Source organism: Adiantum capillus-veneris, chromosome 30, assembly GCF_014529385.1.
Source record: "Adiantum capillus-veneris isolate H3 chromosome 30, ASM1452938v2, whole genome shotgun sequence".
Taxonomy (NCBI): domain Eukaryota; kingdom Viridiplantae; phylum Streptophyta; class Polypodiopsida; order Polypodiales; family Pteridaceae; genus Adiantum; species Adiantum capillus-veneris.
Window position 1 is genome coordinate 32,753,095 of NC_140960.1, and position 144,179 is coordinate 32,897,273.

General features: G+C 41.4%; 1 protein-coding gene across 1 annotated transcript; it reads right to left on the bottom strand.

The window, feature by feature from the left end:
- Nucleotides 1–17,770: 17,770 nt before the first annotated feature.
- On the bottom strand, nt 17,771–89,727 carry LOC147417765 (centrosomal protein of 135 kDa-like protein). The gene is made up of 17 exons (XM_086506720.1): nt 89,384–89,727; nt 62,844–63,077; nt 62,168–62,257; nt 61,627–61,679; nt 60,733–60,829; nt 60,583–60,656; nt 60,408–60,480; nt 60,200–60,313; nt 60,014–60,090; nt 22,548–22,614; nt 22,375–22,440; nt 22,185–22,292; nt 21,902–22,032; nt 21,151–21,217; nt 20,918–21,055; nt 18,900–18,970; nt 17,771–18,576 (listed from the first exon to the last, which is right to left on the bottom strand). Exons 1-17 carry the CDS (start codon nt 89,528–89,530, stop codon nt 18,222–18,224), a joined length of 1,962 nt encoding a protein of 653 aa, XP_086362846.1. The 5' UTR covers nt 89,531–89,727; the 3' UTR covers nt 17,771–18,221.
- Between the last annotated feature and the right edge of the window lie 54,452 nt (nt 89,728–144,179).

Genomic DNA, 144,179 nt, shown 5'->3' on the forward strand with positions numbered 1-144,179 from the left:
TTGATGCAATATACATGGTCCATGTGAAGATTTCAATAAAAATGCAACTTGCATGGAGAATGGTAAATGCATTTATCATTATCCAAGAATTTTTTTTGAAACCACTATAATGGATGGTGATGGATATCCAATATATATGAGATGCGACAATGGAAAATCAATATATTATTATACCGTGACTTTCCAAAAAAGTGGGTTTGGAATAAAACATTGCGTAAGCTGACATAACGGAAAAAAAGGACTATCAATTGGTAGAATGTATTATATTTCCCCATCAGCAGGCAAACAATATTTCCTAAGAATGATATTAACAAAATGCAATGGGTGCAAGTCTTTTGATGAATTAAAAACCTTTGAAAACCAATTCTATGCAACCTTTAAGGGAGCATGTGTTACAAGAGGTCTTTTGGAAAGCGATGAAGAATGGACAATTTCCATGGAAGAAGCTTCTTTACATCAAATAGGATTACAACTCCCTGATCTATTTGTGACAATCCTTAAACTTTCATTGTGGGAAAAAAATTCAAAGGATCTATCCGAAGACATTGAGTTTTCTATCAAAAACAATATTTCAAGCAAAGATGTTCATCATAGCACAAATCAAAGCTCTAATAGAAATGAATAATATGCTTGGACTACATGGAAAAAGTTTGAAAGATTATCCAAGTATATTTAAGAATTACTTTTATAGCATCAATGATAAAATATTTTTATATGTTAGCAAACACGTTAAGATATAAATTAAAAATTCTAAACTATTATAAACTTTTCATGTTCAACCATATATAAACATTAATTTGTATAAACAGGCATGCCCATACCTTTAGAAGATGAAGCATCCTTATATACGGATAGCTCATTACAAGAAGAAAAAATCTTTGAAAAATCTCTTGAAGAAGCAATTCCAAATGAAATGGAGGAAAATCTAAATATTTGTCAACAAAATGCATATAAGAACATAATGGAATCCATTTCACAAGAAGAACCAAAGATATTTTTTTTAGATGGTCCTAGTGGGACTAGGAAAACATATTTGTACAATTGTATTTTGAAACGACTACAAAGGTATGGAAAATTTGCATTGGCTTGCGCTTCATCTGGAATTGCAACATTACTATTGTCAAAAGGAAGAACGACTCATTCTCGTTTCAAAATTCCATTGGATTTGACTTACACAAGTACTTGCAATATAAAAATTAATATTGTACTAGCAAACTTGATTCAAAAGACAAGTTTAATATCTGGGATGAAACTCCAATGACTCATAGATTTGCATTTGAAGCACTTGATAGGACTTTTAAAGATCTAATATTAAGTAGCAAACCTTTCGGAGGAAAGACTATTCTTTTAGGTGGAGATTTTTGACAAATATTGCCAGTTGTACCAGAAGCAAGTAGAGGAGATATTGTCAATGCATCACTATGCAAATCTCTATTATGGAATAATATAGAGATTCTAAATCTAAGAGATTCTAAAATAAACGATATGCAGAAAGGATTCTTGCTATTGGTAATGGAAAAATAGACAACATTGATCAATCGACAATCAGAATTGATGAAAAAATATTGATTGAAAAAAAAGATAAAAGAAACCTAATTTCTTCGCTATACGAAGCTAAAAATAATATTCAATTGTCTCAAAACATTATCATTAGAAAATAATACTCATAAAATCAATTACATACCAATCATTAAATAGGTGTAAATAATGTAGAAAATTTTCAAGTTCTTCAAGGAGACAACTATTCTTGCACCAAGAAATAATGAAGTTCATAAAGTCAATTTGATGTCTATGGATTTCATGGAAGGAGATATAATGGAATATCTTAGAGCATATTCACAATCGAAACAAGATGAGAATACAAACCTTATCACAAGTAAGTATTTCAATACTTAAATCTTGGAGGAGCATATCCACCTCATAAATTGCATTTTAAAAATAATCCACCTATAATATTGAGAAATAAAAATCCTCGAAGAGGTTTATGCAATGGAACACGCATGATCTGCAAAAATTTATTCAAAAGAATTATTGAAGTTGAAATCATGACAGGAACTCACATTGGAGACATAGTTTTTTTACCAAGAATAACGGTCATTCCAAATTCAATGACTTTATCATTTGAAATGAGAAGAAGGCAATTTCCTATACAACTGGTTTTTGCAATGACGCTAAATAAATCCCAAGGACAAAGTATATCAATTAAGTTGGGAATATATTTATCAACACCAGTATTTAGCCATGGATAACTATATGTTGCATTATCTTGAGCCAATTCTTCAAAATCCATAAGAATTTACTTGGGAGTTGACAAAGATTATACCAAAAAAGACACAACCAATGTTGTCTATGAAGAAATATTGGAATTAAGAAATAAACGAACTAAAAGAGGTAGACATTTTTTTAATGTCCATTTAAACTTAAAAATATTAAACATACTAAATAGCAAAATAGCAAAATAAAAATTGAACATAAAAAGCATTAAAAGAAATTTCTTGAATCGCGTGCTAATTTCAATCAATGTTTAGAGGGAATGAGCTACATATTGTCAAGCTAAGATTTCAAGGAATTGTGACTTGAACTAAGAAGCATAAAGCAATCATTTGCCTTTTAAAAAAATTCAACTATACTTGCAAGTAGAAAGCATGGTGTTATGTAGAACTTGAATATAAAATCAATTCACCTTGATACATATACTCTAAAGTTGTTCAAAATTTATTTAGTTTTGTAGTGCTATATATATGTCAAATTTTGATACTTTTGAAAGCACAACATAAAACATTATTAAACAAACATTGCATACATTATCTCCTATTAATGTTTATATTTCCATCCCGTCTGAAAGACGGGTTTTCACACTAGTAGTACAAGTAATAAATAGTGTCATCTGCCATTATAGCTTTGCAAACTGCATCTCAACAATCACCTAAGGTGGCCTTAGTATATAAGGCACCTAGGCCATTTGTAATAGAATCTTTTGAAGATAACGTTACTCAGTTTTGTGTGGACCTATGAGAGAGAGAGAGAGAGAGAGAGAGAGAGAGAGAGAGAGTATGTGAGCTTTATGCATTGACTACACCTTGCTCCCTCCACCGATCCATGACTCGACAACACCAACACGGTAGCCTCAAGGATAGCTATGCGCTCATATCCAACATGCGACACAATGTGCACGACATGAGTCCGTCCACCTACGAGCCAAAATTGGTCATAAGTACCTGTAGCAATGTTCATTTTTTATGATCAAGTATGATGTCTTCTATCGCAATCTTGGTTGATAGGATTAGAGTTAGGATTTTTGTTGTAGAATCTTATGGTAGGTGTATCCTCGTGAGGGGATGGTATCCATTGCATTTCGTGCGATTTGACATGTTTTAGGGGTATTTGGAGATTATATGAGTGATCGCAGACTAGGTGTAGTTGCAGAGCTAGATAGACTCTGATTGACTTGCACATTAGCGAGTGTGTATACATAGGACGGTCCTAGCCTAATAAGCTCACATGATTGTCATGCACTTACTGTATCATTTTTGTCCTCGGATTGACATTATGTTGATCTAGGATGTATTGTAGCACTTTTGTGGTGATGTGATATCCCTGCAACATTGGCACTGCTGCCAGGGACACGAGACCTTCTTAAGTAGGAAGGCCTATTACACTCGTGTGATAGTAAGCATACTTTAGAATTGGTTAGAGAGATCATTTCATTTCAGAGAGAATCCAGAAGAGGATATCATGTGATCAAGAGGATAGCCAGGGAGCGTGTGACTCGATTGGGCCAGAAACCAACAGACAACTAGGATTTGGACAATACTTCAACCCCAAATCATTAGAAGAGGAAAATCTCAAACAGATTGATCACCATCAAGGATTAAAGTTGCCAACCAAAACCAAATATGACAAAGTCTGACCAAATCATTCCATAACTTGGGAGGGAAAACTTGAGATACACTTGTCCAAATTTGAAATAGCTTCACTCGTGCGTTAGGATATGCTATAGGAACATGTACCCCAAGTTTCACCCCAACTGGCTCTTGAACATGGATCACAATCCATGACCCCCTGCAAGATTTCTAGACCAAACTCATACCATCAGATCCCAAATGCCAAGACTAGACTAATCCTAACGTTTCAAGTTATTTGAGCTTCAAAACCCTTGCCAAAATTCCAAAATCTTCTAAGTTTAAGAAAAATCTAAAAAGTGGCATGAATTTCCAACCAATGATCCAAATTAAAAAATAAGTGAATCATAGCATCCCCCAAGCATGCTTTATCAGATGGTATCACTAGAATTTTTATATGTGTTCCAACATGGATTGTGATCCATGACCCCTCGAGTCAAAACTGACATCTAACCACATGATCTACTGCATGTAGTTGTCCTAAATGTACTGGTGAAGTCTGGTCAAGTTTGGACTTGTTTTGATCAAGTTATGCTCATTTTTCATTTTATGGTCAAGTTTACGTTTTTTTTACTTTTTGACAACTTCTTTGGGAAATTTTTGGAGCTAATTGAAGGATTTTTTTATGATATAAACCCTTGCAGATGGCCAAGAAAGGAGTGGGAGGCTCCCCCCTACCATGCAGTGGAGATATCATCAAATGACAAAGCTCACATCTTAGAGAAGAAGCTAGCAAAGATACCAGAAAATGTCTTTATTGGAAGGTTTTAAGCAGTGGATGGCACTGAAGTAAAGACAACCATCTTCCCAAAAGTACTTTGGACTTTACACCAGCAACAAGAATTCATATAAGGTACTAGATGTCTATAAATGGATACCTTTTTCAGATTTCTACCATGGGGTACAAATTTTGAGAGAACCCACGAGCTGATGAGCTCGATTCAATACAACGGTGAGGCTATATTGATGAACAAAGATTGGGAGAATATGAAGTTTCAAATCACAACCAACCTTATCAAATTATTCAATCATATCAAAGACAACCAAAAACTTTCAACCTTCAGAACACTATATGGTTCATACTCTACGTGGGGTAATAACATAGATGCGCAATGTCCCAGATCTCACTTGTCGAATGTTGGTAAAAATTGCCAAAATGCTTATCGCTTGCATCACTGCATTTGAGGACATTGAGGTAGTAGAACACCCATGACAATTGTTCTTAGAGGGCACATGTTGGAATATGGAGATGGACACTTATCTTTATGAAAGTTTTATGAGTTTTGGAGAGTACGACTGAGAGCGACTACTCTCGCGTACTTTATAATCAATCTATCTTGAGTCTGGTAATCTAATTTAGATTCCAAATCTTGCATTGTGCTCCTTGTCTACTGGTCTTTCATTTAAGAGTAATCATTGTCAATTTTGTTGTGGTATGCAACTACGTGTTAGTAAGCTAAATTTGCTATTTTGAGTGCTTTAATGGTTTTTTTTATGTTTTGACCATAGGAGAGTGTTCCTAGACCATAGGGTGCCCTGTCTGGTATGCCTTGTTGCAGTTTTTAGGACCTTGATCATGATGGATTGTGATTTTGATACCTCATTGAACTGCGACCAAACTTGGTAGGATATGCATCTAGGTGTTTTAGACCTCCTTCTATAGTTTTGTAGCATTTGGACTCCATTTGAGTGTCAAAATGGCATGACAACTGAGTGATGTGACATAGAACATAAGCAATTTTCCAAATTTGAGAGTGATAGATTTGCTAGTGCGATAGATGGCTATGTTTCGTAGGTTCACTTTTTGAGGTTGACACCCTCAAAGAGTCTTTGTGTACCATCCGAGTCGCTTCCCTGAGTGATGCAATAGGAAAGGTCACGTTCGTCTTGGCAATGATTTTGCTTGCGACATAGTTGGTGTCGGTGATGTGCAGCTCAAATTTCAGAATGGTTCTTCATTCATGCTCAAGAATGTGAGACATGTGCCGAAGCTTACCAAAAGCTTGATTAGTACAGGACAATTGGATGACGCAGGATATTACTACACATTTGGTAATAGTTCGTGGAAGATTACCAAAGGTTCTTTAGTGGTAGCACATGGTTCAAAGTCTAAGACTTTGTACATGCTACATGTATCCAATGTTAAAAACCATGTAATTTGTGTAATCGAGTAGCCAACAATGTTTCTTTGTGGCATCGTCAGTTAGGACAAGTGTCTCAAAAGGGAAAGTGTGGGTATATCCTCTCAAGAAGAAGGATGAAGTTCTTTCAAAATTTCACAATTTTGTGGCATTAGTGGAGAATCATTCTGGCAAGAGAGTCAAGTGCTTAAGGTCAGACAATCGTTGTGAGTATGTCACTAAAGCCTTTCAGAATTTTTGTGATTCCAAAGGCATCAAAAGAGAGTTGATTGCTCCATATAACTCTCCACAAAAGGGCGTTGTTGAGAGGATGAGATGTACCGTACAAGAGAAGTTATGTAGCATGTTGTCTAATGCAGAGTTACCTGATGGATTTTAGACGGAAGCGTCCATAACTGCTATCCATCTTATTAATAGATCTCCTAACAAGGCTTTAAATGAGAAGGTACCTGAAGAGCTTTGGTCTGGGAAGCCACCTTCTTACAAATATCTTAGAGTCTTTGGCTTGCTGTGAAGCGTATTTCCATTGTTCAAAGGATTTTCGCAGCAAGTTGGCTCCTAAGTCAAAGAAATTCATATTTCTTGGCTATGGAAATCTTGGCAAGATGGGATTTCGGTTATGGGATCCTGAAGCTAAAAATATAGATCGCAGCAATGACGTATACTTCAATGAAGAAAAAATGCATAAGAAGCCTCTGCATATAGTGGAGGTCAGGAGAGTTATTTTCCAAGAAGATGGAATTATCCACAATAGGGCTGAAGTGCCTAATGTCAGACAACAAGGATAGAATCCTCTTGTAGTACAGGATGTTGTTGAGGGACAACCGGCTCAAGCAGTTATTAGAAGGTCTACAAGAGTTTCAAGGCCTCCTAATAGATTTACTCCCTCATTGGACTACATTGTGTTGACAGATTGCGGAGAGCCTTCCTGCTATAAGGAAGCCATGTCAATGGATGACAAGGCATACTGGAAGAAAGCTATGCAATTACAAATGGACTCGTTGCACAAGAATCAAACTTGAAAGTTGGTTCGATTGGCTAAAGGTAAAAAGGCATTACCATGCAAATGGGTGTACAAGCAAAAAATTACACCTCATGATAATAAACCCAAGTGCAAGACACAACTTGTTGCTAAAGAATTTAAGCAGCAGCAGGGTATTGGCTTTGATGAGATCTTTTCTTCGGTTGTCAAGATGACCACTCTACGGTGTCTACTTGCCTTGGTTGCTAAAGACAACATGAAAATTGACCATATGGATGTCAAGACGGCGTTCTTGCATGGTGATCTTCAAGAAGAAGTTTATATGCAGCAGTCATAAGGTTTTTTTGAGAAGGGCAATGAAGACTTGGTGTGTCAATTAGAAAAGACTCTTTATGGTCTAAAACAGTCATCAAGGGAGTGGTATTGTAAATTCTACTCATTCATGCTCTCTCAAGGCTACAAACGTAGCGATATGGACCATTTCCTCTACACTAAGCGAGCTAAAGATGGTAGTTTTCTGATTTTAGTCCTTTATGTGGATGATATGTTAATTGGTGGGAAATGCACGGATGAGATTTTAGCCTTGAAGTCAGAGTTACATGCAAACTTTTGGAATGAAAGCCATGGGTGAAGCAAGCCATATCCTTGGCATGCGCATTAAGCGAGATAGATGCAAGAAATTGATCTATTTGTCTTAATCTAAGTACATTGCTAAAGTGCTCAAGCATTTCAACATGGAGAAGGGGAAGGCATTGATTACTCCATTGACTCCATATGTGAAACTTTCTAAGAACAATTGCCCTAAGTATAAAGAGGAAAAGGCTGAAATGGCCCAAGTGCCTTATTCATCTGCAGTTGGGAGTTTGCTACACGTCCTGATATTGCTTTTGCAGTGGGAGTTGTTAGCAGATATAAGTCAAATCCAGGCAAGAAACATTTGGGAGGCAGTGAAAGGGGTTATGCAATATTTGAATGGTACAAAAGACATGTGCATTTGCTTTGGAAGAAAGGAAGCATGTGTAATGGGTTACATGGATGTAGATTATGCAGGAGACTTGGACAAGAGAAGTTCCACTTCAGGCTATGTTTTTGAATTCACTGGAGGTGCAGTTTCATGGTAATCTTGTTTGCAAGATTGTGTTACCTTGTCTACTACAAAGGCTGAATATGTTGCAGCTTCAGAAGCTTGCAAGGAAACTGTATGGCTTGTTTGGCTAGTGGGAGACTTGGGAATCAATGTTGAGATGCCTGTGTTACATTGTGATAGCCAAAGTGCTATACAAAAGGCAAAGAATCTAGTGTTTCATGCAAAGAAAAAGCATGTGGATGTGAAGTATCACTTCATTCGTGAGGTGCTTGAGGACAAACGATTGCAGCTTGCCAAGATTCACACCACTAAGAATCCTGCTATCTTCTGACAAAGGGCTTACCTTCAGAGCGATTTGCACATTGTCGGGCACTCATGGGCATTGGGTAGATGATCATGGTCATTTACCTATATTGTATGTATGTATAAATACATTGTCACCCCAGCTTAAAGGCACATTGTCCTTTAAGTGGGAGGTTGTTGGGGTGTTAAAGCCCAATGTGCCACGCCTGAGTGTTGGGCGGTCGGTAACCGAGAACTAACACTGACCATTCATTCTACATAGAACAATAAGGACTCATAACCCTAATACTAGTGTGTTTGGAGTCCACCCAAAAACCTTTGTCTCATCTCCTCTTCTCTCTTCTCCATTGATGCACACACACACGCTCTCGCATGCGCACTTCATGTATCTCTTAAGACTTGGCCTCGTCTGTTGTGTTTGATACTACCCTTGTATCTAGTGGAGTTTTGTTTTCTAGTTTCATTGATTTGCTCTTTCCTTGTGCACATTTTCGTCCTCCTTTTGAGATATCGACACCACTTGTTTGGGAATATTCATTGTTTTTGGGTGCATTAGGGCTTGGGCTGCCTCTATGAGCCGTTTGCACATTTTGAATCTTTTCGTCTCAACTTTTGGGTGCGGATACAGCAACAATCTTTGCTCTAAGGTTTGGTTGTTTTTTACCCTTGCCTCGTAGGCTTGAAACATGGAATCCAATGTTTCCAGTACCTTATCTACTAGGACTGAACTCCTAATTAAGTTTTTTATAGTTTTTCTTTCTCAACTTTTCCTTTGTTTTCTTGTTTGCACTTGAGTTTTTTCTTTAGTTTGTTGTAGTTTTGTCTCCAAGGATATCTTTTCCCTTAGCTTTTTAAATTTCATTTTATTTATTTTCCAAGATTTCCTTTAAGTTCTTATCGTTACTCTCTCAAATTCATTTTGTTCCGAGATTTTTGGTCCATCTTCTATAGGCATGTTTCTTGTTGCTTCGTGGACTCAAGCTCTAGTCATTACATTGACAGGAACTATCGGCTCAAACTCATATCCACTTGAACAAGGCAAACCCCCAATGACATTCACAATTGCATTTCCCTTATTTTTTGGATTCTTTGGGCAGTGATGGATCCGGTAATCTTTTCCACAACCCTCAAAACCCAAATATTTTCATTCTCTCACCCTTGTGTGGAAAAACTCCTACCCAATAATTACCTCCACATTCATAGCAAGGAACTTTCGGTTGAGCGGCTAGTGGTGCTACAATTGGTTGTCTTGTCCTGGGAGGATATCCTTTACGTTTGTAGTTTTGGTTTGCTATGAACATGAATATGTTTTCATCTATTGTATAAGTTTTTTCGTAGGTTGAACCACATATGAAGGTTTTGTAGCCTCAGATGCACTTACGCAAAAAGGACAATCCTCATTTGTATATGTCACTGCTTCAGGCTCTCTCCCGTAAGTTTCCACTAGCTCTTCGTAATAAGCGGTTGATGGCAACAATTTTTGACTAGTGAGTGGTGCTATCAGTTGCATATATCAAAGAATAGCTCTATTTTCTTGAGGTAAAGGGGATTTTTGGCCCAACACAGGTTGTGGTTCATTTCCCTCTTGTGATACATTGTTTGGTCCTATGTGGTACCTCGATGGTGGTCACAAAGGTTGCACCTTTGGAGGTCCATATGGCCTTTCCCTTACATGATTTTGATTATAAAAGCACTCACTTGTCTCATGTTTGGTGTATGTTTGTTCAATTGCATACCATTGCAAAGCTCTTGGTACATTTGCTACTTGTGGCAGTTGTTGTCATAAATTTGGATTTGTCGATAGGCTTGATTCATCTTTCGGATGTCTGATTCATCCTTCGGATCACTTCCTCAACCACTTGATCTACATTTGGTGTGATTGAAGTAGAAGCACTGCATTTTTTTGATGACTCTTGAAGAGGCACTGTTGGTAGTGGTGTTGGTGTCTTTCGATACCTATCCATAAGTCTTGCAATTGTCAACTAAATACAACACTTCTCTAGTGACCTGCTCAAATATGGTGCATGCCTTCAAGTGCAAATCTTTCTTGAGAGTTTCATTGCTCAATCCCTCTATGAAGAGAACTGACAATCTTTCATCTTACACGGCAACTCTCTCATAGGACATCTCTCAATATATTGCTTGAACCAAAGCGAAGCTTCCTTCACCTTTTCGTTCTCCTTTTGCTTAAAGACGTAGAATTGGGAAACTATATTGTTCTTGATCCCCCTTTTTGAGAATTCTTCAGCAAACTCTCATAGAAGTTGCTCGATATTTGAAAAATCTTTGTTATTCACTGGTTGGAACCAAGTCAATGATGCTCCTTCTAAGGTTAGTCCAAATCCCTCGTACTAAGTGTGTAAATTTGTGACTTATTTAGCTCTTAAGACTTGCTTAAAAAGTGAAACATGTGCATATAGATCCCTTGACCCATTGTGCTTTTTTGCCACACATTTTGCCACTTGAGATGGTCACATTCTTCATGTTTTGACTACAATTCTTATTATTCTAGGCTCTCCTAAAACAACATCTCTCGCTTCATATTCACCATTAGGAACTCTGATGGGAGTTCTCTCCATGGTTCTCTCCTCAGGTCGCATATCTCTAGCTTCAGTCCAAGTGTTTGGAATCACCATAGTATGGATAGTGTTTGGAGAGTCATTGCCCTGATACGTGGTCATTGGAACCCTAGAACTCAAGGATCCCATAGGTCTAGGTACAAAAAAGTATTTTCGATTAAAAGAATATTTCACTCTAGTTGTATCAGGACTTGCTCTTGCAGGTTTTGGCTCTACTCTAAGACAATTGGTCTATGGGTGCTAGGAGTGACATAGTACTAATGAAGGGGTCCTCCAAAGTATGTTTATCTTTCCAACTCCTTGCGAACTACTGCACAGTACCTCCATCCATACTTATCAAGCATTTTCACTTGAGTATATTTTCCCTCTTTGTATGTAAAACCATACAAGCATTTTTGCTTTGATAACTCTCCAGTGCTAGGCTTGCCACACTTGTAATAGATCACTTTCTCTCCATTGTTGTACTTGTACAAACCCACTTGTGTATTATCCGGGTTGACTCGAGTTTCTATATTAACCCTCCTAAGCTTCACATTAGGAATGTTCAGCTTTGGTAGATTGTCTTTAGGCTCGACATCAACCTTATTCTTGGTGCTTGTTAAATTCCATTTGTCCACAATATAGGGATTCTACACAACTAAGTACATAGTACATAGTACCCGCATTATCAAATTATCGGTCATCGTTGTAGTCCATAGGCACTATATCCTTGAACTCACTAGGTCTTTCTTCTAACTTCACACAGTAGCGATTGACACCGTCTTTGTAAGTTTTTGCACCCTGTTCATTTTCGAATTGATACTTCAAGTACAATAGTTTCATGGTTGGTATAGGTTGGGATGGTCATGCTCCCATAGTTGTTCCGTCTTTGAAACTCACACTCTTGAACCCTTCGGCCATGTAGGTGTAAGATCACTCTGAGGACGTATCAGAAAGACTCTTCTAGAATGGGCTCTAAGGTTGGAAAAGGTCCTTGGTTGACACTCTTTTGAGTCAAAATGTGACTAACCTGGTCTCCTTTAGTAGGGTTTCTACTCTAATGTAGTCTACCTTATCGTAAATACATCAAGAAAACACTATTGCAAACCCCTAAACTGTTACCTCATCCAATTTTTTTAATAGAAAGCAATTTGAGTTGCACACTCTAGCTCTTGAAATGTGTCAAAATCTGAAGTAGACAAAATTTTATCGCACTTTTGGCAAAAAGATCTTATTTTTCTTGCAAAATCCACAAATCGAGTCCAAATTCAACTTTGGAAAGACTGCTCTGATCCTTATCACTAGCTCTAATGGTACAAGTCTGAGCTCAATCTTTGACAAAGAAACATGGATCGTGACCCACGTACCTTTGTGTCGTCAGAACTTGCTAAAACTTGGTACACAGCTTGCCCTTGGTCTATTGATATTTTAGCATGAAACTTGGTCAGCAAATTGCCTATACCTTGTAGAGGTCAATTTCCATCCCTTTTTGAATTTGGATCTCTGTAAGTTGAAAACCCCCAAATTTTGATCAATTTTTCAAGCTTTTATAGGTTTTTACCAATTTCTTGATTTTGAGTGAATTTTTTATGTCAATTTATTCCCAAAATGGAAAGCACTCTTGACCCATTGGTATTAGTCTCTGCTCAAACTGTGAGAGAGGTACATGGATTGCGATCCATGTTCCTCCACCGAACAAGATGAAACTTTCTAGTTTTCTTCTCGTGAGTTTGTTAATCCCCTTTTGCACCAAATTTTTTAGTTTTGATTAGCTTTCAAGCTTTGACCATCAAATTTCACCATTTTCAGAGTTATGGTCTCTTTTACCAAAAAATTAGTTTTTGATAATTTTTGCCACGAACTTTCCAACCCAATTTGATGGTGATATTTGCTACTTAACCTACTCCTAGGTACTAAAATGAATCTATAAACAAAAATTGACAGAACAACAAGGTGAAGTGGATGGTGGAACAGTACTTTCAAAGCATCGAGAAAAATGCAGAATGAAATGCTGTTAGTATCTCACTCACAACTCTCTCTGTCTATACAGAGTAGATCTAGCAAGTCCCCGACTTCTACCCTCTACCAAGCACTAAACCCCGTATCTAACTACTTGACTGCTAAGGTGTAAAGGGAATGGGTAGCAATATCTATAGAAGAGAAGGCTACTACTACAACTAGGTCGCTTACCACCTAAGAATCGCTCTCCAAAAACAGCGCCAATGTTAGCAGATCGTCATGATCAAACGTCTACAGCATAGTTGTCTGGCACTAACATAATGTCAATACTAAGGGAAGCGACTCAGATGGGGCACGGAGACTCTTTGAGGGTGTCAATCTCAAGAACTGAACCTACAAAACTACACTATCATCAGCAATCACAAATCTATCACTCTCTACTTAAGCTAATCGGCATACGTTCTTACTCACCGCTCTAAATCGTCACGTTGTTTCATCGACCAAACGAACTCGAAATGCAACAAAACTTTAGGAGGAGGTGGAACACTATCCTACAAAGTCTGGTCGTAATCCAAAAGGTACCAAAATCACAATCCATCATGATCAAGGTCCTAAAACTTACAACATAACTATCTAAAAAGGTCGCCCTATAGTCTAGGAGCACTTTCCTATGGTCAAAACATCAAAAAACAATCATTTTTATGCTCAAAATTGTAGATTGAACTCACAGACAGCAGGCAATCGCTAACCAAAGCAAAATTGACAGTGGTTACACTTAACTTAAAGAGCAAGAGACAAGGAACACAATGCACTTTCTGGAAACAAATTTTGATTACCACAGCTTGAGAAAAATGGATTACAATGTGCTTCAGAGTAGCCGCTTTCAGTTGTATGCTCAGAGCTCTTCCAACTTTAGATAATGATACAAAGGTTGTGTTCAAATTTAAAACTTTGAACCTTATACCTAGGGCTTCTCATTTGGCCAATGGCCGACTTACAAGGCTTTTAACTCAAGACAAAAAGATTACAACCCAAAGTATACAACAGTGTGGCTCAATAATTACAAATCCTCTCTTATACAAAGTTTTTCAAAAAAATAGTGTGATAACAAAAAATCGTGGCTCTTGATGATGTAGCCAACCAGGAGGGCGTCCGTTGGATAAGTGTGCTAACAGATATACACCCATCATTCTACGACTAACTTATCTTTCTATTATGCACTAAGTAATACAATGTCTGTTGTGTACCTTGAGCTTCTTCACCTTCTCCAAACTATGTGTTTCCCTGCAACCCTAATTTCCACAACATGCAGTTTTTTTATCGTAATGACCTCCCCGAACCCACACCCCGCTTTATTGCATACATAAAAATATACATTTTGCACTGTTAATTATCATCATCTGTTAACTCACGTGATATGATATGCATGTTGAAAAGTGACCACCCCCAAAGGTAAAAAGGATCTCTTTGTTAGCTAAACTAGGGCTAACTTAACTATTGTCTTGAGTTTACTCTATTTTTGTCCTTGTTAAGGCCCTTGAACACCAAAAATGATGATGCCATGTCTATAGGGTGGCAAGTTAAGAGGGCCTATGTAGTCAAAATGAAGGAAGACGATAAAATCTAGGTTATGAATGTTTGTTTTGTATTAGGAGGAAAGCTCTTTGCCTTGAAAATTTTACAACCAAGCCTTGGATCCTTGTATTTCATGTAGAGTATGTAACAAACAACCACACATAGCTCTTAAAAGTGCAAGGCATTGAGCATGGTCCTTGTTGAAGACTCCATAACCAGTGCAATGGTGTTCTATAGAGGCCACATTGTATACCTTTACCAATGAGTATCCTAGATTGTTGGCCCATTGTGTCCTGAATATACACAGAGTATAGATGAACCCAACCGCACAAAGCAAAGCTTGGGTGAGGGCCCCCTCTTTCGAGACTATCCTTCAAGCTTCTTCAAAAGCTCTAGTACCAATATTTGGAAAGATTGCATATTTTGATGCCTTCTTTGGTAAAAAGACTTCCACTTCAATTTATTTTAGGTTCGAGAAAAAGTTTAGTTCCACAAATGAAAATCCTAGAGCATAGGAGCAATCTAAACATCCAAAGATACATAATGCTATAGTCTACCTTTTTTAGGATTATAAGAGTTGGAATTCATCTAACCAATGAGAATGAAGCTCTTTTTCTAAAAAAAAATTAGTGTGGTTACTTCACAATTAGAGTGCTACTAATATCACAAATACACGATGAGATCCGGCTCTAACATCATTAAAATGATTAGCCCCCAACAATCTAGACCGCATTCCATCATGTTTACCAATATCTTTTTTTATTCAAATGCGAAGCATCGACTACTTTTACTGGATTGCACCCACACCCCCACACCCACATGTCGTAGGGGTTGAACCATAGCCAACGCACTTAAAGCTCCTCATATTTACCACTAGGCCAACTCCCCATGACTATTTACCATTAGCTTTAAAAAAAATTATTAAAATGTTGAGAGATGTGACAACAGTCCAGCTTATTTACAATTGTACTTATAATAAACACCCCAAAAATCTAAAAATGGAGCTTACAAGGTCACAATCAAATCAGCTACTATCTTGATTGGTCTTTCAAAGATGCATGGCTGGCCTTGTATTGTATTAAAGGCTCACTAAAACTAGCCCATAGTAAATGCATGCACATTAAAGAATTACAATTCTCTGAGAAAACTTGTTGATAAGGCTATGCAAAAACATTTTGACACTTTAGTAGCCTGAAGAGGAAACAAGAAAGAAAAATTACATCAGTGTCCTTCAAAGGCCAACTTGACTTATACAAGATTTTATTTTGGGGCTCTCTCGGCGGGGGGGGGTGGGGGTGGGGGGGGGGGGGGGGGGGGGGGGGGGGGGGGGGGGGGGGGGATGAGATCAAAGCTTGATCAAATTGCAATTATTGCACTACATCTTACTTTTTGGACGCTAACAGAGAGAGAAGCCCCTTTTAACTACTGGGGTCGGAAGCAAGATTTCTCCTCAAGGAAGTAAAGAGACTCTTCATGCCATGTCATTTATTCTATGCTTCCTTGTTAATCACGCCATCCGGGAATCTCATGTACTACACAGCACATGCACATAGAGGAAGGAAGGAATGTGAATAGTCAAATCCGAAAGTCTGCCATAGTCATGAGACATAGCCCAATCAAAATTCAGAGGGCCATTGCACCATGATAGTAAAGAACTGGTACATGAGGACATTGCATACAAGGATGTCAGGACGGCTTTGTGGGTGCTAAAGCAAGATGCCCTACGATTGCATATTATCCTGGCTCAACAAAGCAAGTCATGCAAAGCTAAGGAGATCCATAATGGTCCCAAAATAGATCGAAGAGGGTTAGCATACAACAGAAGTCGCAAGAGTTTAAAGATTTTATGCTTGTAGTCAGGTATAGCACCTCGGGTTTTTTAAAAAATGATGTTTTCAAAACAAAAAGAGAAAGCAAGAAGCTTTTGAAATTTGAACACCCAACATAATTCAACGTGTGGTACCCACCCTGGTTGGACTAGGAGATTTGCCTAATAGTAGCAAAACGCCAACTCTGCGACCATGCAGTGCTTTTGATAATTCCAGCGGAATTTTCCTTTCCCTTCCATTCGTAATTCATACAGAAGGTAGTTTGTTTCATGAGTGGGGAGTTAGAGAAGCAAACATTGATAAGCATACGGGTTATCTCGATATGGATGCACTTGTTGATATGTCTCATGAATCGGCATTCTTGGCAGATCGATTTTCACGAACTAAAGGCAGCCCAGGTATGCATGTCAAGTAATCCAATGATGTGGTCATACTTTTTAAGCTAAAAACATACGCTTTTGTTTCATATCCATGGCCATGGACTTCAAAAGACAAGCAATTCCTAAAATCAAGCGCTCTCTAACTCTGAAGGAAACAAATTTCTCAGCACAGTCAGCATTGCACATTGTAGACAAATTCTGAGGAAACGTCACGATTACGCAACCTACAAAGCTGTGTCACTTGTGTTCATACATGTCAACAAAATCAGTTCTTACAACGCCTCCATCCCCACTTTGTAATTATATGGATTGAAATTCACAAATTTTCTCACACATTGCGCAAGACTATGGTTTTAAAAACAATCTGCTGCTATGGCTGTCAAAAAGACCACTCACATGTTCATCAACTTGTGAACTAAGACAACATCAATTTGTGGACTAAGACAACGTGGAAAAAATCAGCTCAATATACTGAAACAAGAATATGTCATGTTATTCAATTTCATTGCATTGTTCACATTTTTGTAACACAGATATGATTCATTATCAGGGCAACTTCAAATGAGAAATACCAAGGGGAGCTCTCTGTCGCATCCAATGGCCATGGTGCTACTGGCATCACACCGATACAATTCATTATCAGGGCGGCTTCAATGAGAGCACCAAGGAGAGCTCTTTGTCGTATCCAATGGCCATGACGCTTGTCGTGGCACCAACAATTGAACAAAGTCATGTCAAGGGACAATGATTTTGCTACAGATTAGCAGTCCAATGCTTTAAGGATTTGCTGAACGTCCATGAAAAAAACAGCATCATGGCTCTGGCTTCGACACTTTCCACAGCAAACATATACTAAAGCCATGGACTTCTGAGAGGTGTATAATCACTCTAATACACCTTGAAAAGAGTTCTAAACAAAAGTGAACAAGACATGCTCTTGTTTCCAGATGCTTCCAACGGTGCTTCCATCATTTCCAAAAAGCCAACCAAGATAATTGCCGACCACAACAAAGAAAGAAACACACATGTACCTCCCCACAGGAAAGAAAAGTGATAAGCCTCAAACTAAACAGCTGAATGATTGCTTATCATGTGTGAAGCGTTTTTTTGAGGTCAGCTCAGCAACAGCTGATGCATATTTACACGAGCAATCAAAGCTTTAAGCCAAAGTTAAGGACTTCCACACATGAATGACCATTGCGTCCCCTAGATACAGAGACGCCCCAAGGCCAAGTTACGGATGCAAACCAAATCAACTCGTTGAGCCTTCAAAGCCAGCTTGCTACCAGCACGTATGTAATCAATAGCTTTGTTGTCGCTGCTGCCGCTTCTTATAATAAGATTTGATATGCTAAATCCCACCACTATACACACAACACTGTCTTATGGAGTATTGACACTCTGTTTCAATGCTCGACTGCACTCCAGGATTACTCGAAAGTTGAAAAGCAGTCCTTGCACCTGTCCATTACGCAAAACAAGACTTCTTGGCTTTTCGATGTCAGCTAACCCTTGAGCTCTTCCTCGATCTCATCGAATTCCCAGCCTTCCGTTTCATCATGGGAACCTACATCAACATTATTCCCCTTGCTTTTATCTGGATTGGCACCTCTTTCTAGCATCTCCCGACGAGACTCTTCTTCAAAGAAGTCCTCTGGTTGCATTGCTTCTCTCTCTGATTGAGCAACAGGGTCGGCCCACCGCAAAGAAGGCTTACTTTTTGGTGAAGATTTTGGTGTCTTTGATTCAGACTCCCCTTGATATAAAACTTCTGGCCTTTCAACTGCCTCCACCTCTTTTCGAAGTTGCTCGATAAGAACGAAAGCCTCTGCTACTTTATCCCCAACATCATACTTAACCCTGTCATGCCTCACACACAGATCAACATTTGAATATACTAACATCAGCCTTTTGAAACAAAAGCAATAAAACAGGCAGCCCTACGCATTTTTCGTAGAAACAGGACAGCAAACCACAAAGACTAGCAATAATCCTCTACACAGCACTAACGTGTGTTTCAACACTGTATAGAGACACATGAGGCGTACAACAATTCCAACAGGAAGGAAACTCCTTGCAGAAGGACTAAGATCCAAATATCTTAGTTCAATCAACAACGTGACGATAGCTTGCCAATGAAACACATGCTTAGATACATCAATATCAAAAAGAAAAAGGATTACCCAGTTTCTAGAGCTGCAAATGAATCTGCTTCCTCTTTTAGGACTTCAACCGTTCGTAAAATGCTTACAATCTGAAATCACAACATAACATAAACTTAAAAGACGAGCCTCTGCATTATAGCAAATCCAACCAAACAGCAGTAATCAATATTAGCCTTGTATCTCTTATATTTCATAGTATCAAAAAATCATCTAAATTATCAAAACAAGCATAGTCATAGCATTATGCAAGAATCTGCATCTATCATAGAAATACAAATTTCATAGCTAAAACATGATATTATGATTAATACACTTCTGGCCAAAAACTGACTAATAACATCATGGCAGCCCATGACTGGAATCGAACCAATCAATTTCACCACCTGAAATAAGCGTATGTGCCACCGTGGAGATTCAACTCGCAGAACCGTGTGGAATATATCACTATTACTACTAGCGTTCAACACAAAGAGTCTCAATGCACTCAATGCAAAGCTGGAAAAATCCAAGCCTTGCTCATTAGGGTAAAAATGTGACTATCTTTTAGTAGGTACCCATATATCTTTCAAATTTATATTAGACCACCGAAGTTGGTGAGAAATGTACCTATCTTGCAGCTGAAATCACAATTACCTTGTATGTTTCTGCATACTCATTCACAATAGTTGGTAAAAAAATGTGGCTATATTTTCGGAGATACCACACACACACATGTATCTTGTGAATTTCAGCATAAGTTGAGATTGAAGTTTCTATGCATGCAATCAGGTGATCATGAGTTTGCTTCATTTACTTAAGTGTCTGCAGTTCTCACCAGAACATGTACGGCGTCAAATATCAGCACTTAAACAGTGTTTTTGTCTATTAGTCTGATAGTTTTTACAATGCCATTAAACATTATTGAAGTCATGAACGTATGAAAATACTAAGCAATTTTTAAGCGTGTTGTAGTTTAGTTCAAATATCTCAAAAAAATGTTCTCTGGTTCCAGGTGCACCCCTTTTGATGCAGTGAAGATCTTTATATACTTAAACATGCACTACATAAGATAATAGGTAAATATTTGATTTCCACAGAACTAAGTTTAATACAAATAAAAATAACAATATAGATATATAGTATATCATTTGATCCAAACTTACAAGCAACCCTATGCTCATTATACCCACTTCAAACACATGACAAGATAAAGGGAAGTGCCAGGTTCTAGATCCATGGTAGTCATCCACAACACACTATAACCATGAGCTGCATCACGTATCAACTTTGGTTTTGTTGTTTAGTGGTTTCAACATTTCAATTATGTTTTTGATTCTATCTGTTGTTCTTTCAACTATGTTGTTTTTAACAATCTATATTTATTAATTATCAAAATTAACTAACACAATATTCAATGAAAACAAACTTTTTTTCAAAGAAGACATTCAATTTAAATACAATGCATTGCATGTATGCTTTAAATGTGTGCCTTGCGCATTGCGTGTGGATCACATAACATTTGTGTGTATTATTGTCGACACGTGTGTGTGTGTGTGTGTGTGTGTGTGCGCGCGCGCGCTCGCCACTGCTTACTTTTTCGGCTGGGTTAGATTCTGGGTGCTATGAACAGTGTGGAGAGCACGTAATTTCCTCATGTTTCAGCAGATTCAAGTGGCGTATATTCCCTTCTTCAAGACATCTCTCCGACAGTCTCTTCAAGTTGCCTATGACTTGGACGAGCTTCCCGCTAGTCATTACGAGCTCTACTTTTGACTGTTTCTGATTTCCTGTTTGTAATATTCTCTATGGGTTTTCCTCAGCTTGAGGTTTCCCATTGGTAATTCAATACTAGTAAAAAAGAAAGTGTGTGTGGCGGCAGCAAAAAATTATATCTAAAAAAACAGCTTTTGACACAAATGTCTTGAATTGCAAACAAGAATTTGACTAAAGAGTTGGTATGATATAGGTTAACATCAACTTCACAAGGTAAACTTTTCCCAGACCAATTGTTTAAAGTTTGGAAAGGTGTAGCATATGAAGTTTTAAGCTATTTATACCTGTCCCTCCACTTCAAAATATCTTTGTTCAAGCATTCTTCTCTCTTTCACGACCTCAGTCCCACTTTCTGTTTCTGCTGCACTTACAAGGCTTTTACTGCATGATTTCATTTCTCCAAGAAACAAAGAAAGCTCATCCTGTATAATTAAATTTCGGACAATAGCACTATTGAGACTTCAACAAATTGCGATATAGTTTCCAAAGAACAATTGTTATGCAAATCTATGCTCACTTGAAGATATTTCAAGTTTACAAGTAGTGTCTGCAGAAATTGCTCCTTGAGACCACCCATAGCATCCCTGCAATTAAATATATCAGTTCAACAGAAACACAAGTGAGGACACAACCATTTACTCTGAATAGTGAATGTTAAATTTGAAAATAAGACATTCCTACACCTTGAAACTGAAGCTACATGTAAAGATTTGATACATTTTTCTCAAATAAGCCACAACTCAGGACTCGCTTAACAATACCAAAAAAACAAGGCACATTGAAGAGCTACAAAACTAGAAAGCAGGGCTAGTAAATAAACTTTCATGCATCCAGTGGGAAAAAAATTGAATAAGTTAAAAATGCTTGCTTTCATATAGATTGTGAACTAAAGGATAGCTCTTATCCATCCTTGGACTGTATTAGTTTGTATGTGGCAGAAGAATAATGCCAACATCAAAACAAGTTACCCCAAATTTCAACCTAAATTTTGAGTCTCCTTTTATAAATATATATTTTTCCCATGCAAACTCCAAGCACATAAATTATGCTTCCAAAATCAAGATCTCTTCATGCAAAATTTTCCTTGTGTATAATTGTAGATATACAGCAATTATGCCAACAGGTTGCACATGAAAAATACAACAATTTTCCTTGTGTAATTGTAGATATGCAGCAATTATGCCAACAGGTTGCACGTGAAAGAGACGAGAGACGACAACAAGAACAACAATATCACCTTTAATGGTGATTATGTCTGCAAAACTTACAAGGTATCCTTATCTTCCTGCTGTGTGCATGATGACTGAAGCTCCCAGGTGTCTTTCAAGAAGCTGACCCATGTGCCCAAAACATTCGCCTCTGTATTCTGCCCCGTGATTGACCTTGTTAACAACTCCTCCTGGGCTACCAAAAGAATCAAGTTTTGGTCAAAAAAGAGGGACAGTATCAACACGTTCACGTATTGCAGACACGGACTTCCACTGAAATGTACAATAGCGCACGTGAAATTTTTCACATTCCATCCATAAAGAAACTTTTGGCTGCACATACCTCGGCTGCCAGATGAGCCATGATTCCTGAGCTTGCTTCATCAAACTTCTCTTTTTCTTCTTGTAAATTAAGGTGCCGTTTAAGAGCCACAGCAAGAGATATGTTGACCTACGTTTCTCCAAATAGCCAAAATGTTGAATAGGATCATTTCTGGCAAATAAAATTTTGCAACTAGAATGCCAAAAAACACCTCTTTTAATTGGGCCTCCAGCTCATCTCGCTTCTGCTGGAGTGTCTTCACCTCTATTGCCACTCCCTGCATACCAGCAAGATTTCAAGTTTTAACTTAAACTAGCAGCCTGAAAAAGAGTTACGGTTGAACAGCATTCTTTCTTGGAAGCAACATCGAGACAAGAAACTTACCTTTTCTAAGTCACTAACTTCCTGTGCTTTGATTGCTCTGTATTTCAAAGCTTCCTCCTTCTGGCTCCTGCCAAATCAGAACTTGAGGACTTTAATATCAGAAAGCCAGATGACTGCTAGCTGAGAGCTGCTGCAAAAAATGCCGCACTCTAACGAGAGCCAAAATCAACAATCAAATGTACATCCCACACCTCAGAATGAGGATCCAAGTCTGCACCTAGTAAAATGTATTTGAGAGAGAAATGAAATGATATATTAACGTCTTCAAAGACCAAAATGACCCATGAGACCAATCCGTTACAAACTGGTGAATCTGATACCATGTCTAGGTACAAAAAAAGAGATATACCTAGATGAATCCAGCATAAGCCCAGATTCACCCTTAAAGGAAAGCGCAAGGTATAGACCCATGGTAGTCACCCACAAGACAATATAACCATCAGCTCCATCATGCATAGCATTGACTAAATACCACGACATCCCCACTAACGTCATCAGTGCCCAATAGTGCGTGTAGAACTAAACACAACACACACATGAGCATACATCAACACAAAGTTCAGCGTACTGAGTTTCTGTATGACTCTGGAGATCAAGGGCAGACTCAGCCATAATGAAGCCTAGCACTAAAAGAAGCATTAAATCGAAAAAATTAGCACAAAAATGAGGTACAAAAAAAGAGATACTAAAATGAATCTAGAAGTGCTACTAGCTAGAGTTGTGTAGGGTGTGTGTGACCACTGAGACAATGGGTGCCAGGGTGACATAAATGGTGATGAATCCATCCTCATTTGTACTCTGGATGTCGAGATAGCATGGCTTGAATCCTCTATTGTAGTCTCCATCAATGTTGTGAATCTCCTCTCCTCGGTCAAGGGCATCTAGATCTCCATAGCTCCAATGCTCGGTCAATAAGAGTACCGCGGGTGTAAGTATGAGCTGAGCTTTGCAGTGGTGGCTGCTCCTCTATCTGTCCACTGTCTGGTATGAAGAAATCAATAATCTGTAACTGGGAATGTCTCTCTCAAGATCTTAGTAAACTATCTCTATGTTTGTGTAACTCAAGTAGATACAATCCAAGACACCTCTGGAGAAGGGTCCAAAGCCCTCTCCGAATGGACAATGGAATCAACCCCGTATCTCGTAATACACTGTCACTGAGATACATAATGCATCTCTGTCTCTGGCTTTGTATGGCATAGGCGGCATATCCTGCTAGCTACTGGTATCCTTCTGAATCCACCAGTCTCAATCTCAAGCTGGTGTGAAGATGACCGTATCTTATCAATGGCACAACGTAACCCATGAGATAGATGGGTACCTATATAGCTCGGTCGAATCACAAACCCATCCCTTATGAGTTCGAGAAGATGCTCTTTATAGAAAGCCATTTTCGTGCCCAGCTCATGTGTCGGCTCTATCCATGTCATAAAATCTAATATCTAACCATCCCAAATGATTTTCTCATATTAAACTGATCATTTAATGTGGAAGAATAAACGGGAACAAGGGTTAGGATATAGACATGTGCTTACAGATCTATCTCAACACGGGGCCAATGGTAAAGGGGCCCAAATGAGAGATGGTCTGTCAAAGAGCAAGGCTAACCAATGGAGCTTAAAGACCTTAGGGTTAGCTTCATTGAAGACCTCCAATAGTTAGTGTTAAAAGTCCTTTGACCTTAGGTGAGCTAGGGCTGTGCTTGAGGTGGGAACCTAGCCCAAGCTTGAGGTGCTTGAAGTGTCAGAAAAGTCAAATCTTATCCCTACAAAGAGGGGGCGAGCCATGCAAGTAGGGGGGGTGGTTGCTTGACCACTCTCTCTCCCAAAGGAGACCCCTTGGTCAAGAGGCAAGTGAAACACATGTCAAGCCCCTAGCTGGGTTACCCTCAAGGAGTGTCCAAAGCCTATTGGTTGGCTTCACAAGGGGTCCAGTGATAATTAAGTAGATTTAACTAATTGTTTTAGCATTTATCAAGTCCTCTCTCTCAAAGGGGAAAGGGGGACACTTGTCCCAAGACTAGCATGCTTACTTGATATGCCTCTTGCTTGTGATTGGCTAGGCCTGGAGGGGTCCAATGAGTGTCACAAGACGGGCACCACGTGCCAATAGAAAAGAATTGATTGAACACACTTTTAGCACTTCAATAACAACTGAACTGAGAGAGAGAGAGAGAGAGAGAGAGAGACGACACGCGACACGGAGTGGCGGAATTCCACCCCAAAGAGTATTGGCCCCAAACCTTGGCGTCCCTTTCGGTATTTCTTTATATTGCATCAACACAGTACAAGCAGGTACTCGAGACTTTGCAACTTCTCTGGGAAGCATGCCTGAGAATGAGCCCATGCTCTAATATTTAAAGGCCCTAGGTCCCAAAAGCAGTTTACATGAAAAGCCTTCAAATTCAAAAGCTTCTGGTGCAAAAGCATGCCCGAGAATGAGCCCATGGCCTCATATTAAAAGCAGTTTACATGAAAAGCCTTCAAACTCAAAAGCTTCTGGTCCAAAAGCAATGCCAAAAAGCTGCCAGCGTATATCACGGAATTTCGTACAACTGCCACATCAGCAGTCAGCACAAAACGCGGAGCGTCCATACAGCTGCCACATCATTAGTTTTTGCGCAAGTCTTGCTTTATTTTAATTCCTTTATGTCATTGGGGCCCCATCGGACGGGGTCCCCATAAGTTGGTAGGACTTCTTCTTCTATTACTTGTTCTTCTTAGGGTTAAAGCCCCTCGGGTGGGATCTGCAAGTTGGCTCCATTCTTCAGGGCTTTGACACGTCAGCAGTTTGTGACATCTCCCCTTCTTGAAAGAGAGTGATCGTCTACGAATACAGCATACCTACAAAACAACTCAAGTTAGCTTTAAAAAATTTCCGAGGGTCATTCCGAGGGACAATCAGTTTGCTAATTTTTTGGTTAAGGAGTTGGCTTCTCCTTTTGGCTCTTTTGATCAAGGAGTTGGCTTCTCCTTTCGTCCAGTTCGGAACTCTTGATATGCTAGCGTAGTAAAATTAGGCATCACACCCAGACCGCACTGATCTTCCACGGGTGTCTTGATGTACTAAAATTACATATCCAGGCAATCTCATTCAGTTAGGAATATTTAGTAGTTGGCACATCACAATGCAACACAAATGCTCACATATACATGTTACAAGGTATAGAAACATAAAGTCGCCGATGAACACTTCTCCCACATAACCTAACAAGGTCCGGGCCGGGAGATATTCAACGACTCCCTCATCACTTCTCCAGCATAACCTAAAAAGGTCCGGGCCGAGAGATATAGAGGCCTTTTACAACCAAACGCCCCCCAAACCACAGTCTGCGTCGTTTGGAGGTGTTGAGAGTAACCACTGCTCAGACTTCTTAATACTCCTTCCGCATACCCATCCAGATCTGGGACGGGAGTCACAACGACAATATTTTTCAAGCATACAACCAAACGCTCCCCAGACATCCCGTCTGCGTCATTCCGAGGTTAAACAACACCAAAACAGCATTTCTCACTACTTCACCCGGGAGTAAAAATCACCAATCAATGAAATCAGTATTAAAATCAGAGTCAAACATTTCAAATCGGTACCAAGACACGTTCAAAACAGATACCATCCATTTCAAACAAATTCCAAACAGGATCACCAAACAAGTTCTCAAACAGAACTCGAACTTAAAAAGCAATCTCGAAATAAGCCAAGCAAGAAAAGTTGATTGACTTTCCATCCTAAAACTTGCAGCAAAAATTAGGGTTAAGATTCCTGCCTAAGGTCGTAGCCGACCACAAGCTCTTGGACAGACGGCGTTCCTCTGGCGGCGATGGTAGTCCAAAGACATAGCAATCACACTGGACCTCAAAGGTTTTTAGCTCGAAAAGAGACACCTACTGAGAGATGTCGAGAAATTTCAAGATATAATCTGCAAGGGTTTCCATGGCCAACATTTCAGGATACCCCACTCTACCAGAAGTTGCACTCCGAAGCAAGATATCAGAAGCCATATAACTTCAGGCAAAAATTTTCTTGTGAGCTTTCCAAGTCCTTGGAGTGTGCGGCTATAGAGATCAACATCTGCATGGCACTCCCTCTCAGAAAAAGCAGCATCTCAAAACAAATGTTGGATCCTTCTCTTGCAAGTGATCTTTATTGCGTATGCCCTGTAAGACATGAGCAATGAATACGGGAGCGCGCCCAATGCGCGATGTATGAAGGGTGAGAGTGGCTAATAAGTCCAAGGTCGGGACCCGAAGATACTTCAAGTGAAATTCCAGTAGCTCTGTCTGCTCTTTGGTAGGACCGGTATGCTTTCAAAAAAGCACACGCCTGATGCTCTGATACCACTGTCACAAGACAAGCACCACGTGCCAATAGAAAAGAACAGACTGAACAGACTTTTAGCACTTCAATAACAACTGAATTGAGAGAGAGAGAGAGAGAGAGAGAGAGAGAGAGAGAGAGAGAGAGAGAGAGAGAGAGAGAGAGAGAGAGAAATGAAATGAAATGATATATTAACGTCTACAAAAGGCCAAAATGACCTATGAGACCAACTGATTACAATGATGAGTCTAGTACCAAGTCTGGGTACAAACAAAGAAACTGATAGGAGTGCTACCGACTCCTATGGGTGGCTGGTAGGCTGATCAATGGTATCATGCCATAAAGGTACAAAGTGGGGATAAGTGTCACCATGATACAACGCAACACAGAGTGGCGGAATTCCACCCCAAAGAGTATTGGCCTCAAACCTTGGCGCCCCTTTCGGGATTTCTTTATATTGCATGAACACAATACAAGCCGGTACTCCAGACTTTGCACCATCTCCAGGAAGCATACCCAAGAATGAGCCCATGGCCACATATTTAAAGGCACTAGGTCCCAAAAGCATGAAAAGCCTTCAAACTCAAAAGCTTTTGGTCCAAAAGTAATGCCAAAAAGCTACCGGCGTAAATCACAGAATTCCGTACAACTGCCACGCCAGCAGTCAGCGCAAAACGTGGAGCGTCCGTATAGCTGCCACGTCATTAGTTTTTGCGCAAGTCTTGCTTTATTTTAATTCCTTTCTGTCATTGGGGCCCCGCGGGACGGGGTTCCCATAAGTTGGTAGGACTTCTTCTTCTGTTACTTCTTCGTCTTAGGGTTTAGGCCCCTCGGCTGAGATCTGCAAGTTGGCTCCATTCTTCAGGACTTTGACACGTCAACAATTTGTGACAATGAGCTTCAAGCATGAGCTACAAGGGGGGATCGACCAAAGCAAGCTAAGGGGTTGCTTGAGGTGTATACTCTCCCACACACACTCTCATTGTGTGTAGTGCAAAGTGCAAGAACTCCCTCTCCTTCTCCAAGCAAGTAGAGAGGTTGAGAGCCTACACCAACACTCTTGGCTATGGAATGCAAATCCAACCAAGAGGCATGCTTCAATGCTTAAGCTTTCCATCTTCATTACTATGCTATTATGTATGCTAGCAAGAAGAGTGATGATAAGTGAGGAACTAATTTTTTCTCCTATGGAATGTTTCTTCTTCCTCTTGGGATAGTTAATGCTTTCTACAAAGTTTATGTCATGCTCGTGATGCATGAAGCTTTCCATCTTCATTGCATCACCTAGGTCAAAAGGAACACAAAGATTGTATTGTACCAAGTCTCTCTTGATGGGAGAAACTATAATACAAATGCCTATTGGAGGGAGGACCGGCTCCACATAAATCCGGTCCTCAATTGTTGTCATGTTCTCTAAAACTCTCTATCTTGCAAATGTATTGTTCATGCCAAGTTAACTAAATGCTATGTTTATGTTGCTACCATCAATTAAGCTCGCCCTCTATGCTCACAAAGTAATTTCACAAAAGTACCTTCTCTAATTTCCGCTACTCTTAAAGTTAATAGGCCATTTCCATTACATTGGTATCAGAGCATTTGGTTTCTCTTTTCTTGCTTAAGAAGAGAGGTCCTTAAGTAGCCTATAAATGGTTGATTTTGTTAATTATATTAGGGTAAGTGGGACTGGGATCTATTATCGATTTTGTTGAACCCACTATGTGGGATATGGTGCACACCTCGGGAGCTTTGAACTTAATAATGGGGTCTTTTTAAACTTGCCTACGGCTTTACCATTATTGACATAAGAAGTCCGAAAGGAGCTATCCCTTAGCATTTTGCAATATTAGACCTACTCCACTACTCTCTATAATTAACCACTTCGAGCCGTGGGTGTAGAATCTAGATACTTAAGTGCCGATTTTCAAACGCTAAGAGGAGTGGCAACTAAGGTTTTGAATTGCCAAAGCATACACTAAGTACACAAATTTTGTTAACATGGCTGACAATAACCAAGAGAGAAGAATGAACATTGATAACTTTGATTTGCACATGAAGTGCTAATGATGATGCTCCCATATTTGTCAATTATCTTGTTACTAGGTTGCAGCAAGCTATATGCAACTCTGCTTTGCAAGCCGAAGTTAACAACTTCGCAATTATGGGATTACCCTTCCTCTCCAAGAGGAGAGAGAGCTTAGGAGGCCTCTTGAAGAGACCCCCAAAAGAAGACTCTCTCCAATGCAAGAGGAGGAATCCAAAGAGCAAGAAAGTAATGAAACTTTAAGTTCTTCTGAAGATGTGGCTCCACGAAGACGGCGGTCTAGACGATCGCCAACTCCTCCCAAGAGGAAAAGATCTACACACAGTCCGTCTCCTCGTCACTCCGAAAGGGAAGAGAGGAAACAAAGGAAGAAAAGGGCAAGAAAGAGGTCACCCTCTTCACCTTTCTCCTCTTCCGACGAAAGCTATGGCTATTCTCCTAGAGAATACAAGAGGGGAGGACATCGCAAAACATACCCTGTATGGCGAAGGTCACAAAAGCTCAAGAAGTTCAAAGAGGGAGGAAAGAGTATCTCTTCTCTCACCTATGATGGCACCTTTGGTGCCACCGACAAAGTATTGGCCTTCATCCAGCAATTTGATGCGGCCTTTGGAGACGAGGGCTTCACGAAGTCCTCCAAGCTACGCCATGTAGCTATGCACTTCCAAAAATCGGCTCGTCATTGGTGGGCTAGCCTTTGTGGCAATGGCGAAGCCCCAAAGACATGGAAAACTCTACGAGTTTCCATCATGAAGCAATTCCTTGCAAGCGATGCAAAGGACAAAGTGCTTACCGAATGGCGCAGTTTGAAGCTTCTCTCTTCCATGAGTCTATCCACAAATACGTAGACAAGTTTTGGGACTTTGTCACAAGACGGGCACCACGTGCCAATAGAAAAGAACAGACTTTTAGCATTTCAATAACAACTGAACTGAGAGAGAGAGAGAGAGAGAGAGAGAGAGAGAGAGAGAGAGAGAGACGACACGCGACACAGAGTGGCGGAATTCCACCCCAGAGAATATTGGCCCCAAACCTTGGCACCCCTTTCGGTATTTCTTTATATTGCATCAACACAGTACAAGCCAGTACTCTAGACTCTGCATCTTCTCCAGGAAGCATGCCAGAGAATGAGCCCATGGCCTTATATTTAAAGGCCCTAGGCCACAAAAGCAATTTACAGTGAAAAGCCTTCAAACTCAAAAGCATCTGGTCCAAAGCAAAGCCAAAAAGCTGCCAACGCAATTTACGGAAATCCGTACAATCCTGCCACGTCAGCACCGCCAACGTGAAAAGCGAAAATCCGTACAATTCTGCCACGTCATCAACCAGTGTGATTTTCGAAAATATGTCACGTCATCAGCCAGCGTGATTTTCGGAATTATGCTACGTTATCAATCTGCTTCACAAGTTCTTGTGTGTGTGTCTGAGCCCTGCTTTATTTCCTGTTGCTCTGCCTCTTCACTTAAGGGTTTAGGCCCCTCGGCCAGCATCTGCAAGTTGGCTCCATTCTTTAGGGCTTTGACATGTCAGCAATTTGTTACATCTCCCTTTCTTGAAAGAGAGTAATCATCCACGATTACAGCATATCTGCAAAACAACTCAAGTTAGCTCAAAAAAAAATTCCGAGGGTCATTCAGAGGGACAATCAGTTTGCTCTTTTTATTAAGGAGTTAGCTTCTCCTTTCGGCTCTTTTGATCAAGGAGTTAGCTTCTCCTTTCGTCCTGATCGGAACTCTCGATGTTCCCGCATAGTAAAATTATCCATCACACCCAAACCGTACTGATCTTCCACGGGTGTCTTGATGCACTAAATTACATACCCAGGCAATCTCATCCAATTAGGAATATTCAGTAGTTGGCACATCACAATGCAACACAAATGCTTACATATGCATGTTACAAGACACAACAAATAGCGCCGTTGAGCACTCCCCCGAGACAAACGGTCTGCGGTTTGAAGCTACTCAACGACTACCTCGTCACTCCCTCCGCAAATAACCTAAAAAGGTCCAGGCCATGAGCTCAAAGGACTGTACAACCAAACGCTCCCCAGACCGCAGTCTGCATCACTTGGAGGTTCAAGCATACAACCAAACGCTCCCCAAGCATCGGCCTACGTCGTTCAAAGGTTTTCTAGCATACAACGGAACGCTCCTCAGGCATCGGCCTGGGTCGTTCCGAGGTTCAAACAATACCAAAACAGTATTTCTCACTTCTCCACCCGGGAGTACAATCACCAATCAATGAAACCAGTATTAAACCAAGGTCAAACATTTCAAATCGGCACCAAGACAGGTTCAAAACAAATACCATCCATTTCAAACAAATTCCAAACAGGATCACCAAACAAGTTCTCAAACAGATTTCAAACTTAAAAAGCAATCTCAACATCAGTCGAGCTCGAAAAGTTGACTGACTTTCCATCTTGAAACCTGCACCAAAAATTAGGGTTAGGTTCGTTCCATAAGGTCATAGCCGAGCCAGCATGATCCATCAACTCTTGGACAGACACTGTTTCTTTGGTGGCGATGGTAGTCCCAAGATAGCAATCGCACTAGACCTCCAAGGTCATCTGCTCGTGAAGAGACCTCTACTGGGAGATGTCGAGAAATTTCAAGTTATAATCTGCTAGGGTTTCCATGGCAAGCATTTCAGGATACCCCACTCTGCCAGAAGTTGCACTCCGAAAGAAGATGTCAGAAACCATATAACTTCGGGCAAAAAATAAATAAAATCTTGAAAGCTTCCCAAGTCATTGGAAGTGAACGGCTTGGTAGCTATAGACATCTGCATAATACTATCTCTGAGAAAAACTGCAGCTCGAAACAAATCTTGGATCCTTCTCTTGCAAGTGATCTTAATGGCTTATGCCCTGTAAGACATGAGCGGTGAAGACGGGAGCGCGCCCAATGCGCGACGAAGTAAGGGTGGAAGTGGCTAATAAGTCCGTGTTGGAGGACGAAGATGCCTTGAATAAATTCCAGAAGTCTCTGGTTTGCTCTGTCTGCTCTTTTGTGGGACCGGTATGCTTTCAGAAAAACACACGCCTGATGCTCTAATACCATTGCCACAAGACGGGCACCACGTGCCAATAGAAAAGAACAGACTTTTAGCACTTCAATAACAATTAAACTGAGAGAGAGAGAGAGAGAGAGAGAGAGACGACACGCGACACGGAGTAGCGGAATTCCACCCCAGAGAGTATTGGCCCAAACCTTGGCGCCCCTTTCGGTATTTCTTTATATTGCATCACCACAAGACGATACTCCAAACTCTGCACCTTCTCCAAGAAGCATGCCAGAGAATGAGCCCATGGCCTTATATTTAAAGGCCCTAGGCCCCAAAAGCAGTTTACAGTGAAAAGCCTTCACACTCAAAAGCATCTGGTCCAAAGCAAAACCAAAAAGCTGCCTGTGCAATTTACGAAAATCCGTACAGTCTTGCCACGTCAGCATCGCCAGCGTGAAAAGCAAAAATCCGTACAGTTCTGCCACGTCATCAGCCAGTGTGATTTTCAAAAATCTGCCACTGTAAGGTGCAGCAAAACGAATGTTTGAACTTTGCTCAAGACGAGTGCTCCGAACTGTGCTCAAGGTTCCTTTTGTTCTTATAGAAGGGAGAGTCCGTTCTTAATGAGAGAGTGCAATGATCACAAACAAAGTGAATGGACACTGTGTGTGCAAGTGTATGAGACTGAGAGATAGAGAGAAGAGAATACGACACCAGAGACGTTGTAAAACCCTCCTCCAAAGGCCCCACTCTCTATGGCGAGAGCGGTCTACTTATGATTGCACAAATCTCTACAATGCTTGGACTTGCCGACGATGTCGACGACAATGAGGACGACGACGAGACGGGCTGAAATCTGAAAACTCTAACGGCTGAAATCTGCAAATCTTTATCTGCTGGCTTCGGACTCTATGTCCGAGACGATGTCGATGGCGACGATGCGACGACGACGCGCTGAAAACGCAGATGCTGAAATCTGCGTTTACCGGGCTGAAACTGCAAACCTTGCGGAAACTGACCGTGCGGCAAGGAACTGTTGCGTGAAGGTGAGATCTGCGAGGTTCGGAACTTGATCTGCGGTGTCTAAAGGCTGAAAACTGAAAACGCTGGGGGTTCTTGGGGTTCCGTCGTGGAGAATCTGCAAAACGCTAGGGAGTGATGCAGATGCTAAATCGCTAGGGCTGAAAATCTGCAAATCTGTCGCCGGTTGTCTTGCTAGGCAAAACGCTAGGCTGATCTGTTGTTCTATTGCAAAAACGCTAAGGCTCTTGCTGTCTTGTGGTAGCCGACGCTGATCTGCTGAGCAAAAACCCCACGCTAGTCTTAATGAAAAACGCTAGGGCTATGGGAGTCTGCTTGGAGGAGAAAACGCCACCAAGGGAGCTTCTTGCTCAGAAGTTGTCTGTTGAGCATTGGTGCTCCTACTGCCTCTTCGGCCAATTAGTGCTAGTCTAGGTTTGCTTATATACAAACTTACTCAATTTGCCCTACCTACTTTCCAACAAAAGTCGCTTAAAAATAATAAGTGAAAAATGTCAAAAATAGGGAAAATAGGTTAATTGTGATGAGCGCGCGGCGGTGTGTGCAAGTGAAAGAGCATGCGAGGAAGTGCAGTGTGTGTGCAGAGAGGGGAGGCGAAGGCCAGCAGGAGAGGAAGCGCTAGCAGAAGAGAGAGGGCACGTAAGTTTCTCAAGGGGATAAGTGAGTGAGTTGTTTGAAACTCACTTACCCTTTATTATTTGTACAAGGACTGAGCGCGCGGAGATGTGTGCAAATGAAAGAGCACGCGAGGAAGTGCAGTGTGTGTGCAAAGAGGGCAGGCGAAGGCCATCAGAGAGGAAGCGCTAGCAAAAGAGAGAGGGCACGTAAGTTTCTTAAGGGGATAAGTGAGTGAGTTGTTGGAAACTCACTTACCCTTTATTATTTGTATAAGAACCAATTTAATAAGCTAGTGGCCAAGTTCAATGTGAACTTGGCCAAAGGTTAATAACCTTTAAAATGTACATTAAAGGGGGCCATTCCGGCCTTTAACCCAACAACCTCCCACTTAAAGGCATAAATGGCGCCTTTAAGCTACGTGACTCCCACCATCTCGATGCATAGATGATGATGTGCTTTGGGTAAGCACTTAGAGAGAGCATCTGCTGGATTTTGTGATGTATGGACCTTAACCAATGTAATAAGGCCATCCTCAAGCACTTCTCGTATGAAGTGATACCGCACATCAATATGCTTTGTGCGTGCATGAAACATGGCGTTCTTTGCAAGACATATGGCACTCTGGCTATCACAACCAAGCATAGGTGCCTTGGCAGGCAAACCAAACTCACTCCATAGGCGTGCTAACCAAATAGCTTCTTTGAAAGCCTCAGTGGCTGAAATTCAGCCTCTGTCGTAGACAATGCAACAATCTTTTGCAATCTAGAACACCATGAAACAGCACCTCCCGCAAGAGTAAATACATAGCCACTTGTGGATTTCCGTGTATCCACATCACCAGCCATGTCAGAGTCACAAAATCCCTTCAACTCCATTGGTCCTTTACCATAGCAGAGGCATTTGTTTTTAGTCCCTTTCAAGTACCTCATAATGGACTTCACTGCATCCCAATGCAACCTGCCTCGATTAGCCATAAATCGGCTCACAACTCCCACTGCATGGGCTATGTCAGGCCTAGTAGCAACCATAGCATACATAAGTGAACCGCAAGCTGAAGCATAAGGCACACTTTGCATGTCATTGACTTCTTCCTTTGACTTGGGACAATCATCCTTGGAGATCTTGACATATGGCTGTAATGGCACACCAAGAGGCTTTGCTTCAGCCATGTTAAATCTGTCCAGCACCTTTTCAATGTACTTTTCTTGCGACAAATACAATAGGCGCTTGTCTCTTTGCCGTGTAACACGCACTCCAAGTATATGTTCAGCTGCCCCAAGGTCTTTCATTGAAAACGCAGATTTCAGCTGCCCTTTAAGAGCATCTACAGTGCTTCTTTTCTTTGTAGCTATCAACATATCGTCTACATAGAATGATCGGGCTGCCATCCTCATCACGTTTGGTATACAAACAATGGTCTGCATGGCTTCTTTTGTAACCATGTTTAAGCATGAAGCGATCAAACTTCTTGTACCACTGTCTACATGATTGTTTCAGCCCATACAAGTTTCTATTCCGCATACATACCAAATGTTCCTTGCTAGGGATGACAAAACCCTCGGGTTGCTTCATGTAAAGCTCTTCTTCCACGTCACCATGCAAGAAAGCGGTATGTACATCCATTTGGTCCATTTCCAAATCAAGAGCAGCCACTATGGCAAACAATACACGCAACGTGGTCATCTTCACAGCAGGAGAGAACACTTCCTGAAAGTCTATGCCCTCGGATTGAACATATCCCTTTGCCACGAGCCTTGCCTTATACTTGGGTTTTGCATCAAGAGTTTTGATTTTACACACCCATTTGTTAGGAATAGCTTTCCTTCCTTTGGGCAATTCAACCAAATCCCAAGTATGATTAGCATGCAAAGCTTTAATCTCTTCCTGCATAGCAAGCTCCCACTTGTCGTTGTGCTCATATGTCTTTACCTCTTTATACGTAAGAGGCTCTCCCTCATCTGTCAACAAAATGTAATGCAAAGAGGAGTCATATCGACTCACAGGCCGTCTTTGACGAGTAGACCCCCTCACCCAATGATCAACATTATCCAGCAATGGGTTTACATCAGGTGGCACTACAAAATCATCAACAATGGGCTGTTGTACATCATTTTCAGCATTGTTTCTTGGCTGCAAATGCCCTTCAGGAGCCTCAATTTGCTGTCCAACATCATCTGGCTCAAACACCACTGGATCATCTACATTTTCAGCCATTTGTGGTGTATCCTGAGGGTCAAAAATAGGCCTAACAAGTGGCTGGTCATGCTGAAATTTCACCCTTTTATGGTCATGCTTTGAGGCACAATTGTTTTGAAGCAGCCTTGCCTCATTAAAAACAACATCCCGGCTGCGTACAACCCTTTTGAGCTGAGGTAACCAAATCCTATAACCCATTTCGCCTTCTTCACCATATCCCATGAAGAGGCCTTTAATGGACTTCGCGTCTAGTTTAGTCCTCAACTCAGGTCTAACATGCACAAAAGCTTCGCAACCAAAAATGCGTAAGTGATCGTATGAAGCAGGCTTGCCAGACCAAACCTCTTCAGGGATGTCACCTTTCAAAGACATGTGAGGGGATCGATTGCATATATGCACTGCAGTTTTCAAAGCTTCTCCCCAAAATCCATGAGAGAGATTAGCTGTGGACAGCATGCATCTCGATTGCATATATGCACTGCAGTTTTCAAAGCTTCTCCCCAAAATCCATGAGAGAGATTAGCTGTGGACAGCATGCATCTCACCCTCTCACAAAGTGTCCTATTGAATCTTTCAGCCACACCATTAGAAGAGTGGCTATATGGTACAGTAAGCTCCCTCTTAATGCCCAAATTTTCACAAAACTTGTTAAATTCAGCACTTGTGTACTCCCCCCCATTGTCTGTACGCAAGCATTTTAGCTTTCTACCTGTTTGGGTGGTCACAAATGCATGAAATCTCTTAAACGCAACAAAGGCTTCATCCTTGGACTTAAGCAAATAAACCCAAATTTTCCTAGAATGATCATCAACAAAGGAGACAAAATAACATGTACCACCCATAGACATAGTAGGCATGCTACATACATCGGAATGTACAAGATCAGGCAGACAAGATTTACGAGAGACACCAGAGTAATAAGAAGGCTTTACTTGCTTGCCATATTGACATTCATTACAAAAGTCAAGCTTTGTGCCTTTAGCATCAAGCTTGTTCAAAGTACAAAGCTTAGAAAGGCCCTTTTAGCTCATATGGCCAAGCCTCTTGTGCCACAACTCCACGTGAGAGTTAATTTCAACCAATGCAATAAACTTGCCCAACACGGCCTTTCCATGCATGCAGTAAAGTGTCCCTTTCTTTGTGCCCTTTATAATCAACCTTGAGCCTTTAGTCATTTTCCATGACCCTCTCTCAAACAAGATGCTGTAACCATGCATATCCATCTGACCAACAAAAAGCAGACTCTTCTTGATTCCCAGCACATATCTAACATCATGCAAGACAAGCTCATTTGTGCCATCTATGGAGAGATGCACAGTGCCAATACCCTCAATGGAACATGCATGATTGTTTCCAAGGTATACATGGCCACGCTTGCCCGCATCAAAAGTAGAGAAACACTCCTTGATAGGAGTCACATGAAATGAAGCACCGGAATCAACAATCCAAGTATGGGACAATGCATCATTGACAGTCAACAAAGCATCAATAAGATCACTCTTGGTGATCTGTATGTCCTGTGAATGAACATTTAGAGAGGCATCAAAGTCATAAGCATCATCATCTCACAAAGTGGCACACAAGATGTCCTCTACATCTGACAGCTCCTCAATCACGACACTAGAAGCCACATTGGCCTTCTCGTTGTCCTTTGAGCTATCCTGTGCATCTGCCTTGACTTCTTTCTTCTCTTTCTTTTTGTCTCCGCCATTCTTTTTCCTTTCTAACTCGGCTTTATAGTACCTGCAATCGGGTTTCTTGTAACCTTTCCTGCCACATTGATAGCAAGTCACATCACCCTTGCCTTTGCTTGCATTTCCCCTTTCTTTACTCTTACTCTTACTCCTTTGTGCATAAGCATTCTTCTTTTCTGTCCTGTCTCTAACCATGTTGGCAGAGCTGCCGCCCTCTCCACTTGCTTTCCTCCTGATTTCTTCATTCAAGATAGAACCCCTAACACCATCAAAGGTCAAATTGGGGCTATTGGACAATGAAACCACCAAAGTTTCCCATGACTCAGGTAAGGTCATAGGCAAGAAGATAGCTTTCGGTTTATCATCAAAAGGGGGCAAGCCTGAATCCTGTAAATAACTGCGACAAAGTACCTGTAAACAAGGACAAGTGCTCTGCAACGCTCTTGGACTCACCTAGTTGCATGCCAACAAGTTTTCGCATCAAGTGCACCTGGTTGACAGGCGTTGTATTCTCATACATCGCCTTTAACTTCTCCCACACGTCAAAAGCATTTGTGAGACCTTTCAAATCAATGACTATCTCATCGGTCATGGCCATTTTGATGTATGTAACTACCTTCCTGTTCAGGCTAACCCATGCTTCGTCCGACATATTCGTGGCTTTACTTGTTCAAGTGCCCCTTCGCAATCCTTAAGAAATAGGATTCCCTGAATCCTGTCTTTCCAAAGATCAAAACCTGTTCCATCGAACCTCCTAATCTCAAAGAGGTTCTTCACATCTGAAGAAGATGAGGCCATAGTTGCACGAAATAAGAGGGATAATACGCTGATTTTTTGGGCACAATGCGCAAAAATCGGAGTATAGCCTCACAAAGATGTGCACTACATCCCCAAATGGTCACAGGAGCAATTAGGGGCAAAATAGGTCGATTTGGGCACAAAATTCAATTTCTGAAATTTATGCGCAGGAAATTTCAGCGAGCGAATTTGTTCTCGAAAACAACAAATTTAGTTGTTTTTAGCCTCAGAAGACATACATAAGGCTAATACACAGTCTTTAGAAGCATGTCGGCGCAAAAGTCCCAATTTGTAGCATCAAAATTGCGTGAAATTGAGCCACAAATGGTCATACATCGACAAAATTTGTCAAATGTGCGTAGATTGCATCAATTTGCACTTTCCCCAATGTAATCGCACCATAAAAACACTTGCAAAAACCTGCGCAAATCTGAAATTTGCTTAAAACACCTGTTTTAGGGCTTGTTTTTCGGCAATTTCAGTGTTTTCGGGTAGCGGGGACTTAGCAGAAGCATAATTACCAGGAACGGAAACGCGGAACGGTAACGCGGAACAAAATGCCATTCCCTGTTACGACTACTCATGTTTGAAACACGGAACAGTGATTCGGAACGGGAACTTGGAATGGGAACGGGGAACGGAGGCCTGAAAATGGCCATTCCCTGTTACTATGAGCAAAAGTATTCCCACACCTTAATACATCATTTGCAAAACCTGTATTTTGCTGTCATAACCTGTAATTTCCTGTTTTTGACCTAATTTCAGCCTGTTTTGGGTCAATTTGGGTTGCTGGCTGCTCTCTAGTGTCCGGGGACGAGTCCTTTGGCGACGAAATTGCAAAATCTCGCGTGAAAGTTGACCTTCTTGGCTGAAATTCAGCGTTTGCAGGTTTGGGGCAAACCCTAATCAAGGCTCTGATACCAGTTGATGAGCGCGCGGCGGTGTGTGCAAGTGAAAGAGCACGCGAGGAAGTGCAGTGTGTGTGCATAGAGGGGAGGCGAAGGCCAGCAAGAGAGGAAGAACTAGCAGAAGAGAGGGTACGTAAGTTTCTCAAGGGGATAAGTGAGTGAGTTGTTTGAAACTCACTTACCCTTTATTATTCGTATAAGGACCAATTTAATAAGTTAGTGGCCAAGTTCAATGTGAACTTGGCCAAAGGTTAATAACCGTACATTAAAGGGGGCCATTTGGGCCTTTAACCCAACAAAATGCACAGGAAAATTCCCTTGAAGGATTTTGATGGATTCTGATGAGAATGCTTATGATCATGCTGTGTGCAACCAGAGGATATGCATCTACTCTAAGTGCCTGGGCATGCACGGTCTACGAATAGACTCACAAAAGTGTCAGATCACTTCTAAATCTAGACTGATTGTACTGACTGAACCCTTGTCATGTTGTAGCTTGTCCACGGACACATAGGGTTGGATGTGTCACGTGACATCCCCTCCTTTTCAAAGTGAGGTATAGGTACCGAACTGTATGGCGTCGAGGGAGATCGCCAATAGCATCCGGAATCTTGGAAGGGACTCTTCGCCAGCCCACTCTGATGTGTGGGTCGTGCAGTACTTGAGCTTCATAAAGGTCTGCAACGCTTGCTTCTTTGGGCCGCGCCGAAAGCGACACAAAGTCTTTTGTGGCTCCTTCAATGCTTCAACTTCGTCAAGAGTCATGCTTCTTTCTTCTTCAAGAATCTCCATGGCTGAAAATTCATGAAACCATTTCCAACACAAAACCATGAACGTACCCATTCCATGTAAAGTGACTGGAAAAAATCTCAGATTGTGCATGCAATGTAGATGAACAAAGAGACGGAGTGCCAAACCGTTCACCACACACACGCAAACAATGAGATCGAATCTTTCTCTTATGATCTAAAGCAATCAATTGTGGCAATTCACAACGGAAATGCCCATGCTTGGTGCTCATACTTTCATGTGCTCTTTCTAAAACGGTGTCGTGCCAAGGAAGAGACATGGAATGTGACTTCCTTGAATGCATACTTTTCAGCTTTTCATGAACAATCCGCATACATTCGTGCTCATTCATGAGTGAAACGTGCTCAACGTACAATATGTCATGCCTAGGAAAAGGGATCACATAAAGACGCTGACTAAAATACACGAAACGATCATGAATGAAACACTCGTACAATGCGTGCCGACTAATCATGCGAACACAGAGTACTTCCTATGAGGGTTCTTTGGACCTAGGCTCGAGAGCCAAGATCAATCCTTCGTGATTGATCGAATCTGCAACGAGATTAGCTTCCCTAGAAAAAGCATGAACTAACTCATCATCCTTGTGAACAATCACATCGTCTACATGCAAATCATCATGCTCGTGAGAAATCACATCATGATCATCATGCAAATCATCATGCTTGTGAGAAATCACATCTTGATCATGCAAATCATCATGCTTGTCATTGTCATCCAAATCATCATGCTCATCATTATCATTCAAATCATCGTGCTTATCATTATCATGCAAATCATGTGTCTCATGCTTTGGAGAAGAAGAGACTGAGAGAGTCTCCGTCTCCTGAATCTCTTGCATTTGTGCCTGCACTTGAGAAAAGAGTCGCAAGAACTCTTTCATGTGTCGATCCCTCTGTTCTTGTCTTGCTTTGGCTGCCTTTCTTTCTGCTTTTCTTTCTGTGTGTCTGCGACCATTTCTGTCATTCTTTCTGCATTTCTTGCTTCGCGTTCTAACTTCCTTTCCATAAACAATTGCTCCAACTCCTCCATAGGAGTTAGTGCAATCCTTGGCATAGATGGGGAAGGGGGAGGGTCGGAAAAACCTCCTGGTGGGGAAAATTCTTCTTCGTCTCTCTCATGCTCATCGCCTCCAAGCGAAGTATCCATTCCGCTTCAAGTCATGACCATCCACAAAAGTCTTGGGTTCTTGTGGGTTCTTGTGGTCTTGGGTTCTTAAGTTCATGAGAAACTTGGGTTCTTGGGATCTTGAGGTTCTTGAGGTTCACGAGGAACTTGGGTTCTTGGGGGTCTTGGTTCTTGGGGTTCTTGAGGGTCTTGAGGTTGTTGAGTTCTTGAGGTTCTTCTTTCGCTTGCAATCTGTGTTAGAGACTTTACCCGAGTTCTGCTCTTTTCCGCGGGCGCACCCCTTGGCGGCCTTGCGCTCACACCAAGGTTGCTTTTTCCCACCTCACGTCGATTGGCCGGCCGCTAAGTGCACGGTCCGCTCTCAATGAGTGAAAAGAGGCACAAGGGGAGGCTGGACAAGCCCTTCTTTCTTGGGATTCTTGTCACTCTTCAAAAACACGATTAGGAATCAACACGCCCAAGCGAACTTGGGTTTGTGCGACCTCAACAAGCAAAATATATATATATATGGTTCTTGTGATTCTTTCCTTGAGTGATACAAAACACTACCAAAGCTCTTATACCAATGTTAGGTGCAGCGGAATGAATGTTTGAACTTTGCTCAGGACGAGTGCTCCGAACTATGCTCAAGGTTCCTTTTGTTCTTATAGAAGGGAGAGCCTTCCGTTCTTAATGAGAGAATGCAATGATCACAAACAAAGTGAATAGACATTGTGTGTGCAAGTGTATGAGACTGAGAGATAGAGAGAAGAGAATACGACACCAGAGACGTTGTAAAACCCTCCTCCGAAGGCCCCACTCTCTATGGCGAGAGCGGTCTACTTATGATTGCACAAATCTCTACAATGCTTGGACTTGCCGACGATGTCAACGACGACGATGAGGACGACGACGAGACGGGCTGAAATCTAAAAACTCTAACGGTTGAAATCTGCAAATCTTTATCAGTTGACTTCTGACTCTATGTCGGAGACGATGTCGATGGCGACGTGCGACGACGACGCGCTGAAAACGCAGATGCTGAAATCCTCCGCAGATTCCGGGTACAGCCAGCCAGCCAGGCAAATGCGGGTGTACCAGGGGTAGCCACGTGTCCAGATAGTGACATACCCCCCTCTTGAAAGCATCATAATCGCCCTCGATTACGCCTGCAAAACAGACAGAGGCCATAAACTCTCTCAGCACACACTGACTGTTAGTACCGACGCACTAGGAACACACATCTAGCACATGTACCATTCAACAGTCACATCACACGATATCACTAGACATCACATGACATTTCACACTCAACATTCATTCGGATCTTAGACCATGATGTATCGGCAATGCAGTTAGCAATCGCATCTAGATCCAGTCGAGACCTCATAGATGCCCGGTTGACTAACCCCTATTGCAACCATGTCTATTCGAGATCATTTAGATCAAAATGCTACAGTCATTTCGTCTATCAATTTCTGCACTTAAAAACAAGTCAAGAACAAATCAATTTCATATTCAGGAATTCCATTTTATAAAGTCATACAGTAGAATGCTGTCAGTTCTCAGTATCCCTGAAGCTCAAAGAGACATCAGTGACTCTAGTATTCTAAAAATCAAGGCATCTGTTGACAAAGGAGCGGAGTAACTCCCCTCTTGTGCATCCCAATGCACCAGATCTGCGGCCAAGCTGAATTCTGGGTTCCATTTGGAATAGACTATGCTAAACCAAAAGCTTCAAGGTAAAGTTTCATAATCTGAGGAGTATCTGCTAGGTCCTCCTCCTCCATCCACTTCGCATCCAATGCAAGATAGTTCTTGAATTTAACCAAGAACCGCCTTCGTACTTTACCCTTATTCTTTCTGTCCTTATGTGCCAAAATCTGTTCAGGAACAAGGATCTCATTTTCTCCCACTTCGGGTTGCTCATCGGGCTCCCCATCTTCAGGCACATAACCTTTGAAAGGTTTCAAGAGACTTACATGAAATACATTGTGAATCCTCCAAGTGTCAGGCAGTTTCAGTCGGAAGAAGACATCATTGATCTTTTCGGAGATCTGGAAAGGTCCGTAGTATCTCATACTAAGCTTTGGAAAAAGCCTCTCCTTTCCCTTCTTCTTTCTCAGGCGTGCCTTCTCAAAACGTAAGAGCACCCAATCATCCTCCTTCAATTTCAAATCGCGACGATGGCGATCTGCTTCCTTTTCTTGTGTTCTTGAGATTTCTGCAAAGCCTCGCGGACCTTGGCAAAAGCCGTGTCTAAGTCGCGCGTATACTCATCAGCTTCAAAAATCTTATCTTTCGTGCTTAGGAAGGGTGGAACCTTCACAGCACCTTCAAGAATCTCAAATGGCGCCTTCCCCGTCTAAGAGTGTATCATGTTATTGTAGGCAAATTCCACCAAAGGTAGATACTCTTCCCATTGAGTCTTCTTATCCGAGATGTAAGACATCAATAAATCTAAAACCATTGAATTGGCAATCTCAGATTGTCCGTCAGTCTGCGGGTGGAAAGATGACGAGAATTGCAACCGCGTGCCAATGTTCTCCCAAATTGCCTTCCAAAACAAACTCGTAAATTTGGGTCCCTGTCGGAGACAATCATCTGAGGCATGCCATGTAATCTGAAAATCTGGGCCACAAACAGTCTCGCTAAGTGATCCGGCTTGACTATTTTCTTCACTGGAATGAAATGAGCCTACTTGCTAAATCTGTTAATAACAGTCCAGATACCATAGTGGCCACTCTGTGTTCTCGGGAGATCAAAAATGAAATCCATTGCAAAACTTTCCCAGGGGCGGGTGGGTATGGGCAAAGGCTTTAACAATCCCTGTGCTTTATGCCTGTCAAACTTGACCTTCTGGCATACCAAGCACCTGCGCACAAACTCGTCCACATCCTTCTTGAGTCTCGGCCAACAGAATATCTCTCTATCCCTTTCATGGTGGTAGCAATGCCACGCTGAACGGTAAAAGGCGGACAGTGGCATTTAGTCATAACCTTTTCCCTCAACGGCTGTGTAACGCACAACATGGTTTTTCTCATCAAGTAGCCATCCCGAATGGAATATCCCGCTACTGTCTCCTCATCCCGTATCCGTGTGAAAACGTCTGCAAAATCCGTATATGTGGCATACTTGTCGACCATATCCTTGAAGCTCCTATGATGTATCGCGGAAATAGCCAGAACCAATGGCTTCCGAGACAAAGCATCTGCCACCAAATTCTTCTGTCCCTGAATATGGACAATCTGGAAGTGAAACTGTGACAAGATGTTCGCCCACCGCATCTACTTTTCCAAAAGCTGCTTCTGTGACAAGAAGTAGACTAAACTCTGATGGTCTGTAAAGACAGTAAAATCAGCTCCGAGTAGATAGTGCCGCCACTGAGTAAGAGTTGGATAACCGCCAAAAGCTCTTTCTCATAAATCTGTGCTGTCAATTCCGGCCTTGAGAACAATCGGCTCTCGTAAGCAATGATATGGCCTTCTTGCATTAAGACCGCACCCAGACTACGACCGCAAGCATCACAACACACTTCAAATAACTTCTGCAAATCCGACAAAGTCAAAACTGGTCCCGTAGTCAATTTCTCTTTCAATGGCAGTCACCTTTGTGGGTCCCCACAAGAAAGGGACTCCTTTCTGTGTCAAGATATGCAAGGGGGAAGCAACTTCTGCAAACTTTCTAATGAACCCCTGTAGTACGAACATAGTCCCAAGAAGCTTCTAACTTCATGGACAATCTTCAAATCGGGCCAATCACGGATAGTCTCTATCTTGGCCATATCCATTCGCACTCCTGCCTGCTGACACAATGTGTCCCAAAAAGTGTATCTCTGGTAGGAAAAATTCACTTTTCTTCGCATTAATCACTAACTTGTGATCTCGTAATGCCTGAAAGACTTGAAGCAGATGATCTCTATGTTCTGCCTCATTCTTGGAGAAAACAATGATATCGTCAAAGAAAGTGCCAACAAATAGCCTGTACTCTCGAAAAATCATGTCCATCATCCGGTTAAATGTCACAGGAGCATTGGTTAAGCCGAAAGGCATCACCAAAAACTCAAATAACCCAAAAGTCATCTGAAAGGCTATCTTGTAGACGTCTCCCGACACGATACGAATATGATGATATCCACTCTTCAAATCAATCCTGCTAAAACACGAGGATCCCTGTAATCCGTCGAGTATATCATCGATCCTAGGAATCGGAAATCTGTTCTTGATGGTGATTTTGTTGAGAGCTCTATAATCGATGCACGTTCTCCAAGATCCGTCTTTCTTCAAAACCAACAAGACTGGAGAGCAATACAGTAAAGTACTAGGCTGGACAAGACCTTTTTCCAAGAGGTCTTTCACTTGGTTCATAATCTCTTCATTCTGTGCTCGGCTCACACGGTAAGGTGGCCGGTTCGGTGGTGTGCTTCCAGGTATCAGATCAATGGTATGATTTTCAGGACGAGCAGGTGGTAGCTCGCCTGGCAGGCCCTCTGAGAAGCAACCGGCATGAGAGTGGAGAAAATCTTGGCGTTCTTTATCAAGTTCAGACATATTTTTCCTATCCTCATCACTCAACTCTTTCAAAAAGATCGAGTAAACAAACAGATTGGATTTCATTAACTTTGAAATGGCCGAAGCCGCTACAATAGGGACAGACTCGCCCTTAAGTTTAATGTCAAGTAAAATGGTTCTGCCCTTCTCTGTGGTCAATGTCGCTTTCCTCGCCCGATAGTCGACCACGGCGTTGTTCTTGTGGTACCAGGGAACTCCCAAGAGGACATCACAACCTTCCAAAGGCATTATGTAAAAGTCCTCATGCCCCAAATACCCCTGACAATGCAACCAAACTTTGCCAATGACAAGTGTAATGGCTACGTCCCTGCCGAGTGCCGCTAGAACTGCCTTCGCAAGTGGTCCCATCCGATCGGGAGTGATCTCGAGCCGCGCCGCCAATTTCGGTGAAATGAAGTTGGCCTTGGCTCCTCCATCAAAGAAGATTAGGGCTTCTTGGTCTTTCACTTTGCCCCAAGCTCGGCAAAGTTCTGTACTCTCATCCAACGTGCTGCGATCGGTACCCATGCAATCTGGAACCAGTCCAGTTTTCATCTTGCCTTTTCTTCCACGTTCCTCAGCTGCTCTCGAACTCTCAAGCCTTTTGTCGTCCTTGTCGTTCTGTTCTTTCTGTGCCTTTTTAGGGCACTTCGCGAAGATATGTCCAGTATTCCCGCATCCAAAGCACTTCCCTCTGATGTAGCGAGTTCTCTCCTGAGGAGTGAGCTTGGGTCATGCATCTTTCTTTTCTGGGTTGCTCTTTCTCTTTCTACTTTCATTTGTCGAAGTCTGTTCGGCTCTTTGCGTCATGATCTCATCGGTGGGGTAGGTCAAACTGCTAGAGTGAATGGCAAAACCCCATTTCGCATGACTCATCAACTCCTAAATAGAAGCTGACTTTTGTTCCAAGCAGTGATCTCGGATCTCTGTAGGAAGACCCAAGGTAAACCGCTCAATCTGTTCCTTGAACAAGATCTTCTTAAATGAAGAGGCGGGTAGAAAAGAGCTCCAGATAAGCGTCCATTGTATCCTTCTTGGTCATTCGAAGATGGTTCCAAGCAGTTCGTATATCACGTTCATACTCTCGAGTAAGCCAAGAAGAAATAAAAAACCTCTTGAATTTCAGCCATTTAATTGGCGTAGTCTTGCTCAATAAAAGTGTGGACAACCATGTTCGAGCATTCCCCTTAAAGTAAGAGGCACCTCTCCGAATCTTAGAGTGCTCTGAGTAACGCCCTCTCGCAAAAGCGATGTCAAACTGCTGTACAAAAGACAAAGCCTTCGAAGCGTCTCTATAACCAGAAAATGTGTCAAATTTAATTGACTGTCCACCTTCCTTAAACTCTCTGACTTTCTTGCTTTTGTCTTCCAGAAAGTCATACAAGTTGGCTTTATAAAAATTCCTCTTCTTTGCATAAAAGTTGTTGTCATTAGAGTCTGAACTCTCTGTAGACGAGTCCTCTGTAGAACTGTCACTCGCGGGGCGAGATTTAGACTTCTTTGCCTTTTTCTTGCCCTTTCCGAAGCGTTGCTTTTTGCTTCGCTTTTTGCCTTTTGTCTTCTTCGCTCGAGTCAGATGAGCTAGAAGAACTGTCAGAAGAAGAAGAAGAAGAACTGGGTACTCCTTCAAATCGAACACGCTTCTTCTATTTCTGTGCCTTTTCAAATGTCGACTGACGACCCAAATAACTCGGGAAGTCAGTGCCTTTCTTCTGCTTTTTGTCGTGCTTTTCAGCTTTGTTTGCGCATCAAAAAGCTGAGCAATTCATGCATCAACCACTTGTTCTAATTCCTTCTCTGTATACTTCTTGGGAGTAGGAGGTTTCTTGAGAGCGGGTTTTGGGGGTGGTTTTGTGGTTTTCTGCCACTGCGTATGCACCTCTTCAAAAGAAGTCTTGCTCATATATTTAGCCAATTTCGGGTCCTTGGCAAAATTAAGTATCATCTTTGTTGCATCGCCGATCAATTGTCGACGCTCCATCTCTTGACGTTGCGCCTGAGTAGGCCGAGGCGGGCCATACTCCTTGCCAGAATCTTCATTGTGATCCCTTCCCGCATCTCCGGATGCAGAGGGAGTCGAATGATCCTTGCCTGAAGCCATAGGTGCCATGGAAAAAATTAGGGATCACATTTCCCGTAGAAGAGAAATCAATTGTGCTCTGATACCACTGTAACAGACTTGATCACTCCAAGTCAAGAATCTACCGCGACAACACAAATAACCACTTCAAAACAGTTCACAGTTCACAATTGATTCGACACTGCCCCGGCGGAGTTCCGTGCCTAGAGTTATTGGCCCCAAGGCTAATTCGCCATAAATTCGTAGGTTACATTTACTTGCTTAACACTCTATTTTGATTTTGCCAGTCCAAATGCTACATCAGCTCTTACGACACCTTCTCCATCTAATCTACCAAGACGACCGGAAATGTTTCAAAGGTCGGCATACGGCGGGCGGGTGTACAAACAGTTTATGTCTTTCCTTATCCTTGAAAACAGCATAGCTTAATTGACTGGGGCCAATAACTCTAGGCACGGAACTCCGTTGGGCCGGCGTCGAATCAATTGTGAACTGTGAACTGTTTTGAAGTGGTTATTTGTGCTGTCGCGGTAGATTCTCGACTTGGAGTGTCCAAGTCTATTACAGGATAGCATCCTCATGTTGGAGAGGAGAGATGAAAAAGTCTTCTTTGTCGACATAGCTTTGGACATGGAGCCTCAACTTCCCAATCCAGGGAGTAACGGAGGCTCATTGTTCCTTGAAAGCAGTGTCGTTACAGCATCTCCCATCTCAAAAGCTTGCATGCCCAACTTGGTGGCCAACTCCGTTGATATGAAGTTGTGAGTAGAGCCAGGGTCAAACAAGATGAAGGTATCATGCTCTTTTACCTTTCCCCAAGCATAGCAGGGAGGTGCACCTTTGCAATGAGCATCCTCTTTTGGAGCTTCGATGGTGGACGCTCTAGGAGTCTCATTGCGAGCATTTTTCTTGGGGCAAGAACGATAGCCATGTCCTTGCTCCCCACACTTGAAACACTGATGGTCCTTGCGAAAAGCTTCAAGCTCTTTAAGAGAGTTTGTTTTTACCTTTGTAAATCCTTGGACCGATTGTTGTTGTTGTTGTTGTTGTTGTTGGAATTGCCTTGGGAAGAATTTTGGGCATTGGTTTTCCTCTTTGCATCATTTTTGTCTTTATTTTCCATGGGCTTGACATTCCGTCTAGCCCCTTGTTGGAAAGATGCACGACCCAAGCTCACTACTCAGGAGAGAGCTCGCTACATCAGGGAAGGGAAGTGCTTTGGATGCGGGGATACTGGACATATCTTCGCGAAGTGCCCTAAAAAGGCACAGAAAGAACAGAACGACAAGGACGACAAAAGGCTTGAGAGTTCGAGAGCAGCTGAGGAACGTGGAAGAAAAGACAAGATGAAAACTGGACTAGGTCCAGATTGCATGGGTACCGATCCCAGCACGTTGTACACCCAACCAGCCAGACAAATGCGTGTGTACCAAGGGCAGTCACGTGTCCAGATTGTGACATATCCTAGGGGCACCATAGTTCAACCGTATGGCTGCCAATATGAAGTTCCCTGAAAAGAGAAACTACTTCACCTACAAGGGAAAGAACATGTATATAGATGCTAGTGAGTCTGGTAGTACTATACCACTTGTAAATCCTCTTGCTTTTGATAAATCAATGAAGAGCTCAGTTTCTGCGTACATGATTTTTGTTAAAGAGTCTCTAAAAGGTCCTAATGCTTCATCAAATATAAATGGTAGGAATCAAGAAGAGTTAAGACTTGTTTAACTTTCTAAAAGGATTCCAAGATGTGTTCATCGATGATATCCCTATGGACTTACCTCCAAAATGAGGAGATGATGACCATCGAATTGAGCTCCTACCACGAAGCTCACCGGCTAACAAGCCTCCTTATCGATTTTCTCAAGCTCAACAAGAGGAGATCGTGAAGCAAGTACAAGAATTGGTAGACAAAGGGATGGTGAGGCCTAGTTCCCCTCCCTTTTGTTATCCAGTCCTTTTAATGCAAAAGAAAGATGGCACATACCGTATGTGTATGGACTATCGAGCACTAAATCATATCACTATCAAAAACAGATTTCCCGTGCCTCGGGTAGAAGATCTGTTTGATAAGCTACAAAGCTCTACCTACTTCAGTAGGATTGACCTTAAAAGTGGCTATCATCAATTAAGGATAGTGGATGAAGATATCCTAAAGACCGCGTTTCGTACAACGTTTGGCCTTTATGAATATCTAGTCATGCCTTTTGGCTTCACTAATGCACCAACCACATTCAATCGTCTAATGGAGAAAATCTTTAGACCCTACCGCAAATTCACTGGAGTGCTCTTTGATGATATCATCATCTACTCCAAGTCTTTGGAGGAACATAAGCAACATCTCCAAGTGATTTTTCAAGCATTGAGGGAGAACAAGGCTTTTCTCAATTAAAAGAGAAGCGAATTTTCAATTTTTCCTTCAAGAGATTCAATACTTAGGTTATATTATAACCGGCCCGTACAACGTAGAGGGCGGTACTATTTCAATTACCTGTTAACTTTACACAGAGCACTGAGAAGGGAAGAGAACACAGTTGCGTCCAGCAACTAGAATGTCACTGCGCACACGAGACCGACACCCTGTAGGCCCCAAAGACTGGCGCCCCTTTCGGTATTTCTTTATTCAAATTAAGGTAGACGATCCGACCACTTAGCACAAGCTTTCACAAAGCTGTCCAAACCTGGCGAGGGCTGAAAACGCAGGTTTTCGACCGGATTTCGACAGCATAACGGCGCAAAAACCCCTGTAGGTCAAAAACACCTGTCTAGGACGGATTCCCTCGATATCTGGAAGCTTTCTGGTAAGCTGTCACAGAAATTCAGCGGGCTGTAATTCTCTGTTTTTCACTGCCGGGAGCCCAAAAGCCTGTACACGCATCCCAAGGCTCTCACGAGGCTCCCCCGATGTTCCCTTGCAGTTTAGGTGCGAAACCCTAAACCTGCAGAAAAACACAGCAGGCTGTAATTCCCTGTTTCGGATCGTTTTTAGCGGAGCGAACACGCCTACGCGTGTCCCAAGGGCTCCCGCACGCAATGGGACAGTTCCCCTGTGAATTGGACGAGTTTTCACGCGAGAAAACTCTCCAAACTCGCAATCTTTCGTGATGGAACTGTGCGTACCTGTGGGGGATTAGCAATTAGCTAATCCGGTTCCTGTTCAGAAGGCTCTTGCCTTGGCAAACGCGCATAAACCCCCAAAACTGTACATAGGTCAAATGAGAAGCCCACTAGTGGGGCATAACATACTGTACGTAGGGGAGAAAGAGAGTAGTATGTAGCGTGCGGGGCATCACTCCCGTCACCATACTGTGCATAGAGGGCAAGGTAAGCATTCCATACTGTGCATAGAGGGCAAGGTAAGCATTCCATAGCTTCTGTACCTGCTACAATCCACCTCAGGCTGAAAATGGCACCCCCTTTGTTGATATGCAGCTCGTTTTTGCCTCCCAGAGAGGCAGAATCGCTCACAGGCTGACAGGTTGCCCAGTTTCCGAGTTTGGGCTTTCCCTGCTAAAAATATATCAACTGGTGCGTCACTTGACTTGGCAGCAGAGCAATAAAATGTTCCCCTTGTCATTCCAGAGCTAATGACGCGAACACATTTTCCGGTCAAAAATAGCAGTTCCCTAAATTTTAGGAGATGCTTCCATGGCGTCCCTATCGGTCTCTTGACCATCATTGAAGACTACCATTTGACCAACATCTACAATGTGGGTTAATTTACTGGCCCCTTTCAACTTATAAAGTTGCAGTGACTTGACGAGTGGCCCAAATTCCAGTTTGGCGCACACGAGCTTCCATACTCATCAGAATTCAGTGCTAACTGGCCCGGGCAGTCCCTGTCTGACCGACCTAGATCCCCGATGTGAGAAACCCATTTGGCTGCAACCGTTTCACACTGGCCATGCAATGTCCACTTGCACCTTTTCATGGGTTTTGGGACAAACAAGTAAAAATAAAATAAATATATCTAATACTTATTTACGGAAGGCAACAGGAAAAATACTCCTCCTGGTGACATATATTATCTCCCAAGATGGTTCCGTATGGATCCATCGAAGTTAGAGGTAATAAAAGCATGGCCTAATCCAAGGAATCTACATGAGCTAAGAAGCTTTATTGATATATTTGCATACTATAGACGCTTCATAGCAAAATTCTCTCAAATAGCAGGACCATTACATGACTTAACAAAGAAGAACATTAAGTATTTATCAACTGCTAAGGAGCAAAATGCTTTGGACAAGCTCAAAGAGAAGCTTACCTCCCAACCAATCCTCATGCTTTCGGATCTCTCAAAGCCATTTGAGGTCCAATGTGATGCTTGTGGTGATTGCCTTGGAGCAGTCGTGCTTCAAGAAGGGCATGCCATAGCATATGAGTGTCGAAGGCTCAATACAGATAAACGTGTCTTCGGCATTTATGAAAAAGAGCTATTAGTTGTTCTACATGTCCTAGACACATGGAAGCACTATTTATTGGGGACTCCATTTATTCTACGAACTGATCACCAAAGTCTCAAGTACTTCATGACGCAAACCAAGCTTTCCGACAAACAAATGAGGTGGGCAAATTTTCTTTCGCAATTTAATTTTCATATTGCTCACATTGCTGGTAAGCACAATCAAATGGCCGATGCACTTTCACGAAGACCAAAAGTTAATGCGGTGTCTATAGCTACTCACAATGATCTATCTTCTATGATAGATGAGTATGCTACTGACCCTGACTATAGAGACATAATGTCAGCCCTTGCTTTGGGAAAGAAAAGAGGAACCATTCACCTTGCAGAATGGTTACCTTCTCCACGGCAATAGGCTATGTGTTACCCACTCCCTTCGTGAGAAAGTCATGTATGAATTCCATGCTCCTCCTTATGCGGGGCATAGAGGCATTCAACCTACTCTCCGAGGAGTAGAGACGTATTTCTATTGGCCTATCATGAAAGTGGACATACAAGAGTGGTATGCCAAAAGACCAAGTATGATAGAGGGAAGCTTACTCCAGTCATTGCCTATCCCAAATTCACCATGGGAGAGTATATCCATGGATTTCATCTTTGGATTACCCAAGTCTATCCATGGGAATACGAGAATATGGACAATAGTCGACAGGTTTAGCAAGCAAGCACACTTTATTCCTGTCAAAAGACTATTAAGCCTGTCAAAAGACTATTAAGGCACACCAAATGGTAACTCTCTTTATATCACAAATTTTCTAACATCATGGATTGCGAATATCCATCGTGTCAGATAGAGATCCTAGAATGACCAGTAATTTCTAGAAAGGTCTCTTTGAAAATCTAGGAACAAAATTGAATTTCTCTTCGGTCTATCACCCACAAACGGATGGCCAAAGTGAGATAGCTAATCTTATGATACTCGATCTACTAAAGACTTATGTTACAGAAGTAGATCAACCTCACAATAAGAAAAGTACTTACCTCTTGTAGAGTATGCCTACAATAATATTGTACATACTTCTACGAGAAAAGCACCTTTTGAAATAATTGAGAGAAGACCTAACAGTCCCTTGCTACTTAAAGTACATGGGAAGATCTTCGCTGTTGATGAGTATAGCCGTGACCTACAAGAATCTTTTCAAAAGATTAAGGAGGCTATAACCATCTCTCAACAAAGGTAAAAAGTTATTGCTGACAAGCACAGAAGGGCCTTAACGTTCAAAGAAAATGATTGGGTCTTTCTTAAGTTTTCTAAGGCTCGATTGAGGCAAACAACAGGCAAAAATCCAACGGGCCATCAAAAGTATTATGCTAAGTTAGCAAAAAGATACTATGGTCCTTTCCAAATCTTGATGCCCATCAATGAGATAGCTTATCAACTCAAGTTGCCCAACCATTGGCTCATACACAATGCCTTTCATGTGAGCCTACTTAAGCCCTACAAAGGAGAGCCACCAAGTGAACCAATTATTGAAGACCCTCCCGAAATCGAGAGGTGCTACAACCCGAAGCTATCCTTCGGCATGAAGACAAGGTACTACGACATGGTAAGATTATCCGACAGTATCTTATTATGTTCAAAAATTATCCTTTTGAAGATGCTAGATGGATGCAAGGAATATAGCTTAAGGATAGTATGAACCTTGTCAATGCTTACAATGCCACATTAGAGTAAGCAAATATACAAATTTCTTTTAAATGACCAATGTTTTTGTCTTATAAAACTACTTGTCTTTTTATTGTGCACAAATTTAATAGTATGCATGCTTAGAATCATGTTTGTGATGACGACGTCTCTCAAACACCAAGTAGAATTTGTCACTCTACTTGGGAGAATGAAATGGACTAACGAGCAGACATGCTTGTGGCAGCTATCTCTCCCAAGCACCAAATGGATTAGTCATCCATCTTGGAAAGATGTCGTAAGGTAACAAGAAATCCTCTACCCGCTAAAAAAAATTGACTAATGACTTAGGCTTTTTCTCTTCTACCTCATAGTCGAGGACGACTATGATTTCAAGAGAGAGGTAATGTCATAAAATCTAATATCTAACCAACCCAAATGATTTTCTCATATTAAACTGATCATTTGATGTGGGAGAATAAACGAGAACAAGGGTTAGTGGTTGTATATGTTAGTGTGTATTCTGTGAGTTAAGGGGTTGCTCAAATTTCCAAAGGCTCAATTGCAACACATAATACATTAGAATTGGCAAGGGATGATGGGCTCAATTCCAACTACGATCTCTCGCATGAAAATAGTAATAAGCAAAAGCGCAATGAGACAACACCATAAAAGTTGAAAAATGCTACATGAAGGGAAAGGACCACCTCAAAAGTAGATAAAAGAAGATCAAATTGGAAGCACTGAACAAGTTTTTTCATTGTCTCTCAAAAACTGCGCAATTGATCACATGTTTTCGTACCATGGCCTTTGCTATGCTTCGTAAATCACATGCGCATGATTGTCACAATATTGCTAAGCATAATTACAGCACGTTGCTCCCTATTGTTGCAACTCTCTCTCACATGTGCTTACAGATCTATCTCAACACGGGGCCAATGGTAAAGGGGTCCAAATGAGAGATGGTTTGTCAAAGAGCAAGGCTAACCAATGGAGCTTGAAAACCTTAGGGTTAGCTTCATTGAAGACCTCCAAGAGTTAGTGTTAAAAGTCCTTTGACCTTAGGTAAGCTAGGGTTGTGCTTGAGGTGGGAACCCGGCCCAAGCTTGAGGTGCTTGTCATGCTTGAGATGCTAGGGTTGTACTTGAGGTGGGAACCCAGCCCAGGGTAGACAGTCCCCTTCTTGCGCTTTTTCAATTGCTTTTTGGATGGATTTTTCGCGTCCAAAAGCTGACTGATCTGAGTCTGAACCACCTCTTGAAGTTCTTGTTCTGTAAACATCTTCGGAGAAGGAGGTTTCTTGATTGCCGGTTTGATTGGTGGTTCTGTGGCTTTCTGCACTAAGTGTGCACGTCAGCGATGGATTGCTGATACAAAAATTTTGCAAACTAAGGGTCTTTCGCAAATTTAATCATCTGCTTTGTGCACTCGTCAACCTGCTGCAGACGCTGCATCTCTTGAAGTTCATACTGAGTAGGCCGAGGTGGCTCGTACTCTACTGTTGTTAAATCGTTTAAATCTTTTCCGTGATCTCCTCTCGCATCAGCAGATGCAGAAGAAGTCGAGTGATTCTTGTCGGCAACCATAAGTGTCGCGAGAAAAGGGATCGGATTTCCCAGTAGAAGAGAAATCGGTCGTACGCTGATACCACTGTAACAAACTTGGACACCCCAAGTCAAGATTCTACCGCAACACAACAGAGATTCACTTCAAAATAACTCACAGAGCAAAAGAGAGAGTCGACATGCCCCAGTGTAGTTCCGTGCCAAGAGATATTGGCCCCAAAGAATGGCGCCCCTTTCGATAATTATTTATATATTAATCTGCGAGCAAAATACAATTGAACCCGCAGGTGCTCGCTCTCAGACTCTGCGTCTAGATGCTATGAGAAGTGAGCCCCTAAGGCCACTTACAAACAATTACAAGGGATGCTAAAAGAAGAGCCCCAAAAGCTTCAACTCAAAAGCTATAATCTCCAAAACCTGCCAGCGTAATTTGCGGAGGTCCGTACGCTGCTAACAACGCAAAAAGCGGACGTCCGTACAGTCAACACGATTTGCGGAGATCTATACAGCCAGCGCGATTCGCAGAAAGCCTACGCCCTGCCACGTCAGCAACCTCTTCGCTTTATTTTAATATCCCCGAGGCTCCCTCGTCCCTTGGCCATATGTTGGGACAACTTTATTAGGGTGTGTGTCCGGGTGGCTCTACCACGTCAGCATTTTGTGACACTTCACGTGCGCTACGTGGACATGCTTCTGCTACAGTCTAGCATCAGTCTTAGCTTAGGACCTAGCTTGGCACTCCGTGAGCCTCTAGCAGGACGTGCATGCCCAGGCCCATCATAGTTGCATACCCTCTCTTGCACAGTACCGTCAATTCAGCATATAAGCTTTAAAAGCGTGTGAACAGTCTCTTAGAGACTCACTTAATAATAAGTGAACTTAGGCAATTTTAATGAGATCGTGGAATTGGCCTGATCGTAGAAAACTGCCGACCCAGCCTTACGCTCGCATTAAGGCAGCCCTTGGGCGTGCGAAGAAAAGGGGAGAAGGGATCTGCACTACCCAGCCATCAGCACCAGTAGTACCCAGCATTTTCAATTTTCCAGCGTTTCAGTTTCAGCGATCGTTTTAGCTCAGATTCAGCGAGCATTTCAGTTTTCAGCTTTTAGCCTCGTCACCTCAAGCCTCATCGCATCAGCGTTTCAGTTTCAGCCATCGCTACCACGGCGATAGTAGAATAGCCCGCTTTGTCGCCGTCTTCGTCGTCGTCATTGTCTACTACCTTCAATAGCCGTAGTACCAAGTACCCATAGGTACCCGCAGTGCCCCTCGATACTCTCAGTCCCCGCAATACCCACAGTACCCCAATACCCCGCAGCATCCATCAGTTTCTCAGCAGTACCAAGCATCAGTAGCATCAAGTACCCCTCAGCATCAGTAGCCTCAAGTACCCATTAGCATCTCAAGATTTAGATTTAGTCATTGTATCAGCATTGTGCAAGAAATAAAGCAAGTACTTGCTCTGGCAACAGAGCAAGGGGGCCCTTGAGGGTTTGGGACCCAACATTCGATGTCGTCTCTTTTCTCTCTCTCTTGTGTCTCTCTCTTTCATTCAATTCATTTCAGTTCTTTCAAGTAACCTTGTGTTTGTGCGAAGTACAATATCGGAGCTAAATCCTTAAACACTTCGTTGCACCTGACATACCAAGGGCCTCTCCATATCTCTTTCCCCATCCTGACTCACACAGGGTCCCCAAACATGAACCCCATAGAGCATAGCTAAAGCTACCAAGGTATCAAAGAGCAGAGCTTTGTTTGGGGTTCCTGGAACTGAACCTGCAAACACATCCCCTCCAATTCTTCCAAGGCCGCATACGCTCTAGTCAGTCTAGTCTCTGCTGCTCTCTTCAAAGAAAACCTTAGCCCAATGAAGACCACCCCAAGATAAGTATATGCATCTATGTACTCCATAGTCTACTGCCCATAAGTGAATGTAGGTGTTGATTTCCTGATCCACTGTGGTGTGGTGTGGTGTGGTGTTAAACACCATAACCTTGGTTTTACCAAGGTTCATAGACAATCCACTATCCTCCGCAAAGCTATGTAATGCATCCAGGTGTCGTTGCATACCCTCTGATGAGTCAAAGATCAACACAATATCATCAACATATAACAACAATGGAATCCATGTCCCTGCTAGTTGGGCACCTTTGTCACCCTCTCTCCATATGTAATCAGAAACCTCATCTATATACATATCAAATAGAGTGTTTCACTCCAATAGTGGAGTGAAACAAATATCCTCTCTCTCAATGTAATCAGAAACCTCATCTATATACATATCAAATAGAGTGAGAGACAATGGACACCCTTGTTTCACTCCAATAGTGGAGTGAACTAAATAAAATATCCTCTCTCGGGTGTCCCACCACTGATCTGTATAGAGCAATGATCCCCCAAACTCAATGGGCACTCCCATCTCCTTTAGTTTGAACATCAATCTAGCTCTGGGCACCATGTCAAATGCTTTGCGGAAATCCATGAAGCTACAATAAATCCGTCTCCCACGTGCCCTACCCTCCTCAATGATGGCTCCGAATGTCATAATATGATCAAGAGTGGAAACGCCTCTCTTGAGACCGGTTTGTCCCGCTATTCGTATGCCCTCACTCTCTATCCATTTGCTCAACTGCTACTCAAGGATAGATGCATACAATGTGCCAATGAGTGTCCAATCATAATAGTAAGCTATTTTCCAAGCTCCGTAGGATTACTTGCCTTGAAGATAGGCACAATAGCAAACAGTAACAGTCTCCAAGTCTCAGGTAGATTCTCACACATGACACATTTAAAGAGAACTGCAAGAATTGTTACAGGCTTGGACGCTCCAAGCGAGAAATTAGTAGCAACACACGAACAAAGACTGCAAAATCACTGAACTTTACGAGAGAGAGAGAGAGAGAGAGAGAGAGAGAGAGTCGACACGGCAGGGCGGAGTTCCGCCTCAAAGCAGAGTCCCAAAAGCACTAATTTCCCAAAAGCATCTGCTTTGAAAAGCTAGCGCTAAAATCAGCCGGAGCCAACGTAATTTGGGGAAATCCGTACAACCTTCCACGTGGCAGCACCATCGCAATCCGTAGAAAATCCATACAATTGTGCTACGTCATCGTCCGTAAGGACTGCCACGTCAGCATTTCGACGCGTTTTACAGAAATCAGCCTCAGACTTCAAGCTTTGGATTTTAAGGGTTTGGCCCCTCGACCGGTCCTTGACCAAATTATCCGGTGGACCTAGCTAACCTTTCTGTTCTTGTGCCTTGTGACCTGTTGGTAGCCCCGCTGGCCTCCCTGGTACACTGGCACCTCAATCTGAATCGTCGAAATTCTCTGATAAACCATCATCTCATTCCCTTGCTTCTTTGGAACCCTCCGATGAACTATCAGCTGATTCCCTTACTTCTTTGGAATTCTTTGATGAGCTATCATCTGGTTCCCTTTGTTCTTTCTGTTACTTGAAAGAATGTCCCATACATCTCTAAATGGAGTCAGACTTCTATTCCATATAATACTATCGAATCTCTTTTGGCAATCCATAGCAAACCACTCAATCTGGTCCTTCATAGTGATCTTCCGAAACGAGGACACTGGCAAATAGATGTCCCAAAACCTCTGGCAATAGTCATCCAAAGTGTCTTTCTTAGTCATTCTCAAATGATGCCAAGCCGTGATGACATCTTCTTCATATTATTTTGTTATCCAGGCAGAAGTGAAAACTCTCTTGAATTTTACCCACTTCTTAGGTGCTTCTCTGCGCAACAATAGAGTAGACCATGTCTGTGCGTTTTCTTTCAAGTAAGATGACACCCTTTGCACCTTGGAGCATTTCGAGAAACAACCTCCCAAGAAGGCGATGTCAAACTGCTCTATGAATTCAAGGGCTCGACGGGTGTCCTGGTAGCGTAAAAACATGTCAAACTTGACTGCTTGACCCATCCTTGAACTCCTTGATCTTCTTGTTCTTTTGCTCACTGTCCAAACTGTCAACAGAGGATGAAATCTCCTCCTCTAAACTGCTAGATGGCTCTCTACGCCTTCTAGACTTTTTCAAAAACCCTCTTTGATTTCAAGCTTTTTATATTTTTGGGTTTAGGCCCCACGGCCGGTGCTCATAAGTTCTTCAAGTTCCAGTGGTTAGGATTTTTAAAATCCCTAACCCTTGTTGTACTCACAGTAAGCCACGTCAAAAATTTGTGGCATCAGTTCTTCTTGTCCTCTCGGCCTCGTCCCTTCCCTTCCAGTTGGGCATACCATGTCACCAACTTATGACAACAAACCAGTTGATGAAAAGCGTAAAGCATTCTCTAAAGAAAAGAAAATAACCGGGCTAATCAGTAGATTACTCCAGTTATTTGGGCCGGAAATCGACTTTCGAGGTGGCTAGTAGATCCAAGAAGAGTGTGAGGAATACGCTTGGAAAGTCTTAGCAACCAAGAAACACTCAAGGCAATAAAGGTAGCAATTAGAAAAAAATGTAAGAGAGCCTGGAGTGTCTAGTATTTTGAAACCAGAGGCTTTTCATTTTCAGTTTTTCAGCACACCTTTTACCAAGACAGTGCTTTTTCATAGGACATTTGGCCTGTTACGTACACTAATGACACAATCAATTTGCTTTCTGTCTCTCTCTCACACAGACACGCATGCACCTACCTGTTCTCATCAATCTGCTTCTCCGCTTCCAATGCAGATTGCCTGAGCGATGTCGAAAGAGAATTCAAAAGTTCAACCTTGGAAATGAAAATAAAGAAATATTTATAAAAAGAATATACTATCCACAAAAATCTGTCCTAATAACCATAGTAGCCCAAGTGTAGACTCATTGAATAATATCAACACCTTCTCACTCCTCGATTCTTTAGTGTCTCCTGTCAGCATGAGACGTTTCTTTCTTTGCAAGAGGTCTCGCAAGTGGATATCCAGCTGAAGGATCTCTCGAGTCCTGATCAAACCCTGGAGAGACAACAGGCGAGCATGAAATCAACATCTTACACCGCTCGTGACAGGCATGCAACAAGGCGTAAGATCAAAAATGCTGATACCGTACATCTTCCTTAGTCAAATCAACTGATCGCTTTTCCATGATTGAATGCATAAGAGGAGCTATTTCTGTTTCTAACCTGCAAAACTAAGAATTGCATAAGCGTAAATAGCAGTAAGGTTACCAAATGAAAAATTTTCATATCATCGAGGAAAGTAAAATAATATGTGAGCTGCCGAACCTTTCCAAGTCAGCATTTAGTTTCAGCCCAATAACAGCATCTCTAGCATATTGTAGTAGGTACTCGCGCTTGCTCTAAAAATAAAACAAAAATTATGTAGTTCAGTGCCCAAAGGGATGGTACTAGCAAAGAAGTGGATTAAATTGGCACCATAAATTCTTCATCATAAGTTGAGAAGGCCTTTGCTAGGTCTTGAATACTGCTCATGATAGCGACATGCAGCTCCTGGCCTCCTGTCAGACATAATCTGTGGTTCATTGACACATTACAGAAATGATTAGACAAATGTAGAAATGCACTAACTCAAACAATATTGGTTCCACGCTCCAAGCCATTAGCCATAAGAGCTGAAGTTAATTTAGATTGGATTTGCAAGTCACTGGAGAAATAAGCACTATTCAAATGAAAATTGAGAGGCTGTCAATGAGGCTTTAGGTCTTCTCAGTGTCTCCTACATTTTGTTCAGGAAAGCATGCAAAAAATTTACTAAAACCAAAACAGAGTTAACTACACATATTGTTACCAAGAAGCAAAAAATCTTAAAAACCATCCCTCTATCTTGTCTGTTCTAGTAGTGTGCTTTCTGCAAAGTCATTATTTCTGTTATCAGACAAAATTTTGTCTTCTTTCCACCTTTTGCAAACGCAGTATTTCTCTGCTCTTTCTCTTTAAGTCGATTGTTTTCAGGTACAACATTGTGAAGTGGTTGCACTTTGTCTTTTTCTGGCCCTTCTCTTAATCTGTAAATCCAGATCCTGCTGATCGGGCTGTGCATGTAGATGTGTGTGCATAAAATAATAGTTTATTTACTATCTATTATCATGCCCCCCCCCCCCCCCCCCCCCCACAAAACACACACAAGAAAACCTAATCAATGTCTCATTGGCCATTTTGGCCTTTTTGAAACGTTTACTTTGATCTGTCAATACAGAAAACAGAAAGCAGGACAGTAGACTAGTCACTATCACAACTGGTGTCTAAAGTCAAAGTTTAACCGCTCAATTAGTCAAACCCAAGAGAAACAAACAAGAAACGAAAACATACCCAAATATTTCCAAAAGCAGATTTACTTCTTCCTCGACTGGAGCTTCCAAAATCTACAGAAAACAATACAAGCAAGGGCAATATTTCTCGCCTCCTCTGTCATCTCTATATGTGGTATGCAACAAGCAAGCATGAGCACATGCACGCACACACAGCCCCCATGATTATAGTGCCTTCCAGTAAAGTTACGCTCCAAGGTGTCAGGCTCCCGATTCTGAAGCATTACAAGTTTCCAATCTTCAGAAAACGAGAGACTTTTTCCCATGTTGTCCCTCTTTAAAAAGATACATATGCCCCACTTCAAGGATTTTGCAACTCCCCACAACACCCAAAACACCTTCAATAAAACATGTTTCATTTTTTTAAAGAAATGTTTCAGACCACAAAAGTACAGAAAAGTATCAGTCCAGCAATCATACACACACTCAAACATGCACACATGCACATCCAAGTACAAAAGCACATGAAATATCTCAAGATCGAACTGTCCTGAAAAGCTCAGGATTGTATACCGTCAAAAGCTCAATTTTGTAAAGTGTACCATAGAGATGACAATGTTCTCGAGCGCATGACTGCGTAAAAACACTTCTCGGAAATTCATAGGTTCGCCATCACCATCATAAAACAGGACCTGCAAACAAAAAGCAAATTGTGTATTTTCTCTTTACATTACATACTATATTCACTCAACCACATTATAGAAGTCTACGGTACTATTTTCTGAGATCTTCAACTTCTAAGCATCCAGACAAACAGAACTTGAAACAGATTCACTGAAAACATGGCAGAAATGGTGCATCACAAGCTTTCACGAACTATGATCCACAGTTTAAACCTGAGGCAGTTCTTTTGGCTGCACTCGGCACAGTAATTGGCTTGTAAACAGAGAAGATTTCAAGTAACTTAGGACCTAGAAAGACCATACTAAGGCAAAACCTTCTAGTGGTAAATTTGCCAGACCACCTTTCACATGACCGACAACGCCTCAGTAGTTTTGATTTTCTTCCACAAAACCCTGGATAAGGCAACCATACAAAAATAGCATCCCAAGCAGCTGAAACTACCAATTGGACTGAGAACAACTCAAAATTTGGAAAATGAGAAATCTCTCGACAAACCATAAAAGCATTTAATCTTTCTGATATCAAACCTAAAAGTTTATGACTTCCATATCATAAATTCAGATACAGATGGGTAGTACCAGGGAAAATGCACACCTTTGATGCTGATCTCGGTGAGGGAAGTTCCTCTTGAGAATTAGAAACTGGTGACTCTGTGCCATCTATAGACCTGATTTCTTCCATCGTTATAGGCTTATGATCTTTCCCCAGTTCCTTAAGAGCACCAAGCCATCGCGCCAGAGCTTGGATTCTTTCATCACCACGCACACTTTTGGCAACTTCATCAAGCCTCTTGATTGCAATTTTTGAGCTATTCAGATTTCGTCCCACCTGTAAGTACCACAATTTCAAGAAAGATGCTAAAATTGTGTGACCAAACATGCCGCAACAATTGAAACCCAACATAGAACATATTTTCACAAAGAAAACACATATACATAAACCCAGATGAATTTTAAAAAGTCCAGATTCATGCTGCCAAATCAATGATAAAGAAATACCGAAGGGCCACCAGTCTTTGAGGCCAACACGTTTGGGCTCGAAACTCCACTAGGTCGTGTCTTCTCTCTCAGGTTTTGAAGTGTTGAAGTATTGTAGAGTGTGAAATTTGCAGTTATCCTTGTGTTCCGTCCGGTCACTCGCCGGAGGTGATTACAGTGGTATCAAAGCATAGCTTGCTTCCTTGCCCTCTGAAAATCGAAGCACCATCCTAACAACATGGATGGAGATTCTATAGAAACTTCTTTTCTTTTCCTTTTTCAGGAGAGAAACCGATCCTACACAAACCTACGAATGGAAGTAGTGGAATGAAGAAGAAACGAGAAGAGAACGAGGAGAAGAAGAGACAAGAGTTCGTTTTTGCCCTAAAAAGCACAAAAAAACATGCATTTAACGCTTTTTTGTGTTGCGGAGACCTTTAAAAATCTCTTCGACGGTTGAGAATTTGGATATGCACAAAAGGCAAAGTTGATCCTCTCGACAAGCTCTACCCATTGATTTGAACAAATAATGATTCCAACAACTTTGAAAAATTAGGGTTTTCAGTAAATAATTAGAGTTCCTGCAAAAAAATTCAACATGTGTGAAAATAATGTTTTTGGAAGATCTTGTTATTTGTGTACAAATAACAGGTAATAGGAGCGAGGAACACGCATCTGCAAGCATTTGGAAGCATGGAGCTAGCTGCTAGACATCCACTCTTTTGCAACAAGATGAACCTTTTCCTTGAAATTTGGCATGTTTTGCACATAAAATCGAGGATAACATGGTGAGGAATTTGCATACGAAAGCAATTGGGAGCGAAGGCAACTCAGAAATGAATCCGATAAGCTTTCGATTCACGATAAGAATCATGAATTTTGTTTTGAAATTTGAATGAATGATGATGATGCATGAGGAATGTTGAACAATGAAATGAGATTCTAGTGCATTAAGATTCCCATATGAATGAGATGACTGGATATTGTGGTTACTGGTAAGGACATCAAAAGTTCGGAGGGACAAGACTTTTATCTGGATGAGATGACTAGACTGAATGATTGAAACATTCTTCAGTGTGAACTAAGTGTGTGATTTGTGAATTGAACATGTGTGATTTGTGAATTGAACATGTGTGATTTGTGAATTGCATGTTCAATGACTGTACGTTGTTGTGGACTCTAGTACATGGGTATTTAGAGTCGGTGTCTATTGAAGAAAGTTTCTGTCCTACAGCTGTTTTACAACTGTAATCAAGGACGATTACTCTCCTTTAACAGAGGGGTACGTGACAAGTCAATGACACGGCCCAGAGTGGTACCGAGAATGCGTTTCACGCTGCTACTGACATGTAGCACTTCTGAACGGATATTTTCGAGAATTGCACTAGCATAACACATGGCACTGTTGTGCGGATATTTCCGCGAATTGCGATGACATAACACGTGGCAGCTATACACATTTCCACGAATCGCGCTGGTTCTTTATGGACAATTTTAGCGCTAGCTTTTTAAAGAAGACCCTTTTAGGATTAAAATGCTTTTAAATCAAGTGCTTTTGGGGGGCTCTACTTTTAGCATCCCTTGTACTCTTTATAAGTGCCCACTGCCCACAAGCCACTCTTTGGCATCTAGATGTAGGGTCTCAATGTCACAAACCGGTGACGTGGCAATAGAACCCCGGACACATTGCAGGTTACACGTGGCAGCAGACCTGGACAGTGACACGTGGCAGGCCTGCACGGACGCTCCACAAAACCCGGTGACTGCCTGTACGAAATCGTGTTTTTTTGCGGAGATGCTGATGTGGCACTGCAGTACGAAAAATCTGCTTTTACGCTGGCTGATTTTACGCTAGCAGATTTAGCAAGGCTTTTGGGAACTATTGCTTTATTTTAAAAAGCTTTTAAGCTTTTGATTTTGGGGCTCTGCTTTTGAGCATCCCTTGTAACTAATAAATAAGTGGTTAGGCCCTCGCTTCTCAGAGCATTTTGGACGCAGAGTCTGAGAGTGAGCACCTACCCACTCTCTTGTACTTTGAACACAGATTAATACAAAAAGAAATACCGAAAAGGGCACCAATCTTTGGGGCCAATATCTCTAGCCACAGAACTACACCGGGCCGTGTTGACTCAAGTGTGAATTGTGAACCGTTTTGAAGTGAATCTTTGCTGTGTCGCGGTAGAATCTTGACTTGGAGTGTCCAAGTTTGTTACAGTGGTATCACAGCACGGCCAATTTCTCTTCTACCGGGAAATCCGATCCTTTTCTCACGACACTTATGGATTCCAACAGAGAACAATCGACTTCTTCTGCATCTGGGGATACGGGAAGAGATCGTGAAGAAGATTCGCATGAAGAGTACGGCCCACCTCGGCCTACTCAAGCAGAGATTGAAGAGATGGTACGTCGACAAGTGGTTGACGACGCGACAAAGATGATGATTAACATTGTGAAGGATCCGAAATTTGCAAAATTTTTGGCTCAGCAATCCTTCGAAGAAGTGCACACCCAGTGGCATAAGGCCACAGAGCCACCTCTCAAACCCGCACTCGAGAAACCTCCTGCTCCAAGGATGTTTACAGAGCAAGAATTGGAAGAGGTGGTTGATGCACGGATCAGTCAGCCTTTGGACGCAAACAACACAGCCAAAAAGCACGACAAAAAGCAGAAGAAAGGAACCGACTTCCCAAGTTATTTGGGTCGTCAATCTACCTTTGCATCGGCAAGAAAGCAGAAGAAGCATATGCGATTTGTCTTCTTCTTCTTCTAACAGTTCTTCTAGCTCTTCTGACTCGAGCAAAGAAGACAGGAAAGGGAAAAAGCGAAGCAAAAAGCAAAGCTTCAGAATGGGCAAGAAAAAGGCAAAGAAGCCTAAGTTTCGCCCAGATTCTGACAATGCTACAGAGGACTCATCCTCAGATAGTTCGGACTCCGACAATCACAGATATTACGCAAAGAAGAAGCATTTCTATAAAGCTAACCAGTATGACTTCCTCGAAGATAAAAGCAAAAAAGTTAGAGAATTTAAAGAAGGTGGACAGCCAATTAAGTTTGACACTTTTTCTGGATTTCGAGATGCTTTGAGGACTTTGGCCTTCTTACAGCAGTTTGACAGCTTTCTCTGGAGGGCATTATACAGAGCACTCCAAGATTGAGAGGGCTACCTCTTTCTTCAAGGGAAATGCTCGAACATGGTGGTCCACCCTTCTACTAAACAAGGAAGCTCCGGTTAAATGGTTGAAATTCAAAAGGCTTTTTATTTCTTCTTGGCTGACTCGGGAGTACGAACGAGGTATACGAATTGCTTGGAATCATCTTCGGACCAAGAGATTCTATGGACGCGTATTGCGAGAGATTTTGAAGCTCTTTTCTATCAGCTTCTTCATTTAAGAAGATCTCGTTTAAAGAACAGATTAAGCGGTTTTGCTGCGGACTTCCTACAGAGATCCAAGATCACTGCTTAGAACAAAAGTCAAATTCTATTCAAGAATTGATGGATCATGCGAAACGGGGTTTTGCCATACATTCAGGCAATCTGACTTACCCCACAGATGAGATCTTGACTCAAAGAACCGAACAGACTTCTAATAATGAAAGTAGAAAGAAAAAGAGTCCCCCAAGAAAAGAAAGATAAGGATTCACGACCCCGGCTCACTCTTCGGGAGAGGGCCAACTACATCAAACACGGGAAGTATTTTGGATGCGGGGAACATGAGCACGTCTCTGCAAAGTGCCCTAAAAAGGCACAGCAAGAACAGAATGAAGACAGGCCAGAGAGTTCAAAGGGAACTGAGGAACGTGGACGAAAAGGCAAGATGAAAGCAGGACTGGTTCCAGATTGCATGGGTACTCACCCAAGCACGATTGATGAAAGTACAGAACTTTGTCGAGCTTAGGGCAAAGTGAAAGATCAAGAAGCCCTGATTTTCTTTGATGGAGGAGCCAAGGCCAACTTCATTTCACCTTCATTTCACCTGAATTGGCGGCGCGGCTCGAGATTACACCCGATCGGATGGGACCACAAGCAGAGGCAGTTCTAGCGGCACCCGGCAAGGACATGGCCATTACACCTCTCATTGGCAAACTTCGGTTGCATTGTCGAGGGTATTTGGGGCACGAGGACTTCTACATAATGCCCTTGGAAGGTTGTGATGTCCTCCTGGGAGTCCCTTGGTACCAGAAGAAAGCAACATTGGGTACTGAAAAGGGCCCCAACATTGTACTTGATGTGAAACTGAAGGGCGAGTCTGTCCTTATTGTATCGGCTTCGGCCGTTTCGAAATTAATAAAATCCAGTCTGTTTGTTTACTCGATCTTTTTGAAAGAGTTGAATGATGAACATAGGACAAATATGTCTGAACTTGATAAAGAACGCCAAGATTTTCTCCACACTCATGCCAATTGCTTTTCTGAGGGCCTGCCAGGCGAGTTGCCATCAGCTCGTCACGAGGATCATACCATTGATCTGATACCTCGAAGCACACCACCGAACCGGCCACGTTACCGTGTGAGCCGAGCCCAGAATGAAGAGATTATGAACCAAGTGAAAGACCTCTTGGAAAAGGGTCTTATCCAGCCGAGTACTTCACCTTACTGCTCTCCGGTGTTGTTGGTTTTGAAGAAAGATGGATCTTCAAGAATGTGCATTGGTTATAGAGCTCTCAATAAGAACAGATTCCCGATTCCGAGGATCAATGATATTCTTGACCGACTACATAGATCAATTTGAAGAGCGGATATCATCAGATCCGAATCGCGCCAGGAGATGTCTACAAGACATCTTTACGGACAACCTTCGGTTTCTTTGAATTTTTGGTGATGCCTTTTGGCCTCACCAATGCTCCAGCGACCTTTAACCGAATGATGGACAGGATTTTCAGAGAGTACAAATCTTTTGTTGGCACTTTCTTTGATGACATTATTGTTTTCTCCAAGGATGAGGCAGAACATAGAGAACATCTGCTATAGGTCTTTCATGCATTGAGAGATCACAAGTTGGTGATCAACGCAAAGAAAAGTGAATTTTTCTTATCAGAGATACACTTTTTGGGACACATCGTCTCAGCAGCAGGAGTGCAAATGGACCCGGCCAAGATTGAGACTATACATGATTGGCCCGATTTATACAATGTTCATGAAGCTAGAAGCTTCTTGGGCTTATTTTCAGAGAGTACAAATCTTTTGTTGGCACTTTCTTTGATGACATTATTGTCTTCTCCAAGGATGAAACAGAACATAGAGAACATCTGCTTTAGGTCTTTCAGGCATTGAGAGATCACAAGTTGGTGATCAATGCAAAGAAAAGTGAATTTTTCTTATCACAGATACACTTTTTGGGACACATCGTCTCAGCAAGCAAGAGTGCAGATGGACCCGGCCAAGATTGAGACTATACGTGATTGGCCCGATTTATAGAATGTCCATGAAGTTAAAAGCTTCTTGGGCTTATGTTCTTAATACCGGCAGTTCATTAGAAAGTTTGCAGAGGTTGCTTCCCCTTTGCATATCTTGACACAGAAAGGAGTCCCTTTCTCGTGGGGACCCACAGAGGTTACTGCCTTTCAGACATAGAAAGAGAAATTGACCACAGGACCCGTTTTGACTTTGCCGGATTTAATAAAGTCATTCGAAGTATATTGTGATGCTTGTGGTCGTAGTCTCGATGCGGTCTTAATGCAAGAAGGCCATGTCATTGCCTATGAGAGCCAATTGTTTTCAACGCCGGAATTGATAGCACAGATATGTTGGGTTAAAGGCCTAAATAACCCCTTTTTGTACATTTTTATAATATAAATCTAGACACATTTTTTAAAGGTCACTTATAATAAAAGTGGGAAAACCCAAACCCTTATTGAGTTTTCCCCAAAAACGTGAGCCCTCTCTGTTCTGCTAGCGCTTCCTCTCCTGCTGGCCTTCGCCTCCCCTCTCTGCACACACACTGCACTTCCTCGCGTGCTCTTTCACTTGCACACACCGCTGCGCGCGCATCAACTAGTATCAGAGCCCGATTAGGGTTTGCCCCCAAACCTGCAAAAGCTGAATTTCAGCCAAGAAGGTCAACTTTCACGAGAGAATTTGCAATTTCATCGCCAAAGGACTCGTCCCCGGACACTAGAGAGCTCCCGGCAACCAAAATTGACCTAAAACAGGCTGAAATTACGTCAAAAACAGGAAATTACAGGTTATGACAGCAAAATACAGGTTTTGCAAATGATGTATTAAGGTGTGGGAATACTTTTGCTAAGTCCCCGCTACCCGAAAACACTAAAATTGCCGAAAAACGAGCCCTAAAACAGGTGTTTTAAGCAAAATTCAGATATGCGCAGGTTTTTGCAAGTGTTTTTATGATGCGATTACATTGGGGAAAGTGCAAATTGATGCAATCTACGCACATTTGACAAATTTTGTCGATGTATGACCATTTGTGGCTCAATTTCATGCAATTTTGATGCTACAAATTGGGGCTTTTGCGTTTACATGCTTTTAAAGGCTGTGTATTAGCCTTATGTATATCTTCTGAGGCTCAAAACAATTAAATTTGTTCTTTTCGAGCACAAATTCGCTCGCTGAAATTTCCTGCGCATAAATTTCAGAAATTGAACTTTGTGCCCAAATCGACCTATTTTGCCCCAAATTGCTCATGTGACCATTTGGAGCTGTAGTGCACATCTCTGTGATGCTATACTCCTATTTTTGTGCATTTTGCCCAAAAATTCAGCGTATTATCCCTCTTATTTCGTGCAACTATGGCCTCATCTTCTTCGGATGTGAAGAACCTCTTCGAGATTAGGAGGTTCGATGGAACAAGTTTTGATCTTTGGAAAGACAGGATTCAGGGAATCTTATTTCTTAAGGATTGCGAAGGGACACTTGAACAGGCGAAGCCACAGAATATGACAAATGAAGCATGGGTTAGCATGAACAGGAAGGCCGTTACATACATTAAAATGGCCATGACAGATGAGACCGTCATTGATGTGAAAGGTCTCACGACTGCTTTTGATGTGTGGGAGAAGTTAAAGGGAATGTATGAAAATACAACGCCTGTCAACCAGGTGCACTTGATGCGAAAACTTGTTGGATGCAACTAGATGAGTCCAAGAGCGCAGCAGAGCACTTGTCATTGTTAACAGGTACTTTGTCACAGTTATTTACAGGATTCAGGCTTGCCCCCTTTTGATGATAAACCAAAAGCTATCTTCTTGCTTATGACCTTACCTAGTCATGGGAAACTTTGGTGGTTTCGTTGTCCAATAACCCCAATTTGACCTTTGATGGTGTTAGGGGTTCTATCTTGAATGAAGAAATCAGGAGGGAAGCAAGTGGAAAGGGAGCCAGCTCTGCCAACATAGTTAGAGGCAGGACGAAAAGAAGAATGCTTATGCACAAAGGATTCAAAGTAAGAGTAAAGAAAGGGGAAATGCAAGCAAAGGCAAGGGTGATGTGACTTGCTATCAATGTGGCAGGAAAGGTCACAAGAAACCCGATTGCAGGTACTATAAAGCTGAGTTAGAAAGGAAAAAGAATGGCGGAGACAAAAAGAAAGAGAAGAAGGAAGTCAAGGCAGATGCACAGGATAGCTCAAAGGACAAAGAGAAGGCCAATGCGGCTTCTAGTGTCGTGATTAAAGAGCTCTCAGATGTAGAGGACATCTTGTGTGCCACTTTGTCAGATGATGATGCTTATGACTTTGATGCCTCTCTAAATGTTCATTCACAGGACATGCAGATCACCAAGAGTGATCTTATTGATGCTTTGTTGACTATCAATGATACATTGTCCCAAACTTGGATTGTTGATTCCGGTGCTTCATTTCATGTGACTCCTATCAAGGAGTGTTTCTCTACTTTTGATGTAGGCAAGCGTGGCCATATATACCTTGGAAACAATCATGCATGTTCCATTGAGGGTATTGGCACTGTGCATCTCTCCATAGATGGCACAAATGAGCTTGTCCTGCATGATGTTAGATATGTGCCGGGAATCAAGAAGAGTCTGCTTTCTGTTGGTCAGATGATATGCATGGTTACAGCATCTTGTTTGAGAGAGGATCATGGAAAATGACCAAAGGCTCAAAGCTGATTGTAAAGGGCACAAAGAAAGGGACACTTTACTGCATGCATGGAAATGCCGTGTTGGGCAAGTTTATTGCATTGGCTGAAATTAACTCTCACATGGAGTTGTGGCACAAGAGGCTTGGCTATATGAGCCAAAAGGGCCTTTCTAAGCTTTGTACTTTGAACAAGCTTGATGCTAAAGGCACAAAGCTTGATTTTTGTAATGAATGTCAATATGGCAAGCAAGTAAAGCGTTCTTATTACTCTGGTGTCTCTCGTAAGTCTTGTGTGCTTGATCTTGTACATTCTGATGTATGTAGCATGCCTACTAAGTCTAGGGGTGGTGCATGTTATTTTGTCTCCTTTGTTGATGATCATTCTAGGAAAATTTGGGTTTATTTGCTTAATTCTAAGGATGAAGCCTTTGCTGCGTTTAAGAGATTTCATGCATTTGTGACCACCCAAACAGGTAGAAAGCTAAAATGCTGGCGTACAGACAATGGGGGGGAGTACACAAGTGCTGAATTTAACAAGTTTTGTGAAAATTTGGGCATTAAGAGGGAGCTTACTGTACCATACAGCCCCTCTTCTAATGGTGTGGCTGAAAGATTCAATAGGACACTTTGTGAGAGGGTGAGATGCATGTTGTCCACAGCTAATCTCTCTCATGGATTTTGGGGAGAAGCTTTGAAAACTGCAGTGCATATATGCAATCGATCCCCTCACATGTCTTTGAAAGGTGACATCCCTGAAGAGGTTTGGTCTGGCAAGCCTACTTCATATGATCACTTACGCATTTTTGGTTGCGAAGCTTTTGTGCATGTTAGACCTGAGTTGAGGAGTAAACTAGACGCGAAGTCCATTAAAGGCCTCTTCATGGAATATGGTGAAGAAGGTAAAATGGGTTACAGGATTTGGTTACCTCAGCTCAAAAGGGTTGTACGCAGCCGGGATGTTGTTTTTAATGAGGCAAGGCTGCTTCAAAACAATTGTGCCTCAAAGCATGACCATAAAAGGGTGAAATTGTGACAAATTGCTGACGTGTCGACCTACTAAAGAACGGAGCTACCGGGCGAGGGGCCTAAACCCTAAGAAGAACAAGCAGTAGAAGAAGTATCACAGAGTGAGGACGTGGTTGCCCGAGTGCAGAAAACCCTAACCCTAATTTCTGCCAAAAACCCTAATTCTGAAAACCCTAATTACAGAAACCCTAAAATTGCAGAAACCCTAACCCTAACCCTAAGGACAGATTTCTGCGTTTTGCGATGGCTGATGACGTGGCAGGCTGTACGGATTTCAATGTTTTACGCTGGCAGCTTTTGGCATCGCTTTTTGGACGAGAAGCTTTTGAGTTTGAAAGCTTTTCATGTAAACTGCTTTTTGGACCAGAAGCTTTTGAGTTTGAAAGCTTTTCATGTAAACTGCTTTTTAGGCCAAGGGCCTTTAAATATGAGGCTAGGCTCATTCTCTAGCATGCTTCAGTACGAAGGTGCAGAGTCTGGAGTACCGGCTTGTACTGTGTTGATGCAATATAAAGAAATACCGAAAGGGGCGCCAAGGTTTGGGGCCAATACTCTCTGGGGTGGAATTCCGCCACTCCGTGTCGCGTGTCGTCTCTCTCTCTCTCTCCATTTCAGTTCAGTTGTTATTTGAAGTGCTTAAAGTTGTTCAGTCTGTTCTTTTCTATTGGCACGTGGTGCCCGCCTTGTGACAGTGGTATCAAAGCATCAACCGTGTGCTTTTCTGAAAGCATACCGGTCCTACAAAAGAGCAGACAGAGCTATTGGAATTGAATTATATTTGAGATATCAGCCACTTCCACCCTTACTTCATCACGCATCGGGTGCGCTCTCGTCTTCACCACAGTGTCTTACAGAGCATAAGCCAATTAAGATCACTTGCAAGAGAAGGATCCAGATTTGTTTCAAGTCACTGTTTTTTTCAGAAGCAGTGCCATGCAGATGTTGACGTCTACAACTACCAAGCAGCATACTCCAAGTACTTGGCAAGCTTTCAAGAAATTTTTTTGCCCGAAGTTATATGGTTTCTGACATCTTCCTTCGGAGTGCAACGGCAGAGTGGGGTATCCTGAAATGCTTGCCATGGAAACCCTAGCAGATTATAACTTGGAATTTCTCGATATCTCCCAGTAGATGTCTCTTCACAAGCAGGAGATCCAGTGTGATTGCTATCTTGGGACTACCATCTCCGCCAAAGAAACATTGTCTGTCCAAGAGCTGATGGACCATGCCGTGCTCAGCTACGACCTCATGGAGGGAACCTAACCCTAATTTTTGGTGCAGGTTTCAAGATGGAAAGTCAGTCGACTTTTCGAGCTCGACTGATTTCGAGATTGCCTTTTAAGTTTGAGTTCTGTTTGATCTTGTTTGGTGATCTTGTTTGGAATTTGTTTGAAATGGATGGTATCTGTTTTGGTGCCGATTTGAATTGTTTGACTCTGGTTTGATACTGGTTTCAATGATTGGTGATTTTACTCCCGGGTGGAGAAGTGAGAAATACTGTTTTGGTATTGTTTGAACCTCGGAACGACGCAGGCCGATGCCTGGGGAGCGTTTCGTTGTATGTTTGAAAACCTCCGAACAACGCAGGCCGATGCCTGGGGAGCGTTTGGTTGTATGCTTGTAAAATAATTGTTGGTGTGACTCCCGGCCCGGACCTGGATGGTTATGCGGGAGGAGTATTAAGAAGTCTGAGCAGTGGTTACTCTCAGCACCTCCAAACGACGCAGGCTGCGGTCTGGGGGGCGTTTGGTTGTAAAAGGCCTCTATATCTCCCGGCCCGGACCTTTTTAGGTTATGCGGGAGGAGTGATGAGGGAGTCGTTGAATATCTCCCAGCCCGGACCTTGTTAGGTTATGCGGGAGAAGTGTTCATCGGCGGCTTTATGTTTCTATGTCTTGTAACATGCATATGTGAGCATTTGTGTTGCATTGTGATGTGCCAACCACTGAATATTCCTAATTGGATGAGATTGCCTGGGTATGTAATTTTAGTGCATCAAGACACCCGAGGAAGATCAGTACGATCTGGGTGTGATGGCTAATTTTACTACGCCGGAATATCAAGATTTCCGATCTGGACGAAAGGAGAAGCTAACTCCTTGATCAAAACAGTCGATAGGAGCAGCTAACTCCTTGATCAAAAGAGCAGAAAGGAGAAGCTAACTCCTTAATAAAAAGAGCAAATTGATTGTCCCTCGGAATGACCCTAGGAAATTTTTGAACTAACTTGAGTTGTTTTGCAGATATGCTGTAATCGCGGACGATTACTCTCTTTCAAGAAGGGGAGATGTGACAAATTGCTGACGTGTCGACCTACTAAAGAACGGAGCTACCGGCCGAGAGGCCTAAACCCTAAGAAGAACAAGCAGTAGAAGAAGTGTCACAGAGTGAGGACGTGGTTGCCCGAGTGCAGAAAACCCTAACCCTAATTTCTGCCAGAAACCCTAATTCTGAAAACCCAAATTGCAGAAACCCTAAAATTGCAGAAACCCTAACCCTAACCCTAAGGACAGATTTCTGCGTTTTGCGATGGCTGATGTTGTGGCAGGCTGTACGGATTTCAATGTTTTACGCTGGCAGCTTTTGGCATCGCTTTTTGGACGAGAAGCTTTTGAGTTTGAAAGCTTTTCATGTAAACTGCTTTTTGGACCAGAAGCTTTTGAGTTTGAAAGCTTTTCATGTAAACTGCTTTTTAGGCCAAGGGCCTTTAAATATGAGGCTAGGGCTCATTCTCTGGCATGCTTCAGTACGAAGGTGCAGAGTCTGGAGTACCGGCTTGTACTGTGTTGATGCAATATAAAGAAATACCGAAAGGGGAGCCAAGGTTTGGGGCCAATACTCTCTGGGGTGGAATTCCGCCACTCCGTGTCGCGTGTCGTCTCTCTCTCTCTCTCCATTTCAATTAAGTTGTTATTTGAAGTGCTTAAAGTTGTTCAGTCTGTTCTTTTCTATTGGCACGTAGTGCCCGCCTTGTGACAAAAATTTCAGCATGACCACCCACTTGTTAGGCCTATTTTTGACCCTCAGGATGCACCACAAATGGCTGAAAATGTAGATGATCCAGTGGTGTTTGAGCCAGATGATGTTGGACAGCAAATTGAGGCTCCTGAAGGGCATTTGCAGCCAAGAAACAATGCTGAAAATGGTGCTGAAAATGATGTACAACAGCCCATTGTTGATGATTTTGTAGTGCCACCTGATGTAAACCCATTGCTGGATAATGTTGATCATTGGGTGAGGCGGTCTACTCCTCAAAGACGGCCTGTGAGTCGATATGACCCCTCTTTGCATTACATTTTGTTGACAGATGAGGAAGAGCCTCTTACGTATAAAGAGGTAAAGACATATGAGCACAGCGACAAGTGGGAGCTTGCTATGCAGGAAGAGATTAAAGCTTTGCATGCTAATCATACTTGGGATTTGGTTGAATTGCCCAAAGGAAGGAAAGCTATTCCTAACAAATGGGTGTGTAAAATCAAAACTCTTGATGCAAAACCCAAGTATAAGGCAAGGCTCGTGGCAAAGGGATATGTTCAATCCGAGGGCATTTGCAGCCAAGAAACAATGCTGAAAATGGTGCTGAAAATGATGTACAACAGCCCATTGTTGATGATTTTGTAGTGCCACCTGATGTAAACCCATTGCTGGATAATGTTGATCATTGGGTGAGGCGGTCTACTCCTCAAAGACGGCCTGTGAGTCGATATGACCCCTCTTTGCATTACATTTTGTTGACAGATGAGGGAGAGCCTCTTACGTATAAAGAGGTAAAGACATATGAGCACAGCGACAAGTGGGAGCTTGCTATGCAGGAAGAGATTAAAGCTTTGCATGCTAATCATACTTGGGATTTGGTTGAATTGCCCAAAGGAAGGAAAGCTATTCCTAACAAATGGGTGTGTAAAATCAAAACTCTTGATGCAAAACCCAAGTATAAGGCAAGGCTCGTGGCAAAGGCATATGTTCAATCCGAGGGCATAGACTTTCAGGAAGTGTTCTCTCCTGTTGTGAAGATGACCACGTTGCGTGTATTGTTTGCCATAGTGGCTGCTCTTGATTTGGAAATGGACCAAATGGATGTACATACCGCTTTCTTGCATGGTGACGTGGAAGAAGAGCTTTACATGAAGCAACCCGAGGGTTTTGTCATCCCTAGCAAGGAACATTTGGTATGTATGCGGAATAGAAACTTGTATGGGCTGAAACAATCATGTAGACAGTGGTACAAGAAGTTTGATCGCTTCATGCTTAAACATGGTTACAAAAGAAGCCATGCAGACCATTGTTTGTATACCAAACGTGATGAGGATGGCAGCCCGATCATTCTATGTAGACGATATGTTGATAGCTACAAAGAAAAGAAGCACTGTAGATACTCTTAAAGGGCAGCTGAAATCTGCGTTTTCAATGAAAGACCTTGGGGCAGCTGAACATATACTTGGAGTGCGTGTTACACGGCAAAGAGACAAGCGCCTATTGTATTTGTCGCAAGAAAAGTACATTGAAAAGGTGCTGGACAGATTTAACATGGCTGAAGCAAAGCCTCTTGGTGTGCCATTACAGCCATATGTTAAAATCTCCAAGGATGATTGTCCCAAGTCAAAGGAAGAAGCCAATGACATGCAAGGTGTGCCTTATGCTTCAGCTTGGGGTTCACTTATGTATGCTATGGTTGCTACTAGGCCTGACATAGCCCATGCAGTGGGAGTTGTGAGCCGGTTTATGGCTATTCCAGGCAAGTTGCATTGGGATGCAGTGAAGTCCATTATGAGGTACTTGAAAGGGACTAAAAACAAATGCCTCTGCTATGGTAAAGGACCAATGGAGTTGAAGGGATTTTGTGACTCTGACATGGCTGGTGATGTAGATACACGGAAATCCACAAGTGGCTATGTATTACTCTTGCGGGAGGTGCTGTTTCATGGTGTTCTAGATTGCAAAAGATTGTTGCATTGTCTACTACAGAGGCTGAATATATTTCAGCCACTGAGGCTTCCAAAGATGCTATTTGGTTAGCACGCCTATGCAGCAAGTTTGGCTTGCCTGCCAAGGCACCTATGCTTGGTTGTGATAGCCAGAGTGCTATATGTCTGGCAAAAAACGCCATGTTTCATGCACGCACAAAGCATATTGATGTGCGGTATCACTTCATACGAGAAGTGCTTGAGGATGGCCTTATTACATTGGTTAAGGTCCATACATCACAAAATCCAGCCGATGCTCTCACTAAGTGCTTACCCAAAGCACAACATCATCTATGCATAGAGATGGTGGGAGTCACGTAGCTTAAAGGAGCCATTTATTCCTTTAAGTGGGAGGTTGTTGGGTTAAAGGCCTAAATAACCCCTTTTTGTACATTTTTATACTTTGTCCAGGTTCAATATGAACCTGGACACATTTTTTAAAGGTCACTTATAATAAAAGTGGGAAAACCCAAAACCTTATTGAGTTTTTCCCAAAAACGTGAGCCCTCTCTCTTCTGCTAGCGCTTCCTCTCCTGCTGGCCTTCGCCTCACCTCTCTGCACACTGCACTTCCTCGTGTGCTCTATCACTTGCACACACCGCCACGCGCTCATCAAGATATATGAGAGATAGCTTTTGGTGGTTACCCATGCTCTTACACAGTGGCGACATTACCTACTCGGAGCCGATTTTACGGTCTTCACAGATCATCACAGTTTACGCTACTTCTTGTCACAGAAGTAGCTATCGGAAAAGCAGATGCGGTGGGCGAACATCTTGTCATAGTTTCACTTCCAGATTGTGCACGTGCAGGGACAGAAGAACTTGGTGGTAGATGCTTTGTCCCAAAAGCCATTGGTCTTGGCTATTTCCGTGATACATCATAGAAGCTTCGAGGACATGGTCGATTAGTACGCCACAAATCCAGATTTTACAGATGTATTCAATCAAATACAGAATGGGGAGCTAGTAGAGGGATATTCCATTCGGGATGGCTACTTGATGAAGAAAACGATGTTGTGCGTTACACAGCTGTTGAGGGAAAAGGTTCTAACCGAATGCCCTTGTCCACCATTTACGAGTCACCACTGCATTGATACCATCTTGAAAGGTGTGGAGTGATACTTCTTTTGGCCGAGACTCAAGAAGGACGTGGACGATTTTCAGTTGCTTGGTATGCCAGAAGATCAAGTTTGGCAGGCATAATGTCACGTGACACATCCCAACCCTATGTGTCCGTGGACAAGCTACACCACAGCAGGGTTCAGTCAGTTCAGTCAAGTCTAGATTAGCAGTGATCTGGCACTTTTGTGAGTCTATTCGTAGACCGTGCATGCCTAGTCACATAGCATAGATGCATATCCTCCGGTTGCACACAGCATGATCATCAGTATTCCCTTCAGAATCCATCAGATTCAGTCAGGGAATTTTAGCCTATTTTCCTATTTTTTGGTTATTTTCACTTATTATTTTTTAGTGACTTTCCAACAAAAGTAGGTAGGGCAATTTTGGTAAGTTAATATATAAGCAAACCCAAGTTAGCACTTTCTGGCAGAAGAGGCAGCAGGAGCTTCCCGCTCAACAGGCAACTTCTCAGCAGTACCCCCCCTCTCTCAGTAACCCTAGCATTTTCAACCCTAGGCCATCCTCTCCCATCCCTTGGCGCTTCCTTCCACAGCAAGCCATCGCCAACAACCATCAACACCCTAGCGACTGCAGGTTCCCATTGTCGCCAGCAGATTCAAGCCTTGCCAGCGATTTCCCCACTTCAGCCCATTGGCGTTTTTGGACTTCCAACAAGCTAGCGTTTTTGGCAAAGGACAGATTCAGCCAGCGTTTTTGATTCTCAGCCTTTACCGCATCAGACCACAGCGTTTTCAGCGCTATGGACACCAATAGATCAGCCCCAAGATGGTTGCAGATGTTCCCCCATTTTCAGCCATAAGAACGCAGCCAAAACAGTCAATTTCAGCCACCGAAACAGTCCCAAAATTCAGCAGTTAGAAGATCTCAGATTTCAACCACCAAGTCGTCGTCATCATCACCGTCATCGTCATCGGCATAGTCCCATTGCATCAGTCCATTGCATATGCATTGTACACCTTTGTGCAATCAAAGTAGACCACTCTCGCCGACGAGAGTGGGGCCTTCGGAGGAGGGTTTTACAACCTCTCAGTGTCGTATCTCTTCTCTCTCCTTCTCTCAGTCTCATTCGCTTGCACGCACAATATCCACTCACTTTGTTCGTGATCATAGCACTCTCCATAAGACGGAAGGCTCTCTCCTTCCCTAAGAACTAAAAAACCCTTGAGCAATAAAGATCACTAATCTTGAAAAATACAACATTCATTCCGCTGCACCTTACATTGGTATCAGAGCTTTGGAAGTGTTCTGCATTACTCAAGGAAAGAACCACAAGAACCACAAGAATTTTTTTTGCTTGTTGCGATCGTACGAACCCAAGTTCGCTTGGGCGTGTCGATTCCTAATCGTGTTTTGTTGAAGAGTGACAAGAATCCCAAGAAAGAAGGGCTTGTCCATCCTCCCCTTGTGTCTCTTTTCACTCATTGAGAGCGGACTGTGCACTTAGCGGCCGGCCAATCGACGTGAGGTGGGAAAAAGCAACCTTGGTGTGAGCGCAAGGCCGCCAAGGGGTGCGCCCGCAGAAAAGGGTAGAGCTCGGGTGAAGAGAAGATCCTTCTCCAACGCGATTTGCAAGCGAAAGGAAACCTCAAGAACCTCAAGAACCTCAAGAACCCAAGACCCTCAAGAATCAAGAACCTCACGAACCTCAAGACCCTCAAGAACCCAAGTTCCTAGCAAGCTTAAGATCCCAAGATCATAGTGCATGGTCGTCACCCGAAGCGGAATGGATACTTCGTATACAGGTGATGAGCATGAGAGAGGCAACGAAGACTCGTCCCCACCCGGAGATGATTTCTTCAACCCTCCCCCTTCGCCATCTACGCCACCAAGTGCACCAAACCCTATGGAGGAAACGGTCAAGCAGATGATGGCCATGATGGATAGACAAGAAGCAAATCGCCTTGCTCAAGACCGTGAGCACCTTGCTCAGGAACGTGAGCGCCTTGCTCTTGCCGCAAAACAAGAAGAAAATCGACTTGCTTTCGAACGCGAGCGCGATGAACGAGAAGCTCAAAGGGAGATTCGCAATCAAGAGTTTATTTCCCACATGCTAGCCTCGAAGACCGAACCACCCAAAGATCGTGGGAGTTCCTATAGTGGTGCAAGCCACAATGCAGATTCCAACAACCCAGTCACCGAAAAGTTGACTTTCAGTAAGTATGATGGTAAGATGGATGCTACGGTGATTCATTCTTGGTTGCATCAATTTAATGCTTATTTTGCGACAACTAAGAAAACAGGATATAGCAAAGTTTTGACGGCAGCTATGTACCTTGCCGGTGATGCCATCAATTGGTACCATGCATGGCAAGAGGCACAGCTAGCCGCGCACCTAGAGGCAGCCGACGATTTCACACCCCTCTCTTTTAGTTGGGCTGATTTCCAAGACAAGCTCAAGGCGCGGTTTATGCCACCTCAGTACCTCGCACGATTGAAGGACGATTGGCGCGCTCTCAAGCAAAATGGTATGCCGGTTATGTCTTTTTCTAATCGTGTTTTGCAGCTAGGTACCCAATTACGCATGTCGGATGATGAGCGCAAAGAGGCTTTTCTCTTTAGATTGGACGAGTATATCAAGTACGATGTCGAGGTATTCGATCCAATCGATCTCAACAAGGCGATAGCGATTGCTCTCGCACAGGAGATGAAGCACAACAAGGGAAAGCCTAAGGAGAAAAAGACTTCCACAAGTACCTTGCAGACTTCTCAGAACCCTCAGAACGGTAAGAATGATAACTCTTCTAACCAATCTTCCAACAGTATCTCAACAAAGAATTCTTCCAATGAATCTAAGGGTAAGGCTAACACAACTGCTAAACCTAAGCTTACTCCAGATGAAAAGGTAGCACAAGGAATTGTAGGAGGATACATCACTTCGGAAGAACAAAGCACTTATTCTAAGGAAGGTCGTTGTTTTCATTGTCACATTAAGGGTCACATAAAAAGAACGTGTCCTAAGCTTGAATCGAATGAATCTAAAGAACCCACAGTACCCACTACGTCTGTCAATGCAATGAATGATAACACGATTATGCCCAAAGTTTCTCAGGACCCTCCCATTGATGATTCTCTCATTAAATGTTATGGTCGTACGTCGGGGTACCGTTTTGTCATATTGTTGGACCCAGGTAGAATTTACCCCGACACCACAAATAATCACTTCAAGACGCTTCACAATTCACAATTGATTCAACACTGGTCCAACGGAGTTCCATGCCTAGAGATATTGTCCCCAAAGACTGGCGCCCTTTCAGTATTTCTTTTCGTATTAATCTGTGTTCAAAGTACAAGAGTGTAGGCAGGCACCCACTCTCAGACCCTGCGTCCAGATGCTCTCAGTTGTGAGGCCCTGCCCACATATTTAAGTGTTTACAAGGGATGCTAAAAGCAGAGCCCAAAAGCTGAAAATCAAAACTCTTAAAAGCAAAAGAGCTCTCTCTCTCTCTCTCAAGCTAAGTGGAAATAAAGCAATTTCCAAAAAAGGCCCCAGCGTAAAATGAAGCAGCAAAAGCTGCGCCAAATTCTGCCCCAAAAGCTACGTAGAGCAGCCCGCCAAAAGCGTCGCAAAATCCAGGCCAGCTTGTACAGTTCTGCCACGTATCAGCCAATCCGTAGTTTTAGGGTTTTTGTACTGCAGTGCCACGTCAGCAATATTTAGCAACGTCCCCATTTCAGCCACGTCATCATTCCAAAGGGGAGGTGTGTACAATGTACACCATGCCACGTCACTACGTTGTGACAAGTACACGAGGGACTTGGACACTGCTTTTGCCAAGGTCCGGAAGGCTTTAGAGAAATCTCAAGAAAGACACAAAAAGGCAGCAAATCGACACCGTCACGATTTGAAATTAAAGGAAGACGATTGGGTTACGATTTGAGAAGGCACACCTGAGAAAGAAAAAGGGAAAGGAGCGGTTTTTCCAAAGCTTAGCATGAGATACTATGGATTTTTCCAGATAAAAGAAAATATAAATGATGTCTCCTTTGGACTGAAGCTGCCAGATACTTGGAGAATTCACAATGCTTTTCATGTGAGTCTCTTGAAGCCTTTTAAAGGCGATGTGCCCGATGATGGGGAGCCAAATCAGCAACCCGAAGTGGAGGAAAGCGAGGAGATACTCGTTCCAAAACAGATACTGACACATAAAGATAGAAAGATAAAAGGTAAAGTGATGAGGCGGTTCTTGGTTAAATTCAAGAACTATCCTGCATTGGATGCGAAGTGGATGGAGGAGGAGGACCTTGAAGCATTCGGTTTAACATAGTCTACTCCGATAGAACCCCGATTCAGCATGGGCGAATCTAGTGCAACAGGTATGCACATGAGGGGAGTCAATCCACTCCTTTGTCGACAGATTGCCATGATATTTTGATTTGATATAGAGTCACTGATGCCCCTTTGGGTTTCAAGGATACTGCTGAGCTGACAGTATTCTGTTGTATGACTTTATGAACTGGAATTCCCGATAATGAAAATGATACTGATCGATTTATACTTGACTTGTTTTAAGTGCAGGAACTGATAGACGAAATGACTGCAGCATTTCGGTCTCATAAATCTCTATAGACATGATTGCTTGGATTAGTTAATCGGGCATCTGTGAGGTCCCGACTAGAGCTAGATGCGATTGCTAAATACGTTGCCGATTAATCATGGTGCGGGGTATGTCACAAACCGTGGCAGCAGAACCCCAGACACATTGCATGGAGTACGTGCGATGTACTTAGTTCAAGCAATATAAAGAAATACCGAAAGGGGCGCCAAGGTTTGGGGCCAGTGCTCTCTGTAGCAAACTTGGACACCCCAAATCTAGATTCTATCGCGACACAGCAGAGATTCACATTAAAACAGTTCACAAAAGCGACACGACCCGGCGTAGTTCTGTGCCAAGAGGTATTGGCCCCAAAGACTGGCACCCCTTTCGATATTTCTTTTTATATTAATCTGTGTGCAAAGTACAAGAGTCCGCGGGAACTCACACTCAGACTCTGCGTCCAAATGCTCTGAGTAATGAGGCCCAAAAGACCTATTTATTGTTACAAGGTGTCACAAACGCGAGCACACACGAATAATAAACAAGATAAAAATAAATAATCTCTCAACTATACAGAGTTGAGGGAGAAGTTCGACACAATATTTGGGACCACAAGATGGGCTGGTCCCCCCCCTTAAAGAGAATCCTTTATTAGAGAGAATCTTTTCACAAGCACAAGAACTGGAGAAAACCCCTCTGTTCAATTCTCAGACTCGATGGTCGTTCCTTCCCGTCAGGGAAATCCAAGAGACGAGCTTTTCCGTTTGTACTCAAAGTCGAGACTTCGCAGACAATTTCCAAATTCCGTTCCCAAAATTCCCAAGCGTAGGCAAAGGCCTTCCCGCTTCTCCTTCGCGATGAAGTACCTGCAAACACACACACAAGCACGGGACAACAATTCGTATGGCGAATCCACAATAGAAACCTGTCGCTCTTGCGCGGAAAAAGCGACTTCTGTGCTTCGTAGTCTCGCGATCTCTTGCGTCTTCTGGCGGGAGAGTCTTCTCTTGCTGGCGCTGGCAACTCCTTTCTCTGAGTGAGGACATGGGATGCTTTTATAGCTCTCTGGCCACGGCAGGAATAACTGAGCAGAGGCTGCCCGCGTAACGATCGTGGCGGATTTTTTCTTATTTTTATTTATTTTTATTTTTATTATTTTTTATTTTTTTGTTATACCCGAAATAGGGAGAGAGAATTCGTTGGCTAGTTTTGTTGCTTTATTTTCTAGGTGGCTGCCCAATTATTAAGCGGGCGGCCGGCATATTTAAAATTGGTCTGGACCTGCCCAAAAATTCCATAAAACCTTATACGTTAAAAACAATGCTTTTCACGGCACTTCCTAGGCGTCCCTGGATGCAACCACACGCACAAATGCAATGCAGACATAGATTCCTCGCAGGAAAGCGTCTGCTCTTCTCGGAAAACTTGTTAAAATATTCCACTTTTTAAGAAAAGCTTCTTGAACCCATCTTTATTCTTGTGCTTGCGTATTTCTCTTTCCAGTTCGGGTTTCCTGCCAGACCAATGAGATATTTCCTTTCCAATGCTCCCGTCACCCCATCACGTGACGCATCAGAAATATTCGTTTCCCGGTCTCTCCTACTGAACTAACGATAAAACCCCTTCGCGATCCTTAATGTCACCCATCATATAACACATCAGAGTTGTCCGTTCTTGATGGCTTTTAATAATTCCATTATATCTACAGTTCCTAACCTTACGGTTCAAGTGCACATCTTTAAATATCCTAATTTCAATAAAAAAGAAATTACTTGAGAAAATAAGAATATAGTCCATTTAGCAACATCCCTCTGGCTTCTAAACAGTTGTTCTCAACTGTAGTGCTTGTACATATCCTTCCAGAGTCTCGAGATAGGATGCTAATTCCTTCTGTCATTCACTGAGCATCTAGAGTAGAATAATTCTTAAACTTTACCAAATACTTCCGTGTAATCTTCCCGGACTTAAGTGGCCGCTCTTGATGATAAATGATCTACTCCGGTTGGAGTATTTCTTCCGTTTCCTCAACCTCAAGAGGTTCCTTAGCAATAGGTTGACTTAGAGGCGGTCCCACATACGGCCGGAGTAAACTAACATGAAAAGCATTGTGGATCTTCCAATTACATGGTAAGTCTAATCAGAACGTCACATCGTTCACTTGGTCAATTATCTTAAACGGCCCATAATAGCGATTGTAAAGTTTTACCACTTTCCCTTTATGAGTCGCTTGTTTCTTTAGTCTTGCCTTCTCAAACTTGAATAAGACTAATTGACCGACTGTTAACTCCACATTCCTTCTGTGCTTGTCTGCAGCTTTCTTATGTTTTTTCCTGAGAGCGCAAAATTGCTCTCTTCACTTGCCCGTAGGCCGCGTCCAAATCCCAAACAAACTCATCTGCTGCGAAAATCTTATCCTTAGTGACAAGGATCGGTGGAAGCAAAGGCTTACCATAGAGAACCTCAAAAGGTGCTTTCCTCGTAGACGAATGCACGGTATTGTTATATGCGTACTCAACAAGGGGCAAATACTTCTCCCAATCAGATTGTCTTTCTGACACTAAGATTTCAGCATATCCAATACTGTGGAATTAGCATCTCACTCTGTCCATCCGTTTGAGGATGATATGCAGAAGAAAAATTCAACTTTGTGCCACGGTTATCAAACAAGGCACGCCAAAAGTTGACTTTCATGCGAGGATCTCGATCACTCACAATAGACTTGGGCAGCCCATGATGCTTAAAGATCTGTGCTAGAAAAATTATAGCCATATGATCCGCTTTGATTGTTTTCTTGACTGGAATAAAGTGAACTTGCTGCTAAATCTGTCCACGATGGTCCAACTCGCATCATTTCCAGTTTGAGTCTTTGGGAGATCCATAATAAAATCCATGGCAATACTCTCCCAAGGTTGATCAGGCCCAAGTAAAGGTTGGAGTAACCCAGGCGTCTTATGCCGAACATACTTTATTTTTTGGCAAACCAAGCATTCCCTGACATATTGATCAATGTATGCTCTAAGGCTTAGCCAAAAGAAATAACTTTCCAATGCTAAGGTCGTAGGGAGAATTCCCCGATGACCCGCATAAGGTGAAGCATGTGCTTCTTCTATAATTTTCTTTCTCAATGGTTCTGCCACACAAATTGCTTGGTGGTGATAGAGGTAACCATCTCGAATGGATAGGGATATTCATCCTCTCCGTTCTGTAACTTACTCCAAATGGAGGAGAAGTCTAAGTCATTCCGATACAACTCTGGAAGTGATTCCAGTTCTTGGTGATACATAGAGGTAACTACGTTCACCCTAGGCCGTCTAGACAATGCGTCTGCAGCCACATTCTTGCTCCCAACCGTATAGAGGATCTGGAAGTGAAACATGGACAAAAAGTTGGCCCATCTCATTTGCTTCTCAAATAATTTCCGTTGCGTAAGAAAATACCGCAAACTCTGATGATAGGTTTTGATCACAAAATCCGCTCCTAGAAGATAGTGCTTTCAAGTAGACAAGGCGTGGATCACAGCCATAAGTTCCTTCTCGTAGATCGAGGCATGCAATTCTGCATCCTTAAGTTGTCTACTTTCATAAGCCACTGCATGGGCTTCTTGGTTAAGAACTGCACCGATGTAATCACCTGAAGCATCACAATGAACCTCGAACGGTTTCCTTAAGTCTGGCACTATCAAAATAGGTCCATGGCTTAATAGGTACTTTATCCTACCAAAGGCACCTTGTTGTCTCGATCCCCACGGGAAAGGATCTTTTTCCTTGTTAGGTCATAAGTGGTCTTGCTACTTGAGCAAAGCTTCGGAGAACACAATCCCAAAAAACTTTGTACATCATGTACCGTAGTGGGAGTTGGCCAATCTTGCACGACTTGGATCTTTGCGGGATCCATTTTCACTTGGTTGTGTGAGACTATATGGCCAAGATAGTGTATCTCAGTGAGGAAGAACTCACTCTTCTTTGCATTCACATGCAACTCATGCTTTCGCAATTCCTGAAACACTATGTCCAAGTGCTTCCGATGTTCCTCCTCAGTCTTTGAAAAGACGAGTATGTCATCAAAGAATACTCCTGTGAAAGCTCGGTGTGGGCTGAAAATTCAATCCATCGTTCGATTGAATGTGGCGGGAACATTGGTCAAGCCAAACAGCATTACCAAACATTCATAAAGTCCAAAAGTTGTGCGAAAGGCAGTCTTATGGACGTCCTCAAGGGCTATGCGTATCTGATGATACCCACTTTTTAAGTCAATGCGACCAAAGAAGCTTGCTCCCTACAACTTATCGAGAATATCATCAATCCAAGGTATCGGAAAGCGATTCTTGATAGTGATCTTGTTTAGAGCTCGAGAATCTATGTACATTCGAAACGTGCCGTCTTTCTTCTACACCAGTAGAACTGGAGAGCAGTAAGACGAAGTACTTGGTCGTACTAGACTTTTTCCAGAAGCTCGTTGACTTGCTTCAAAATTTCCTCTTGCTAAGCAAGACTAACCCGATAAGGGGGCAGGTTTGGGGGAGAGCTACCTGGTACGAGATCAATGCGATGATTGTCACAAACTGCTGACGTGTCAAAGCCCTGAAGAATGGAGCTAACTTACAGATGCCTGCAGAGGGGCCTAAACCCTAAGAAGAACAAGTAACAAAAGAAGAAGTCCTACCAACTTATGGGGACCCTGTCCGATGGGGCCCCAGTGACATAAAGGAATTAATATAAAGCAGAACCCACCCACACACACACGCAGCTGATGACGTGGTAGCAGTACGGACGCCCCGGAAATCACGCTGACAGTGCTGACGTGGCAAGCCGTATGGATTTCTGTGCTTTGCACTGACATGCTGATGTGGCAGGTTGCTCGGATTTTCGTAAATTACGCTGGTAGCTTTTGGGCATTGCTTTTGGACCAGATGCTTTTAAGTTTGAAGGTTTTTCATGTAAAACTGCTTTTGGGGCCTAGGGCCTTTAAATATGAGGCTAAAGGCTCATTCTCTCGCATGCTTCCTAGAGAAGGTGCAGAGTCTGGAGTACCCGCTTGTACCTTGATGATGTAATATAAAGAAATACTGAAAGGGGCGCCAAGGTTTGGGGCCAAAACTCTCTGGGGTGGAATTCCGCCACTCGGCGTCTCGTGTGTTGTGCATCTCTTTTAGTTCAGTTGTTATTTGAAGTGCTTAAAGTTGTTCAGTCTGTTCTTTTCCGTTGGCACGTGATGCCGTCCCCGTGACACATATTATCTACTTTGATGGTTTTCTTGACTAAGCTTGCTTACTAAACCTATCCACAATGGTCCAGATTGCATCATAGATTGCATCATTTCTAGTCTAAGTCTTAGAGAGATCCATAATAAAATCCATGGCAATACTGTACCAAGGCTGATTAGGCACGGACAAAGGTTGGCATAACTCACGCGTCTTATGCCGATGTACTTTACTTTTGGTAACTGAGCATTCCCCCGACATACTGGTCGATGTCTACTTTTGGGCTTGGCAAAAAGAAATACCGTTCCAATGCTAAGGTCGTAGGGAGAATACCCCCCAAGGAGGCTCTTGAACCTGAGATCACATGCCATTCTAAAGTATCTGATTATTAAGCAATGATGCAATCGCCATTTATGTATATTGTGTAGAGGCACACCCCGTGGTGATTGCAGCCTCCAATTTGGCTTTCTCCCTCTACAACTTCAGCAAACGTGAGAGTTTTGATTTTGTTGAACGCAAAGATGCTTCTTTCATTTGATGTCTCAATCTCTCATTCTACTAAGAGAGTTGTCGGTCATAGCCCATGGGTAGTTTTTCATCTAAACGGTAGGATTTCTTGACTCATCTTTTTAAAAAAATCACCCAATCCTCATGAATACATAATTCAATGCCAAAGATCGCATGTAAAGAAAGGTCATCGCTTGCACTTGAGAATGAAATTGTGTTTTCAATATATAATCCCTTCACCAAGCTGACGTTTGAGTGTGGATACACTTGTCACAAAGGATGCAAAAACTTTTCCTTAAATTATCATTTGTTTATAAAAGAAGAGTGCCAACAAAATTTTTGACATACTGACCAACCTAGAAGAACAAGCTCAGATTGTAACTGATGATCTAGCAATGGATTTGAAGAATTCTGACATGCGTTATAAATGTTAGACAATCATCCTTCAGGAAACAAGTTTCCCAGCTTGGAACTCAGAACTCAACAAATAAGCAACTTGAGACAAAAAATTCCATAAACAACTGAAGATTAAAACTAGTCTCGAGAGAAAAAAATGATCCTCCAGAAAGTTTAAGTTACCATACCAAGGTATCATAACCCATCGCCTTCATGCTCTTCAAGAGCGAAAGACGAAGGCATACTGTGGCAGAATGTGGTAAAAAGTGAACTTAATTTCTTCAGGAAAGCAAATTTAGGGAGTCATACACATGGTGAATCTAAAAACATACCAGGCGATCTTGGACGATCTTGGCACCGCCAGCAACTGCTTGGCCAGCATGCTGAGCCACACTCCGGACAGTGCGAGACAGATTTGGCCCGATATTTTTGCCCCCCACCTCTGCTGCTTTGCTGATTGCAGACCTTAGCCATGACATCTCAGCCAAAACAGATCCTGAAAACGCCAAGAAGGCTGTAGTCGCAACCAATCAACAATGCTCTGTACGCGTTTTTTTGCGTGTTTGTGTGTGTGTGTGTGTGTGTGTGTGTGTGTGTGTGTCCGTGACCGAGTAAGGTTTGCGGCTCGCAGTCAATTGTATCTTCTGTGTAAATGGCCCAAGACAGAGAGGAAAAAAATATTCAACTTCGTATCCCAAGAGAGTGGTGCACACCATAAGTCTTGAGCTCAAGACCGTATACACATGGCTTAGGCTCTGGTCACGCGAGGCTTAGTTATCAATTAAAGATAACTAAGCCAACTATGCCCATAATGCCCATACATAGCATTAAATGAATAACTAAGCCTCTTGCATGGTCACTCGAGGCTTAGTTATTCATTCATCCTCCCAACTAAGCCTTGAACTTCACAACTTTGCCAAAATCGGCATAGTTACGAAGGGTGGGCATAGTTATTCATTAATGCTCCTTTTTGCGTGTGACGAAGAATGAGGCTTAGTTATTTGTTCGAATAACTGATAACTAAGCCTCGCGTGACCATAGCCTTAGTTGTTTATAGCTCCAATCCCCTTGGAATGGGCGGCCATGCCTTCACACACCGCTCCAATTTTGTCTCCAACATTGCAGAAGATTCGTATGAGGAGAATCTACCGAAATCCTCTCTCTAGCTCTTAAGTCTATGAGTTCTTTGCACCACTTGGGGAATCATGTGCATGACAGTCCCACCTATGGCTGTTAGGCACCCTAGCTGTCATACTAGCAAACGTTGTTTGCTCGCCCAGGCGTATTGTCGCGTCTCTACATCTCAAGCTTCTCTTCTTAAACTACGTCCACACCTAATAAATTCACAATCATCTACATGCTCTTTCGTTGCCTCATCTTTTCCTGCGACACTTGCCCACCTATTTTGACACCCATTGCCTCATGGCCTTCTACTTTGTATCTAGTTGCATCGTGTATGTGATTCCCCATGTCGCACATAACTCTCCAAGACTATCAATAGGTCGCACTCGTTGTGTGAGTGTCCTACCCATGTTGCACATGGGTGGTGCACATGGGCAAATGACAAAGGAGATGGGAGGGAAGGCGGTGACAGAGGAGGGTCTTGACAAGGTAGTTTTTTTTTTTTTTTTTTTTTGGGGGGGGGGGGGGGATCTTCGAGCTATTATAGTTTTTAAAAGATGAGCTGATATGTGTATAAATTAAAGTCAAGTTTACATTTATTGAAGTTGACAATCTTATCAAAAAGCATATGCATATGATTGGTTGAACGCGTTTCTTTTTCGCATGGGGAGTGCTAGTCAACCTCCATCAATTTTTGAGCAAGGGGCAATATTGGCAAGGCTTCAATGTTAGCATATAAGGTAGTTTTTTTTTTTTTTTTTTTGGGGGGGGGGGGGGGATCTTCGAGCTATTATAGTTTTTAAAAGATGAGCTGATATGTGTATAAATTAAAGTCAAGTTTACATTTATTGAAGTTGACAATCTTATCAAAAAGCATATGCATATGATTGGTTGAACGCGTTTCTTTTTCGCATGGGGAGTGCTAGTCAACCTCCATCAATTTTTGAGCAAGGGGCAATATTGGCAAGGCTTCAATGTTAGCATATTGCATAGACGCTTCCAAAGTTTGGAATATGCTATTATCATACGAACTTGGGGGGGAGAGGGGGACTTTGCAACATGTCTGAATGCTTTTTTACTAGAGGTCAGCATGAACCAATCCAAGGGGGACATGCATGGTTCTGCATGGTTCATACGACAGCTCTCTACTTCTCAGTATACATGGCTATAAGCCAAATTCAAGCCCAAATGACAAAATCAGACTGCACCCCATTCTCTAGTGAGAGTTTACTTCCAAATTTTAGGACACCTGGCCACAGAGGGGCGACAAGGTTAGACAATTTCAATTTCTTCTAGATTTTCTATGTTTTAACCTTTCATTTGGAAAAGATTTCCCTGTTGTGCAAAGCAAAGTGCTTTGACAGACACGAGAAGCAAGGCTTCTACTCAATGCCAAAGTACTACCCATTGACTTAGGATCAAGGGTAATGGCACACGAATTTGGCAAATTTGCAATATACGGATATAAGCTCACATTTTACATTTGGCAACGTTAAATTGTGACATATCCATGCCAGTACCAATTTTGCAAGGACCGGATGGAATTGACTCCCACTATGGAGCACCTTCCAAGTCCTCTACACCCATTTGTAAATTTTGACAGCATGACCCTGCAAGGAAGGGCGGTCTTTAAATAGATGCAAGGGATCCTCCAAAGCTGCTTTGCATCCAGAGAAAGTTTCTAGGCCAAGACGTCTAGCAAGAATCTTGTTTCAAGTTGGGATAGTCCCCCCACAATACCTTCCAAGTGAATATCTTCATTAAGCTTGACCATTTCACCTCCCAAATGTTGTTTAGACACTTTTGACATTTCTCTTTAGACAAATTCACCTTTCATAATTTGATTAGCAGCATGAACCAATCCACTTTATACACATCAACTTTCCATAAAACTCCAAAGTTGTGGCATTGCAAAATTTCTATCTGTGGGCCCAATCCAAGCTTTCTAATCAAGCTATGTCCCAGTGGTAGGAAGTTGGCAATTACTTAGAACTTTTGAGACTCTCTTGTGTCAAAATCCTTTCATTTAGATTCAACCCATGTTGAAACACCAACCGGTGGACATCCTTTCATCAAAAATTGCCGTTGTCCCAGAGATGAGCTAGCTTGGAGATCCCTATGTTATTAACTTGTCCAAAAACTTCCCTCCAAGAGGTATTTAGGGTTCCTCCTCCTAACTTAGAGAGCCAAGAGGCCATTGTAAGATGGAGTACCTGCGAAGTTTTGTAGTCATGGGATTTGAGAGGCATCTTCCCTTCTTAAGGCATTTTTCCCTTCACAGGAAAGGAGGAAAAAAGGTGAATACATTTTTGGACTGGTATACAATTTTTTTTCCCTTCAAGTAAGAAGGGTGAGTGTTTGATGATTTTGTCTTTGGAAGAGCAATGTTGAAAATAACATGTCAACGATCTTACTCCTGAAGCAAAGCGAACCTTCCCCTTGTTTATTCTTTTTTCCTCCCCCATTTTTTTTGGGGCCATACTCAAAATTGTGAGCGAAGAAGTTATATTATCTTAGAAATGAAAGTACATTAAGCCTTAATCATAGACCTCGCCCTGAAGAGTCAAAAGAGACAAATGGTTTCTTTTGAATACTCAAAGGTTTCTTGATTTCCAAGTTTGCTTGAGAGAGCAAAAGAGAACATCTGAGTGCAAACCAGCATATCTTGGATTTTTATCACCTTCCCTCCTAGAATCAGATCATTCTTGAAAATGAAAATCTTCCAGGTCTTTTGCACCCACTTGCAAACTTTACCCACCTAATCTTTAGTGGTCAAGAGTCTTTGAATAAATGAAGGGGTCTTCAACGATTACTTTGCACCCTAAGGAGAGGTCTTTGTCTATTCCTCTAGCTTTCACCTTGACCCTAGTTGGAATAACTTCATATGCAAGGCCATGGAGGATTTTGGATGCTACCTAAAACTATTGCCCATTTTGCCTCAAGCCACAACAACTTCCACTGTTTGTTAAGTGAAGAGAACCAATCTGCTTTGATGTATGTAGGGAACATACACCAATCTACATCAATTTGGTGTATGTTACCTTAGTTTGTGGAAAAGAAAAGTTCTGGTTCTTGGGCCAACACTAGACTTTCTAATAAAATTTTGCTTCATAAATTGGTGCTAGAACATTGCTTAGACCTTCCACCACTCTATTGACCAGTAGAATTTCAGTTCCATTGATATTGAAATGGGTAGTCATTTGGTTCACTTCTTTCTAGCTCAGGTTACTTTGGCCCCATAACTGAGTTAGATGTATCAATACTTTATTGATGATTCTTTATTGCCCACTTCTCTTCAATAGGGCTTTAGTGAACCACCTCCAAACTTAGAGAACCAATGGGACTAGTGTGTAATAGAGTTCTTAATGTATCTAATTGTCTCCCCCTATTCAAGTGCTTCTAATGCTTTGGCACATTTTTGCACTAGCTCTCTCATGGTGGTGTCTAAATCCATTGAAAACTTTCTTAAGGGTGAATACACAATTTATACTTATTCTTTTCCTTAGGGTGAACTATATCCCTTATGGTGGAGCAACAAACTTGGCCATGGTCGAAGGTGTAGGGAAATGTCCTGAGTGGGGGTGCCCAACTACTTCTCCTTCGTTCTACTTCACTTGACTTTGCTTTTTTTGGTAAAGGGAGAGGACCACCCTCCCTCCTCTCTTCGAAGAGGGCTCGGTGGTCCAATTCTAGATGGAGCTACTCTTGTAAGGAGTTCATGGTGTTGTAGGGGCAGCCTTGGTGACCTCTTTGTGCTTTGCTTCCCTATGGTGATCGATCTTCTGATGTCCTCTGATTGGGCTTATATTCTCGTTGGTGTTAATTCACTGGTCTACTCGTCTAGTTTTTGTTGGGGCTTCTTTGCAAGTTCCTTTTCCTAATGCTTTTTTTTTTGTTTTCTTTGCATGGGCACATTTTACTCTATGATAGGGGTTAGATTGTGGTGTTCCCCTTGCTTTTAATCATAGCACATTAGGCTTACTTTTAATCATCTTTGAACTATCATTATCCCTCGTGGTCATTGTATTGCATGGAGTGCTTAATTTTTGGGAGCTTCTAATCTAGAGCTTTTTAAAAAAAGGTCTTTTTAAGTTGCTGGTAGAATTTGGAAAAATCTTGTACTTGTACAACCTCCTTTGACTTTCCAGTTTCATGAGATTTTTCATTTTGTATATTATCAACCTTCACTTTCCTAATCCATGTTCAACCTTCCAATTCCATAGCCTTCTAGTTTCCAATTTCCCATTGCACCTCTTATTTTAGCCTAAAGTAATTTTCTTTTCTTCATTAAATTCTGGCAACTTGATGAACTCTTAAAACAAACAATATACTCCCCATATTTCATATAGTAGATTTTCAAGTTAAGGGAAACCCAATAATAAGTGCATTGTTTGCAAAATCTACATAAGGTCTCAGCTCAAGTGTTGATCTTGTGGATCATATGCATTGAAGTTGGTAGCACATAATTGAGTACAAAAGTCCAAAGAAGCCATGAATTGATAGTCACCTTGATTACAAAGAGAAAAATTGTTCGTCTACTAACACAACCATGCTTCATGTTTTAAGAGGAAAGGAAATCTACTAATTTTGGAGTCATCATCATTAATAGATATAGTTTTTCATCCATTATATGTAGCATAGGGTGGTTTCGAAGCAACTTTTTTCACCTCTGAAGACAACAACCTTAAGGACTAAATTCTCGTGTAGGTGAGCAAAGAGAAAAAATTAAGATCTAGCATCTTAAGGCGGCAAACCAAGGGTTAGAAGTGTCTAGAGAAATGCACAAAAATCTATTTGAGGATATAGCTATGGAGTGAGATTGGCATGCCATTTTCAAGATTTACCACCTAAAATCACTATGGGATTCACCTGAACACGAGTCTTTCTCCACTAAAAGGCAAGGGCATGAGAGAAAACCTCATCTAGCTAGTTGAAGGCAGATTGATTTCTCTTTTGGAGGGAACCTTCGTCTTGATTGCAAATGACTTATGGTGGTAGATCTTTAAGGGATACTCTATGAAAATGAACAAGTAGATTGTTCCTTCCTTGAGGTGAAAAGGAACAAAAAAAACAAATAATTTTTGTGAATGCTACTAACCCAAAGCCTAAGATTTCGGAACTAAAGTCCTAAGTCCATGTCTTTCATGTATACATCTCTTTTCATATTTATGAAATGATGGTAGTCATAGATTTTTTCACTTGTAATTTGAGTGCTATTTCATCATGTATGTATTCAATGTTTAAAAAAAATAAAATAACTAGATCAGGCAATCAAAACCATTAGCAACTAGAGTGGCACGCAATGTCTTTTTCATTGTAGTGAACAACTATATTTTGAATCCATACTACCAATTGTGAGTGGAGATGTTGTATTAACTCAAGAAATAATGTACAACGAGCCTCAAGTACTACATGTTCCTTGAGGGGTAAACATTTCCAAAAATGCGTTGTACAATTCATAAGTGAAGGACCCTATTTATCCTTATGCAGTAGCTTCAACCAAAGTTCAAATGTCTTCTTTGCCCCTAGAGGGCACCACCCAAGCAACCAATGTAATGAATGTGTCCATTCTTTGACTTGCACAACTATCCCTACTCTTGACCCTATTACATATATCGTTGAACTGAGCTACCACAAAGTTTCTCCCACAGATGCAAAGGTCCAAAGATTTCCAAATCTGGTTTAGATAGAAATATCTGGCTATTTGTGTGCACACTAGCAATGCTTGAATATTCTCCCTCCCAAAACCAAGCCATTCCTAAAGAAGAGTACCTTTCACGTCCTCTGTACCCATTTGTTGATTTTGGTGACAAGACCCTGTGATGAAGGGCAGTCTTTGAATAGATGCAAGGGATCCTTCAACGCTACTTTGGACCCAGATCAAAGTGTATGTGCCAATCCCTTTGACAAGAATAATATTCCTAGTAGGGATAGCCCCCACAACATCTTCAAAGTGATTATCTTCATTGAGCTTGGCCATGTTACTTCCCAAACTTTGTTTATACTTTTTAGCCTCTTCTCTTCTGAGTAATTCACCCTCTACAATTTGGTGAGCAAAGTGAGCTAGACAACTTTATGAATTGCACATAATTTTTGAGACTCTAATGATCAATATCCATCATCTTTCATTTTAAGTTTGAACTATGTTGCACCACTAATTAGTCCACATTCTTCTAGCATCAACAATTCCATCATTCTAGAAATGTGTCGGCTTAGAGATTCCTTTGTTATTCACCAACTTAACTCCAAAAGGTATTCAAGGATCCTCCTCGTAGCTTGAAGAGCCAAGGGACGAGTGTAAGATGGAGCACTTGAAGTCTTTGAAGTCTCATACCACTTTGTTTCTTTTTTTGAGTATCTCTCCCATGTAAACCCTCTAGCTTCAAAAAATCCTATTTAGAGCTAGAATTTCCTCATGCACTTTAGCCTCCTTGGGAGAAGATCTCTACTTTGTCAATCGTATCCCAAGACATCACCACCCAATCCTACCTTTGATTTGATAAGGATACTACTAGCTTTGCGCACATAGCTTCTACGTGTAGGTTTGGGTTCAAGATTCCAATGCCACCTAGGTCCTTAAGTCTCACCACCCATTCCCATTTTGTTATTTTTCCATATCGTTTGATGAGTTTTATAAATTCTTTCCAATTGCATTAACTTTGGTCATTTTCAAAATAGGCGAGACAAAGATGTAAAGATACAAGCGGATGTGAACCAATTGCAAAGGGTAGCAGTGACAAGCGGGCAACCTTGCTTGATCGATCTCTTTGCATTTTTGCTACATTGCAGCCAACAACTTAAACATGGAGGCAGGTAGCAAGAGCATATTGAGTTAAAAACAAGCATTATCAACTCGGGAGAAATTAATGTTATCAAACAAGCTAGCTCAAGTTCTTGTACATGTGAAACCATCTGATCCTCTCATAGTAGGAAGAAGGGGCTATAAACCTACCTTTCTATTTAGCTCAAAGCCATTTTCCTTATCATCTTACATAATAATTTCCTCCTGATCGTGCTTATCATGTTTAAGTAATATGGTTTGGTTCACTTGCTCGGTCTCTCTCTCTCTCTCTCTCTCTCTCTCTCTCTCTCTCTCTCTCTCTCTCTCTCTCTCTCTCTCTCTCTCTCTCTCTCTCTCTCTCTCTCTCTCTCTCTCTCTCTCTCTCTCTCTCTCTCTCTCTCTCTCTCTCTCTCTCTCTCTCTCTCTCTCTCTCTCTCTCTCTCTCTCTCTCTCTCATCAGACCCTAGCAAAACCGATGTGTGTGTCACAAAATGTGGTTGGTGGAGGAAGAAGGGCTAATAATTTTTGGGGAGATGACCTTTGCGTTATTTTTTGCAGAATACTTGGTTTTATCAACTCATAAACGTAGCAATCACTTAGTGCGTGATCTCTAGCTTCAAGTCCTTTCTCATGCATCCAATATTTTCTGTCACTTCTAATGGCCTGCCAACATATGCAATTGCACAAAGAACAACATTTTTTGCAATCAATAGAAGAATAGACTAGGGCAATGAGCCCACAGTTCATTTGTGCGTGCTTTTATTTGCAAAAAATGGAGTGCTTTTATTTCATGAAAAAATAGCCACCTTGATGGTTGAGCACCAGTCCATTCATGTGTGCTATGGCTATTTTTTCATGTACTCCATCTTTTGCAAATAAAACTGTATTTTATCATATTCATACTATTTTCTTGCAAAATTCATGTGGAAATTTCTTCTTTCCTCCCTTCTCATTTGAATTTCTTGAATTTCCAACTAACTCAAGGCTAAGCTGGGAGACATTATTCCTGGTCCATGTGCATCTACGCCCACTTTTTGACAAGATATATTACAAGTATTTTTCATAGCTTGAGCATGCTATTTGTCTGTGCCTGCGCGGATGACCAGTGAGCTCAAGCTATGAAAAATACTTTGTAATACTTTGCAGATGGTATGAGTATCGATGATGTTAATGCTAGCGTCCATGGTTACCTTACCCTCATCAAAAGCCCTAGTGAGGACAACATGCAAGGCCACCAGGCCCTTTTACGTGACGGTGGTGATAATCTTACATTTGGAACTCAAAGGTCCCTATTTGCTGGCTTACTCCAATAAGCAGCTTTGTGCCTTCGCATGCAGATTAGAGCCATACAAGCAACAAGCCCTAAATTGGAATCTCACCATCTTTATGTATGTATGTTGAGCCATATTTTTGCCTGATTTCATCTATCCTTCTAGTGCCTAACGTAGTATTGTTGCTTTACAGTTGTTGCATGTATTTGTTTGTTTGCCATTGTGCTGCTCATCGTCAACGTCAATAACCTTTCCTCACAACCTCTCTTAGTTTCCACTGCTTCCTACTTGTCCTCAATCCACTACGTTGTTGATATAGCTTTATGTGTCCATATTACTAGTAACGTTTTGCTATGCACATGTGTTGGGATGGTCCTATTATACAATCTCACTCACGCAGTATGTAGATTATGATAAGATATGTAAAGTAGAACTTTTGGCTATTGGAGTTAAATGTGGAGTAGCCATTGGGGTTCTCTTGAGATACTCTGAAATCTTTTTCCATTGTTGTGATCAGAGTCTGTGCAAGGTAGCTTTACTGATGCACTATACAAATGGTATTGGAAGTTCAGTTTTTATAGTGCTTTATGCTTTCACCACTTTCATGTATGGAGTACACGACTGAGGATGATAAGTTTCAACTTCAATATTGTATCATCTATAAGTGCCCTGATGATGAGGTTCTTATGGAGAAAAGTTCAACACCATTTTAGTACGTTGCACTTGCAAATCAACTTTTAACCAGTAAGGGTCTAAATTAGAGCAACAAGAGTTGTTGCAACATGGTTGCAGAGGTGCTTGTTGTTTTGGTTTAGTGGGAAAAGACCATAGAGGAAAAGTATTTATTTTTTAAAGTTGAGCTTTGTCTTTAGGTTCCTTTGCAATAGTGGGTTTTCAATAAAGCACCCTCACACTGAACGTTTAACCCTTTTTTGGAAATTGATGCATGTTGCAAAAAAAATTGTATCCACATTGCTTTGACGTAGCCCTTAGTTCTTCTTTGTTTTTCCATTACATTGGGATAGCGACATAGCAGCCATGGCTAGCAATAGTGGACACGACCACCAAAATCAATTTGTAGCTACTCAACTAGCTACCCACTAGCCAGCATGCCAATAATATTGGCTTTCTCTTCACCTAGCTCATAGCATGCCATCTTTCTGTCTTGGTACTTGCTGGAACCCAACTACTCCTCCTACACGCTACTATCCCTCCACCTTGATGCATAGGATCTTTTCACCCCTATCATCATCCACCTTTTGTGTGTTATCAGCTTTATGAAGCCTACCTCCACTTGTGACTTAGCCTATTAATATCACACACACACACACACAGAAGTTTTGTCCAAATGAAGAGTTTATAGATTTTTGTCCTATGTGGGTAGCGTTTAAGAGCCTTCCTCTTTGACTGCATTATCATGTTCATTACATTGCCTCTATGATGGGCCATGTGATGTTCATGCAAATGATACAACTGATTAGATCTTGATTGGATGTTAAGGTATGCATCTTGTGGAACATGAACATGCCCATTCCCAAATATGTGGATCTAAATGTGAGATGTTTTAAAGCAAGATTTAGCATTTGCCTCATTCCCGAATGCATGTTACAAATGTCACAAGATTGGTCAATATACTAAGAATTGTCCCGTGGTGGTGGTCGTTAGTAATTAGGTGGTCAAATCCACTTAGAGGTGTGTTTCTAGAGATGCCAAGCCACCTATGACTGCAAATGAATATATGCCAAAGGAGAAGGTATGAGATCGAGATGTGGCTAAGGATGCAGTGATTGAAAATGCATGTCAACCTACAATGGAAAAGCATGAAAAGAGTATGCTAGAAGGGTCCTTGCATGAGGTCTTGACAGTCAATGAAACCCAAAAGCAAGACATGACCATTGGAAATGCTCTTGGGAAAATGATAGATCCCCTTAGCCATCTTGTGGGTGTCTCTAAATCATCTAAAAGTACTAGTCTTAAAAAAGAAGAAGACCCCGATCTCTTATGTGTATGGCTATATGGGTTGCTAGCTCTTTGCAAATGCTCTTGGGCAAATGATAGATCCCCTTAGCCATCTTGTGGGTGTCTCTAAATCATTTAAAAGTACTAGTCTTAAAGAAGAAGAAGACCCCGGTTGATCTCTTATGTGTATGGCTATATGGGTTGCTAGCTCTTTGCAAAAGCCAAGCATATGTTATCCTTAAGTCCCCATGACAAGGCAGCTTTGCATGGGTGGTGTTGTATCTTTCTTTCTACTTAATTTTTTTGGCCATACTCACAAGTGTGATTGGTTGTATTATATTCACCGAAAAGAATGTACAAAGTAACCTCAAGTTTAAATCGAGCCTTGAGGGGTCACATAGAACATAAATGAATTACGCTGCCCTAGACAGGGAGCGCCTTCTCAAAAAATGACTTACACACTATTACTTAGTTGGGCACATGACTATAAGGATTGCTTTGTTCCATTCATCGAGTGCTTCATTTTTCCGAAAGATACGACTATATCCTTGCATCCCTGGACAATTTCAGTGTAGTTAAAAGTTGAAAGGTCAAAGACTCATTGGTTCCTAGCCTCTATATGTGCTTAAAAAAGTACAAGTAGACCACTTGTGTGCAAATTAGAAGAGCTTGGCTTTTCAACTCCTTCCCTCCCAAAACTAGATCATTCTTGAAGAAACCAATTTTCCAGGTATATTGTATCCACTTGCATATCTTTCCCGCGAGTCCTCTAATATTTGGGTGGTCCATAAATAAGTGTGGAGGATACTCTCTTGCTGCTTTGCACCCCGAGTACCTAACTAAGCCAATACCCCTAGCTAGAATCTTAACACATCTCGATAGAGCCCCCCAAAGCACCTTCCATATAAATATCTTGATCGTCGCGAAGGGCCACTAAGGGTCCCATATGTTGCTTGCTATCAACACCCATCTAGATTCAGACCATTTCTTACCTCACAGCTTGTTGAGAGGAGAGAACCAACCAGTCTGTACCGTATGATAGACATCCTTGGTATGTGATTTAGTGAAATGTCTACTCTTGTGCCACCACCATGCTCGCCATTTGAACTCAAAGTTGTAGATAGGTATCAAGATACTGTCCAACTCTTCAATGAATTTGTTTACCAATAGTCTTTCAGTTTCATTGAGGTGAAACTAGGAAGCCACTTGGTCAACTTATTTCTATCTTTTGCTGCTACTGTCCCAAAATTGTGCTAGACGACGACAAATTCCTTTGTTGTGTACCTTTCTCAAAATTTCTCTCCAAAATGGGTTCATTAATTTGCTTCCTGATTTAGAGAGCCACCGGGACTAGTGTGTAATAGAGCTTTGAAAATATCTCATTGCCTCCCCCCATTTGAGTGCCTCTGTTTCTCTATTATTGTTGCCAAAAAATTTGGGTAAGTTGTCCCTGTCGCTCTCTTCTTGCCAATTGCAAAAGCGCTCTCTCTCTCTCTCTCTCTCTCTCTCTCTCTAACTTGCCCATGGTGCCACCCATTCTCAAAATGGACCATCTAGGGGCCAATAATTTGTTGTGAATCCCTAGATCTCTCCATTGCCCACCTTGCAAGAAGAGTTTTGCTTTGTCAATCATGACCCCTTTCATAATGGCCCATGCTTGGTCTTGATTTGGGTTTCTCTTTGTCAATCATGAACCCTATCATAATGGCCCATGTTTGGTCTTTCTTTGCGATTGCAACCATAAGTTTGGTACACCGGGCCTCTGCATGGATAGCAGGGGTGAGAATCCCAATACCACCTTGCTCCACTAGTATGACTAAAGACTCCCACTTGGCCCATTGCTAGAGCAATGAGACTTTGGTGTTTTTTTCCACAAAATCTTTTCACTGGTTTCAAGAATCCTTTCCAGTTGCATTTGGCTACTTTTAGGAGAAAACCAATATAAGAGATATAAGGGAGCCACCTTTACCCTACTTTGGAAGGGAAGAGGTACATATTCCCACCTTTTCATCTTGCTCTTTACCATGTCCAGGCGCCACTGGACTCTTTGCTTGTGAGTGATGGCTACCCCAAGAGGGGCTTCGAGGTGGCTATCAGGCTAAGGACAGGACATGCTGGTGCAGCCAATGTTGGTCATAGCTGGGAAGTGTCCTATGCACGGCTATGGGTGTATACAGGTGTAGGAAAAAGGGCATAAGCGAATGTGGAAGACCTGGATAGGTAGGTGATAGTAGTTATGTATGCTTAATGGGGCTTTTAAGGCCAAAGGGGCTCCAAAATGGGCCAATTGGGATGGAAGATCAAGATGCCCAAAGTTCTAAGTTAATGCTCTAGAATGTAGTGTTTAAAGTGCTCTAGAAGTCGGACCAGATGGCTCCTCAATCGAAGCTCAAATGGGCAAGTTGTGGCCATTTGAAAGTTTGTCAGGGGCTAGGAATGTGCCGAGCTGATTGCATTGGAGGGCATGCCACCATGCGTTTTTTTGGGCCTCACCAGAGTTTGATAAGGTAGTACACATTAGAGTTGACAGGAGGAGACGGCTCTTCAAAGGGAGTCCCGGTGGGGAAGATACGCCAGTCAAAAGTTGAGTATAGTTGGCAGTGGGGAGGTTACATGTGATTTTTTTCATTTTTTGCGGCCACGGTTCTAGGGCCCGGTACGGTCGAGATGCGACAATAATTGTGGGATTCAGAGTTTAGGTTGGTGTCTTCTAGTGGCACTTCACGACTCGGTAGTTGGAGCCTTGGGAAGCAATTGGAAAGGCCTATGAAAATTTGGAAAAAAGGGGTTTTTGGAATGTTTTTTGGGGAGGTTTCTGAGCCTCTCGAGGGTTGAGAACTGGGACACCATGTGGGCAGCCAATGAACTGACATGCGAGCGTGTTGAGCACAGAGGCATGGCATATGGCCAGGATGGGTGTGGGGCTACGGCGCTCGATGCTGCAAGGCATTGCTTTGATTAACATCGGTGGTGTTTTGGTGCACTGGGGTGGGGACGACCGTCTACGGCGTTGCACGATGGCGTCCGGTGGTTGTTTGTGTGATGATGTGGTAGCATTGCCCACCATGGGGCAGTTTCATACAATCGGCCAAGAGGCCCCATTTTTTGAAGGCTAAGGGCGAGGACACTAGCGACCTCGCTAGTGCCTCCCCCGGGTTGAAAAGAGGGTAGTCATGTGCAAAAGGGTGCTCCCAAGGGTACTCCAAGTGTGGTAACTCAAGCCTGCTAAGGTGGTCAAGAGCAGGGTCGAAGGAGCTGGTCAAAAGTTGGACAAGGAAGACAACTAGAGGGTGGTTAAAAAAGGAGAGTTCCAACGATAAAAAGAGAAAAAAATAAAAAAATACCATGGGGTACTAGCGATGTTGCTAGTGCACCCCCCTCAAGGAGAAGAGAGCAATTGAGAGAGAGCTTGCAAAGGCGGCTTCCCCCCTTCAAGTTGCAAAATTAAGAGGCTCCCTTCCCAAATTGAGTTGAGACTCCCTATAAAAGTCAATTTGAACCATTTTTTAATTCCTTTTGTTTGTGAGGTCCCCAACCCGCCAATACCAAGATCGGGATGGGATCCTTGACAGGTCTCTAGGTCTAATAAAAATGAGAGTCTCTAAACAAGAAAAATCCGGGGAATAGACCTTTACCATTGACAATGGCTTGGGTCTATAGCCCTAGATAAAAACCTAGTCCTGTCTCGCAGCGAAAATAGGACAACCTTTTAAAGGTACAAAACTATTTCGGCCCTATAACTTCCACAATTTGGGCTAAGGTATCCTCAACCAACGCTTTTTGCCCCCTAACATATGTGAGGGCACAGCCATTGGTGGACTCCTCTTCCAAGTGGAGAAGTTTTCTAAATGTTTTTAGTGTGCGAGAATGGATAGTTACCTGACTAATCAAGTCCACCTGCACATGATTGACAACCTTAGTCAATCCCCACTTACCACCCCGCACTCACACATGGTAATTTGTTATTTAATTAAGACCACGTTCTTATCACAATTCATTAAAACAATCCTTGAAAGTAGTATTGAAAACATTCTTTTACAAACAAACATCTTTAAACTTAAGACAAGGTACTGTCAATCTAAAGTATCTCTGACCAGTACTGGCTTGTCTCAAGAACACCTATACAGGGGTGATAAAACGGCACCCATTCCTTATTCATAAAAACCGGGGTGGAAAAAGACATCACCCAAAGTCTGGGCGCCCATACGCCAACTAGTTGCCCATACAACCGAGCGGTTCTCTTAAGATAAAAACGATATCCTAAGTAGTATCCAAAAACATACCCATGTACAGGGTAAAGATCCACGTACACGAAGGTAACCGACTCATCCATGGCTTACTCGCCATCATTACTCATCACCTGGAGTAAAATATTACAAGGAATTAGAGGTGTCTTGAGACAAGCTGTCTTAAGGATGACCGATCATTCTTTCCTAAGTCAACCAGTCTTAACCCAAACAATTCTTTCCTAATTACAAACAATGCTCGTTGGTTTCTTGGAAGTTACCTTCCATTTTCAGCCGATTATTTCTTTTCTAATTCTTACTCCCTCCTTACGTATGAAATGTTAATTCATTAAAGAACTTAAACTATTTAAAGACTTAAGTGGATAAGTGGAAACCTACCTGGGACTGATCAGCCACCTACTGCTACACCAATGCCTGAAGACTCTCCTCAGTAGGCCTAATACTAGCCAACCTCATGGTCATGGGACGTCCTAGCCCTCTTGTGAGTTGTATTGTCCTCATCGGACTAAGGATTTTTTAGGGTGCCATAGTGGTAGCCTTATAAAAGAATACTTAGTCGATTAGAGAATTAATGGAATAAAATCTCTCTTATTTCTTTTACCCAAAAATAGGGATTTTTGGACTAAGTAAATATCTTCGATAAATGTCTAGGTGAGATATTTGTTTTCTTAAAATTTTGGTAGCATTATTGTGCTCCCATGATTATTGGAGCTATTTTACTAATTTCCCTATTTAATTTCTCTTCAAAAATACCCTAATTTGACTTTAGTAATTTATGAATCACTTATCTATTTGTGAGATATTTATCCTAGGTGAATTTTGATGTATTATAACCATGGTAATTATTTTACTGACTTATAAATTGATTTACTAATTTTCCTTCTCGATTTTTTTGGTCAAAATCAGATAATATTAGCTAAGGTAATTAGCTAAACTAATTATTTGTGCTTAAGGTAATTATCCCAACTTTCTAATGCTATTTTCCATACTCTTGTAATTATTATGTAATCATATAAAATAGTTTGCTAATTTCCTTTTTCAATTCATGGTCAAAATCAGACAACATTAGCTAAGGTAATTAGCTAAACTGATTATTATTTGTGCTTAAGATAATTATCCTAACTTTTTAATACTATTTTTCATCTATGGTAATTACTGTGTAATTATATAAATTAATTTGCTAATTTCCTTTTTCAATTTATAATCAAAATCAAACAATATTAGCTAAGGAAATTAGCTAAACTACTTTTTTGTGTATGACCTAATTATTATGGCTTCCTAATAGTGTTTTCTATCTCTAATAATTACTGTATAATTATCTAAGTAATTTAGCTAATTTCCCCCTTCAATTTATGCTGAAAAATAGAATTTTTTTAGCAATTAAATACTTGAATTTATTATTTGTTAACAAGTAATTTATCTAGTGTTCTTAATAATGTTTCCTAACTATGAAAATTAACTTAAGAATTTTTGAGCTAATTAAGTAGATTTCTCATCAGTGTTTTGATTAAAAACAACTAATTTCTGCCTAATTAATTACAAAAACTAAGTTAAAAATTTAAAAAAAATCTCTAGCCTTTTGACAGTTTAATCTAGCTTTGATATTTTTCTTATACTAATCTAAGCTTTATTAATATAATTACTCTTAATTTAAGACAAAAAAGATTAATTTCAGTCCTAATATGGCTTAATAATTCATTAGAGTAATATCCCTAATCTTAATCTAAATAATCAACAAAATATTAAGAATTAAGAGAGTAATTTAGAGTGTAACTAAGTTTAAATTTCTTAATTAATTAGATAAATTAAGAAAATATAATAAATTAGTATAATTTTGCTAATTAAAAAGGGATTAGGCTAATAACCGTCGATGATCAGCTAGAGGTTTACTCTCTAGTGATTTTTGGGTAGAGTTTCTCTCTATGTGAGACAGAAATGGCCAGGACTCCGAGTCTAAGTTCAATTGTGAAGAGGGGGGACCTTTTTTATAGCTTTTTAGGGCTCATAGGCTGTTTTTGGCAGTTCCTTACACTTCAAGGCAGCCCCCAGCTTCCCCCTAGTGCCACCTGCTGCTAAATTAGGCCTAGGCAGGTTCATTACTGCTCCACACAGCCCCCGGATACACCAAATCCATCTTGCTATCTTTCTGATCCTTTTCATGATTAATTTTGAAAATATCTATAAATATCTAGGGATTTTATGATAAAAGTCTTTTACACCAATGATCACCAAAACATTACTTTAATTAATTTAATCAACAGTATAAACTTTCAGGGACCATAACTATGTCAGTATTTATCGGAATTCAGTTCTGAAAATTTCTAACCATAGTAAAGTCATGATTACGGTTCCAAAAATACCAATATTTGCCACGGACGGACAATTCTACATCGGCTTTTCAATAATCATATCAGTTCGATTTAAGCTTTATACAATCTTTAAGGTTTCAAAAACTGGAAACCTTACATTGTCGAGGTCTTTTTGTCAGGGCCTTGAGCCGTTGGTGCGTACAATGAGTGTAATTTTTGAGGGGCTTCTTTTGTGGAGAGGTGTGTGCCTGCAAAGCCCAAAGTGTGTGTTTTTCTTGCTTGGCAACCATGTGGGTGTGCCGTTGGTTGCAATCAAGTTGTATATGGTGCTTTTTAAGCATGAAGAAGCTTCCATAGTGTTTCTCAAGTGTCGTTTCCCCTGTCCCGCCTTGTCTACTTCTTTTGCTTTGGTGTGTAGTGTTGGTGTGGATGTGTGTGCCCCCCGGGCTCTTTTTCATGTGCATAATGGAAGTGAGAGTGAGGTGTTAGGTGCGGTAGTGGTGTGTGGCTTGAAACAAGCTGTGAAACGTGTGGGTAGCCAATCTTGGCAAGCATGTTTGTGCGTTGAAGTGTGTGCAGGCAGTGGCCTGTTTGGTGAATTGTGATTTTTGAAGGTGTTTTCCTAGAGGATAGGGGTGTTTTGAATGCCGTAAGCTATAGAGAGGCTTTTGTTTGTGTGCTAGGTGTGCTCCCCAATTCCCCCTCTCCAACGCATGCGATAAAGGGGTCTATATATAGCCAGAGCCAAGGGCCTATATATAGGATGGTTGGGTGGAGACGAGCATGCAGTAGTCCCTCTCCGATCTCACATTGGTATCAGAGTTGTTATGAATCCTGTGAAGGAGGAGAGGTCATGGATGCTTTGCATGAGTTTTGTATAGCCATGCATGGCTTCTCTCTCTCTCTCTCTCTCTTTCTCTCTCTCTCTCTCTCTCTCTCTCTCTCTCTCTCTCTCTCTCTCTCTCTCTCTCTCACACACACACACACACACACACACACACACAAGGGTATGGCAGAGTTGACAGAGGTGATGAGCCAAGCATGCACATACAATCCTCGGGGACGCCCTGCCCCAAATGGGGTGCAACTAATCTTGATGGGAGTGCGCGGACCTGATAGTGAGTTCACATTTCAGTAGCGGCCTCTGACAAGCCACGAATGTGACACCATGTCTCTGTTTTTATTCATGTGCACTGCTATTGCTCACTTGCCATGGAATTCCTAATGCATTCATATTGAAGGCCACTAAAGTGGCCAAAGTGGGTTTTCCCACTTTCTCCACTATTGACAAACCCATGTGAGGGGTGTGGAGCTATGAAGTCTCAAGACGTCGACTAAGCATTCAAATGTTTGCCAATTACAAATCCTCCTCTCTGAGTAGGGGAGTCAAGAGATCTTTTGGAGGAAGCTTTGAGAAACCTTTTCATTGAAAATGGATCGGTTGGCAAATATATTGAAAAATCTCTCTCTATGAACTTTGTGTTGGATTCCTTAATGTTATGCAAAAATCTCTCTCTACCAAATGTTGGTTGATGTCGGCTACTACTGCCAAACAAAATTGTCCTATCACATTAAAAAACAATGCTATAGAGTGATGGTTGGGTGGTTGGAGGTCTTATGTGCACTTCCAACAATGTGCTTACACACAAGCTGCAATAAGTCTCAAAATACAAAAAAATACAACAAATCAAAATTCAAGGATCAAAGAAAATGGTGCTACAAAGAACTTTTTTGATGCAACATTGGGTGAATTTTTCATACTGCCAAAGACAATGCATGTTTGCATGTTTCATTTAGTACAGGATGCAATTCATGTGGTGAGGAACGGGGGAAGGGGGTTCGAGTTATAATTGATAATTCAAGAGAGAAAATCACACATCATTTGGCATGTTGCAGTAGGAATTTCATGCTACATCCACAATTGTTTTTTAAGCAATTTCTCTAGTAGCAATGTCCAAGAGCAAAGTCATCCAAACGTACATAACCATAAGTTTATAGAGAAGGGTACCGAGAATACGAAATGTCTACCTAGTTGAAAAAACACATAAGTACATATATCTCTCTCACAGTTTACAGAAAGGTTCACACAAGAATAAAGAAATCCACTTATTAACAAGACCGGGGTACTTGCAAATAAGCACATCTATTTGTTCATAAGATGGTTGAAAAACAATTGTTTACAAAGGTCCACAAAAAAGATTATCGCTAACACAATGTGAGTTCATGTTTACAAAATCTACTCTAAGTCATGGGCCGGTTGATCCAACTCCACAATGTTTAGATGCGGCTCCAACAAAGATACTGCCTTTAGAGCACACTCCACCTTATATGCATGTCTCTTGTCTCGCTCCTGTATCTCTTTCAATCTACTGGCTTGCATTTCCAAAACATTGCATACTTCGGTGTGGCTTGACACTGCTCAACAAAGCATTCTTCAAGTCATTTTCTGTCTTGCCCAGCCAAAATGCACAATCTGTCTGCAATCACCATCGCTATCTGCAAAAGAACCTCAAATAAGTCAAGCAAGATCTAGAAACACACCATATTGCAATTCATTAGGGCACAAACATTTACCAATGGACGAGTATGTAACCAATGGAAGATCTGAGACATGCAATTTTTTGTTTCTAGACTCGTGGAGAAGTCAATGACCTCCTTTGTAGACATCACACTTATTTTTTTTGAATAGTACAAACATAATCTTAAGCTGAAGTAATGGATCTTATATGCTAAGCCAACAAGAGATGCAAAGAAAGCTGACTCACCTTGGTAAGAAAATCGAGATAAGATGCAACATCATGGGGAATGTATTTGTACAAGGGACTCTTGGCACCCAACATATATGATATATTGAGTGTATAACTAAATAAAATAATTTTTGAATCTTGAGGTTGCAAAATGCATTCAACAGTAGACAAATTCTGTCCTCTTGACGTTGAAAATGGTTTGGCACTCAGACACTATATTAACAGTAGCATGCCCTACGCTATGGAATGTTAAGTCGTTGTTGGTGATAATTGCACTCGGCTTTCATGCTACATCCACAATTGTTTTTTTCAGAAATTTCTCTAGTAGTAATTCTCAACAATGTCTAAGAGCAAAGTCATCCAACCCTACATAACTATAAGTTTATAGAGAAGGGTACCGAGAATACGAAATGTCTACCCAGTTTGAAAAAACAGATAAGTATATATATCTCTCTCACAGTTTACAGAAATGTTCACACAAGAATAAAGAAATCCACTTATTAACAAGACCATGGTACTTGCAAATAAGCACATCTATTTGTTCATAAGACGGGTAAAAGCAATTATCTACAAAGGTCCATAAAAAAGATTATAGCTAACACAATGTGAGTTCATGTTTACAAAATCTACTCTAAGTCATGGGCCGGTTGATCCAACTCCACAATGTTTAGATGCAGCTCCAACAAAGATGCTACCTCTAGAGCACACTCCACCTTATATGCATGTCTCTTGTCTCACTTCTGTATCTCTTTCAATCTACTGGCTTGCATTTCCAAAACATTGCATACTTTGGTGTGGCTTGACACTACTCAACAAAGCATTCTTCAAGTCATTTTTTGTCTTGCCCAACCAAAATGCACAATCTGTATGCAATCACCATCGCTATCTGCAAAAGAACCTCAAAGAAGTCAAGCAAGATCTAGAAACACACCTCATTGCAATTCATTAGGGCACGAACATTTACCAATGGACGAGTATGTAACCAATGGAAGGTTTGAGACATGCAAATTTTGTTTCTAGACTCGTGGCGAAGTCAATGACCTCCTTTGTAGACATCACGCTTATTTTTCCTGAATAGTACAAACATAATATTAAGTTGAAGTAATGGATCTTTTATGCTAAGCCAGCAAGAGATGCAAAGAAAACTGACTCATCTCGGTAAGAAAACCGAGATAAGATGCAGCATCATGGGGAATATATGTGCACAAGGGAGCTCTTGGCACCCAAAATTTATGATATATTGAGTGTATAACTAAATAAAATAATTTTTGAATCTTGAGGTTGCAAAATGCATTCAACAGTAGACAAATTCTGTCCTCTTGACGTTGAAATTGGTTTGGCACTCATACACTATATTAACAGTAGCATTCCTACACTATGGAATGTTAAGTCGCTGTTGGCGATAATTGCACTCGGCCTGTTCAGCATACTATAGCTGCCATATGGAGTTTCTACCTCGATCGCATGCTGCACAAAAGACCTTTGAGAAGATGTGAATAGAATTTCACTGCCCAGCCTGGAGTAGCTTTCCTCCAAGGGAAAATGAGGTTACAATACCAAATTGATGTCTGCCATTTGCAGCCGAACTTGATCCGATAGTAGCTGGTGCATACATGACCTATGCTCATAAGATTCGCCACCAAATCGTGGTTATTAGCAAGAAGGGAACTCTGAAGCAGTAACTGTTGTGCATTCAAATCCACACCACCAGCATTGCCTGCTTTGTATGCAGCTACTGAAGAGCAATGCTATAGTATATTGTTGTTGTTAATCTCAACTGCACCCGCATTTGCTGCAACCTGCATGCGGTTTAGCAAGAGAGGCCATTCAACAACTGGGTGGGATAGCAAAAACTTCAAAGACAATATGGCCAATATTGTGGCTTGTAAAGAGCGGCTTCTCCAGCATCAAATCTCTTTGTGTGGAAAGAAGAATTAGCTTTTGCTTATGCTCTTTGACTATTCTTTTGATCCTCGTCGGCAGTGTAGGCACATACATGATTGATTATTGACTTTTGTTGCATCACCTTGGAGCTACACATTAACCAACTCCCACGGACACCATATTCTGCATTGAATTGTTCATTAGAGATGTTCATGTTTGCAGATTGTTCCAACCCTTGCCTCACCAAATTTTCAGATAGGCTATCAATAGAGCTAGACGAGGATTGCGACTGAAGCCAATGGCTCATCAAACCATGACTTGCACTAGTGGAAATATTCCCCAAAGCCTTTCCCTCAACATTGAGCTGTCTGCCACTAATCCCCTCACACTCTCTGCTAAACACGCAAGCAACTAGCACTAAAGCCGCTGGCTTAATTACTTGAGGATAACCATCATAAGATTTGGTGTGATCGATCCTGCTAAGATTTTTTGGCCTCTTGTCCACTTCAACTTTTACTCTTGCCATTTCTTCGGCCTCTGTCGTCTGCATCGCCATAGCCTCATAGAATCATTAGAAAAATGTGTAATTGAATGGGCCTGCGAAGACAATGAGTTTTGGTGTTTCGACTCTAGATTAGACCAATTGATCATCGATTGAAATCTAATATCTTCTGTTTCAATAGCACTAGAACATACCTCTACCATGGGTTGATCGCACGAAATATCTAATCTTTGAGAGTGCTCATCACACCAGCAAGCTTCCGAAGTACCCTCTAGCTTGATGATCTATGAAATATAACCATGGTTTGAAAGGTCTCTGATGCTCCTTTCTGGTTTTTCCCGGCTTGCTGCTACATTGGCACATTGCGTGGAAAAGAATTGGTGTGAATCTTGAGAATTAGGCATGGGGACCTGCTGCACATCATTTCCATGAACATTGAAGGATGGCCGAGGGCACATGGTTGTTAAATCTGCATGAGCTATACTTGAAGCGGCATAATGCTGGCCATAACTAGTTGCATCTGGAAAAACGAGCTGAGTAAGGTAGTTGAAGCTGGATACTGGTGAAAGAGCCTTTGGCTCACCAAGTAACCAGTAATCGTCACAAAACCTGTCAAAAAAGTATAAAAAAAAACATCAACCATGCCTTTATATAGGCGTGGATAGAGTGTATGCGTTGCAATACGAGGGCTAGTGGTTGCAATTGAGGGAGGATAGTGGCGCCTGACAATGAGCCTGCAATTGAGTGCTAGCGCTCACTGTTCACTGTAATGCCAAGGAGGATCCAAATGAGCAAAGGATTACTAACTCTAAGACCAAGGCCAGTACCCTTCGTTGAAAACCAATCATACACCAAGGCAATCACAGATCCACAATGCGCAACTACTGCCACAATAAAAATGAAGTAAAGTGAAAACTAAAATCATCATCATACAATCAAGTTTTGCCGTGTGCAGTTCGTGCCCGTGATAACTCTGATAGAGCTGGTTGGGGATGAGGCAACACGGATTTTGAAGCTGATTGTGAAAGTGCCGAAGCTGCTGGGAAGTTGGGAAAGCTGGAAGGTCTGCAATGGCTCGCACTGGAGCTCTGAGCCTTGTAGCATCCGATGACTTCCCGCCGATAAAAGAGGAAGAAAGCGTAGATAGGGATGTGGACATCGCAAAGCTGCATGGCTCGCAGCTAGCCCCGCTGAGAACAAGAACTTCACCCGATTCTCTCTCTCTCTCTCTTTCTAGTCTAGCAACCTTAATCTTGCTTTCTTTTGCCCAAACCCTTCATTGCATCAGATGATGTAGCCCTGCTTTATTATAATCTACTGTGCATGCCCAGTTAAACATGAGCACTAGCGCTCACTAGCGCCATCACGCACAGGACAACAAAGGAGAGGTGCTTCGCATGGAAAGGCAAACCTACCTCACCCATTTGCGTGCGCTTTTTCTCTTAGGATACCTTCCATGTATGTACAACAATATTTCTCTCTGCCCCCAAAGACTGCCATAGGCTCTATCGTGGCTCTCTTACACAAGGTCTACCACACAAATTAAACTAATAAAAAGAATATCCAAGTTTACTAAGCTATCCATAAATAATCAAGCCAAAAACACCAAGTTTAAATCGGTAGAAACTAATTAATGGATTGAGTGCTGAGACAAGAGATAAACGGATCCATACTTATAGTTACGAATAGCCTTTGTGTTTCTTCAAGAAGTGTGGGGAGAGAGATTTTTTTATTAGAGTGATTGTCTATCAATAGAAGATGCTAAAACTAGAGATGAATTGCTTCATTATTTTTAGACATTATTGCCTTTTTTTGTCAGGTAATATGTGACAAATTACATGCTAAGCACTCAAAAATGGATCTCATTGTCAAAAAGGAATACACATTAGAAAATCTTAAAACTATATGACGAAAATAGATACAATGGGATTCTGGGATTTTTTGGAATTTTTGAAATTTCCACAAAATAGTTGGGTTTTTTGGTATTCCCCCCCCCCCCCCCCCCCCCCCCCCCCCCCCCCCCCCCCCCAACACACACATAGAGAGAGAGAGAGAGAGAGAGAGAGAGAGAGAGAGAGAGAGAGAGAGAGAGAGAGAGAGAGAGAGAGAGAGAGAGAGAGAGAGAGGATAGGATAGAGGTTAACAAAGAGGGAGATATTGAGAAAATGGAGAGAGAGATCAGAGGCATTGATATTGAAAACATGGAGAGAGAGAACAAAGGGAAAAGAAGGAGAGAGGTATAGAGTGGAGGGAGACGGAGAGAGAGAAAGGGGGAAATATTAAGAGATATAGAGAGAGAAAGATAAATGGAGAGTGATGGAGATAGAGACAAAGGAAGAGAGAGATGAGAGGAATATATATATATATATATAGAGAGAGAGAGAGAGAGAGAGAGAGAGAGAGAGGAATGGATGTGGAGGGATAAAGAAAAAGAATTTTGAGGATTTCCACAAATTAGTGGGGTATTTTGGTATTTCCCATAAATCAAGGGAGAGAGATGCAGAGAAACTAGGGAGATAAATAGAGAAAGAGATAGAGAGAGAGAGAGAGAGAGAGAGAGAGAGAGAGAGAGAGAGAGAGAGAGAGAGAGAGAGAGAGAGATGACTGGATGGAGACATAGACAGAGAAGGAGAGATAGAAAAGGAGAGAGGGGGGAACAAATTGAGATTGAGAGAGAAAGAGAGGAATGGATGGAGAGGGAAAGAGAAATAGAGAAGGGTGAGGCGGGATTGGAGAGAGGTTAACAGAGAGGGAGAGATTGAGATATCAAAGAGAGGGAGTGAGAGAGAGAAAGATAAATAGAGGGAGAGGGTGATAGAGGTAGAAAGGGAAATTATGGAGAGATGTAAAGAGAGAAAGATTTAGAATGAATGTGCCACATGGAATTGAAACTAGATTACTTGCAACTAGAGTAACATTGATAGAGCTTCAATGTATGTTTTTGAGTGTGTTGATTGCCTATAAATATAGGCTTGAGTGACAGCTTAACTATATTTAGAGAGCCAATAAGCTTTGAAGCATTCAATGAATGATGGCTTCCTCGAGCAATGTGCATTATCGGCCAGGAGTATCAATTCAAGCATTCAAGAGAATGGAATTGGCAGTAACTATGGAAGCCCGGATTGTGTAACACACTGTTGTGAAAACAGGCATGCATGAAAAATTCATGGTGGAGACATCTTCTTCACAAGTCCGGGGGGAGAGGTATGCAGTTCATATTGCAAGTAGCATGATGTGTACATGTGTGAAGACTTTGTAGAACGAGTGGCACAAAGCAAACTATATATAGCTTGCAATCATATTTACTTCATCTTCCTTTGCTACTTTGGCCTGGATTTAAACCACAATATGTTTATCCATCAAAGAAAGGTGACAAATGAAGATTTGCTTCGTGTGTTCAGCTGTCATTGTACGACATTTTAAAAAAATGTACTCAAAGTGTCTCGATCACATCTCCTAGTGCAAGAAATGTAATTGTAACCGCATATTTAATGGAGAAATTCTTTTTGCGGGAATTCATGATTGGCAAAGGTGGCTTGTGCAAAGCATATTTTCTAGTTATTGCATGTGAGCTACTGAATTGATATTTTGATTCTATTTGGAGAATTTGTGATTTAATACGTGCCTTCTTCTCCTTCCTTTGTGTTCAAATAATTATTTTTTCTGATGTACATGTTAGCTTCAAGGTTCAATTGGAATGGGAAATAATAAAAAAAGCTCCCTCCAAAAAGCTCTCTCCACACAGGGCGTGGAAAGCTTTATCCATGCAAACACTTGTAAAGTAAAAAACTTAGAAAAAGCTCCCATGAAAGCTCCCTCCAAAAGCTCTCTCGTTTCCCATCTCCCTCCTCTGTCCACAACAAATTTCAAAAGAGCCTCACAAGAAGCTCGGAATAAGGCAAGGCAACTTTCCAATAAGGAGAGCTCTTGACAAGAAAATTTCAACAGGGAGATCTCTACAAAGCTTCAAGACCCTTAGTTAGTATCAAAGATGCAACACATGCTAAAAATTTATAGAGATTATTTAGACAAGGCTAGGTATTGCCTCGTCTTCAAGCATGGCTAGGGCCTTGTCTCGCCTCGACAAAATTAAAATCGGCAAGGCTAGGCTGTGGTTTTGGCAAGGTGGTTTTGGCAAGGCTACATGCCAACATGGTAGGACAATGGGTTAGGCTATGACAAAGTTTTAGCAAGGATCTGAACACGGGAAGCTTGGCATGTATGGTCATGTAGATGCTTGAACATGCCATGGAAGCTAGACCAAAGTTAACCTTCAAGTAGCTGCAATGGAAAAGGATGGCAACCCAAGAAGGATGTCTCAAGGGAGATCTCCTTCTTGGTTTAGGAAGGCCCATAAGAAACCTTCCACAAGAAATACAAAGCTTGTGAAGCTCGAACACGTAGGCCATGTAGTCGGTAAGTCAAGTCGACATAAGTAATTAATGAGGTATGCAATAGATTTTGTCTAACAAATTTTTCAAGAATATGTTGGGTGGCTACAACATGCAATGGACATGTGTGATGCCATGAAAGTTTTTCCATACTTGTTCAATTTAATCTATCATGACACAAGAAACGCTTTTGAAAGTACTGTAAGCAACAAGTTTATGACAAATACACTGGCAGCAAAGAGCAAAGACTGGTTTAAAGATCGTAATCAAGCACGGCTTGTGCAAGGAATGACCTGGATAAGAGGGCTCTAGGCAAGGCAATTTGAAACGAGGATTTCAAGCACAACTAAGTAGAAACATGTAGTACAACACGTCGCATGGACACCGACAACCGTACCGATAGAAATAAACTAGTTAGAAAAATCTTGTGCATTGGTATGATCGTTGATATAAGCATTAGTACGGATGTGTCGGTATGTCCGTCAATATAGCAGGCATTGGTATACACTTTGGAATGTAATATGTGCATACCGACGGGCATACTAATGTCTATTTGGACGCTCATACCAATGCCAAAACCTGCAAAAAAAAATTGACCAGAGAAGGCTGGCATTTGGTGCTACATGTACTGCAACACCAAAAGCAACCCTTTTCGCTCAAAGGAAAGAGTGCAAAATCATATGCACTCCATCTTTGTTTCACCTAAAACTTCCACAAATGTGTGAGTACATATTGACCATGACGAGATCCACAAAACATAACCATACAATACTTGCAAACCATAATAATTGTGTAAATCATAAAACATAACCATAACCAAATTCTAAAACCGTAACCATAACCATAACCATAACCATAACCATAACCATAACCGAATTTTGAAACCATAACCATAACCATAACCTCAAACCATAACCATAACTGAATTTTGAAACCATAACCATAAGTGAATTTTGCAACCATAACCATAACCGAATTTTGAAACCATAACCATAACCATCGTGTAAATCGCAAAATATAACCAAAGCTGAATTTTGAAATTATAACTATAACCATAACCTTAAGCGGATTTCAAAACCATAACCATAACCAAATTCTCAAACGAGGACCATAACCTTAAGTGGATTTCAAAACCATAAATATAAGCACATTTGCACACCATAACCATAACCTTAACTGTAAGCTGTTTTCAAAACCATGACCTTAACCATAACCTTAAGTAGATTACAAAACCATAACCATAACCATAATCTTAAGCACATTACAAAACCATAACCATAACCAAATTCTCTAACCATAACCTTAAGCAGATTACCAATCTATAACCATAACCAAAATTGAACATACATGAATATATCTAGAACCATGGCTACCATTTAAAAGTATATATGAACCAAAACGTGACTAGCTATACATCAACATGTACAAATGAAAAAATATATATACATCAACCATACTAATCAAGGTAAGGCCTCCTAGTTGACGACCTCTCCCTCATCCTAAAGTTGCAGAAGAGAGTTGTTAGTCCATGCTTGAATTGATATTTCTTTTCTCTACTCGTCGGAGGACGCTTCATGGCAAGCTTGTGTAAGATAAACACTTAATTATAAGATAAAAATTTGAAAAATTTATGTACATATGCTATCTACATAGTGTATAGCACTTACAAACTCATGTCAAAGAGTCTCGTAGCCTCCACTCCCAAGATGAGAGGATCCTACAGACTCCAGGCGTGCTCTAACTACATTTGTTGTTAACCTATATGGATGCTCCTGTATCTCTGGTGCAATCCCTGCCCACTCCTTTGCATCCAACTGTCGATTTGTGTTCATTATTTTTGTATTTGTCTTGTGCTTTAGATTAACAATGTGACATCATCACAATAGCCAAGCCCAAGATCTAGTCATTGGAGACTGGATCGTATCCCTCTGCTGGCCTCTACTCTTTGTGAATGGCATCAATGATGTAATTCTTTCTGTCCACATCCTGAGCATCTCAATGCTCCATCAGAGAGTGCCCAAATTGCATTGTACAAAGCTAGCAGACCTTCTGATGCATGGCCTTTACGGTGCCTTATCTGCGATCTTGTACACCTTGCTAGGATCAAACTCATGTGATCCCCAAGGTGTATGTGATGTGCTCTGTGGTATACTATCTAACTATCTATTGAAGAGAGAGGTGGACACTCTCTCAAAGGTGTGGACACATCACTAGAACCACTACCACAACAACCACTGCCACCACATGAACAACAAGTGTGCGTCGTCTTGAAGAGGAAGAAAGCAGAGTCTTTGGTGTAGCTCGACCAATTGGTGTAATTGGGATGCTGGTCTGAGGTGTGACACCATGGTTTGATGTGATTGGAACATTGGTCTAAGGGGCCAGAGCAGCTGTAGCCGTTTGGAAGGTCTTGATGTCCAAAATTTTTGTACGTATGCACACCATTGTCAGAAAAACTATGAGAAGAAAGCATGCATCTGCTCCGGTGACATGTCAGCTGGAGTAATTGAAAAATTGAAACTCGGAGAGTATGGCTACTTGTCATCTGCCATCACTGCAAAAACTAATTTGATTTCATATATACAACACATTAGTTCACTTAACCCCCCACAAATAAACATCTTAAGCAACACAATTCACTATTTATTCACTGTTGCACAATAATTTAAATCCATTACTTGAAAGTAGACATTAAAAGATAGTCTTAACAAACATCAATAGTTAATCTCTCATCTTCTATGAGAGTTAATGCACCAAAGACATCTATCTCTAAGTGAAATTCTGCATCTTCATCATCAAACCCCATGGCTCCACCCATGTGTGCATCTATCTTAGTATCTGATTCCTCATCTTCAAGTTCAGGCATCAGCTCAAGAAGAGCACCAACTTCAAGCTCACGCCAATCATGAAACTAAACACCACTTGATTTGTCATCTTTAGTAAAAGCTGTTTTCAAGCATCGTATGCTTCTAGTTGGAGCTTTGAATGTAGATACAACATTCTTTACTTGTTGCTCCTCTGTCTTTCTCAAAACCCATGGAGCTTTTGGAATAGCATAATTTCCATTGGGGTTAAGATGAGGCGATATCTCTAGCATTCATCCCATGGCTTGCAGGTTGGCTCTTTGTGCCTTGCTATTCCTTTTTCCAGTAATGGTCTTCCACAGGATCTCCCCCCCATTTTTAAAAATATGCATTGGGTCGAGAAAATTATTGATAAGTAGGTCACTACAATATGGAAGGTCATGAAAAATAGATAGTCTTTTCATCCCAAGTGGCATAAAATCTACCAATTCTTGCCACATTTTCTTCCAATCACTCACCTTCAATGGGCGCATGTCGTGTTTGCATATATTCGATCCACGTAACTCATGACCTTTAGGAAAAAATCAGCCATGCTTCTCATACACTGTCTTGCCCAAATGATCAGAGCGACAGAAGCCAAGTCTAGGACCACATAGTGGACATGCATGGTTGCCCGAGTAGCTCAAACCTTTAAACTGGGAAGAAAGATAAAAAAAGGATCAAGCATTGAATTAGTACTACCTATAGAATGCAGATAGATGTGGGTTTCAAAGTACTTACCTAAACAGTCACCAAAGCCTGATCAATTGTGCATGGTCCACATGAGAATGCCTTGCACATGGGAATGTCATCGACCGATCGGTTGGGACATGTCAATCACATCAATCCCTGTCTATGAGATTTGAAGCTCTTCTATAAATGATGCCAGATAAACATCCATGTTATTTACCTTGTACCTCCGTGGAACAATCAGTGACGATAGCAGATGGACCTTCTTGATAGCCAACCATGGTGGAAGATTATAGTCCACCAAGCAAATAGACCATGTGCTTTATGAGAAACTCCGAATTCCAAATGAGTTTACTCTATCCATTGCCAAACCAAAACGGCAGAACGAGGTTCTTCTTTAAAGCAGGCTATTGTTCCTCTATGTGCTTCCATGCAAGAGAATCAATAGGCACCCACATCACATCATCTATGGATCTAGTGTTTTGATGCCATGTCATCAAAGTTGCTATAGACTTGCACGTGAACATACTTTTTATCCTTGGAACGATTGGAAAGTGTTGTAAAATCTATGAAAACACAAGTTTCTTGTTTGTCCTCTCTATAATACAGGTATTTGATCCGTATTTGAGACATTTTTCCAAATACTCGTACTCATGTTGAAAGAGTTCACAATCATTAGGACATGCATGGATTTTATTATAATCCATCCCCATGTTTGTAAAGAGCTATTTGGAGGTAGGTCGGGTAGGGGGCATGTGATTGCCTTCTGGCAAAATCTGCTCATTGAGAAATCTATCAAAACCATTTAAACAATTTAAACAAGAACTTTGGCTTTTTAGGTAAATCCGTATGATATATATATGTTTACCTAAAAACCTCTATAACACTTGTGTCGGGCTATCCATAAATAGATTGTAGATTAAGCATTGCTAAAGCTGTACGAAGAACATAATTTTTAGCACCATTGTAAAGCGGCATGTGGACAAGCATTTTCATCATCTCTCCTTCCTCTTCGTCATTTGCATGCCGTTGTTGTGGACAAGATGATTGAGGTTGAGAGGTAGTGTTGTTTTGATTGATAGCACTTTCTCCACCTTGGCTTTCAATGATGGGGTCCAGGTCGAAGAATACATCCAACATTTGTTCCATCTCAAATTTTTGAAAAGTAGCATCGCTGGTTGAGGGGTATTCATCGGTAGTGTTTCATTTGATATTTGCCTCCTCTGTAAATTTATGTGCATCTTTATTTATGTATGTGATTATGTGCATGTGTGTGTGCACATATGCAAGAAAAGAAAGGGATAGTGCACTTACAATTGATGTAAGTGAGCTCAAAATGCTTGAGAGGATGCTGCCAAATCTTCAAAAACACACACACACACACACACACACACACACACACACACACACACACACACACACACACACACACACACACACACAAAAGCCAAAAAATCTACCATAAATCTACGAAACAATCTCACCTTCTTGTTGTCGACCTGTGTATGACTAGAGATCTGAAGCTGGATAAGTCCCACAACAATAGATTTGAAGCAAGGGAGAAGAGGAGAGCAAGAGAGGTCTTCAAAAAATGGGACGAAGTAGCAGAAGAGAACCTGTGATTCTGTTTTTGTAGGTGGCATTTGTGTAGGTGTCAGTATGCCCGTCGATATATGCGTCGATATAGGCGTTAATACTTACATCGATATGCGCGTCACTATCAGCCTCAATATAAGCATTGGAAGTTCCTTTTTTTTAAAATAAAAAAAAAGGATCTCCCTCTAGGTTTAGCAATGCACATCTCGACGCCCGCCAACGATGTCGGTAAATTGGCATCGGTAATGAAGTCATCTCTTGTAGTGATGGGTTTAATAGGCAATATGAAAAGCCATTGTGAGGAGGACTTTGAGCTCATTTAGTCGATTAAGACATCATTGTACATTCTAAAGCAAAGCTTCTTCACATGTGAGGCATCCTGCTTAGGCAAACCACATCACATGGTGATACAGATTCCAATACCAAGGGTGGTGCCTCAAGCAAGAATACACATTCTGAGCCAAGGGACATGATTCAAGAAAATTGGTAAGCAAGTTACAATTACATTTTCTAATTTTGAACTTATTAAATCTTGCAAAATTTTCTACAAAGCCAGATTGGCAAGAAAATGTTGCTTTGGTCAAGAAAGTTTTTGAAGTCAGATGAAGTTTGATAGATAAGTTTCTTGAGCTATCTCCTTTCAACGTTGGGCAATCTAAGGTACTTTTATGATTCTCACCACGATATACAATTCAACAAGATCAATTATCTATAAATGATCAACAAATTTGATTTTATTTTGCCATGATATCTATGTATTGGCAAGAGCAGCCATTGGGTATGAGCACAAGGCTACATCATGTTTTATACTTTCGATGTACTTACGTGAAGCAAGGCTTCAATTTTAGGCATATTGTATAGAGGTTTCCAAAGTTTGGAATATGCTATCAACATACAAGCTTGGGGAAACTTTACAATGTGCTTGAATGATATTATCACTGGGTGTTAGTATGAACCAAGCTAAGAGGACATACATGGTAATTATGATAGCTCTCAATCTATCAACATACATGGCTATGACCCATATGCAAGCAAGGACAAAAACTTCAGATTGAAATTCACTCTTAAGTGAGCCTTTACTTCTTAAGTTCAAGACAATTGGCCACAGAGGGGTGACAAAGTTAGAAAATCGCAAGTTCTTCTTGTTTTTATCTGTTTTAATCTTTAATTTGGATAAGTTATTTTTCTTTGTAAAGCAAAGTGCTTTGAGGGCCAGACCGAGCAACAAGGTTTCTACCCCATGCCAAGGTACTACTCATTGACTTAGGATCAAGGGCAATGGTAGACAGGTTTGGGGCATTGGCAATGTGCGGATAAAAGCTCACATCTACATATGGAAACGTCAAATTGATATGTATCCATGCCAATATAGATTGTGCAAGGATTGCACACTATCGGCTCAAACTATGGAGGATGTTATGATAGCCAAGGGCTTATCAATTTAATTCTTGCACTTGAATGCATGGTATGGCAATAAGGTGGAATTAAGTCCAATCAATCCTTGTTTATGCTTTCGCTATAGCATCAACTACTCTATCAAGTATATCATTATCCGCCTAATGTTCATGGTGGATCCAACTCAACACGGTCTCCACATGCATTGGAGTCACACAATTTGAAAAGCAGTGAGCACTCTATATCATGGGATATGTGCACAAGGTGCATGCATAATACAAATGATGATATTAGTATGTAGCAAGCAGGCATGTCCTCCACTATCAAGCATATCACTCATGGGATAACATGAATCTGCTAAGAGAGCCTCAAGGCAAGTAATCTCTTGTTTTTGAAACCAAAGCATATCTAGCATGACTACTTTCTTTTTGGTTTGGGGAATCTTTCTCTTCTTTCAATGAGAAGCTATGATTGTTTCAAGATCCAATTGTGAATAAGATTCTAACTTGAGAGGATCTCATTTTTTGTCTATAACACTCATCATGGGTAAAGGACTTGTATTTTTTGGGGTATGACCTAGCTAATGACAAGTCATTCCATGAGTGTTGATGGTCACTAATTGGCCTCTTCACACTTGTACTTTCAAGGAAAAAAGTTCTCAACTGCCAAGGGATAGGGTTACATTCACTTTAGTAAGTTGCTTACAATCATTATTTATAACACTACGGCCTATGATGGTCTAACTATCTTCTTTGCAAAATTTAACCAAAGGGTTTTGATTCCAAGGCAGCACCCATGATTATCAGTTCAATATTTGTTTATTTTCACCTCTAAAATGTTCCTTTTCACAAAACAAGGGTTCACTCCCTATTGAAATGGTTATAGGCCTACATGGTAGGGTTTTGTTTAGCACTTTTTTGGCAGATGTTGTTAGTCACAAGGTGTGCAACATGGTTTAAGAACCCATGGAGTTCAGTTTAACCAGTGTGGAGCAAATATATTGTGCTTGTCATCCCCAATATGTACATATATGCATAGATACATAAAAAATATATGTAAGCATCGTAATGCCCTACTCAATTTGATTTAAGAAATTTACGTAAGATAAGATGTCCAACAAATGTGTACATTTTTGGCATTAGCCTATAGATTCACTTTGTCTCATAGATTTGAGAATAACAAGTGATGAAATCACAGGGCTTGCCCATACATGAAACGAATGAAGAAGTTCAAAGCAAAACATTAGACTACAAGGATGGAAATCACATTGAGCTATAGAGAAAGTTATTTGTGGATTACATCATAGAATGTTGACCACGATGAAGATATTTCAAAGGATTGAAGAGCCTCAAAGTGATTTGAGAAGTGGTATCTTGTCAGGATATAGGTAGGCAGAGAATGTGGAAACATGGTTTCTTTTTGTAAAGAGGATGAGGGAAGGGAGAGATGAAGGGAGTGATTAGAATCATTTAGGAAGCAAAAGATGTGTGGATGAATGATCGGACCAAAAGCAAAACCATGTACCTACTATGAATGATGTAGGAGGATTTTTAATCCAAACATAATCGACTTTTGAGTTGTACACAGTGGTCACATTATGAATTTATTGTGTGTAGCCATGTGATTAGAGCTCTTCTTCCAAGTAATGATATTGATTGTTTGTGGGCTCATTGTCAACTTAAAGTCTCCAATGATGACACTCATTTGTCTAGGATGGGATTGTTGCATTAAGGTACAGAGTTGTGTCACTAATGAGGCTCAAGAAGCTTTTGGAGATTTGTAGACACGTATGATTTCCCAATCAAGGTGTTCATGAATGTCTAACATAGCTTGAATGGTTTCTACTCCTAGAGCCAACAATGTCTTTGCAGTGCAGCTTTATGCTAGCCTTGTAGTAGATTGAAACATCAATTTTGCTATGGTGATGGACATGATGAAACTCTGGTGCAAGATCATTAGAAGGATTTTTTTGCTTTGTTTCTTGGAGGCACAAAATGTTAGAACTTGCAAAATTCGGATCCCCTTTCATATGATTGAGATATTTGTGTCTAGAAACGATGTTTAATGACTGAATGATATGATGTGTGTATCTGTATGCAAACAAAAATCTCGTCAAATATTCCTAATTGGATTTATTGCTAAGGCAATCAAGCTCATCAAGCACAATTTTGTCAACTTTGATTTGAACTGGTTGAATCGGATTGAGAATGGGGAGATTCAATGGATCTTTGATGCGGGAAAGATCCGAGTAGACCAATCCATGTGAATTTATTGATATCGGATCAAAGACTACTACGCTCATTGTCAAGCCTTGTGATCTATGGATAGTGCGTGCATTCACCGCTTGGGTTGGAAATTGTGTTCAAGACACTGTGTTCAATGCATTTTTACCAACCTGAAACTCTTTTGGTGTTTGGAAAATTGGTGTCCATTAGGAGTCAATGTGAATTTTATTCATGCGCTGGTTTATATGTTGTTGTTTGAAGCCTATCAAGGAATCAAAAAACTCTATCCATGCAAGAAGAGAGACAACTCTTCTTTCTACAAGTTTTAGAATTCCATCTACACCATTCACAAGGCCATCGAAAATATTGATATTTCCACCACAAATCTCAACAATCATTCCTGCAGCAGTTTGTGGATTGCTTGGTATTACGACAAAGTTTTTTGAGCAAGTTTTATGGTGGTTGTCCCTTGCATGGATGATGTATGCTTGAGTGGTGGTTATGTGTGTTCTTCAAGTTATTGGTAAAGTATAAATGGGATGTTGTCAATTTGTCAAAGGCTTTATTGTTATGGTTAGTATTCAAGAACAAAAAATTGTCGCTTGTGTGCTTTGCTTTGCGTATTCTATTGAGAATAGAATGAAGTCATTGTTTGTTTGACGCATTGTTTTTGTAAGTTCATGACATTTTATATGGGTGTACCAAAACAAAGGTGAGAGCAACTGCAAAGGATCTTGTGGCTCACTAAATATCAGCGATCTTGAACCAGGTTTTACTTGACACAAGTCACCACAGAAGATGACATCCAAAACACCAAATGGCTCTATGTGATTGTGCTTAATTGATTGAAGCCTTGTGTCTATGATACATAAGAGTCTATTTCCAATCAAATATGCTTCATCAAACACAGCTAGTTTGAGGTTTTATAGAGCTGTGAGAGCTCCGCAAGGATTTCGAAAGAAAGGGAAACATTCTCTTGGAGGACAAGGGACAAGAGCAAAGCTGAGTAAATTATTGTGCCTCCAAGGTTGAAAGTTGCCTTTCATGTATATGCCATCAATAATGTTGTGGGAAGATCAACTTTTAATTCAAGGGAGGCATTGTAGTGGCAGATCAAGCCTTGCACGATTGCTTGCAAAGTAAAAGTTTTTCATGTTCTCGCACCTCCAGTCAAAAAGACATGGATTGGTTGAATTGGATGCAAGAGTCATAATGTCATAAAAAAGAGAGCATTTCTTGATGTTTTGCTTGGAGACAAATGAGTAGTACTCGTTGCACAATGCCAATTTTTAAAAATGTTGGCAAGGGTCTTGTGGTGGGCTTGCTTGGTTGAATATCAAGGGCCAACTCATATTTGTAAGTCTTGTTGTATTCATATCTTGAGGATGAGGGCAATGCGAGTGTTTTAGTGATTGCTGCACCAAGTTCCAACTTGCAATATTTTCAGTGATTCTCATCTATTATCGCAAAGTTTGTGGCATATTTGTATTTCCAACAATCAAAAATTCTCTCAAAGGTTTTCTCATCAGTAACAATGGGAGGAACAATAAACAAAGCTCATGGTAATGCTTCTCTACATCTTTGTCCACAATAAAGTTAGCATACCAAATGATTTGAAGCTTCTTCAATTTATGAGTAGAACCACGTACACATTGGTAGTTGCTTGCATAAGCAGCCCAGCATATGTGTGCAAGCTTATCTAGACGATGAGTATATTTGGTGACAAGATCGTCAAAGAAAATGCTTGTACCATTAAGATTCAAAGTATTCAACTTAGCTCTTCTTTTCAACGACAATGTGAGTTGGCATTTGAATTCTGCATTGATAAACACAAATTTTCTGCTTGCACTATGCAAGGGCAATGAAAGAGAAATAGATGTGGCTTTTTTTAATGTCATCTCTTGTGTATTGATAAAAGAATTGCCATTTTTTTTCAACCGGTCCAACGTTGGTACATTCATTTTCTTGCAGTGTTAAAGTATGTGCTTGATTGTTTCTCTTGCGTTGGACTCGTTCTTGGTCATATATGATGTGCAATATGTAGCAACGCCATGCCCATTGAATATAAATTGAATGTCAATGTTTGCATCCCATAAACTACACAACTCTTTGTTGAAGTTGTTTGTATACATGTCTTTTGGATCTCTTTTCAAGAGGAGTGTTGACTATGTGACGCTTACAAAAAGGGACTAAATGTATACTTGTTTAGTCATATCCAAGCAGGTCAACCACATATGATATGACGCATTTGAATCGTGTCCAAGAGCAAGCAATATATCGTTAATGTACTTGTTATTGGCCAAAATTTTTTCCTTCTCCGTTTGAGATACCGTGATTGGATATAACACCAATGTTTCTTGCGAGGGTGGGCATGGAAAATCAAAGTGACATAAACTTTTGTGTTTTTTGCATGTCTTACAATGGTAGTGAGTTTGCACACCTCTGAGAGACTCATCTAACACATACTTGTCAATAGTAATATATGTGTCAATAAAACGTATTGTATTGAAATCTGGTGCAACACCAAAGAATGGTGCACTTTTTACCCAACGAAATCCATGATCATGTTGACTTACTCTATTTTGAAACTTGGTCACAAAGAAGTAATCCATCAATTCATCAAGCATGGTATTGTTGCGCTTCAACTCTTTTTTCATCACTTGACATCTATGGACGTAGTATTGTGCTGTTGTGATACGATCAGAACGTACAAGTGCATGAATGAATGAAGCTTTGTTTGGGTAGTCCGTCTCTTTAATATGAGAATTTAATGTGCACAAACAATCTTTCAAAGGTTTCCATCTTTGCTCAACACATGAAAATGTAACAAAGAAGGTTGGCTGGCCCAATTGACCGATCATTGCAAACACATTTTGCTTAAGTTTCACTTTGTAGTCAATGGACATGCGAAATGACTGAAAGTCATTTTGCAATTGCTCAATGTTAGTACTTGTTTGAACAACTTTCACTTGTATTGTTTGCCTTGTAGTTTTCCCTTGCGTAGACATATCCATATGGATCCAAGCACCTTTGCAATAATAATTTTCATTGTTTGAAAAAGAATTCTCAATGTTACTTGAAAATTGTCTATCCGCATTCTTAAGATCCCATTGTGCTACTTTTTGGTATTTTTTCTTCGCCAACACATGATACTTTCTTCTTTGACCAAAAAGAAATGTTGGGATGATAGCTCCTCATAAGATTCATCACCAAAAATACTGAGAGGATTAAATCCCTCACAAGGGGCTATGCTTGCAACTTGTGAATTATGATCCACAACTTGTTGAGCGGAGTAGATACTGTGCACCAAAGTGTCCGTAGCATCAAGCTCATCTTGAAGGTCTTCTTGTTGTGGACTACAAGCAAGATCAACATGAAGTGTGAAAGCAGGCGACCAAGACATGTCAATTATAACACCATGCTCAATGTACAATGGTGTACTCAAAAGGTCGGTCAAAGCTTGAAGCACACAATTTGGATGCACAATGCCACTTAGGTAGGCACGATCATAATCAAGCTTACGTTTAATATCAACAAGAAATGAAGCTCGATCACTAGAAAAGCGTGGCAAAACCATTTGTACTCAAAATAAGTCTGCCATTACATTCACAATGCTTCCACGCAAGCCAAATTGACCTTCAAAGTTAAGCTCTCGAATTTGTGCAAATGGTATGCGCAAAGATACAAGACGACTTTCTATTGAATTCAATCTTTCTATACTGGGTATTTTGCTACTGAAATGCATCTCTCCTTTTACACAAAACAATGGTTCCGGTTGTTTTTTCAATTCAATTTTGCATAAGTAACACGCTTGCAACACTTTGTTATCAAGAATGGTTATGGATTTTTTTTGCTTCAAGAATGCAAACTCTACCTTCGGTAAGTTGTGCAAGCTTTGGAAAAACTTTAGAGAACCACATGAAGCACAAGCAAAAGCAGGGGTATCTTCAACCATCTTTGCAGACAATGAAGATTCGTGAGACAAAAGATTGAAGCTTCTTTGATGTGTTCCTGATGACTTGCACATGTTATAAATTTTGGTCTTGACTTACTTAGCACTTAGTTGGGGTATAGCTGCAAGAACAAAGATGCTTGACAAGAGTGGCTGACCCAAGGTAGCCTCTTTACTCCATACACAACGTCTGCGTTTAGGTGATTGAAATCCAATAGTCACCATGCAAGTTCAAGACAAAAAGTGTTGGCCAAGTGGATGAAGATACACATTCAAGTGCACCAAAAGGTCGAACTTCACACAAGATTTCACCTTGGTAGAAATAGAGTTTGCAAATTGCAGAAAGCATCTTACAAACTACACTCACCAAGTGCACACTCAACATCATAGATGATTGTTGGCTAACCAAAAGTAACAACAAAAATTCTCTTTGGTTAAAAGAAGGCGATTGCACATTTGTAAACCAAGGCTCTACCCATGTTTTCAAAGTGTCAACATTTTTTAATGCAATGTGTTCCACAATAACATCCAAAACTTTGGACTCAAAAGATTGCAAAGATAGTCCCAAATTAAAAAGATGCATAAGGCTTAGCAAAAAATCTTTGTTCTTCGGATAATCACATTCAAATATGAAATCAACATACAACCTTTTGCCATCTATGCACAACTTTAGCTCGCTCGCCATAGCCCAAAAAAGTAAACTCACAAAAATAACGAAGCAATGCAGGTATGCTCCTTTGAATGCAATGAAATGACTAGCTTTGTTAATAGTGAGCCAACCAGATTTTTGTAAAGTTGAGGAGCGAAGATTTGAACTTCACCAAGCTATGCTAAAAAAGGTGTAAGAACGGGCGGGAAAATCCAAGAACAGAATCGACCATAGCACCTTGCAATAACACCAACAACTTCTCCATCCTGGGGATGTATTTTTGCAGGCAACACTGGCTGTTTAACAATTGCAGATTTTCATCCACACGAGTAGCAGAATGGGTTGCTATCTTGGTGGCTCACATTTGAGCATTTACACACACCACAAGAAAACTCTACATCCAAGCTATTGACACTCACAATCTCCAAGGTTCCGAACACCTATCAATTCCACAATCACCAATAAGTAAATGTAGATACATTATTTAATTATATCATCCACATGAAACAATTACCTTCTTCTCAAAACCTAAGTTTGAGACTTGCTTATGCAAGTATTCTTGGAAGACAGTAGCTAAGAGGAAGGAAGTAGACACAAGATTGTAGCATCCCACAATGCTAAGAGAGTTAGAAAGGTGCTTGAACAGGTTGATGTTACGAGCGATGCAAGAGTAAAATACTTTTTCTTTCACTTCATTCACCATAAGCTGATAATCAAGGCGCCATGTTGGGACAAAGAGAAGCTGGCATCAACACAAAAACATGTGAATGGAAGAATACAAACTAGCTACGCATAAGCTTTGTCAAGAATCACACTAGCTCGATCACTTGTTGATGGCCCATTTGCGACAGTCAATTGAAAACTAGGGGAACCATCACTTCTAGTTGCATTCTATATCGTGACAACAATAAATGCAACGGTTGACCCAAACTTCACAGCATTTGCACTTTGGGAAAGCAACTCTTTGATCTTCACTCCGAATAAAGTTGGATACAACAATCAAAAGGTTTTGCTTTGACAACCATTGTGGTTGCGTCTGCATACAAAGCCCCACAAGCAAGTACCACCGTCCTTCACAATAGCCCTTTTCACACACGCTTTCTCAAGCACACATAGTCATTAACACCAAAGGACTCAACAAACTCTGAGAGGTAAATCTCACTCACAACAAAGGTCACTATATGATGAGATTCCCTATCAAGAAGGTCCGCATGCATGTATCTACCAAAGTTTGACTTGGGTATTTTGTAAGTGTCATACTTACAAAGCACTTTTCCTTCCAAGTAAAATCTAAAATTTATAGTTTTTGGTAATTCAAAGATAGTCAAAACTCTCAAGGAAGGGTTTAAAACTAACTGTGAAGTGAAAGATTCAACATTAGGCTCCTCTTTGCCTTCATCTGTATTCTTAATCAAAGATGATGAGAATGCAGATTCTGCCAGACGCCTAGAAGCTTTACCTAAAAATGAACATGGGTGTGAGTCATGCACTCGACTCCTATCAAAAAGCACAAACAATAAAAGATTGGTTAAAGAATTGCTATTCTACTCCTGAGACAAAAAATTCAAAATTTTCTATCCCGTAAGCTCAGAGAACAAAGCCCTACAAAAAATGGACATAAATCCATATTAGGGCATGTGCTCATCATCACAGCTTACCTATTATTTCACAGCATACCAACATTTAAAGCTTGCTCAATCGAATCTCTTTTCATTTGAAGTCATATAAAGATGATCCAGGCATGGATAAGACATCACAACAAAGCCCTTGCGTACCAAAAATTAACAATGCTTAGCGCAAAGGCTTCAATTGTTTATTTGCCACAACAAGCAATACAGAAACTCAGTACCAGGTTTCCAAACTAAGCTACAATTTTTCATACCCAAACTATTGTTGAAAACACCACCACGGGCTCACAACTGAGCACAAACCCTATATCCCATTAGAATAAGCACGCAACAGGACTGCGGAAGCTGATGATGCTGCTCATTCTCACCATATTTAGTGGAAATAAGTGCTGGTTATGGTTGTGGATATGCATCACCGCGTCACCAGCAAGCTGCCAAGACTATTCTCCACAACCAAGAACCACACCTTACCGAATGCAATAGTTGACTATCTCGATGCTCTTGATTCTAATCGTATCCCTCTAATAAATGAGATACAGCTTTGAGGCATCACCCAAGCCCACCCAAACCCGAATTTGACCTCCATTTGCAATCCCCACATACAACGTGCACATACCATCGTCAGGGATCAGAACCCTAACAAGCAACTTTCAACATACTTAACCGGATGCACATTTACATCAAGAAAATTGATGCATTTCCGTTTTGCAACCTGAAGGCACGGATCCACATCAAGGCAGCACCATGAGGGAAGCCCGACATTACCTCCGCCTGCAGTTCCAACATACACAGCTGCACATGCTAGCTTTCAAGCTGACCGTCCACGCACTACCGCTACCTTCAACAAAATAGCAATCGTCAGAGCCAAGGTGAGCCCAAAATTGCTAGAATGTCAGTGCAAGGTATAACAGATTCAAATCCCACAACAAAAAAACACAATGTTATTAATTACCTCATGGTTTCTCATAGTAGGGCAGGCCAAATCCGGATCCAATCTCGTCATGGCGTGACATCAGGACAACACTACGTAGAAGAGCACTAGAAACATCGAAGAGCTTGGAGGGAAGGATGGCATCACGACACAGCCAAGAAAGATAGCAAAAACTCAGAAACAGGGGAGAGGTGAGAGAGAAGGAGGGAACCCCTTGCTGTAGATGAGAAACAGGGGAGAGCTCAAAGGGAAGAAGGGAATCCCTTGCCTTGGACGATTTGAACGGGTTACTCTCCAAATGATAAGACCCTCCACAACCCTAGATGCAAGTCTTATCACTTCCTCTCCAAATGATAAGCGAATAGATACCCTACACATGGTCAATTGGTAGCCCTAGTTTCTACTACCCTCCTAAGATACCTATCTTGTTGAGATAGTGGCCACATGCCCAACCACTTTTATCATGCCACATAGTGGTTCTTGATAAAAACCCACAAAATGAAAAAATAAAATAAAATATTTTGGTCAGTAAAAAGAGAAGGCATCTCTATAGCCTTTGCCCTTTGGGCAGGCCAAAAATGTGACCCCACTTAGGGATAATGATTACCTAGCATGTTGTCCCTTATTGTTTGTGGCGTGCTCTACCGTCTCTTACCTACCATGCCATCTCTCGCTACTCTCAAAATCCTACACCTATCTACATCTCCATCACCATGGTTACACTTTAAGGACCCCTTAGTAAAGCATTGGATTTTTGGTGCAATTGTGAACTATAACTTGCAGATTGGTGCCACATGGCAAACAACTTTCTTTTTTAATATGTCTTCTAGGTCTTTGTGAGAGGTGTTGACGTTTGTGTACCTTCTTTTTAAAGAGGGCCATTTAATATTAATTTAGTAATTATTTTTTATGCTTTTGAAATATATTATAATATAAATAAATCATCGTTACACTTGTTTCCAAAAAGTGTAATACTCTATTGTGACAAGAAATATATTTTGAATGCTAATGCCACTTTCTCAAAATTTTATCTCATAAAGAACCCTCTTATTATTAAATTCCTCTCAATAGAATTATGTAGGCCATAAAGAACTTTCACCTTGTCTTTGTTTGTGGATATGTTGAATGCAGTTGGAACCCGAGCACAGTTGTATATGCTCACACAGAACCATTTTACCGCAATAGGCTATAAATGGTTAGCGTAAAGCAACAAGGAGGCTCCTTTTTCTTCAATTCTGCAAATTTTGAAAAAGAGAGGGATCTGAATTATAAGAGGAGCCCTTTTACATGATGTGATGGACATAAATGACATGGTGAAGAAAAAAGAAATGTTCTACATTGATGGGGATCTACTTTATGTGGAATTACAAATATAGTACATACACGTGTATGGGTGTTCGTGTATGGGTGTTCATGTCTTAGTGCATCTTGTAAAGGTATAGCACGTTTCAAGTCACGATCATAATGAAAACACATATAATGCTCTATGAAGTCTAAAGAGCGTTGATCATTCACACTTTTCTTTTTTAGCCATTCGAAGCTTCTCTTCGACTAGTTTTATGGGATTGTGCCCACTCACCCACACCAACATGTCTTAAGGGTTTAACCATAGTGGGTGCGCTTAGAGCCCCTCACCTTTACCACTAGGCCAACACCCCTTGACTCATTCACACTTTTCTGTTCAATCCAATTGGGAAACATGATGCAACATTGTATAGTAGAGGCTACAATGTTCTCAAAAAAGCAATCTTTCCCCTCAACATACCTAGATACCTAACTCAAATAGTTCTCTATATTGCTCACATTGTTTTAAAAAAAAGACTAATTATCTCAATTTTTAGATTTTTACATAATTTTTGGTTAATATACTCATTTTTTTATATGTAGCATTTTTACTTAACAACCAATTCCATGTATTGGCTTTGTTTTAACTGAAAAGGTTGACTAAATATCTTTAATTTTTATATTTATATGCTATTTATTGTGATCTTTAAGTATATTTTTACCTTCTCTCTTTGCTGTCAATCCACTGAGACACATTGTTTTTGCGAGCATGGAACATAAAATTGCTAAGTGCTACCTTATCAATTAGAATTGTTTTTTCCCAAATAATCACGATGACTATGCCCCACCTTCTCTAGAGTGAGGCTCTTTAAAGAAAGAGGAAAAGGAATTTGTTATGTGGGAGGCTTTCTAATCAATCATCATACAAGGTTTTGAGTTTATCCACATAGAGAAAGATTAAAGGGCAAAAAGAGACATATGAGTGCCCCTTTTCTAGGATGCTAACCAAGTCTGCCACATCATTACTTGATTGAGAAATAGGGTTGAAGACATCACAATCTTGGTTTTTAGGAGTGACATTTGTTGCAAATTGACGTATAAAATAGAGCTTCCATGGATGTTATGTCTTGCACTCCCTTGAGGACACATGCTCTGTGGGCAATAATGAGCAAGAAATCTCTGTGTCTCTATGTCTCTCTCTCTTTCTCCATGTGTGTGTCTCTAGGTGGAGGGAGATGGAGGGTCACCTGGATAATCTTTGCCTATCACTGCATACCATTAAAAGTTTGTAAGTTCAATTAAAGCATCTCCAAGAATGTGTTCGAAGGTGCTTAATCTTTGTAATTTTATGTCGATTAGGTTTAAAAGATACATATTATCCCTTGTAAAGTTTAGTATTAGTGGATTTTAGAAAAAATACAACAAGTTTTCATGTAGTGCCCCCACAGGGTGGGTGCTTGTTTGTTTAGTACTCATATGCATAGAGATGTCAATGTGCATGCTACTTGCACCACACAAGTTCTCCATATTTGGTTAATGCTACTATCAAAATTTACACATGGTTCACTCTATTAATTCTGGGCATTACCTAAATGCATGCACTTGCTTGGTTTATTGTGTGATTTATGTACCATATGTTGGATCTATGCAATGTGTAAATATACATGCACATGCAAAATTATTAAATGCTTGGTTGCTAAATTTATTGCTTGCGCGTCGTGTACAAGGATGCTTTTCAGTAATGTTATTTTTTTAAACATGCATAAACATACATATTTAAAACATCTCTCTATGTATGCCATGTAGTTAAGTAAGTGTCTAAGCTCTATGTATGAATGCATCAACAAAAAAGTTTGTATGATTTAGTAGTTAGATAGATATTTAGAAAGCTAGTAAGATATTTTTGGTGAAGCAATGCTATTGCAAACTCCATTATCCAAAAAAGGGGATAGCTCAAGATGGCCATGAAGTGACCCAAAAAGGAGACAACAAAAGTAGATGTGGACAACACCCTATGCATGAACGCTTACACGGAGGTAATGCTTACAACTACAAAATTCCCACCAACTTTATGTCATGCACCAATAATTTTATTGGCTTTAGCTTTCCTCTTGGGGAAAAGAATGAACTTTTTCCCTTGAAGAAGAACTTATCCCAGTTAGGCTCCCTTGGCCAAACTTGTCAGTTGTCTTGCCTTGGCATGCGCAAAAGACATGAAATTATTATTTGGAATCTAGAGTCCAATCCAACCAAATATTGCCACCCTAATCAAAGACTCAAGGTACTTCTATAAAAAGCTATGTTCTTGAGATATCGACTACTAAGTTTCCCTAGTTAGATGTTTGCATCCCTTGGCTTGATTACTGCATCTCATACCATCTGCAATATAGCTCTTACAAGGCAGAGGCTTTATACTATGGATTGAACATCTATTACAAGATAAAGAGCTTTGCTATACGATTGTAGCAACTAAGAAATTGGCAAGTTACTATGTTTTAAGTACTTTATGAGCATCATAATTTTGCAAACTTGCTGCAATATTGATAAAATAGTTAGTGCTAGAAGCAGAAGAGAGAGAGCACAGCCCTACTTATTGGTAAAGATTCTTAACATCTATTGGATCCCTTGAATTCATTAGGAGGGCTGTGTTTCCTCTCTTCTGGTGCTATCACTAGCTTCCTTTGCACAATTTCATAGAGAGGTTGCATAGTAGCTAAACTTTGTACTATTTCATAGCGAAGCTACAATCTGTGCTAGAATTTTAGGGTGTGGAAGTTGGTTGCAGGTAGGTTGTATAGAAAATCGAACTTGGATGACTCACGCACAACAAGTAGCAGGTAGAGTACAATTTGGAAAAGAGTTTCAAGGCAAATATTTCTGGAGTGAAGCAAGGATCCCCATGACACACACTTTCGAGAGAGAAAGAAATCTAGAGAGGCCTCAAGAGGTTTGCCTACCTAGAAAACGTCGTAGGAACAATGCCAAGAGATCTCGAGTTTAACTCTCAAGGCAACGAACTGGGACACAGAGGGATAGAGAGAGAAAGAAGAACACAGAGAGAGAGAGAGAGAGAGAGAGAGAGAGAGAGAGAGAGAGAGAAGAAGAAATTTTTGATATCGAAGGAACGCGGGACAGACACAGAGAGAGAGAGAGAGAGAGAGAGAGAGAGAGAGAGAGTATCGTCGGTGCCTCTTTGCAATCTCATTAACCGCTTCTCTCTCTCTCTCTCTCTCTCTCTCTCTCTCTCTCTCACACACACACACACACACACACACACACACAGATGCAAAGACGCCATACAGGGAAACGCGATGGTAGGGGCCTGCATCTCTCTCTCTCTCTCTCTCTCTCTCTCTCTGTGTGTGTGTGTGTGTGTGTCATGAGTTGTCTCCTTCAGCTCCATTGTAAAAGCGTTTTGGCAGGACACCTTTGCCTTTTCCCCCCGGCCGCCCCCCCCCCGGTTCACGAAGAACGGCAGCAACAGGCAGCAGCTGTGTTGGACACACGAGCTTCTCATCTTTTGGGTGGGGGGGTCTTGTGTCCAATTGACACCCTCATTTTTTTAAGACGGTATCTACAGTTGAAAATCGGCGTCGCTTTTCGAAGAAGATCACAACCGTTGATTCAAAATGTGAACTTGATGTAAACTAGATGTAAACTGAGGAACAAATGTGAACTTGGGGGGGACCTTGTGTCTAATTGACACCCTCATTTTTTAAGAGGGGATCTATGGTCGAAAATCGATGTCGCTTTTCGACGAAGATCACAATTGTTGATTCGGAATGTGAACTTGATGTAAACTAGATGCAAACTCGAACAAATGTGAACTCGTTGTGAAATCGCATGTGAACTAGATGTAAACTCTTGTTGTAAACTTAATGTGAACTAAGTTCGCGGCTCGCTGGGACTACGCAATATAATGCTATCATTCACCATGCCTATCAAAATGCGCACAATAGAGTAGTGGTAGAGGAGTGGCTGGGAGGGGGAGGTTGTGAGGTCAAATCCCATCAAACCCTTCTTTTTTCCTCCAAATGATTCGAATTGCCCACAAGGAATAATCATCTAGGACCGTATATTCCCTCTAAAAAAGTGAGGGTGTCAAATAGAGATGGGGGGGGGGGGGGGGGGGGGGGGGGGCATGGTGGACCCGAAAATTGTTTGCTTTTTCTCCATCCAATAAAACTAGTCTTGTTTGGTAGGCATTGCTATATCACATCTATAGAATATAGCAAGTCATATGCAAAATGACACCAAGCATCTAGCAGTAAAGGAGTAAAGGAAAGAAGACCGCCATTAAGATATTATGTTTGTGAGAGCACACAAAGCTAAGTGCATTGGCTAGTAACCGTATGCAAGGAGTTGCGTGTGTAATTAACATGTGTAGATGTTGGTCGAGTATATAGCTCTGAAAACAACATCCAAGTAAAATGAACCAAAGGATGAACTGCAACAAAAAATGAAGTGCTTTACTGACCTATAATGTTGTATTCGTCTTGCAATGAAAAGTTACAGACAGAAACCACAAAGTATATAGTGCACGCCATGCAGAGGTGCCATACAAAAGTATGGTGGAGAGATGGCACTGTGGTCTCTCCAAAATTTATAAGAAACAGAAGCCGTGCCCTGTCCCGTAGCCTTTACATGTTGCGCCAAGCAAACGCATAGGCATGAAAAATTGGATATAGATAACGAACCTTGCAATGTTGTTGAGCTACGTTAGCGCTTGTGCAATCAAAATTTCCAATCTTGTGAATATATTTCCTCTCTGCTATACACAAAACATACATTACAGCAGATGCAAAAGATGCAGGATATTGATTCAGCTTAAAGAGAAGTAGATATAGCTTTATGTTCTATGTCCTCTAATCAGTATTAGCCTCTCTCTCTCTCTCTCTCTCTCTCTCTCTCTCTCTCTCTCTCTCTCTCTCTGCTGCATGTTTTTTTCTTATGTTGTTGTTGACCAACCTGTGTTGTATATCTCCCTTTCTAACTACACATCAAAGTCCCTTTTTTTAGCTACTTTGCCATCCATTATATTTTTATTGCGGTTCATTGTTTCACTACAAGAGGTTCTTCATATTAGCGATGCTAGCAGTACGACGCTCAAATGTTAAAATCCACGGCGTTACTATGCACATCGCTATAAGCGTCGCTATACAACAAATAGTACAACGATGCTCATAGCGACGTTGCTTATATCGACGAGCATAGCGATGCCGATAGGGGTAAAAAATAAACCAAGAGTGCCAAAACCTTAGATCCCAGATCTGAGTTTCGGCACTCTAGCGAAACAAGTAAATCCGCAGCTCTCCCCTCTCTCCCCCCCCCCCCCCCCCCCCCCCCCCCACACACACACACACACACACACACACACACACACACACACACACGAGGAGAGGAAGGAGAGCCAGGTATGCTCTTTCCCTCTCCTCCTTCTCACATTCCCTTTCCCTCTTTCTCTCTCTCCCTCTCAATCTCTCTCTCTCTCTCTCTCTCTCACACACACACACACACACACACACACGTTGTGTCTTTGAGAGAGAGAGAGAGAGAGAGAGAGAGAGAGAGAGAATGTACACACATGCATAAACAAAGAATGCATACACACACTACATTGAAAAATAAAGAAAGATTTTATTTATGTCTTCAAAAGGCCAAAGAAAATTGGCCTATGAGACAGATCCATGTACAAAAATGTGAATATCCTTTGGATATCTGGTATGTGCAAAATGATCGGGTAATAATGGCATCTGGTGTACAAAGTGTAGTGTGGTAAGTGACCGGGTAATAACAAAGCATCCGGTGTGCAGATGTGGGGGTGACCAGGTAATAACAAAACATCCGGTGTACATAAAGAGGCATGTATGTGTGTAGTGAGAGTGAGGGGAGGAGTGAGGGGGGTGGTGTGGTACATCAGCTCCATCCAGTAGTGATGGCAGGGTGTAGTATCTGGTACATCTGTGAGCCTGATGTGAGGACTCTGGCTATGCCCGCCATGTGAGGAGAGGAGTGAGGGGGGTGGTGTGGTACATCAGCTCCATCCATTAGTGATGGCAGGGTGTAGTATCTGGTACATCTGTGAGCCTGATGTGAGGACTCTGGCTATGCCCGCCATGTCTAGTGTCTGCTCGGCCCTCCTCTGAATATATACTGTATGTCGATCCCTGATGGCAGGGTGTAGTATCTGGTACATCTGTGAGCCTGATGTGAGGACTCTGGCTATGCCCGCCATGTCTAGTGTCTGCTCGGCCCTCCTCTGAATATATACTGTATGTCGATCCCTGATGGCCTGGACCTCTCCTCTGTGTCTCTGAGAGGCCCTGGAGCGATATCCTTGTAGTTGTGGTCTCCGCCTAGCTCTGGCCCCCTCAACTCATATCAAAGTCATCCCCTGATGTGTGGATGGTTGTGGTTGCATGTGTACTCTAGCCTGGAAGTAGTCTGTAAGGTGTGTCTGCCTGTCTAATCCTCCACCTTCCCCCGTCTGGAGGGCTCTCTCTCTATGCTGGTGCATCTCCACCAAGAGTCTCCCAAGTAGTCTCTAATCTAATGATTTCATCACTGTCTGTAATGAGACCTCTGACCTGTCAAATAGAGTGGGGTACCGTGATCTGATCTCCTCATAGTGAGGGCATCTGCATAAGAAGTGGCTCTCACACTCTACCTCTTGCTTGCATAATCTGCATATCCTAGCCTCGCGTGGGACCCGTGCTGCTCTGCCGCTCTCAATCTCAAGCTGGTGGGATGATACTCTGAGCTATCCGATGGCTACCCTCATGCCATGTGGTAGATATACATCCATGTAGTGGGGCCTCTGTATGAACCTGTGAGCATAAGGAAATGATCTCTGTAATATGCCATCTTCGTGGCCAATGGCCGCGAAGGTGTGATCCAAGTCTTCTCTACATGCCTCTGTATGAGCTCATATCTGATAACTGTGTTCCTCTCAGTGTGTGAGAGGGCATGGCGTGGTGCATTTGGATCATATTGTAGGGAGGTAATCTGTCCATAGAGTACCCGTATGTCTGAAGCCATCTAGTCACACTCGCGTACCATGATCTCTCATCCCCAGAGTCTGCTAGCTGCGAGAGGCCTCAAGAGCAAGGCGAGGTAGTCTATCTGCCCTCATGTCTCGCAGCTTGTGGAGGTATCCCACTCTCTGAAATAGCACCTCCACTACCATGGGTGGGGCATCGAACTCTGCTCTCACAATATCATGTGGGAATGATGGCTTGCTCCGGATCATCCGGGCAAGCAGAAATATCTGTGGCCTCTCGAGTCTTCTTCAAGCCTGCTCTGATAATCCTGGGGTCCACACTGGGGCAGCATATAGAAGAGCTGGTGTCACCAAAGTGTCAAATAGCCAGCTCTTCGTGTGGGGCTCCTGGAAATGTGTCTGATGGCATCCCCTCTCAAGCATGGCTAGAGATGCATACACTCGTGTGGTACGATCTCGGGCTGCCTGTGCCAGAGAGAGAGAGAGAGAGAGAGAGAGAGAGAGAGAGAGAGAGAGAGAGAGAGAGAGAGAAGACAAAAAGAGAGAGGTAAGGGGAGAGAAAAAAAAGAGAGAGAGATAGATTAAAAAAAGTAGAGAAAATATGAAATGAAATATTATATTAAGATTTAGGGTTATGTTAGATTAAAAATTACATTTAAGATTATGTTAGATTAAGATATAAGATTAGGTTAGATTACATTTAACTTATATTTAAAATTTATGCCAAATTTAAAATTAGGTTAGACTTAAGATTAGGTTAAGATTTAAATTAGACTTAAGATTAGGTTAGATTACATTTAGGTTTAGGTTAGATTTAAGTTTATGTTGAGTTTAAGATTAGATTAGATTTAGATTTATGTTAGATTTAAGATTAGGGTAAGATTTAAGATTAGCTAGGTTAAATTTAAAATTAGATTAGATTTACATTTGAGTTAGATTTTAGAGCATGTCAATGAAGGGGGAGTTCCAGCTAAGCTCAAGGCTTTGCCCAAAGAGCAAACACTAGATACACAACAATATGTATATTCCCATCAGAAGCTGACACCTATTAACTCACCCACTAACCATGTTCAATTATCTCAAAATCACCATATGTTCAATTATCTCAATTATCTAGTGTTTGCCCAAAGAGCAAACACTAGATACACAACAATATGTATATTCCCATCAGAAGCTGACACCTATTAACTCACCCACTAACCATGTTCAATTATCTCAAAATCACCATATGTTCAATTAGGTTAGATTTAAGATTAGATTTTAGATTTCATTTTTATATTAAAGTGTACCTTCGGGATTACGATAAAAAATTAGAGTTAGGCCAACTGTGATCCCTCTCTACGACTGTGACCTTAATTTGGAAAGATTTCAACGGCATGATACTCAGATTGGAGGCTAACATGTAATGGGCACAGTAATCCCTCAAACAAGGATCTGCTGTGAAGAGATGTTAAAATGCTGTGAATTGCTACAGCTAAAGAAGAGGCAAAGGGGTTTTGTCCACTACATGCATTATCATGTAGATGTGGGTGTGTAGATTTCTCGTACCCACAAATATAGGCATTGACCAATAAAGATGAGATTATAATCCAGTGGTTCTGATCTCCGTGCACCTCTAGACCAAGGTGTGCGGGCATCGGACATGACTAGAGAATGTGAGGTATTTTACAGTGTGATCAAAGAGAGAGAGAGAGAGAGAGAGAGAGAGAGAGAGAGAGAGAGAGAGAGAGAGAGAAAGATAGATAGATAGATAGATAGATAGATAGATAGATTTTATTATCGTCCTCGAAGGTCAAATATGACCTATGGGACCAAAGTTACATGTGATGTAGTATGTGTATGGCTGATGAGTGACTCTCGATGCTCCAAAATTGTAGTGATGAGAGTCGCAATGGAGAGCCCACACTTTGGCTGGGAGAGGAAAGTGTGTAGGTCTAAGTTATGGCTGAAAATGTGAGAGAAGCAAGTTCCGATGTGACCAAAAGCTGAGCACTCTAGTAGTGTGTGGTACTCAGACTCTCGAACTTGCAGTGAGCATAATGTGCACAGTCGATTTGACTCTTCTCCATTGCCCCAACGCCCTATCTCGCATCGAAGGAAATGGGAGCTAAGCCGAATCGCCGCGATAGTGCATATCGCGGACAAGGGAATAGGCTCAAGCATGTAAGTGTGAGTACGGTTTCCTCTCTCAGCAAAGAACATGGTTTTGTAGTTGGGGGCAATATGGGTGGTGTAATGTATGAAGCGTGACCCACCGGATTTCTCCCAAGACGTAATACATTGGCGTTGTAGAAAAGCTTCATTCACTTGAGAGTCAATTGAAGCATCATGTAGCAAGTGTAATGCATCCCATCTCCCAAACCACTTCTTTATGTCTTGCATCCATCCCGTGCTCAAGATCTTGCTTTTATGCGTCTTTTGAACTTTTTTGCTTGCTTCCCATGCAATTGTAGGAAGTCGATGTGAGGGGTTTTGACGCATCTTTATCATGTACTCCACAATCCTTTCCATGCCCATAACCTCAATTGGAAGAGATCCCGACTCAAGAAGTAGGAGCATATATGGTGTTTGTGTCTTAACTTGGAGAAAGTTTGTAAGAAAACACTTTTGGACATTCTCAAACTCTTTCCAAGTAGACTTTGAGATGCTCCCGCCCCACACTTCAACTCCATAAAGAAGAACCGGTGTCACCAATGCATCAAAAAGATACTTCTTGAGAACCCAACACTTGATGTTTTCCGCAGTACACATGTTCTCAAATGCATAATATGCTCTCTTTCCCGCTTCCAAACGACGCATAGCACATTCATGCCACTTGTGATTGGATGGAACCTCAAGGCCAAGGTACTTAAAGCTCTCAACAACTTCAAGTGTCTCATTGTTGTACACAATGCATGGCTTCTCCTTATGGTTGGTTTTCACAAGCATAACCTTGGTTTTGGATTCATTTACAATCAGCCCAGTATGCAAGAAAAAGTTCTCAAGGACAACCATAAGCTTTTGTGCATCTTCTAAAGTGTGTGCGAGAAGCACTACATCATCCGCATACAACAAAAGCATGATTACCGCATTGCAAATAGTGACCTCTTCAATGCCTTCTTCTTGCATAAAGTCAAGTACCATTTGTTCCAATTGATCGATGCATAGACCAAAGAGAGTTGGTGACAATGGGCATCCTTGTTTAACCCCAATAGTGCTTACAAAAATTTTTGAAATTTCTCTTCCCATGCGCAATTGACAAATCACCTTCTCATAGATTCGAGAAACCGCAAGCATAAACCCACTTGGCACTTGGAGTTCTTCCATCCTTCTCCACAAATTGTTACGTGGAATCATATCAAAGGCTTTCTTAAAGTCCACAAAACAACAATATATATATCTCAAAATTTCTCAAAATTTGGGGCTTTTCTGAGTCGAAAGCAAAGAACAGAGCGAAGATGAACAAATCGAAAAAAATTGTTTAGAGGTACATTCTGTTCTCCATGGTTGAAATAGTTGTGCTCTGCTTAAAAAAAACTCATCAACACAGGCCGCGCCAGCGCCCTCCTTTTGTGGTGTTTTTTGGAAAAAAAATTCCAAGTCGATTTCAGCCTGCATTATGTCAATTTCAGCCTGTGCTTCTACTGTGATGCGATATTGTCAATTCCAGCCTGCGCTTTTGTCAATTTTAGCATGAATACTGCGCTTCTACTGTGATGCTTTGGGAATGGGTTGATTCACTA

Bases quoted from the DNA above. Each gene is read 5' to 3' on its own strand.
- LOC147417765 (XM_086506720.1), bottom strand. From the start codon at position 89,530: ATGTCATGGCTAAGGTCTGCAATCAGCAAAGCAGCAGAGGTGGGGGGC. The intron at 60,830-61,626 runs GTATGTTTTCGT...AATGAACCACAG, and splicing joins CTGCTTTTGGAAATATTTGG to ATTATGTCTGACAGGAGGCC. The intron at 22,293-22,374 runs GTGTTTTTTGGC...GGAGAAACGTAG, and splicing joins TGGAGGCCCAATTAAAAGAG to GTCAACATATCTCTTGCTGT.